The sequence below is a fragment of the Muntiacus reevesi genome, chromosome 1, assembly GCF_963930625.1.
Source record: "Muntiacus reevesi chromosome 1, mMunRee1.1, whole genome shotgun sequence".
Taxonomy (NCBI): domain Eukaryota; kingdom Metazoa; phylum Chordata; class Mammalia; order Artiodactyla; family Cervidae; genus Muntiacus; species Muntiacus reevesi.
In genome coordinates, this window is record NC_089249.1 from 207,369,951 (window position 1) to 207,514,129 (window position 144,179).

General features: G+C 41.5%; 1 protein-coding gene across 4 annotated transcripts; it reads left to right on the plus strand.

Annotated features, from left to right (window-relative positions):
• The first annotated feature begins 8,326 nt into the window (after window positions 1-8,326).
• ZNF608 (zinc finger protein 608) lies at window positions 8,327-113,422 on the plus strand. 4 transcript variants are annotated; one of them, XM_065918199.1, is made up of 10 exons: window positions 8,327-8,471; window positions 11,826-12,930; window positions 54,912-55,167; window positions 102,580-102,667; window positions 103,172-105,614; window positions 107,262-107,679; window positions 108,252-108,424; window positions 109,818-109,971; window positions 111,826-111,907; window positions 112,461-113,422. In XM_065918199.1, exons 2-10 carry the CDS (start codon window positions 12,010-12,012, stop codon window positions 112,465-112,467), a joined length of 4,542 nt encoding a protein of 1,513 aa, XP_065774271.1. In that variant the 5' UTR covers window positions 8,327-8,471; window positions 11,826-12,009; the 3' UTR covers window positions 112,468-113,422. The 4 variants fall into 4 exon arrangements, with proteins under 4 accessions (XP_065774271.1, XP_065774269.1, XP_065774272.1 ...); XM_065918197.1 differs by lacking the exon at window positions 8,327-8,471 and adding an exon at window positions 10,245-10,817; XM_065918200.1 differs by lacking the exons at window positions 8,327-8,471; window positions 112,461-113,422 and adding an exon at window positions 10,245-10,817 and having other exon boundaries at window positions 111,826-111,911.
• The last annotated feature ends 30,757 nt before the right edge of the window (window positions 113,423-144,179 follow it).

Sequence of the window (144,179 nt, forward strand, 5' to 3'; positions counted from 1 at the left end):
CCTACAACTCTGTTTCTTTGAATAAGACAGAAAACATGCACTGAAGAAATCTAAACACCAAATAATGTTTTTCATTCTCCCAGTGTATAGTATACCTATAATGAAGTATTGAATCTTCCTTTCTTAATTTCTATTGAGTATATTTCTATGTGGGATTGATTTTTTTTCCTTCTTGATTGAAATATAGTTTATACAGAAAGTCAGTAAGTATTCACATAGCACATGTTGAAAATATAAATAGAACATCACAGATTTTTAGTATATATAGCCCAGCACATGAGTTTGACCTAAAACAAACAAAAACTTGAGTAAACAAATGGTAGGAAGCAAGTATAATCTATTGCTGCTTGTTTGTATACACAGTGTTGTCATTTGAGATAATTTTACCCTATTTAGGTTAATGCCAAAAATGTTCCATAGCCAAGGAATAAATTGTGTTTCTGATAGCTCTTCCTTCTTGCAGATGTAGTAGCTTTTTTCTTTCACTTATTTGGAAATATAAAAATTTCCAAATATATATATGTGTATTACATTAAGAATAATATTATGATCCCAATGTTTACATCACCAGTCTCAAAAATGACCAGTCTTATGTCATTTTTAACCTCACTCTGCTACCCACTGTAATTTTTCTTTTTAATGTTTAGAACATTTCAGTTGTGTAATGAGAAGAAACTGATTTTCTTTTTTTAATCCTGAGTTTTAGGTGCCATGACTTCTGCTTGGCACAGTCTTGGAAAAATGACACAATGACTTTTCTTTGATACAAAAGCAGTTGAATCCATTATTCTTTCAGGAGGAGAAGTTGCCAGTCACCTGCTAATGTTTCTATATTCAACAAGATGGGTGGAACTGTTGTCTGGAACCATGTTTTGGTGACAGCCAAGTGCAGTGGTTAAGCACTCAGATCCAGGCTAGGCTTCCTACATTAAATCTTGTTTCCACCAAGATTTAGCTTCAGTATTTGAAAAAGTTCCTCATCTTTTCTTTGTCTCAGTTTCCTCATCTGATGATTATATCTCATGAGGCTGCTATGCAGATTAGATGAATCAATACATATGAAGATTTTAAGAAGAATTTCTGGAACATGGTAGGTCACATGTATATTTCCCATTATTATTATTATTCAGTATCATGAATTACAAACCTGTTTTAAATTTGAAAAAGTTGTGCATCCTTAAGACATTGTGGGTTTGGAGGGATAATGAGGCAAAATTTTAAACCATTAAAAAATTATAGATAAGATGCCTTAATTATGAAGAAAAATACATTGTCTTTTTGCTCCTAAAAATATTTTTTGAAATAATGTTTTATTTCTTTTATTTTATTTATTTATTTTTGTCTGTGCTGGGTCTTCGCTGCTGCTCAGGCTTTTCTCTAGTTGCAGTAAGCAAGGGCTACTCTTTAGCTGTGGCGCAGGCTTCTCATTGCAAGGACTCCAAGCTCATGGGCTTCAGTAGTTGCCACACATGGACTCAGTAGTCATGGAGCAGGGGCTTAGTTTTTCCACGGCATGTGAGATCTTCCCAGATCAGGGACTGAACCTGTGTCTCCTGCATTGGCAGGCAGATTCTCTACCAATGAGCCACCAGAGAAGCCCCCTAAAAATGGTTTGATATGATTACTTTTCAGTATTAATTTAAAAAGGTCTTAATTTTATGTTTTAAATTTTAAAAACTTTAGAGAAAAAAATTTTTAGTTGGGACAGATAATGTTTAAGGTAAAAAAATTAAGGCATACATTAGAATGATTTGTTCATTTAACTTGTGTGGGAATTCCTCTAAAATCCAAGGAAACACCATGAGAATCCAAGTAAACAGAAAACATTAAAGTATGGTTAGAAGAAATGTCCCTGGCCATTAAATTCTATTCTTAGCAGATCCCCAGTATGATCATTATGTTTTAGAAGTGTTTAAAAAAAAAAAAAAAAGTTTTTCCCTGGATAATTGTAAGAATCTTGAAAAAAGACAGAAGGAAAGAAAAGAAAGGCGATTAAAATATTTTTGGAAGAACAGGGTCCACAGAGCAGGCTGGCATGCAGTGCACATTGAGCTGAGGAAACCTTAACATACTGGTCCAGGAATCAGCCAATCAGGAGGCTGAGAACCATATTTCCATAATGATGATTGGCTGGTGGACTGGAGGCTCAGCTGAGCTGAGGATGGGACAGAAATGCTCTGCTGAGAAAATAGCAAAACAACTTTCTGGCTTTCTGTTGTTTATTGCATATTCTCCAAATGATTGTAGTGATTCATCCTTTAGGAAAGCTTGTTTTGAAAACAAAAGAGGCACAGTTGTTCACAACAAAAGTGATACTCAGCAGCCAAGGAGCTGAGTATAATCATACTCTTATTTTTCTTTAAAATAAACCCAAGGCTCCTGATTTTTTTCTAACCAAGTATTAAGACTTCCTAGATGATTCATATGGGTTCAACTTAAATTATAAATTAGACAGGGGCTATAATTTCTGATAGGCATCATCCTTGCTTTATTAATCTGTCAGCTTTGTGAAATATGCACAAATACAATGTAGTTTGTAAAGGGTGGAAAAATCCTTAAGTTCTAGCACCAAAAGGATACGAAACACTCTCACAATTAAGGGGATTCTGCTACTCATCAAAAAGAAGCTATATTAGGAAATCTTTTTCTTGTAGTCATGTATGTATCAAAGCAAGAGATATTATACCTTTATCAATGTATTTGGTATTACTCTCTCAAATGTTTATACACATGTAAAAATCCACTGTCATTAAATCATAAAGATTTTTGAAAACAACCAAAGCGGGGGTGGAGTGGGCGACAGAAAAAGGGAAGCTAGGAGGAAAGATGGAGTAGAACATGGCTGTATCCTGCTGCCTTTTGGCCTCCTCCTGCTTGGTGGGTTTGTATTTTGTTGTAGTTGTTTTAGATTCAAATAGAGCAGTGACATTTCACCTCCATGTTTTTAAACTTGATTTTACAATCATTTTTTCCACAAACCATCTTTCTGGAAATGAGAATAATTCTATAATGCAGATTAAGCAGAAGCATTTTTCAGTCTCTCCCAGTGACCATTCCTTGGCTAGCTAACAGACCAGCCATTCAGAAGCAATTTTCTTCAGGCTGAAATTATGTGCTGACCGGAGCAGATCACTTCCCATAATAACCCTTCCCCCACCCAACGCTAAATACAATCTGTCTCCTACTCACTGTAATAACGTGCAAATGACTGTAATTTTGCAGACAAGAAACAGCCCAAAGTGAAACGTGTCTAAACAGAGGTCGATTTGAAAAATCAGGGTTATTACCTAAATCTGTAAAATACATATTGTAATAAAACCAGCAACAGCAATCTCCAATAAGTAGTTTAAAAAATGTAGCTTGTGTTTTGATCTTCTTTATGCACCCAGTCTCCACTGGCATAAAAGAAAAATCCTTTTCCAGAAATGGTTTCATTACATGAGATGTAAATTGCCTTCCTTTGCTAACTGATCTGTAGACCTTACTTGGGCACCCGTTCAGATAATAGTAGCGCACACCACACCAGAAAGGCCAGCCAAACAGAGGTAAGATTTCAGATACTTAGCACTGACCTACATTGCAGTTCTCTGAATGTGAGCGGTATACAAATGTTTTCCTTTAGAAGAATGTGCCGCTTTGCAATATTTTGCTGGGTTCCCCAGGACTCTATGGCATTAAAGGGACAAGATTTGCTGCTTAATTCTTTTCAGGTTGAGGACTGGGAGAAGGAATGGGGAAATACCTACCCATATAGAGAGAAATTCCTCCTTTAACTTGACATTTCCTTACTGTTAAAATTCACTGTAGTTGTGAATCAGAGCACGGAAATTTTCCTTTATATCATTTCAGTTTGTTTAAACAGAACCATGTTATAAAGATTTTGGAAGGTAGACATTATTCTCCTTCCCTTGGATGTAGAGTCCCTTTGTTTTATTCTAAAGAGTTTAAATTGAAGGTGAGCTAACAGGACATAGAAATGATCTGAAAAGTTAACACAGCTGTGTCATACAGTGTGTGTGAATGTCTATATTCTCCAAATGCCTATCAGTACATCCACGAGTCTCTCATAAGGAGTCTCCCATGGCAGTGTGAACATCATCCATGTCTTTCTTCTTTTCATACTCCCACCCCCCATAGGGAAGGGTGGGAAATGCTTCTGTGCCAGACCCTTTCTCTCCACGAGACATTTGCTGCTTGGCACTTTCTCCTGGTCCTGTGGTGTTTCAGGATATTGCAAAAACATTAAATGTTTGATCAAGAACAGTGCTCATCTCTTCTGGGGGACAGTTGTCTAGAGCTGGTTATTGTTGAAAATACAGAAACTTGAATTAGATTCAGGAAGCATGTGTGAAAAGACAGAGTTTTCTCTAAAAGATCTTTCCTAGGTCCCTGATAACTCAGTTGGTAAAGAATCCACCTGCAATGCAGGGGACCCCAGTTCAATTCCTGGGTTGAGAAGATCCGCTGGAGAAGGGATAGGCTACCCACTCCAGTATTCTTGAGCTTCCTTTGTGGCTCAGCTGGTAAAGAATCCACATGCAATGCAGGACACCTGGGTTTGATCCCTGGGTTGGGAAGATCCCCTGGAGAAGGGAAAGGCTACCCACTCCAGTATTCTGGACTGGAGAATTCCATGGACTGGATAGGCCATGGGGTCGCAAAGAGTCAGACACGACTGAATGACTTTCACTTTCCCTTTCAGGTAGGAAATTAGGATGTCACCCGTAGGTATAGTGAAGAATGCCTAGTGTCTGTGTGGGTGTCTCAATGAATCACATACTCCCTAGAAACCAGGTCGCCTCCCCACAGCCTTGAGGCAGGTCTGTTCATATCTAAGCCCAGACAGATAAGACTCTATCCCCATAATCTTCCTGGGCAGCCGGAGAGTTTCTCATTATGTCTAAATTAAGTTTCTTTTCTCATAATACAAGTCCATTTCCAGGTAATGTTTTTTCTTTTTTCTTTTAAGTAGCTTTGCTTTCTATCTTCCCCGCTTGGTCTTGAGTCCCTTTGTAGTGTCAAGGTTCGCATAGATTGAGAAAAACTAGACTCATATTTAGATTCCCTTCTAAAGAAATAAAATCTAAGGAATTATTTCTGATCCTTAGCGATATAGCATCAATATGAGGAAACAGGCACCAAAGAAAGATCACTGTGTTCTCTTGTGTTCTTGCTTGAAGCCCCTGGCCTCCTCAGCATTGAACTCTCTGTTCTTAAAAAGGAGGAAAAGTCTCGTGCCAGGATCTTCTGATCACCTAGTAATGGAAGCAGTAGCTTTGCAGGGGCAGAGTTGGTGATGGTGATTGCTGGAGATGGGATAGTACTCTTTAACTGCTCCTTTTACTCCATCCTTCTGCTCTTCCCACGTTGTCATTTCTCCTGGACTCCTTTCCAGACAGCTCCTCCCCTCTACCAGGCAGGCACTAAAATGTAAAATTACAAAGTGTACATGTTATACAACAGTGTACTGGTATTATTCAGTGTGTGGCTATCAATATACAAACTAGTGTGTTCCCTGTTATCTTGATAAGAGCTGAAGATAAAATTTTCTTTTCCAAAATATGGTAGAACTTCCCAATTTGTGAGAGGAGTAGCTCTTATTTTCTAAGTGGTAGTTAATTATCTTAGTTTCATTCATCAATTAGCTGATAGCCCTCTGATGTCTCTTGATTGGCCCCTTTGTCAAACAAAACAAAACAAACACACACAAAGCCAGCAGAACCACTCTGGTTGATTCAAGCCTCTTGGCAGAACTTAGAGGGCAGGAGGTGGGGGTGGGGTGTGAATGGAGCGTGGAAATGTTGGAATGGAAGGAAAATGCTTGAGTTTATCAAAAATGGTTTGGGTTAAATATGTGATTGAATTTGGCATAAGCCTTTATCTTTAACCAAGTGGGATTTATTAGAGAGGATTTAAGAATTAGAGTTAGGTATTGTTTGAAGTTAGGGTTAGATCAGATCATTTGAGTATTAGGAAGCCTAAACTTTGGTTTTAGTTACACTAAATCTACACTGCAGACCCTATGATTTCCTTTTACCAACTGAGTGTGTTGGAGTTCTTCTACCCTTTTTGAACTTTATCAGGTCTTATTTCTGTGACTTTTTGAAACTTGTTGTTTTAAAAGTTAATTATTGATTTTTTCCAAGCTGATAAAATATACAGGGTAGCCATGGACTTTTAAAGGCTGAAATGTAGATGATCCTTCAGGGACACAGGAAGTGCCTGAGTGATCTGGTCCTTTGAGGAACCACTCTTCTAAAAGAAGAAAAGTTCAAAATCAGTATGTATGCTCTATTAGCAATGGGACACACACGAATTGTAAACCTGTCCATTCAAAAATATACAGCAAATATCAAAGTTAAAATAAGGGGTAAGTGGGTATCAGATTATCTCCTTTGCCTTATTTGTTAATGTATAGCTTTGCTTTGAAAGTAAATCTTTTTAGGCAGATCTAAGGACTCTTATAGATTCATTCCTCTGGTTTGTGTACCTCAGCAAGGGATGTAAACTGCTGTTTATTACTATTTGCAGCTTTGAATAAAGTTCATCTTGGGTAGTGAAACAACTAATTGGCATTTTAAAAAAATGAACTACAGATATTGAAAGTTCAAACACGAGTCATAGACATTACCTAAAACATGTGACATATTTTTATTGATCCGCAAGGTCATCACTGAATATTTACATCATAAGCAACCTTCTGCTAGCTCTAATATATGTCCAGTTGAACTCAGTTAAGACACATTCTTAAATTGTAACTGTCATGCAGAAATTACAAACCCAGTAGTGCTGGATCTTTAAAAACTTAGGATCCTGACGCTTTCAATTAAATTTGAAAAGTCACCCTTGACTTTAAAGTTTCCATATTACAGCTCCTAAAAGTGATAGAAAATAACAATGAAAAATTAAACCTAAAAGTGCTTTAAAAGCTTAATATATATAAATACATTCGCTTAAGTATATTCACTGTTACAGTACAATGCTGAACGTGTTATTTCATGTTAACCTCTTTTGTCCTGTGACCTCAGAGCTCCATTAACTTGGTTGTTGGCGTTTGTCCTACAATACACTCTAAAATATTTCCGAGTTCTCAGTGAATCGCGGGGTGTTGTCTTCTGAGAACTTTGACACCGGCTCTCCCCAAGAGGGGGTTAAATATTTGGAGTAAGGGGAACTCGGACAATCCCTCGGCTTAAAAATGGCACAGGGACTGTTTAAAGGGGTTAATCTTCCCAGTGTATTTATCTCCCACAAATCGATTTTTTTTTAAAAATGAGGCTGGCCCGAGGTGTTAATATGGTTGGCTGGGACCTTATTTATTTTTAATTTTTTTGGAGCTGCCTAGGACCAGGTGGGAAAGCTTTGTTACTAATTCCAGGGAAGAACCATTCACGCAGTGGTGGTTAAATGGTTGCTAGCGTTCACACTTCATTGCTTGTGGACCAGAAGCCTGGGAACAAAAGGGTTACTTGTTTCCCCACCACCGCCTTCACCCCCAGATCGATTTTTCTTATTTAATCAGCGAGTAAAATGAGAGACACAGGGAAAGGAAAAAAAAAAATTGGAAGAAGGGCAAAGTGGTGGGGGAGGGTTGAAAGCCAGAAGCTGCAATACAGAAAATCAGTCTTGGGAGTTCGCGCTGCCGAGTCCTCGCAACACGGAAGGGAAGCCAGCAAAACGCTCGCAGTCATTTCCACACAGCCAGCCTCCTTTTTCTCCTCGCTAGGCGCTGGTGGCTCATTTGGCTTCCCTGTGCCACCGAGCGATCACATACATTATTTCCCCCAAGATAACACAATCAAACTTGTATTTACCGACATCCTCTCCTCGCAGCCTGTTTGAGATTTGTTTTAATAAATAAGTGTTTTATGTGAATGATGTAGTAATTGAAACGGGCGCACCATTTTTTTTTTTTTTTTTTCAATCTTACGGCAGGAGGTTCCTCAACCCCAATCTGGTTGGAAAATAAAACGCTTTGTCTCCACAACCACCCCCCACCGCACCCCCACCCGTTCCCTGTGTGTGTTTTATACGTGTGTATATCTCAACCCCCTACAGTAGCCAAGAGAAAGCAGCTAACCAATGAGAGAGCCCAGTTTCATAAAAGCTGCTCTCTGATTGGCCCGATGAGAAAGGGCAATGGGAACAAAGAAAAGTCCCTTTCAGGTATAGAGGCTGCGAGCTCCTCTCGCTCCACTCCCCCTGTGTGTGTGTTGTGTTTCAGTCCTGATTTCAGTGTTGCAGAACAAGCTTGTGTGTGTGCACCAGGGGGATTTTTCTTTTCCTTTTTTTTTTCTTTTAATTTTTGCTTTTATATAAAAAAATACACAGGACAGTCTGTGACATTTGATGGTCCATCTTCTTTAATAATAAATTTGTTGAAGAGATTATAATTTCCAAAATAAAGCGGCTGCAACCAAACACATTCAATGCAGTTAGAAGGAAAAGGTCAACTCGATCCAATACAGACCGTAAGTACGGTTGCGTGGTGTGTCTCTCTATAGCACTTAGCGGGGACTTCATGCAGGGGAATGTGCGAGTTTTATGCATTGAAATGAGGAACTAGTTACAGGGTTTGGCTTTTGCATTGAGAACAACAACCCAAGAAGGGTGAATTTTTATTCAGTGGAGGGTGAAGCATTTGTAACTTCTTCACACAAATTAAGCTTGACTGGGCACTCGGGGTAACTTAAGAGTAAATTACCTTTGGGGCTCTCACCCAAGGAGAATAAAAGTGACACAGTTACCAATCCTGATCTGCAGTGTCCGTTCTCTAGCGCACCTCACCTCTCCCTCTCCTGTCCTAGCTGGGCAGGACCCCCTTCAAAACCGAGCCAGGAAAATGGGGGCAAGGGCAGAACAAGCCGATTTCTGTCTCTTGTCACATCCAGTGCCCAATAATTTAATATTAAACAAGGGAATAGTCACCCACTACATGTAATGGTTATAATTACCATTTTCCACCTCCTTAAAAAAGCAAGCTGCAAAAACACCATTAAGGGGGGAAAATGCCCCACCCAACCCAAACAAACCCACAAATAGTAACAATGGTGTGTTTATTACAGGACCTGGCTTGGAGCTAGTAAAATGTTTTTCTTTGTTTAAGACATGAGGGGGGGTTCCCTAAAATCCAAGTAGCGTGGAGGTGCCCTCCCCCCTCGACTAGTCTTCTCCATCCCTGGCCCCTTGGCAAAGCCGACAAATTGGAGATAAGTTGAGGAAAGGTTTATAAGGTGTTTCTTTAAAACATCTGCTTTGCTCTTGTGCTCATTACATTTCACTCCTTCCGAACTTCCGAGAGCCTAGATCTGCGAGAAATGTTTCACATTCATAACTTGTAGCTGCTCCCACTGCAAGGGCGGGGGTGGGAGGGAGGTGGCGGGGGGGTGGGTAGAGTGTGTGCAGGGGGAGGGGAGAGACCTTCAGGTTTTTTTTAAAGACCAGATCAGTATTTTCTTGATACGCTTGTCACCATTTTTGTTCTCACGACAACCAATTGAGCCCTTGATCCTCACGTGATGTGAAAGGCTTGCACTGTAACAAAATCGCTCCTTTTAGATGGTTGGTTGTTGCTAACTCGCCCATCCCCCTCTCCCAGCCCCGACATTTCCAGCAAAGCGACTCTCCACTTCCAATCCATCAACAATTCATTACTGCTTTTAGCTTCCAAACGCCAGCTAATTAAAAATACTAAGCCAAGCTCCGGGGCCATCTGACTAAACACAGGAGGTGGTGGGTGAGGGAGGAGGAGGAGAGAAAAATAAAAAGGAGACGCACCGTTTGCTGCGACTATAAATGGGAAAAACTGTCCTGAAAAAGGTCGCCTTTAAAAAAAATTTTTTTTTAAACTCTAATTATCGAATTACCACATGACTGATTGGCTTGAGCGACAGCGGATTTTTTCCCCCCCTCGGGGACTATACTAGGAACTCGGTTCCTTTTTCTTAAAACAACATAAAACAGGAAAACATCACATCCTTTCAGGTTTCGAAGACTGAACCAATTTTAAACGCCGTTATTTTCCCCACCCCGCCGCCCGCCGCCCCGAGCGAATGCTGTTCTAACTGGTTTATCAGCTCACTGAATCATCTGCTCCCCTCCCCCTCCACACCTTTCTTTTTCTCCTCTAGTTCAGCTTCTCATCCCACCCTTTCCTCCTCCTCTTCCTCCTTCCCCTCTGTCCCTCTCCCCCCCACCCCTTCTCCCCCCTCCTTTCCTCTTAAGTTAGTTCAAGAAATCAAATCTGTCAGGACGGGCGGAAAAATGCCACTTCCCGACTAACAGGCGGAATCCAGCCCAGATTTTCAGTCCTTTCTTCTTATTCTTTCTTCCCTTTCACTAATTTATCCCGATGTTAGCACATTCTGTCTTGTTACTAGCGGACGCCTGTAGGTTTGCTACATGGGATCATTACTTACTGATCACGGTGACTCTGAAGTCTGGAACTGAAGGCGGAATGAGAAGTTGGGAAAACTTTTTTCTCTAAGCGCTCTCTTTTTTAAAACTATTATTCTCGATGCTTGTTAAGAGGAAAAAAAACCCTTTGGTGCTTCTGTTGTGAATGTGAAACATTATCTTCCAGCTGTACAGTGACACATTTTTTTAAGGAGAAAAGGACTGATCCGTTTGCCAAAAGGGGGGGTGGGGAAGTGGAATAATGTTATCGAGTGATTATTCTGGCTGAGATGTGTTATTTGGTTCGTTCCTTCTTGATCATTTGGTGTTTAAGTAAAATGAGGCACAGGCTTGTTTGCCGAGTGGAGTGGGAAAGGCATTTTGATTTGCTGGCCTAATTAAAAAATGATAAAGGATTAAAGGTAAGCAATGTCTCTGTGTGTGTGTATGTATATTTATTTTTTTTCCTTGACAATCAACTGTTAAAAAGGGGCTGATCCCTTTAAAAACCGTTTTAACTGATCTTTGTCAAACACACACTCATTTGCGGTCATTGAGGCCACCTTGGCGCAGATCACTTAAAGTGTATGTCTTAATCAGTTTCCCGTACAGTCAGTAGCACCATATTTAACAGATTGAGCCAGTCTGTGACCTAGGAATATGGTAGAATTGTTTAGATGTAATTTTTTTTCCTCAAAAGGCAGATATTTAGCCTTTTATGTAGCACTGTCTTTTTTAAAATAGAGAAATGATCTTAAAGACGTGTGTGTATAAAATTGTATAAATTGTTGGGGAAGAGAGGATAGGAGATGGGGGCATGTGTATGGGGTGTGGGGGGGTATTGGTTGTTTTTTTCTGTTCCTTACTGGGAACAAAAAACAGATTGCCCAGACAATTTGTAAAAAGAAGTAATAAAATTAGAAATGAGGAAAATTTAGCAACATCATTCTGAAACTAGCCTCAGAGAACTTCCAGGGTCTGGTCTTTTAAATTGTGAGATCTAGGACATGTTTAAGGGTGTTTAAAACGTGTTCCTTCCTCTTGTCTGAGTGTTCAGCCTGTGTTTCTGGGATTGTTATCATGTGTATGTGCTAGGGGAAAAAAAAAAGCTAAACTCTTTTTTTTTTTCCTTCAACCTTTCTGGACTTCACTCAGATCCTTAAGATATTTTAATGCCTTTTAAAAGTGATTATCTTTGTGTTGTTGATAAAGGGCTTTTCTTTTTTAGCTACTGTAAGATGCTTACTGTCATGGGTATGTTTTTTGGGTTTGGTTATTTTTCTTTAAACCTGATATTGGACTGTGGAGACAATACATGAGCCACCTTCCTCACCATCCTTCCCTGTACCCCTTACTGACTCCCCAATATTAATCGTTTTTTATTCTGGTAACACCCAGACAAGAAATATTCGACTTTTCCCCCTTCACAGGAAAAGGTGGACCTGGACTGAAGGGTGTAAAATCCCTGGACCCATTCCTGGGGCAGGAAAAAGAAGAGGAAGATTAGAAGACTTTTTTTTTTTTTAAGAGAAAGCCCAGCGGAGCTAAACGAATGTCCCCTCATCTCCAAAGGAAAGTTCATCGGATTTTTATTCTAGAGATCTCATCTTCAGGATGTCAGTGAACATTTCTACGGCAGGAAAAGGTGTGGATCCAAATACAGTTGATACTTATGACAGTGGCGATGATTGGGAAATCGGGGTTGGAAATTTAATAATTGATTTGGACGCTGATTTGGAGAAGGACAGACAGAAATTTGAAATGAATAATTCCACCAACACTACTAGCAGCAGCAACTCTAAGGATTGTGGAGGTCTGGCCTCCAGTGGGGCCGGTGCTACCGCAGCCTTAGCTGATGGCCTAAAATTTGCTTCTGTTCAGCCCTCTGCTCCCCAGGGGAATTCACACAAAGAGACCAGCAAATCAAAAGTGAAAAGGAGTAAAACTTCTAAGGATGCTAATAAATCTCTGCCTTCTGCTGCCTTGTATGGGATTCCCGAGATCAGCGGCACTGGCAAGAGGCAGGAAGTCCAAGGGCGCCCTGGAGAGGCAACTGGCATGAATTCAGCGCTGGGTCAAAGTGTGAGCAGCGGCGGCAGCGGCGGCGGCGGCGGCGGCAACCCGACCAGCAATAGTACCAGCACCGGCACCTCCGCTGCTGCCGCGGGGGCGGCCTCCTGCGGGAAAAGCAAAGAGGAGAAGCCAGGTAAAAGCCAGAGCAACCGAGGCGCCAAGCGGGATAAGGATGCGGGGAAATCCAGGAAGGACAAGCACGATCTGCTTCAGGGCCACCAGAATGGCAGTGGCAGCCAGGCCCCTTCCGGGGGGCACCTCTATGGCTTTGGGGCCAAGAGCAATGGAGGTGGCGCGAGCCCCTTCCACTGCGGGGGCTCTGGGAGTGGCAGCGTCACGGCTGCCGGGGAAGTTAGCAAAAGTGCCCCGGATTCAGGGCTCATGGGAAACTCTGTGTTGGTAAAGAAGGAAGAGGAGGAGGAGGAGAGCCACAGGCGAATCAAGAAACTGAAAACTGAGAAGGTAGGATAAAGTCGCCTTCTTAGATCTCCTACTTTTCTCTTTGTGTGCATTTGTGTGGGAGTCGGGGGCGGGGGGGGGGGGGTGCCTCTATGTGCCTTGCACTTCTCCGTGCTTTCTGGTTCGTTGTGAGATTTCTCTTCTGTGCATCTTTTCTGTGAACGTTTGGTCTGGGGTAGCTTACTTGGGTGCAGTGTTTAGCTCTTGCTTCTGCTGCTACTGCTGCTTCTGGTGCTAGTGTTTGGGTCCTCAGGTGGGAGGGTCTTAGTGCTCTAAGTACCTTTTGCTTTACCCAAGGGCTGTTGGCCAGTCAGCCAGTTGCGATGTGCTTTTAATAGAAAACCTGCTCCTGGACCCATGTACCTCTTGTCCTGGTTTCTCCCCTGAGAACTGTCTTCTGTTTTAATGTGCACGTCCTAGTATTTTTGGTAATGTGTCCTTAGGTGCAGGGTTCACGTTCCCTCCCCTTCCTTAGAAGTATGTCTAGGATTCTAATTTACACTCCACCCTCCACACATTTATTTTCTCATGATGTTCTCCAGAATAATCCTGTTAAAGGATATCGTCCTGTTATTGTTCTTGACTGAAACCTTGGTATCCTAGGGTCACTGGTTTCATAACTGTGTAGCAAGAGTGGAATGGTTTTTTTGGTGGCTGCCAGGGCTCTTTCCTTGTTCCCTTGCCCAGTTCTTAGCTAGAGATTTGAAGAGTGTTATCGCTTGGATTTCTGGCTTGACCAGAGAGCTGGAAGGTTGGTAAGAAAAGTGAAATAGACTTGGTGGATTGGCGTGCCGAAATGTGAAAACAGAGCCAAAAGGTGCTCTAAATATGTGTTGCATCAGAGCAGTGGGGAGGGTTGCTTTAGGTAATTTGGACCCTTCTGCCCATCTTTTGTCATTGTCTGAAAGTCTGGTGAGACATCGCCTTTGCAAAATTGCCCCCAGTGTTGTGTGGCTTAGTGCTGGAGGCCTAGGACTTAAAGCTCTGGCAATGACTGTGCATTAAGTAATGTCCCAGAGCTGAAGGCGCTCAGTCCACTGAGCAGGCTGAGAGTGAGCTGGGGGAGAAGTGCTGACTCTATAAAGTTAACTGTTAATACTGTAGATTGGGCCTTGCGGAAGCAGAATGCATATCATGTGGTTTGTGGCATGATTGTTTGGATATATATGCTTATTCAATTATTTAATTTTTGCTATTTCTCACATTATCAGAATTGTGAAATGTTTTAGGGTGACAATTTCTGTGTCCAATTACTCACCGCTGTCTGTTTAAATCTTTTTGTTTTCCTCTGTTAAAGATTTAAATGTTAGTACAGGAATGAAGTTTTGGTTTTATAATTTTAGAAGTTGATGAAGGTACATTAAGGTGTAGATGATGCCAAAATCAAAAAAACCTTCTGCATGCCTGCTTCTGGTCAGACAGCATTTTGAACTGATGAACTTAAATACATTTTTTTAAAAATCCAGGTTTTGATTCTTATGCTGAAATGTAGGGTTTCACACAATTTCTGCTAAAGGGCGTTCTGAAGTCTTATTAGTACAGTAGTGCATTTACTTTTGTTGCCAATAGTCTTCAAATTGCAGTTCTAATCTGCTCTAACTATCTAGATGAATTGCCCTAATCCAGTGCTCACAATGGCTGTGGTTAGGAGTCAGAGCCATTTGATTGGATTCACTGCTGCCTGGAATGTGGGAGGTACTGCCCTTTTGCATTCCCCTTAGCCTTTTAATCTTCCAGCCAAATGTTCACATTCAACAATTTTGTTTAGCTGGCAATCGGGACATTTCAGTATCTCAAAGGCTGCTGTCATGGCAACTGAGATTAGAGCATGGTGTTGGTTCTCCAGTTTTTTTGTGTTCTTTTCACTTTCCAGACACAGAGGAAACTGGATGAAAAATGAAAGAATTAAATTATTCATATACATGCAACTCATCTTCAGTCAGAGCAGTGTAAATGTGATAATATGAATGACCTAAATGAAGAGCATGCAAGTCATGACAGGTCTGGGGTGGAGGAGGGGAGCAAGCATAGTGTATTTCGATTCGTACCACTGCCAACCATAGCTGCTGGTGTGGGCACAGCGACCCTTCAGGGATGGTGCCCAGGGCCTTAAATCCTGTAGTGTGGGCCCAGGATCTGGGAGCTTGCTCCTTCAGGCTTTCCTGTCCACCCCACCCCAGGAGGACTTTCTTAGGAATGTCTCCTCCTTGGCACATAGGAATAGCACTGCCTTGTACAGATGCCTCCCAGGGAAGTAACTCCAGTTACTAACTCTTACTAACTCTTGGTTGTGTAAAATTCGACTTCAATTTAGAAAATAATTTCTAATGATGGGAGGAGACCTCTTGAGGAGGGAAAGATTTAGTAGGACAAGCTTTACCTGACAAGATAATTCGGACACTGAGGCATCCTTTGAGGGAGGTTTTTTTGACGTTTTTGTACAATGTTTTAATTTCAAAGCCTTGTTTGATTTTCTGAGCTGTGAAGAGAAGTGTCTCAACAGTGAAGATGATTAATTTTCAGCAGTCGGATGTGGCTCATGAAGGGGCCAAATGTGAAAACCAGAGTGGGGGCGGGGGGGGGGGGTGTAATGTGGTGTATGTGCTTTTTTTTTCCCCTCCCTGGTTGGATGGTTCACAGGAGATTCATAAGACTTGCTGTCACCGGTTAATTTTCACAGCATGCTTAAATGTCTATTTTTGGTCTGTTTATTCTGTTTCTTCACTACAGAAAGTCATGTAAAACATGATAAATTGGACCTTATGAAACCTAATTAAATCAATGAGCGTTCTACTCCTTTATGTGGAAACCACAAGTATGTTGTAAAAGTCGCCACTCCCTTAATACGTGAACAAAATCAAAACATGCCATAATTCTAAGATGTTTGAGCTGTATTTCTATAGCCCATTTTGTGGTTAAGCCACCAGTGACGTGTCTGAATAAGTAGATTTGACAGGTTGGCTTTTGGTTGTTAAAACCTACTTCTCCACCTGCCCCCTCCTTTTCTTTTGAAGCATAATAGCCTGCATTGAGGCTCTTCTGCATGTGTTCTCCTTAACTGTCTTATAGTTTTGGCTTATCGGACACAGGCAATCAGCTGGGCTAAAGTTCAGTACGGTATATGGGTTTATTTGATCACTGAGAAATTAAAAAATACATAGATGAATTCTTAAAAAACAGCTGAGACTTCAGATACACATCAAAAGCACAGGGAATCTTATGTTTGGGTCTGGAGTTCTAACTACTCAGTGCACATTTAGCAAAGAGAATGATTTCAGTAATATTGTGCTGCTTTCATTAAACTGGTTCTTAATGGCCTACATGTGGTATCTACAAATGGACCTGTCTATACAGGATATTATTCATTTTATTCTCTTGTAGAAGGCTTTTTACACTTCACTAGGGAATTCTGGCATGTTGTCTAAGTGAGTGTGAGTAGTTGAAGAACATATTTTGATTAATGAGTTTTGTGAATGATAGGCTTCCCCCCAAATACAGTGCCCCCTACAAATTCTAGTTAGAGAGCACAGTTTATCTACTGTGAAATAAAAGGGCAGAAGGGTCACTTGCTATAATTAAAGAACAAAGTCCATTGTTGTTGGACAGCAAACTGTTTGGAAAGCTACATAAGGGACTTAGCTGTTAAAAAGGTTGGTAACTAAGGGCAGCCCCCAATCAGCATTGATTCAGCTCCTTTCTTTTCTGTTGGCTTCCTCATAGGGTGACAGGGCTTTTGAGATGGGCTGCCCTTTCCCCAAGGAAGTTTTCTGTGAGAACCCATGGAAGCTTGGCATATTTGCATGGCCAGGCACATCACTGGGTTCTGAGCATAGTATCTGAAATCTGCTGGGTTTGCTGGAGAGATGTAAAAAAAAGAAAACTCAACAACTGATTGCGCTAAAAGAGATAAATAATGTTTACCAACTTTTAATAACTTTGCAAATAGTCTGTAAAAAGAAGGGGAGGGTGGGCGAGAGGGATTGATTGTCAAAATGTCATGAGGTTAAGAATGCTCTTCAAGTAAAATTGCTTGGCTGCAAGATGGTTTTAATTAGAGTGTTATAAAGACTTATTTTTCCTAAGCAGCATTTTATAGTTAGTAAATGAAATGTATGCCGAAAGTGCTAAGCAGAAATCTCCCTAACCACAGAGGTGTTCAATAACCAGATTCAAACAACATGGAAAGAACCATCTGTTCTTCATTTTCAGCATGAAAAACATGGGTTGAATGGCTGAGATTTGCTCCAATTTTGACTGTGTCTGTATGTGCCTGTTTTATTTTTTTTTTTAATTTAAAAAAAGTTCACCTGGTACTTCATAGAAACTCAGAATTGCAGTAATATGAGCAACACTGTGAAAACACATGTTCCTACATTTATTTTAACCAGTTCCACTTTTATTTAAAAGATTTCCAGAAGCCCAACCATTGAACACTTTATAATGGTTATTCAGTTCCTGCAGGCAATCACAATGAGGGGTCAGTTCTTCAAAGATCTAACTATTTAGTCAGTATCTGAATTATTCTGTCAATTTTCCCCCTGGAGGCAAGAGGGACAAAGGCTCTCCGAGGCTAGCTCTGGTCAGCATTTATCGGTTAATCTAATTGTATGTGGTAGTGTCCTGAACTGGTATCTGCTCTCCATAGACCTTACTCTGGTTCAGAGCTATTAGTCTAGCATTGTTGATCATGAGGAAAATATTCTTTTAACGACGATAACTTTCGAGTCCTTGACTTTTAGACCGCCAAGCTTCTGGGTTCTGGTTTTAGTAAGAGCCCTGGGTAAAGCATTATCCGGCCTTTGTTTGAGGTCTTTTATAGAAGCTAATGACTGGGCTTGTGCCTCCCTGAGATAAATGACATTATCTCTGAGTGGGCTGACAGGAAACAGACAAGTTAATGGTGAAGCTGCAGGGAGGATGTGCCTGGGTTCTGACAAAAAAGTGGAGAAGGAACCCCTGGTTGTGGTCATTAACACATGCATTCCTGCTCTTCCTAAGAGGCTCTTGATAATTGGAAAGCTATTTGAGCCATGAACACTTAAATCATAAATCTACCACTCCTAGTTCCTTTGCATTCTTCAAAGTAGCAAAGTGATGTGTTTTTTGTTAACAAGTGTGTGATCTTGTTTTTAAGAATGGTGGCAGTTCTAGGTGGTGTGGTAATGACATTTGGGAGAGCTGTACATCCCATGCCTTTATCAGATGGGATCTCTGTTTGTCTTTCACCATGGCTCAGTCATCCCCCTACTTAAATGAAGGAAGAAGTGGGTCCAAAAACTAAAAAGAAATCATTTTTATTCTTGAAGAGGTCTTGTGGGAGAGGGATACAATCTAGTTTTTTCTAAGCTGGGAAGATTTTGCTCAATGATTTGAATGTGATGAAACCTGCCTTTTGAAGTGTATGTTTAAAAAGTCATGGCTATAATTGAGTTTCAGTGCAGTTTAAACTCTCTGCTTCTTGAACAGAGATAATTGCCATGTTGAACACACTCTAGACGTGCAGAAGAGGTGGAATGATCATGTTATTCTATTCTTTAATATTAAGCACTGGAAGTTTTTCATAGTAATTACTGTAGCACAACATAGTTTTGATTGCCAGCACTCTGAACTTGCCGGTGATCTGAACATCAAGGGTTTTGCTTGAATACTAAACAGTTGATTCCTTAAGTTCCTTGTATTGCATTCTTGTAGAACATAGAAACCAGAACTAAGGAAATACTGAGGGATCCTTAGCAACAGTAGAATAGAAATAACCCCTCTTCACTAGTACTATTGGCAATAAATAATAATACCCTCTTAATCTGTACATTTAAGGTTACAGGGAAAGAGAACAGGTGAAATCTCTATCTCAGGAATGACTTCAGTCATCATTACAGGCTCTTGGAGGGATCAGATTGGTACCCTGTGACTGGTATTTATTCATAGACATATGTATAGAAATGTTATAATTTCATACACAGCTGTTGGATTGGGAGTGGATTGGGAGTTTTTAGTTACTGTGGGCTTTATTCTTTTTAAAAAAAGTCACAGTTGATTTTTCTGTTCCATTCTGCTACAAAAGTAATTGGCCCCTCTATATCCACCTATGTCTCTCTTTCAGATGATGATTCTTTAGTGACTTCCTGCTCTCTGTTGCATTTTCTTTTTAATTCAACCTTAAAGGTTTTGCAGTGGGAACAAAGCCTTTGCTACTGAATGAAGGGTTGTTAAATAATTCATAGTAGATTAATCATCAGTTGGGCTGTTTGTAATGTTGTTTTGGGGTGGTATAAAGGATACTCAAGACAGGGAGATTGGCAGGCACCTTGTTCCAGAATTGAGTTCTGCATACCTGCTAAATTTTGGGTAGACATAACCTTTGAAAAGGTATTGAAATAGATTATGGCTTTTGCCTGAAGAACCGAAGAGATTACAAAGCAAATACTTCTTATATTTTGATAGGTTAGTAACCCCTAAACCATGTGGATCTCATCTGGTACTCAGAAAGACCTCCCCCCCCCCCCATTCCATCCTGTGAAGCTAAATGAAAATTTAATAATATATATTTTGGTTGTAATAGAGAACTCTAAGGGAAGGGTGCTCAAACAAATGGGTTGGAAGTGATAAATAGACACTGCTGTTGATTTTTCAAAGCTACTCTTTCTTCTTTCTCATCCCTACCTCCCAGCCCAGTTTTTTTTTATTATTCACTGTGACTGTTCTAGCTCACCCACTGGCTTTTTGCAACTCCCGGGAGTCCTTATTCTCACTAGCACCTTAAGAAAAAAGTGCCTATGGGGACATCTAGGCATATTTCAATAATGCCGTAAAAGGCAGCTTTTACAGTTTAAAAATATATTGATTATATTTTGTGTTGTACATAATGATTTTAGAAAGCAGATATTTAGGTCGTGGAATTGGCTTATTATGTTAACCAGAGAACAGATGGCATGGTGCCCCAGACGTATAATTTTACTTAAAGGGACTTTTAAGGTTTTGATGTGTTTTCTTTTCCTCTTATTTCCCTGATGGCTTCTTTTTATTGAAGGGTAACTTAAGGAGACCTGGTAGCAATTTTACTGCCTTCCCCTGACAGTTTGAAATAATAGCTTGGTCTTTGGTTGCACTGATCTTCTACCAGTCAACTTGATTCTGGTTTTTGTCATGTGGCAGTGAATTTTTTTTAAAAAGTGTGTTTTAAGAAATGGACTCTTTTATATGCTTCAATTAGCAACAGACGACCAAATTCCAATTGGTCACACTTTCAGGAACTCCTAGAAGTCACTGTGTGTCCTTTTGATTAAGGAAAACTCCTGGTTTGGTTTCTCAGGAACACACATGTGGTCCTCTGGCTGCTTTAGATCCACGCTTTTTGTCTTTTGCATTAGTCACTGCAGGTTCAACGGTCCTTAAGTCCTTCCCTGGTAGGTTACATGCTTTCCTCTTACTGAAAGGCTGTACTTTTTTGGTTGCTATACCTACCATGTGTTTGAATTCAGTTGGCATAAAAGTACTGTTTGTTTCCATGCCTGGATTTTATAGTTTTACCCATTCACTGAGAACATCACCAGGATGAATTGGAAATAATCTCTTATTGTTATTATTTTTAACAAAGTGTGCCTAGACAGACCAGATTACTTTTGGATTTCCTGTCACCTCCTCGGCTGATTTATGGATGGCTCACGTTAAAAGCAACAATAATGTTTGAATTGGAAGGGCTGAAGCCTCGGGTTTTCATTCTTCATGGAGAACTGTTTATTTGTGTGTGGTTCACCACAGTACATGGATAATGCTATCAAAGCTGTGCTTTATTATAAGCTTATGACTAGCACAGCCGCACTTCAGTTATGTGTTTCTTCATTTTCCTTCTTTGCAAATTCTTTTGTGATGGAAATGAAATTAGAACCAAATCTTTGCAGCCAAGGGGAAAATAAGGCACCACAAGTAGAAATTGTCTCTTGAGCCAGTTCAGAAGTAAGCAAGCAGCGGTGATTTAAGAAACATTTTTCTCAAAGTGGAATCCATAGGGGAGAAAGGACTCCGATTTAACTTTTCCATGAAGATCAGTAGAAGGTGAGCCGCCGCGCACTTGACAAATGGAGGCTGTTCCAACAACGAGGCTTTATGCCTTTATATTGTTTCACATCTGAAGTAACTGGTTGAAGAGCGGTTCACATTCCCAAACCTTTCAACTGCTTTGAAAGTGGAATGTGAGTCCAGTCATATTGTTGGCTTCTGCTCCCCGAAGGGAACAACAAGATTTGAAGACAGAGCAATTGAGCTTTTCCGCATCAAACTCCATTTGGCCAATTGTCTCCATTTACATTCCTTGCCCAAATCCTTCACCAGCCTTTCCCATGATGCCGCAGCAGATGCCAGACACTGAAGTAGAAAGCGAGCAGCTGTTTCCATTACTCCATGGCTGTATTATCCTCCACAATCTGCTTGCTTTTTCGCTCCCCTCCCCCACTGGTTAAAAAAAAAACCAAACCTTCTCTCCCTCTGACGTTTGCTCTTCTTTCCTGAGTTTATCAGCCTGCAGGTTTTCTTTCTTATCAGGACCACGGATTTCTCAGGAAGGCCTGGTTTATTGTTTCTCTGGGGGAGCAGATGGAGGTCCCAGGGCCCTTGGGGGCGTGTCCGGGCTGCGCGCTCCCGACGGTGGGAGTGGTGGGGGCCGTGTCGGGGGCGCGCCGCCGGGCCGCGCCCTCCTTCCCAGCGTGGACCCGTTTATAGCCCTGAGCGCTGTAAATCTGTCAGCTCTTCACGACGCCTTCACCTCTTTCTTCATTTGCTTCTAGTTTGACAACGTTCCCCTGAGGCGGAATTCTAATCTGCTTCCAATTAGTTGCAAAATGTGACTGAAATTTCCACATTATGACTGCTGTTTTACTTGCACGCACACATCTAGAAACAAATTAATGCTCTTGAATATTTATTTTTTGAGCCCTTGGATTTGCTTGAAGAGGCAGAGTTTCCAACTGTTGGGAATGACTTCCAGGATTTGCATTTTTTTCCCCTTGAAACCTTCTATACACAAGATTGGTTTTTTTTTTTTTTTTTAAAGAAGCAGCACAATAACCACGGTGGGGTCCCTCCACCATCTCTAATAAGCTTTTCCCACCTTTTTGAAGATTTTTCAAAATGTACTGTGTATGTTTAAGTTAACACAAATCAATTTTGCATTTCTAAAATATAACAGGGATGTTTGCCCAGGCTTTCATGAAGGGTACCTCCTGATGCAGCGTTTTAACAGAACACAAATACACACAAATTTGCTTCTAAGTATATCATCTCTATAATGTAATATGTGGTAAAAACAAAAGTTTTGTTACACACTTTAAAATTCTTAATTTGATACTCAAAAAATACATAAATTCGGCGATTAATTGGGCTTAACACATGCAAGGGCAGGGTTAAAGACATCACTATGGACACTAACATTTTCCCCCCAGTTTGAGCCCAGATCCTGAGCACACCTTCTGGAAGCTGTTGGACTGGTGGGCTGCGGTGGGCATGGTCGATGGCTTCTTGTGCCTGTAGTACCCCATATCCTACATAATCCACTGCAAGGAAGTGTTTCAAACTCTGGGTTTGGGGGTGGTTCTACTCCGAGGGAAGTCACTTACTCCAAACTCTTTCCTCCATTTTAGTGTTTTTTGTTTTTTTTTAAAACAAAGATACTGATCCATCCATTATATTACATATAATATGTAAATATTAGAATTGTTTACATCTTGGTTGCTGAGAAGTTCAAATTTAGCTTTATTACTTGCCTAAAAGACTACTTTCTCGTACTGTGAATTTTAGTAGCAAGGCAGTGGGATCTCAGGTTTAGTATTGCAGAAAGGTGGTAGTCTTAAAGAGTGTAAACAGCCACATTTACTGGTGTATTTTATAGTAGTGTTCAGTCTTCAGCATCTTGGCAGATTGATATCAGCAGTAATAATGGTTTTAAAGAGGTGTGAAGAATTTTATTGATGGTAAAGTGGTTATGTTGATCACATTACTCTATTAGTTTCTAAATAACACCTTCACATGTAAATAGATCAATTTTTTCCCACTACATTGTCACATGTAATTATAAAAGCCCTATATTGATTGATTTATAATGTCCTTTTTTAAAATGTATTATTTTCAATCTCTATAACCAGGAGGTAGAGCATTTATTTCACTGTTTAAAAGTAAACTTAAATTATTTGTTGTATCTAGAATATGAATTATTCAAGTTATTTTATTGAAAAACTTTGAGCTATGCTGGAATTCCACAAAAGAAGTAGGAACGCTCTTTGTTTTGCTTCCTTTCTTTTTACTCTAAGATTGGTAGTAGAAAAAAGAGCCAGATTAAATCCTTAAAAATTTAAAATGTGGTTCTTTCAGATTGTAGAGACCTCCTGGGTTTAAAAAAAAGAAAAAGAGAAAAGAGTGGCCCCATGGTGAAATGCTTACAATGGGCACAATTGTGCTAGCCCCTCAAGTCCCGGGGTTCACTAATTACCCTTTAATGAGGTTGGTCTGCCCCAGCCTTTTCCCTACCTTGGGAGGAAAAGCATACGAGACCATTGGAGTTCAAGTGGATCTTGCTGTATTTGCAACTTAGCATAACTGCTTTGAAGGCCCCCAGGGCGCTTAATTGGGGCTGGGCATTTTTGTTTTGGGGGAGACTACACACAGTTCCCCATTGTGTGTGTAGAAGCCACTGTGCGTCTTGGAAACATTACATGTTTTTGTTGACGGTGCATAGTTTTATAAACTCCAAATGAGCTTATTGCCTTTTAACCATTGGGATCACTAAATAATGGAAGAACCTAGAAGTCTCTGGGTTGGGTAGCAGCCAAGCAGTTTAAAAAAGAAAAAAAAAGAAAGAAAGAATGAATGGTTTAATTGTAGAGCAAACCATTTGTTTACAGATTAAGATTTATTCAGTCACCAAATCCTATGGACCAGGAGGTAAAAGAAGGAGGCTGTAAGATATAAGAATTGAGTGCCCAGTGTTCTGCTTTGTGATCATGCTTAGCTGTTTTTACCCTTGTTTTTCACAAAAGAATGAATCAGTGAATGGTGAGAACTGCTCAGCCAAGTGTACTTTTTAAGATATAAAGAGAGAGGGGAGGAAGGCCAAGGCAGGCTGTCACTTTTTTGCTGCCTGATCAGGAAACTAAAAGCTTAAAGTTCTTTCAACTGGGAGGGGTATACTGGCTGCTGCTGAATTTCCTGTTCAGATGAGGTGGACTGGTGATAGTGGTGGTAGAGGTAGGGAGTAAAAAGTGGCAAGAAGGTGGGTGGGGAAGGTGGTGGTTGGTGGAGAGCCTTTGTTAAAATGGCCATCAGCAATGCATTCTCTTGAATAATGGGGACTCTACAGAAATTTCCTACTATCTCATTAGTTAGTGACCTTGGTACTGAATGCTTCCCTGGTGGCTCAGACGGTAAAGAATCCGCCTGCAATGTGGGAGACCTGCTTTCCGCCTGCAATGCGGGAGACCTGCTTTCCGTCCCTGGGTTGGGAAGATCCCCTGGAAGAGGGCATGGCAACCCACTCCAGTATTCTTGCCTGGAAAATCCTCATGAACAGAGGAGCCTGGCGGCCTACAGTCCGTGGGGTCCCAAAGAGTCGGATATAACTGAGCGACTAGGCGCAGCACAGCACATGGTACTGAACAGAGAGAAACTTTCCAGCCAGGGCAGTGAAGTGGTATAGCAGAGGGGTTGCCTGGCAACCAGAATTGGAGGTTGTCGTGTCCGTTCTTTCTGTATTTTTAAATTTTTTTCAGGGCTAGATATTTTTGCCTGGGAAGTCCTATGGACTGAGGAGTCTGGCAGGCTACAGTCCTTGGGGTTGCAAAAACTTAGCACTGAACAGAACACCAACAACAGATTATATTGAACAGTAAAGACCAGAGATCATGGCATTTATCCCATTGTAGTTGTATTCCTTCGAATCCATTTGTGGACAATGGGCTTAAGGAAATCACTGGTAAAGTGCTCTTTTCTAGAAGTATCATTTTGAACACTCCCCAGTTCACTGTTTCTTATTTTAACATTAATCTTGGAAGTGAAACCCTTTATCTCAAAGTGTTCTTTTGTGTATAAACTGTCACCCTAATGATAACTCTGGTTACTTACAAGTATTGTTTCTACATATCTTTGTATGCTGTCTGGCCATGAAAAAGCTCATTCCTTATGTAACATTAAAATTACTTGTTATTTGATGCACATTTGATAAAGTCTCAAGTATGTTAAATTGGTTTACCATGATCTTGTTTTGTTTTTATCCTTTCTAAATTATAATATCTTTTTTTCGGTATGATCCTTTTGAAATGGCTTGATTTTTTAGTCTAAATCATAGCTGATAGCTTCATTTTACAAATTTTCTTTTGAGGGGGTTGGTGAGCAGCAGGAGGGTTATAGGAATGGGGAAGCAAGGAGGGTATAAAGATTGAGGTGTAAATATATTCATCCTTGTCAAGCTAGTGACTTTTAATATGCTGTTGTTCATTCCTGATGTTTTTCTATTAACATTTTCTATGTTAGTGAAGAAAGAGACTGAATTTTATTTCTCTGAGCATCCAACATAATTTTTAAAACTTTTAAAAAAATTTATTTTATTCAAATATAGTTTATTTATAGTGTTAATTTCTGCTGTATAGCCAAGTGGCTCAGTTATGCATACACACACACACACACACACACTTTTCCATAATCTTTTTCATTATGGTTTATCTTGGGATGTTGAATATAGTTCCCTGTGCTGTAAGACTTCAAATTTTTAAATCTTATAAAATTTAACACTGTCATAGTCATGAAGTAGACTAAGCTTGTGTAAATTTTTTAAAAAATCATGCCCCAGAAAGTCATGTTTTACTGAAGAGGTGGTAAATCCCTGCACATGCCCACCTAAATTTGATTTTTTTGGGTGTCATTTGATTGATACTTGTGCTCAGCCTAGGTTTATTTAGGAAAACAAAACAAAAGCGCAAAGATAAAAAAGCATAGCTCGTGTTAATATTTATCACCGCTTAGAGGCTTTGCAAGATTGAAATCTCTTTGCTGGTTTAATCCCCCCTGGAAGGAAAGCCTCCCCCACCCTTCCCCTACCCCGGATTGTTGGTGCCTCCACAATGTGAATGTTGCTGAGGATTTTAAAAAGCACTTAATCTGAACATACCATGTATTTTGATGAGTTTAGTTTGTGTTCACATGTACATACAGAACAGGGAAGTGGTGCTGAGCTTCCTGCCATATTAACAAGGGTTCCGCTTGTGTCTGGTTCCTTCTCTCTAACCTGTTCTGCATACTGTTTTAATTGGATGCTTTTTCTTGCCCATATAAAATGTGAAAGGAAACACGCTAACCTTTTTAAGATGCTCTGGAAATGATTTTTATAAACCTGCTTACTCAAAAGTCTAGTACTTTCTATTATAGCTCACATTAAAGGCTTAATGTTGCCTTTGAAAGGCTAGCATATGAATCCATAAGCCTCCTATAAATTCATGTACCTTATTTCCTTGTAAAACTCAGTGTTTTCTACTTACCTGGCCTCAGCACAGCTGTAGATATTCTTATTCAGCTTTAGGTGGATGGAGTTCTGTACCATCTACCCGTCCTTTACCCGTGACAGGCTGATGACATGAAAATCACTTGCCATTGTTGCATTTCAGCTGAAAACTTAAACACATTAAATTTTCCTTTCTGACACAGATAGTGAAATCTGAAGAGATTGTAGACTTTCATACTTGAAGAAATCTAGAAAATGTCCAGTGTTTTCAAATCACATTTTCACTGGTGTTCAACACATAGATACAGGTCTCCTCAAATCGCCTCTGAGTTTGGTGAAAAGCTTGTCAGCACACACTAGTAGTAGTAGGAAGTTAAATGGTGGAGTAAAAATACACCTATTTATCTTTTGTCTGTAAAATAAATTCTGCAGGATTTTTGAAGAATTTCATTTTGGCTTGTTTGTAAAACTCAGGAATCTGAAGAGTAATACTCACTGTACAAATATTCTGTGCAACAAACTCTAGTTGTCTCCGTGTTATCTGAGCCTGGATGTGCGTGCATAATTGGAGAGATTATTGGAGAGAGAGTGTTTTGCTGTGGTAGATGTGGTTTAAATCCTAGCACTGAGCATAGCATTTACTTTCTCAGCTTACCCACAAAATCTGTGACTAATTTAGTGGATGTGAAGATTTTAGTCCAGATGGTTAGGTTTAATTGTAAAAACTGGAAAGATTTCAAAGTACCCTTTGGGGGAGTGCGGGAAACAACAACTAAGCAACAAAAGAGAAGAAGTAAGTAAGCCACTAAATATAGCGTATTTGTATATTACACATTTATAAACACACACGCACGTACATACACATATATGTCTGTATATACAGTCAAGGGGAATTTTGAAGAAGTTATTATACCAGTCAGCAAGAACAGTTGGGATCAAGAAGAGAAGTAATTTTTAATGTTTAGTGATTTAGTATGTTATTTCTCAAGTGTTTCCTACTATGTGTGTGTTTGGCCTTTCCTGGGCTCAAAATAGGTTTCTTCTCAAGTGTGTTAAGAAGATACCACTTTCCTGTCATCCTCTGTTGGTTAAAGAGTGTTGCCAATGACCTCATCAAGCATTCGGGAAATAACAATCTGGCTCAGACCTTGGCGGGGGCTCCCTCACTTACTGTGGTGCTCTCTGAGGCCTGGGCCAGCCTGTTCTTCTATCCCTGAAGCTGTGAAGCTCAAAAGAGGGAGTAAGCTTGCAGAAACGGGTGGTTAGGTAATGATTAGTGCTATGGAAGGACCAGCCTCTTTTTCAACATCATTTATTCTAAGGAGCTCTTGCTCCGACACGAGTACAATCATCTAAGCAGATGCTTTCAGAGCTGCTCAGGATCATCTTCTGGCTGCTTCCTATACAGATCAGAGCTTAAAGGATAGAAGGATAGAGAGGTCCCCTTCTTTTGTTGTAGTTGGGACACCACTGAGCTAAAGTCTTGGTCCAGTAAATTAGCTTTGAAATTTGTAGGCTAGTAGGGCTTTAGAGTGGACTTGATCTGTATTACCCAGAATTGTAAGAAGAGATAGAGGGAAGAAGAGAAAAAAAGTACCATAGGGCAGGAGAAGGTTAGACCGTGGGGCTGTTGATAAGATCTGCTTGGTTCAAGTAGAATGGCTGGGGTTCTCGGAAAAGTGATCTACTAGGCAAGGAAGTGCAAACATGTCCAAATATACATGCATATGTGTGTGTGTGTGTGTGTGTGTGTGTGTGTGTATAAACAGATTGCATAATATTCAGAAAATGTGGAAAGATGAGTTAAATTTGTATGTGTCACATTTACCATGTGTCCGGTGCTTTAATATTTGATTATTGAGCCCTCAGCATTTAAAAATGGTACGAAGAACAAGCTTGAGCTTGTCTTTTATGGTCAGGAAGATAAGCAGACGACCAGCTGTGTGGGCTAGTGCTTTTCAGATCATGGAAAAACCTGTGTAATACAGGCCAAAAGAAGGCACTTCCTGAGGAGACTTAAGCGTAGATCTTTGAGACTACTATCAGTAGCATGGGAGAGCAAGATAAACAGAAGGCCAGCCACCCCAAAGCAGAGATGGTCTTTGCTTTGATTCCTTTGCCTATGTTCATTTTAAATATATCTTTCTTTTACCTTCTGATATCTCCCCATCTGCTTAGAGCCTCATTTTCCTCCATTTATCAAGAGCTTTGCCCTACAGCAACCTACTGAAAAAAGAGATTAAGGTGATTTTAAGATGGTCACCACTGTGAGTAGACTTTTAAAGGCGCAAAAATGGAGCTCAGGTGTGGGGACTTTCTGGTAAGAGGAGAGGCTGGGGGCTTTCAAAGCTGACTTTTTTGTGAGGTTGGTTTTGGAGGGAACCTCTTCTGTAGGTGTTTCTTAACATCTGGGGCTGACAACAAGGTGTGTAAGTGATGAGTTTGAAGTAGAATCGGACATGGCTTTTTTCCCCCCTTGTCTTGATTTCATAGTGGATTTTGTAAGGGACTTTTCTAACTAATGTAAGGAGTGAGCTTCCAGTTGGAACCTGATAAGGATTGACACTGCCATTGGGTTATGGGGTGAGTCAGACTTGATAGTAGTATAAATGTCACACTTTTCTATTTCTCATTTGTGTTAATATATTTTTATATATGTGTTCATTTATATAGGTTGTGTTTTCTTGGCACATTTCTACTCTACCTGATGAATTTGATTTGAAAAATAAAAATAATAGAAATAATCTGTGTTACTGAAAAAGATCAGTGAAGGCAGTTGCACAAGGTCAAGGCTACTAGTATTCTAAGGACACAGGTCAGAAAGATAATGGGTAATAAACTCACTAGTTGTACCTGTCAACTCACAACCAGCCAGAGTTCCCAGAGTTTCTGCAAGCAGTGTTTGTCGCTCAGTCATGTTCGACTCTTTGTGACCCCATGGACTGTAGCCCACCAGGCTCCTCTGTCCTTGGAATTCTCAGGCAAGAATACTGGAGTGAGTTGCCACTTCCTTCTCCAGGGAATCTTCTCTGGCCCAGGGATCAAACCTGGGTCTCCTGAATTGCAGGCAGATTCTTTGCCGTCTGGGCCACCAGAGAAGCCCTGTGCAAGCAGGTTCGTCTTTAATTTCCTCTGAAGACTTGACTTAGGAAAAGAAGATGGTTTTAGGACTGACAAAGATATATATTTTTTCTGTTGGAACCCTGGCATATCTTAGGACACAGTGGAGAAGAGATTCACTGAAAAAAAAAGTAGATTTGCCTACTTGTTGAAGGACCTCTCCTCTTGACATTTCTTTAAGACTTTGACACGAGGAACTGGGTGTAAGAGATGAATGTGAAGTGCAGTGTCTGATGTAGGTATGATTTTGAAGCCCAGTTACAGGGTAGGGAGCTGTGTCAAATATGAACCTGAGACGGGAGAGAGAGAATTGGACTAACTGGAGGGATATCAAAGCCTGTTTCCTGATTGATTGGATATTTGCACTTTTTTTTCCTGGATGTGTTTCCTAGTCTCTTGGTTGACTATATGTGCTGTTAAGTCCACCCAGATAGTACACATGAACTATATTCTGGGCAGACCGTGTCATATTGGGTTGGGAGTTTGGCACAGATCAGATCATGGAGGGCCTCGTAGGACGTTGTGAGAGGATGAGAATTAAGGGTAACAACTAGGATTTTGGGGTGGGTGCAGTCAGGATTTGGGACTTTTGATATACCCCATAGCTGCCAAGGGATGATACTCAAATTGGATGCCAAGTGGTAGAGGCCTTGATTGGAACCAGTGGAAGTACAGCTGGACTTTAGAGTCATTGGACTGGAATAGGTCACCTAGGAAATATAGTTGGAGAATATGGGGGCTCAATCCTGAGCCACGGAACATTGAAGGGAGCCAGCACTGCCGTCCATTGAGGAGGAAGACGACCAAGCCAGTCTCATGTTTCTGAAAAGCAAGTGCAGAAATTTTAGCAAGAAGAGTGTATAGTCGTGATGCAGCAAGATATGTTAAATGAGGCCAAGAAGTCAGGTTAAGATGAGACTCAGAATTGACTCCTGTCCCTGGAAGGATGGTGGCTATTGGTGATCAATCTTGAGACAAGTAGTCCTGGGTGAGGGATGGGAATGAGAAGAGTAACAGTCTGGAGTCCTTGGATTTCGTGAGAGAAAAACAGAAGCTGATGAGTTTAGCTTTTATATAAGGGGCATCTGAGATCAGGGAATGTGTGTCTGTCAGTTTTTGAAGTTGGACACCTGTTTGTATGCTGATGGGACTGATACAGGAGAGGGAGAAAAGCTGATCATTTCAGAGAGAGGGGTTAAGGTGTCTTAGAGTAGGCACGGGGTTGAGGTGGGGAAGATGTGTTGCATGGGTGCATCTGTGGGCCTCTGGAGTGGGACAAGTCCTCCATAGTAAAAGAAGGAAAGTCAGGTGCTGGAGGGAGGGTGGTTGGTATGTTTTGTGATGGAAAAATGAGAGCAAGTTTTCATTTTTTGTCATGTGCGCAGGATATTATTGCTCTGTCAAGGGATTCTTTTTGATACAGATGCTGTGGATAGCCATTCTCTGCCTCCTCCTACAGTTTAGAGAGCTTTGACTGTTTTGTGTTCTGACAGTAGAAATATTAGAAAGGGGAAGGTGTCCCCATAGGTCTCAGTTTATTCCTTCATTCATCCCTTTATTCATTCCTTCACGCAGCACATAGTTTCTGAACACAGATTACATGCCAGACACAGCCTGAGTCCTGGAGATACGATCGGCTGCAAAGTCTCTGCTCTCATGATGCTGGTATTCTAAGTTTCTTTAGGACAAATAAAGGTATTTTGCTTGGTGTTAAGTGCTGTAAGTGAAAATCAAGCAAGAGGTGGTAGGGGGATGTGGGGAAAGGAGAGTTAGTGTTTGTTTACATTTGAATAGGGACCTGCCAGCCAGTGAGGAGGAACCATCTGACTCCCTGGGGAGTCAGCAGGACAGCCGGTGTACAAGCCCTGGAGGAGAGGCTGGGTTTTGTGTGTTGTTGGAGCTGAGTGAGGGAAAGGGGAGAGGGCAAGGAGGTGACATTCAAGTGGAAGGGTCAGGCCAGGTTCCAGGGAGCCGTGAAGAATTCAAGTAAGATTCAGAGATGGGGAGGGGATTAGAAGTTTGAGCAGGGGCGGGCCAGGCTGTGACTTAGGCTACAGAAGGGTCTCCGTGTCTGGGACCTACCCTTAGCTTAACTTCCTTCTCTATTCCTCAAGTAGTTGTTTTTTCTTTTTCTTTTTTTTTAGTTCATTGTAGTTTCTGAGTGGTTAAGGGAGATGGAGGGGGTTAGCTTGTGTGATTTTTATCAATTGATTTCAGGTCCAAGATCATAAAAACTTTTTTGCCAGAGAGTGAACAAAATGGTACTTTCCTCAAACCATATTAAAAAGAGTAGATATTTAATGGATGTCTCTAGTTGTATGTGTACACACACACACACACACACACACACGCACGCACGCACGCACCCTATTGTATTAAGTAGTTTGTTCTTCAATCACCAAGTCATGTCCGACTCTCCTCCACCCCATGAACTGCAGCACTCCAGGTTTCCCTGTCCCTCACCATCTCCAAGAGTTTGCCTAAGCTCATGTCTACTGAATTGGTGATTAAGTAGTTTATCATTACTCAAATTACAACAGAAATTTTAAATGGTCATAGCATAAATAGAAATTCTGATTTTTTCCCCTTGCATCCCATTGGCCTTCTTGTATGCTACCTGGGTGCTTAACTGTCCTGCTACTCTGGAGACTGATCTAGGACCCTGACAAACTAGTTGAATTCATTAAAATACTTTTAAAATTTGACTTAAAATTTGAAAAGCAGTATATAAATTGTTAAGCTGTATGCAAATATTATATAATGGAAAGTAAGTTTTACTTCCCCCTTAGACCTACTCCCCAGAGTCAACTACTTGGAACAGTTTTGTATGTCTTTCTTGAAATAGTCTCCGTATGTTCAAGCATGTATATTTATATATCTCATCTCCTTATAAGATCAGAGCATAGTAAAGAAACAGATCTGTACCTTGCTCTTTTCACATTACTGTATGTGTTAGGTATCATATGTTCCCTTGCTCCTTTTGATTCCATAATTTATTTAACTGATCCTCTGCTAATAGCATTGGTGTTTTCTAATCTTTTTTCAGTTACAAAAGGCTCTTGTGAATCTTGCTTTGAATGTGTTTCAAAATTGTCCCCCAAATTGATTTCATCAGATACATTCCCACCACCATTGGAACATGAAATACATATATTTCTACAGTTTAATGCTTTGAATTTTAATTCTTTGGCTCTGATCTATGATAATCAGAGAGAAGGCCCTTTTAAAAATTTTCATGTTGTAAACATGAAAAGGGCAGATTGTATGTCCTACATGTTGGCAGTTTATAACCTCTGACTAACTTTCAAGTATTTCAGTGTTTATTAGTTAAGTACACTTTGAGTTTTACAAATATTTTTTCATGTGCTTATAATTTTTCCCTCATTTCTTCATTTGTCTTTTGATCCTGTTTATGCTTTTCTTTTTTTTGACTTCCTGTGTAAATGTCTTAAATTGTGTAGTTAGGTTTATATTTAAATTCATTTCCTTTTGTGGACTCTGGGTTTTGTACTGGTGTAGAAAAATATTTCTCCAAGATTATTAAAAATTTTTTTCTTGTACCATTTTGATGGTAGTTGGCAGTGTTTATAGTTTCCGACTCAAAGGTGAACATGATTTTCATTTTACTGGCTTTTGGGTTTACATTGGAATATAAATAGTATTTGATCCACTATGCAAAATTCCTAAATCCTGTAACCAAAAGCATTGTTTCTTAATCAGAGCTTTACATCTGGATCACCTGAAGAGTACTTAATTTTATTCCTTTCCCAGAATACCCTGTCCCAGATCCCCTACCCACAGAGGGAGACTGCTTGGTGTACATTTAGGAAAAGCTTCAGCTAGCTTATTTGAAAGTGTCTTTATCTCTCTCTTTCTCTCAAAGGCAGACATTAGGAATGGCTATTAAAATTTTCTGTTTAAAAAAAAATTTATGTTTTGCTTACTGTTTTGAGGTTTTTTTATAGAAAAATCACCACAATATTGCTTTAAATAAGGCTTCATGAAGTGTTTTACATTATAGGTGGTTAAATACTATACTTGGTCACGTGGCAGGTGGAACAGGAAGGACTCATGGTTTGCAGCTCTGGCCCTCGTAATATTTAGAGCCTGGTAAACACCCCTACTGTGTTTCTTAGAATCCTGGAGCAAAGGCATACCCGCACCTCCTCTGCCTAAGTAGTAAAGATGGCCACGGCTTTCCTTAGTTAACCATTTGGTTTAGCAACGTGTAGGAGGAGACTGCCTCATAGGTTTTGAGGAGTGTCTGAAGCGTGCAGTTTGAGCATTACTGCCATGGGACTGATCAGTGGAGGTCGTCTCTCCTGGTCAGCTGGTCTTCAGAAAATTGCCAATTTGCTATCGTGCCCTCTTCATCAGCAGAGCATGGCCATTGCATCCTGCTGATGTTGGCCCCCTGCCTTTAGGTAGACTGTTCCCTGTGGCAGGCCGTCGACCCTGATTCCTGCCTGGGTCGTGATCCAGGGGGGAAGCTTAGGAACGGGGATTGGGAAACTGGGTCCCACTCGATGCTTTGACACTAACTTCTTTTATGACCCTGGGCATAGTTTCTTCTGGGACCGCTGTGTCTTATTAATGGTTTCTTCTTGGACTGTGTTTTCTGAGTGTCCTTTTAGATTCAAAAGAGGTGTAGTTCCCTCCACTCTTAGCTGCTGCGCTGAGACATGTGTATTTGACTTGCACCTCTTCTGTTTCTCCTGCAGCATGAGACCTTGCAGAGCATGGATGCCACCCAGCCCCTGGCACTGTGCCTGATTCTAGGAAATGCTCAGTAACTACATGCTGAACTAGCATCTCTCTTAGTAGAGTTGCAGAGAAAGGAGGGCCTTGAGCCAGCTCCATGGAGAGTCCACATCTTCTGTCTTTCTTTCATGCAGAGATCACAGGCAAAAGTGTTGCTGGGAATTATCTGAATTTTGATGTATCTTGTATTTATGCAGCATTTTTAATTTTCTAAAGCACCATCATCTGTATGTAATCGGCTCTATTGCACCTGCTTGCCTGGGTCTGCTAGAGCGTGTCTGTTGAATTTTAAAGAACAAAGATAAAGATGCTTTACCCAGAAGAGTTATGCTGTGTCAGAATAACAGATTGCAATGGCATCCTGTTTGCTGGCAGATTTTTGTCTGATGATTTCTTTGTCACCCACAAAACCCTCAGGGCTAAAATAGAAGACTACTCCTAAAAAAAAAAGTCATTATTCAAGTGAGAGAGTGTCTATTATAACTTAGAGCTTAGGTGTGACCTTGGGAAAATTATTTAAACCAAGTTAATCTAATTTTTGGGGGAAAAAAGCCAGTTCAGGAGTTTGAAGTGTAGTAAGATCTTAGAATTTCAGGGCTAAATTTGACCCCTTTATCTTTGATGAAGTTTGTCTAAGAACTTGGAGCACAGCCCATTCTGACAGCTTTGGTGGATAATCATTGACTGTAATCATATGTCATTCATAGTCATAGCTTGTTAAATAGAACAGTGGTTTGGTTTTTTACCTTGAAGTTGCCCATTAAACTCAACGTGTTATTAAAATGTGTTTTTCAAAAAAAAAAAAAGACACTTGCAAATATCCATTTAATAGATTGAAACTCTCTTGTGTTTCTTGTGAAAGACCTTTTCTTCTCTTCTTGCTGTGTTGAGTGGCCAGGGCACAGTTGTGGTTCTTTTCTGCTAAGTTACTACTAATTCTAGTTTCTGATGAGAGCTTTGACTGGAAAAGTGGTAGAGAAAAGAAATCTCATAATTACATGTTAAAGGAAAGATGATGATGATGATGCCCATAACTGAAACTGAAACATCTTTTATAGTAAGTTTCTAATATAGCATCAGCAAAGCCAGGGAACAGTTGTGTGTTGTTGTTTTTTTTTTTTCCTTCTGAGGTCCCCTACCTGCCCCCCACCCTTCCCAGGCCCCAGTAAGTTTCCTAGGTACACTGTTTACTCAGAAGGCTATTTCCTTTCTAATATCAAAAATGCAATCAATAATTATTAGTTTTTGTACGGTGCCTAGCAACCGGCTGCCCAAGGAATGTTTCATTCATTAACACTTTCAGTTGTGTTTAAGTACTTCTGAAGTACTGTAGGTTTTTGTGATAGCCTTCAAAGGTCATCAGAGAACATGTTGCTGCTACTGTTTTGGTTTTATAGGTGAAGACACCAAGGTTTAGAACTCATGCCATGCCTTTACTTGCACAAACGTGTATTGAGGATGCGTTGTAATGAAAAAGAAGCATGGCTCTTGCCTCGGACTTTACCACTTGGTTCTTGCTTCTTAAGTCTATTCTGGGTCATGATTTTATTGAACATCTATGGACTCTCTCCCCAGGAAAAAGAGAAGAAGGAGAAAGTGCACCTATGTGCTAACATGAACCTTTGCTTCTGTAATTACAGGGTTTCCCAGACTCCATCAAGTCTTTGAACCCAAGGTAGAGAATCTTTGATGTAACAATTGCTTGTCAGCAAGCCTTTGAGTTCAGTAACTTACTTGGGGGCCAGACAGCTTGACTGCTGACAAGTGATAGGAACCCCATGCTGCTTTTTTCTCCCTTGATGATTTTTCCTACCACCCTATGCTGAGTTTGAAATGATGAGCAGCAAAAGAAATATTAGGAACACTCTCTGTAAATATAGAGTGTTTTATAAATAAAAATGCAAACAGATCGCTCAGTCGCAGGGGAAACCCAGGCCATGTATTCTGTAGTGTGACTTGTGTTGCAAAACCCCACTAAACCCTTAGTTGCCAGCTGTTTGGTTTAACCTGATCATTTGCAAGAAAATAGCAGTCCTCACTGGTGCGTATGTTAACAACAATATAAGTGAAAAATATGCTGTGCCTGTGGCATATATTTTGGCAAATGCTTTCTATGTGTGGGTTGTGAGAGCTGGCTTAATTCTAACTGTGGAAATATCAGTGGGTTTTGTATCTGTCTTCCTGAGATAGTTGGAAAGAAGGAATTTAAGTACGTAAGAGACCACACATTTTTAAATTTTTGTCCTACTTTGGAAAGAACCATGTTGATTTGAAGAAACTCATTAATGTGCAGAATACTTACTAGTTGTTACTCAATTCAATTCTGTTGACTGGTGGAAGTCAAAGAATGATGTGAGGTTTTAGAAAATTTCTGATAGTTTGGGTAGAGTCAAAGTCAATGGCTACTTCTCCATGCATATTAATTTAAAAGTAATTCACTAATTCCATAATGACCCTGTTTGTTTTATACCAGTATTTAAAAAAGGAACATGAAGTCTTGCCTGTCTTTCTTCACCAAATAGCAGTTTTGCAGACCCTTACAAGTTCCCATATGTTAGTGAAAAACATTTCCCAAGAAATTGGCAGCATTGCACCTTGTAGCTGATGCCAGCTACTTCCTTGGGCCAATTCAACAGAGAGGAGAAGGGGAAAAAAATGCCTTGTTTTAGTGGCTGAATTACTCTGACAAGCTTTCACATTGCCCCTCCTCTTATTAATATTCTTTTTGATGTGAGCTTGTAAAACAGAGGATTGGCTGTTAATCTCCAAGATCTCAAGGGCTTTTGGCCGTGGCCCATAATTGATGTGTTCACATGGCTGTTGTCTGACTACTAATGATTAGACAGCAGTGTTATCTACCAGCTACATCAGTGTTGCTTATAAATCACACTTGATAAACTGCAGTTTCATTTCTTCAAAGAGTCCCAACGTGTCTCCATACTTTGATAGAACTGCCAGAGGCATCTCACAATTCTATGACAGCTTAGATTAGGTTTATTTTTCATTTCTGTTTGACAAAATATTAGACTTCCTAATGCACTTGAAAGAGCACGTGTTTGTTCCTCTAACCAGGCACTTGGAGAACGACAGGCAGAGAAGGCTTACCTGCTCTCGGCGGGAAGAGGTACAGGTTGGGGGTCCCAGGTTGTGTTTTTGCCTTGGATACTCACGCTTAGGTGCATGGATTGGGGCCACGCCACTCGGAGCGCTCTGAAAGAAGGGAAGGGGTGCTGGGGAGGAAGTCTTCAGCATGTGGGCCTATCTCAAACTGTGACATGGCTGGGGTCGGCTCTCTAGAACTACGAGGCTTCACTGTCACTCTGTGTGTTAACCCCACGCCTTGCAGCGTGACTCCGCTCTGCACAAGGGCACAAGAAAGCAAGAAGGTTTACGAGAGGAAGAGGCAACAGCCACAGGAGTCCCATCTGCTGTCCTTCACTGCCTGTATGGAGACATTCACTGGCCACACACACTCCCAACGCCCCCTTTCAGCCCAGAACCCTGGGCTCTGCAGAGATGAAACCGGGTTGCACGTTGCACACACACGGTACTTAGGTTGGGAACTTCTGCTGAGACTTGGACCCTTATTTCGCTATAAACGCCTATGTCCTTGAGCTAACTTTGCTCATCTGTGAAACTAAAAAAAAAAAGAGAGAGAAAGACTAATTTCTACCGTTGTTTTGCATATCCTTGGGGGGCTGAGTTATTCCAGAGCCCCTTAAAGTCTTTTTGCTAAAACATTAGTTAATTAATCTTCACTTAAGTTTTGAGAGCAATTATTAGATTTCAAAGGAGTATTTATAATTGTGATTTTAAGAACTGGATTTTTAAAAACTGGTTTTAAAAACCACACTGCTTTTGAGAGACATTTATATCGGTTATGGTGTGTCAGGAGGTTAGATATTTTTTCAAATTATACCATTTGTATTCAGAATAAAATTATGTGGCAAAAACTGGGAGTGGAGGTTTTGTTAATAAATTGTTAAAGTTTAAAGAGTTACCAGGATTCTAGCACATAAGAAGGCTGAAGAACACATAGTACCAGGCCTACCCAAAACAGATCCCCCCAACGCCATCCCATTAGAACAAAACAGAACAGAAGTCACATAAGATATCAGAGTGCTTCAGAGTTATTATTCAAAAGATACTTAAAGTTGTTGGTTAAAGCAACTGCTTGATAGATGTGCTTTTTTACATACTATTTGATATTTTATATACATAAAACTTTTTCCCTAGTTTCTCACTCGAGTCCTCACTTTTGTCAGCATTCAAGAATCTGCCTTCCTCACAGGAGACTCGGGTTCAATCCCTGGGTCGGGAAGATCCCCTGGAGAAGGGCATGGCAACCCACTCCAGTATTCTTGCCTGGAGAAGCCCCATGGACAGCGGAGCCTGGCGGGCTACAGTCCATGGGGTCGCAAAGAGTCAGACAGGACTGAAGTGACTTAGCACATTGGCTGGCACGACATTGAGGAACAAAGCTACTTAAAAAGAGCCGAGGCTGCTTATCTTAAAATGATTTGTGGTTGAAGGAAATACCCTTTTTCTTTTTTAAATTTTGTATTGAAGTATAGTTGATTTACTGTGTTGTGTTTCAGGTATACAGCAAAGTGATTCTGTGATACATTTATCTATTCTTTTTCAGATTCTTTTCGTGTATAGGTTATTACAGAGCATTGAATAGAATTTCCTGTGCCTTACAGCAGGTTCTTGTTGACTGTTTTACGGAAAATGCCCTTTTAAAAAAGTTAAACAAAGCAATTTAAGTTGTTTTAGTTATGATTAATAGATTCTCTAATTCTTTTTTTGGGGGGGAGGGAGTGCATTCTGCGTGGCATACAGGATCTCAGTTCCCTGATCAGGGAGCGAACCTGTGCTCCCTGCAGTGGAAGTGGAGAGTCCTAACCACTGGGCTGCTAGAGAATTCCCTGTGATGATTAGATTTTAATGCACTGTGGGAAAAAATTCATGATTCACTTAGAAAAGATAGTCGTTCAGTGATGTAAACAGATGCTTCCATTTAGTCTTGATGTGTAAAGGAAAAGTATTAGAGTTTCTAATGTAGCTGTAAAATGTGAAAAAATCTATTAAGAGGTACTGAGTCTGTCTTTGAGCATATAAAATATGTATGCATATGTAAGAGCTGGATGGTAATATTAAAAATTAAGATAATTAGAATATTTTAAAAGTTTTTTTAATATCATATTTAAATAACTTTTTAAAAAGTAGCATATGTATGTTATCTGTGAGTTTTATGATGCTTGTTGCTTACCATTATGGCAAAAATAAGTATGCATTTTTTAATTTAAAAAAGATACCAGTTCTTCTTGACTGATGATTTAAATCATAATTCAAATCAACTGGATTTAAATTTAGCTTAGTCTGATGCTAACTCTCTTTGCAGGTGTTTAGCAACTGGCTGAAATTTACTGTACTATGAAGGGATAGCATACTAGAAATATACATTTTAATATAAATATGGAAAGCTCCATCATCCACAGAGTGCTTTATGTTCTCCATCATTTGTTTGGGGATACATCATACAAGAATTTCTTGTTCACTGGCTTCATATCCACTAAAAATGTGCCTTTTTTTTTTTTTTTTAACTGATTCCTTACAGTTCTATGTGAACAAGATTTAAAGCAGGTATTATCTGACAGGTATGAGATTGAGTGAATTGCCTCTGGAAATCAGTCCTAGTAGCTTCTTGTAGTCATCTGAAATCTGTCCTGAAGGAAAACACGTGTGCCCAGTGGCTTCAGTCCTGTGCGACCCTTTGTGACCCATGGACTGTAGCCCGCCAGGCCCCTCTGTCCATGGGATTCTCCAGGCAAGAAGACTGGAGTGGGGCGCCGTGCCCTCCTCCAGGGGATCTTCCCAACCCAGGGATAGAACCCATATCTCTGAGGTCTCCTGCATTGTAGGCTACTGCTTTACCCACTGAGCCGCCTGGGAAGCCCATTAGCACAAGGCCCCCTAAACCTTATTCTCATTAGCTCATGGTGTCAGAATGCGGAAAAGCAAACCTACAGATCTGTCTCCCGACTACCTTCATGAGGCGTGTAACTGGTCTCTTACCGACTGCACGCAGGCCTCCTGAACGCGTGGTTTCTCCAGTCCCGCAGAGCCCCTTAAACTGCTGCTGTGGGTGACATGTGCACTAAGCAAGGGCACCGTTATAAAGACAGATGCTGATTGAAAGGTGTCGGAGCAGCATTTCACACACTCTCATCAAGCGCGGGATATGCAGTAAGTGAAGAACAGAACCAGGAGAAATCGTGTCCTAGAGCAGGGCTGGCGGCTCCTGCAAGTGGGCTCTGTGCCAGTGTCCTGAGCACTCGCAGGAGGCGAAGAGATGCACTACGTACCGTGTTTCTCCAAGAAATGGGAAGAACAGGGTCTGACAGGAAAAAACAAAACACAGAGTAAAATTAAATATTCTGAAAATGCGGATGTTGGATGCTAAGATAATGTGACCCTCTCTCTCATGACCCACTAGCCTTCATTCCCTTTTCGACTCTAGAGAGTAACTAAACTGGATTAGTGAGTATACATAGATGACCATACTTATTTATATGTGTGCTTTCTTTTGAGATCATTTTCAGTTTATTTTGATTCTTGAAGTCCCTCTGTGAAATAGCATTCTTAATGCCATTTTGTGAATACTGATCCTGATTTCATTATTAGACTTAAGATTCCTTCTAGGACACCAGTTTCTGGAAGAGGAAAAATCTTTGTTCCTCCCCAGTAAAATCAAGTCATATACCTGATTCTAAGTAACAGTAAATGTTCAACTATAGATATATCTCCAGATGTTTTGAAGTTTTTCATTTTATTTGAAAAACCATCCTTTGGTTTCCAGAAACCATAGGAGCGGGTTTTTAATGTGTTGGTTGAGGCATGTGACACATTGAACAAGTCCTGAAAACATTGCTTTTGAGGTTTAGATGGAAACTGTGTGTGAGGATGACAGGGAATACTCACTCTGTGTATGGGCTTACTACAAGATGGGGATGATAAGGGCTTGATTTGAGTGACCTCATTTCATGTGTCCATTATATTAAATGCAAGTTGATAACATTATATACTATGACTCCTACTTTATAGGTAAGGAAACTGATGCTTAGCAGAGTTCAGTGAAATTGTAAGACTATGCTACTAGTTTGTAAATGATCTGAGAGTTAAATACAGAGACTTGTCTAATATGCAAGCTCTTACCGACTTCAGAAGTGTTAGTGGGATGCTTGGCATGAGATGTTGACCTGTCTGTTGTGATACTCTGTGAGAAGTAGCTTCTGGAACCGACAGTCTTAGTTGAACCATTCATTACTAGGCTTCTGCATAGAGAACTCAGATTTCTGGGATTGCTTGATTCATTTCTAGCTCCCAGCCAAATGTATTTGATAATGATAATTTCATCTTATTCATTCATTTAAGAGGAAGTTAAGCTAAAATATCCTAGCTTTAAGATTAAAAATGTGACCAAAAACATGTTACAGTTATGTGGGATTTTTAACATTCCTCCATTCTTGTAGGAATAGAGAGGTATAATTTATCAACAATGTTGTTATTTCAAAAAAACTTGACTTGTGTGTAAGCTCTGTCTAGGTAGGAATCTTAGCTGTCTTGGTTATCCTTATATTAGTGCCAAGCTGTCATAATAGAGAGATACTCGATAAATATTTATTGAGTTTTTAAAGTCATGACTGCTTAAGTTAGAATTGAAGTATACCTCCTGTCTCTTTTGTGGGCTGGGATTCCTGATTTTTGGTGGGAGAGATAAGTATAGTAGTGCATTAAATTTTTTTTTTCCTTTTTGCCTCATTCATAAATGAATCTGTGTGCTTACTTCATTGTATTCGTATACTTTTCCCAGCTTCTTTTTTTCTCTTCCTTCCTGCTCTTTTTCAACACCCCCCACCCCCCATCCCATCCTCTCTTCCTCTCCCTGGTAACATTTATTAGAGTCTACTGGTGAACCTAAATGAACTACTTAAAGGATTAACACTTCCCATTAAACTAGAGCAGGGACCAGCAAACTTTTTCTGTAGAGAGTCCATAGTACATATTTTAACTTTGTGGAACCAGATGCAGTATCATGGGTAGTATCTAGGTCCTGATATGACCAGGGAGAGTAAACAGTCTCTACGGACTTTTTTTCAGTTGATAAAAATTAAAATCTAATGATAGTAATTGAGTGCACTTTGTAATACAGGTCTACTAATTAGAAGAATGGAATTCTCTTTTTATGGGGGGTGGTGATAATATTTCACTTACTGTGGGTTCAGAGTTAGTGGGTGCTATCATTAAACTGATTGTAAAACATCATTTGTAAAAAACATGCTTAGCTTGTGGGGGTGTACAAGATAGTGGCAGTTGGGCCAGATTTGGCCCTCTGGTCTTTGTTTGCTGACCCTTGAACTAGACTGGACCAAAGCCATCCCAAGCAGGGTAAACTGCTGATATTCTTCCCTTTGTAGAGGCTAATTCCCTGGAGACTGGAAAGGCAAGGCATTCACATGGGAGGAAAGGGGAGTGGGGGGGAATTGGGATTGCGGGCAGGGAACAGGAACGTAGAGAATGAGGGGGACATGATTTTAGGGTACTAGTGTAGGAAGATAGAAAGGAATATGAGTGAGTTTATCTCTATTTAGGGTCCAGCACTGATTCTCAAGGGAATGAGCCTTGGACCGTGTAGGACACCACTCTGGGTAGGGTAGCATCCGGTGGAGGCAGTCTGAAAAAGCATATTCAAGATGACTACTGGTTTTGTGATCATCTCTTGAAGTGCAGGCCTCTTTACCTTGGCTGCTGGTGACACAGAAGGGCTGCAGGAACTGGCATTTGGAGGGGGAAGTCTGGGTTCTCACGGATCAAGTCATCTGATGGAGGAAAAGTGGCTGCAGCCATGGTGTCGAGTCATTATTTCTTCACTTGGATTGAAACAGAAGGTTCCGGAGGGTGTAGGGGCCACTCTCTGGGGCTGCCAGTAGCTGTCAGAGTGAAACTCAGGGCTTGCCTTTAAAAAGCTAGCAGTCTTGCTCCTCCAGTGGGTAGAGGGAAGGGAGGGACCCTCAACCAGCTCCCCAGAGATCCGCAGTCCATCTTCCCTTGACTGCCCTGTGGTGTCAGCCACCAGACCTCCCAGACCACGGTGACCTTGGGGCCTCTCTTCGTTTGGTTGTGGTCACTCAGCTCTCTCCTGGTTTGCTGCAACCTCAACAGCCACGCCTCCTCCTCTCTTACTCCACATTGATGTCAGGGAGAAATGTTGTTGCCCCTTCTCTTTGCACTTTTCACAGGCTCCCTGAGTCGTCTTGTCCCCTCTGCTGGCTTCATCGCTTTCTCTCTGCCAGTGACCCCTCTGTAGTCTAGATAATTCTCTTGAGCTCTACACCATTCTGTCCCTCCACATGATCAACATCACCCCACCACCCTCCACCCATCCTCCCCATCCCAGAGAACGATGCCCTTGCCCGCTCACACAGAAACCTGGGGCTGGCATTTGAGTTTCCTCTCTTCCCCCACCCCCAGCACATCTGCCGCCTCTTCCGTGAAGGACTCCAGTGGCTTCAGCTGCCCTCCTTCCTTCCTCCAGTTTCAACCCGCTCACATCTGTTCTCCCACAGCTTCGGTTTTGCCAGAGAAACTATCCATCCTCCCATGCCCCGGCTTTAATATCCTCAGCACGCTCTTCTACCTTTGCAGTCATCCCCCAACGTTCTTAGTCTGCCCTGCGCTCTTCATGAGCCCTCTGTTTCTCCAGGCTTGATGTTCTGTCTTCCTCCTGACCCACCCCCTAAGCTCCTAAACTCACGGTGCTGTCCAGCGTGGCTCATCTCTGTCCATGCCTCCCACCCTTGCCCAACCTTATGCCTGAAGTTCCTTTAGATCCACCTTGCACCCTCCCTACCGCAGCCCTTGGTGGCTCCCACGATGTTCTGAGCCTGGCTGACCCCAGGCTACTCTGTGGCCACTGCTGGTCTGCCCCGCAGCCTCAAGGGCCCTCCAGGCTCATGCAAATAGTAGCACCTAGCAAAAACTTTTTAGATGAGGAAACAACTTCCCCAATGGTGAGGGGGCTTCAGTCAGCAGCCCTTGTAAAGCGGAGGACACAGGGTCAATACACCGCCTCCCTGCACACGCAGTTGGTCCCAGCGCCACCTTGGCTTATTAATTTCAGTACCTTTACACAAGGAGTTGAAATCGTAGTCTCAATCCTGGGCCCTCTACCTCCTGCATTAGCATTTGTTTCCTTCCATTCTGAATGAAATGGCTTAGCATCTTTTTATTAAAATTTTTTTAAAAAATTGTGAAAGTAGTACATGTTCATACTAAAATTCATGCAAACACAGAGGCTATAAAATGAAAACCGATTCTTCCCCATCGCCCTGCATTTTTTTATATGGATTAAATTTCTAGAAGAATGCCTACGTAGGAAACTGTTAGAAGAGAGGCTCTCCTTGGAGAATGACCTGTTGGGCTTTTAAAGTCTGCTCTGTTCTCAGGAGGGAAAACAGAACTCTGGGCCTGTGGGAAACTCTTTTGTGGGGGTGGGGAAGGTTGTGTGAGAAGAGAACTTTGAAAGTCTGAGTTACGGTACAGAGCTTGGTGGAGGGCACAGCAGCCCTCACTGGGACAGCCTGTGGCCTCTTTGGCTCCTGACCTTGCTGTGTGCTATTGTGTTCCGTTGGGTCTGAATCTTTGTGGCCCCATGGACTGTGGCCCGCCAGACTTCTCTGCCCATGGAATTTTCCTGTCAAGAATACTGGAGCATGTTGCCATTTCCTCCTTCTGGGCATCTTCCCGACCCAGGGATCGAACCCATATCTCCTGCACTGATGGACAAATTCTTTACCACTGAGCCACTTACCTCTTAAGAATTTAGTTTCTTTTGTCTACAGAATCAGATGAGAAAGGCCACTCTTGCCTTTCCATAGAGCCAAAATAAGAATGGATGTTAAAAAAAAAATGCCTGCAGGGTGTCCTTAAAGATGGGTATGAAGATGGCTGGGGAGCGGCATGATTTCTTTCTGTCTGTAACTGTCCATCTCTGTGATGAGCTATGGAGAGCTTTACTGAGTTTGATCTGATACGAAATTAAAATTTTAAAGCTTGTGTTAAGAGAGTGATGGCTCCTTTGAGTCAGTGTTTGAGAGTTATGAAAGGAAGGATGAGAGATAAGAGGTTGATGTTGAGTGTCCTAGACCTGAATTTATGTGAGTAGTCTTTAGTTTTTTCAGGGAGGGAGGGAATGGTACCAAAATAGTATGTAGGGCAAGAAGTGACAACTGGCCCACCCTGCTGTGGAAAGGGGGTTTGACTCTTTCCATGAAGCATCTTAGTTCTCATAAGGTTTGACTCTTTGCCATTGAACTTGTTATGACCAGCATGTATTGTGTTTATAGTTTAAATGTCCAAAATATTCCTTGAAAAGACTATGTTTCGGTGGTTGCAGGTGAGATTTTCTACTATAAAGAAGTGCTGTTGGTTAGAGGATTAGGAATAAGGTGATTATCACCCCTCCCCCCACTCCCAACAGGCTTTTCTTTCTTTCATTTCCCCTCCTTTCTCCCTTCATTGAATCATGTGTGTGTCCTGAGATAGTTGAGGATTAGAGACTTTGAACCTTTTATTAATTTCAAGGAGAAATTGGGGTCATGTGAAGACAGGCAATGCTTTAATGGCCAGTTATCTGCGGAGATACTCAATAATCAGGGGTTTTGAAGTTGATTTGCTCACTGATGCAGGTGCACCCACGTGAAGCAAAATCCAGAGTTTCACCTCTGGGCTTCTTTTTTAAAAATTCCACTCTTCAGGACCAAGGGCCTGCAATTAGATCTAATTGCAAGAAATGGAATTGATGTGGAACTTTACAGGGGTTTCAGTTCAGTTCAGTTGCTGAGTCATGTCCGACTCTTTGTGACTCCATGGACTGCAGCATGCCAGGCTTCCTTGTCCATCACCAACCCCCGAAGCTTACACAAACTTGTGTCCATTGAGTTGGCGATGCCATCCAACCATCTCATCCTCTGTCGTCCCCTTCTCCTGCCTTCAGTCTTTCCCAGCATCAGGGTCTTTTCAAATGAGTCAGTTCTTCGCATCAGGTGGCCAGAGTGTTGGAGTTTCAGCTTCAGCATCAGTCCTTCCAATGAATATTCAGGACCGATTTACTTTAGGATTGAATGGTTGGGTCTCCTTGCAGTGCAAGTGCAAGTGGAGAAGAGTCTTCTCCAACACCACAGTTCAAAAGCATGAATTCTTTGGCGCTCAGCTTTCTTTATAGTCCAGTACTCACATCCATACATGACTACTGGAAAAACCATACCTTTGACTAGATGGACCTTTGTTGGTAGAGTAATGTCTCTGCTTTTTAATATGCTGTCTAGGTTGCTCATAACTTTTCTTCCAAGGAGCAAGCATCTTTTAATTTCATGGCTGCAGTCACCATCTGCAGTGATTTCTGGAGCCCCCCAAAAATAAAGTCAGCCATTATTTCCACTGCTTCCCCATCTATTTGCCATGAAGTGATGGGACCGTATGCCATGATCTTCGGTTTCTGAATGTTGAGTTTTAAGCCAACTTTTTCACTCTCCTCTTTCACTTTCATCAAGAGGCTCTTTAGTTCTTCACTTTCTGCCATAAGGGTGGTGTCATCTGCATATCTGAGGTATACACAGGGGTTTAGTTTTGTACAAAATAAAGGGAAAAGGATTAATCCAAGAAGACTTTTTTTTTTAAAGTACTTTTACCACTACCTCCTTTCTTTGTGGCTTAATTTTGTTTTTTAAGGTGCCTTTGGAAGTAGGCAGGATGAGAGGAAATCAGAGAAGCCTTATGCACAAGATAGAAAAACACTGGTCATTTACTGCTATTTAAAACGTGCTTAGGTTGCTGAGTAGTGTCACCGACACTTTTAAAACAGATGAAGAATCTGTGGCTCAGGAATAAGACAGGATTGGTTCCCTTCCCTCCCCCGACAACACAGATGAGGCTGAGTGTGTAACAGCTGCTGTGGTTGGTGAAAAGTACCCAAGGCTGAGTCCCTATGTCCCCTTTACCTCCACCGACTTCATTTTCCCAGGGAACCTAGGACAGCTTGGGGGAGGGCCTTGTAGGGGAGATTTTGATTTGGCTTCAAACAACCAAAAGCTTAAGACACCAGGTCCAGGGTAGTTTAATTCTATGCTGTCTTTCCATACTCAGTACCTTGTCTTTTGCTTTGAAAAATTGTCACGGCTAGAGCATGAAGTTAAAAGTCGTCACTGTTGTTTAAAATATCGTTTACACCTGTGGCTGGCCTGTCTGTGCCCCTGCTTTGTGACCTGCACATGGAGTTGCTCCTTGAATAATACACTTAACAGTCAGCGACCTTCCCTTGACCACCATCCCCACGCAGCGTCACAGAGACCCTGGGCTGGCATTCTGTGACTTCAGCAGGGCTGGAGTCCTGGGTGGAGACGGAAGCATCCATCTTGACCCCACTGGCCTTGGAACTGGAGCCCTGGTCCATCCTGAGGCTGAGCCCTACCTACCTGTTCAGCGGCTAAGCCTTTAAAAGCATGCGGTCAGCTAGAACTTTGACTTTTGATTTGGTCTCTGGTCTTTATACCTAGGAATGAGAAAGTGAAAATAATAGGGTGATTCCCAGTCATTGTACATAGCTCTTGCTTTTGAAGTCGGATGATTTAAAACAATAGCAACAGCAAAACAAAACCTGAGCTATGGTCTCTGCAAGGTCTTGTGGTTGAGGTTTCTGAAGGAATTGCGGTATTTGCTCGGGCACACCAAGATGCACCATCCTGAACTAGGAGTTGAGGAAATAATCAGATGCATGGCTTCTAGCATGCAGAAAAGGGTCAGAAATTACCCGGGGAGGTAGGTCTCTTTCTACCTTTTGCTCTCTTTTACGTTGACAAGAGTTTCTTTTGCTGTTTGATCACTGTGAGTTCAAATTCTGGCTCAGCCACTGACCCTAAGTGACCTTTTCAGTTTAAGTTCCTTATTCCTCATCTGTTAAGCACTCTCAGTCACAACCTTGTGAAGACTGAATGAGGGAATACACAGTATCAGCCCTCCTGTGTAATAAGTGTTAAATAGGAGTGACTGATACTGTTCCTAGTTTTACAAGAAAGCCCACAGACTTTGAAGTCAGAGAGGTTTGGCTTTGAATTTCAGCTCTCTGGGTAAGTAGCTCATTCGCTGAGATTTTCAGTTTCTGTTTCTATAAAATGGGGATGTTATGAGTGTCAGAGGAGATAGAAAACATCTGGGGCCTGGTGTACAGTAGGCCTTTAGAAGGAGTTTGCCCCTGTTGTTTGGCAGCAAACTGTAGAGCGTGCTTTGCCCTGATCATGGTTTCTAGAAGGAAAAGCCTACACTACATGTAGGAAAGACAGAATTAGGAATACTGAAATGCAGTTGTTCCAATTTTGTCCTACAAGGATGAAAATTCACCCTTGACGAATCGTTTTGGGGAAAAGATTGGTGCTTAAGGAAACCATTTTTTAAGCTTCCCTTGCTTTACTAATGAAGCAACGATGGCTGGCAGAAAGGGTAGTTAAAATGCAAAGTGATGGACTGCGCCAGTGGTCACCTTTAAAGAGCTGTGATTTCCCTTACATGGAGTGCCGTCTCTGTCTAATGCTTTTTAAATTAAAGAGGTGACTGTGGGCAATCTCATAAAACAGCCAAATACCAGGATATGGAGAAAACGTGAGCATTAAGTAAGTGTGCCCCGGTGTGCTCACAGAATGTAAAAATATTGACTCTGAACAAAATAAAACACCATTCCCGCTCTGGTTGTTGGCGACCCGAGAATCCCAGGATTGAGGGGTTTAAGAGCAAGATGAGCATGGAGATTTGTGGCAACAGATGGAAGAAACCCAGGCAAGTTCCCCAGTGAAGGTTCAGACCTGCCCCGGGGTGAGGGAAGGAACCTTTCCTTGAGGCTTGCCCGTTTCCTGCTGGTGAACTTCCCGTCTGCCTGGGAGCCCTTGCCATCCCCGCAGTAGAGCCAACCGGCCCGTCCCTTTGTCGGCTCAGCGCTGCCCAGGCGCCTCTGCTCACCTGTCAGTTTCCAGCTGCTGGAAGCCGTCACCAGCGGCCACAGTCCGTGCCCGAGTGGTGCAGAGCCGCTGCCCGCCACGCTCCAGCATGGAGCCTTCCTTGCTCGTCAGCACTCAGGAAGCTCTTAAAATAAGGTGAACAGAGAAAATATTGCCAGGATCTCTCTGCAGACTATTCCCCCCCCCCGCCCCCCTGCCCCGTCCTCTGATTACTCACCCTAAGTGCCGCTATCTGTGTAAATAACCTTTTCTTCCCCGCCTCTCTCTCCCCTCTCTGCTCCCCCACTCCCATGCGCTGAGGCTCTCTCGAGTAATAAATAGCCAGGCTACTGCTCAATGTGCACCAACACCTGGGAATAATCATGCAAAAATAACAGTGAGAGACTGCCGCGCGTCTGTTCTTGACATTAACTTTCCTCAGTTTGACAGGCTGCCACCACCAGCTGTTAGACTTATGGGTCTTTTTTTTTTCTTCCAGTGGAGATGACTGCTTTCCTCTTTCAGGCTCTAGTAGATTACATCAGTGTCCCGTCAGTGTTCCATCAGGATAACAGAAAAGAGCTTTGACAAACGAACCATCGCTAAAACCAACCAGTTCTCCCTCCTCCTCTTTTATTCCATTGGTATCATTTGACTAATAATTCCCTATCAATTTTTAAATGGAAGATGGTAGGAATACTCTTTTAGGGTATGTCCCTCCTGAAAGGTATATATAACTGCTACTCTGAGTAGCAAATCCTAGCATTTGACTTTTAAAGGTCTGAACCACCTAGCATTTTCTTTTCAGTTCAGGTCTCAGGTATGTTTGTGATAATAATAATCATATTGATGATGGCAGTAGCATTTATTTATTGAGGGCTATTCCGTACCGCATGCCCTGGGCTAACGTTGTTTTGTGTGATCTTGCGTGCTAGTCACCTTAGTAGTCAGGTGTTGTTTCCATTTTACAGATGAAACTACTGAGTCCCAGAAAGATCAGGCTACTTGCCCGGGGATCGGTTGCTAAAGGTTGACATGGACTCCGGCTACAGAGGCTGATCTCTGCCCCGCACTGTCTTCTACATGCTGGTTTTCACACTCAGGTCACCCTGGATAACCCCTTATGTGAAGTGCTGCAGCGACACTTGCAATTTTGCTGGATTTGTATGACTGTTTGATTATTGCTGCAGTCTTGCCCACTCTTGTTGTGGCACCTGGCACATAGCAGGTGTGTTAGTGATTATTTATTGGGTGGACATGTGATCAATTTGAGGTAAATAAAAGGAAACTTTGAGGGGAGCATAGCACAAAAAAAAAAAAAGAGGTCCAGCAAGAGATGAGTGGAAGGAGATTCTGCAGAAGTGGAGGACTCATCAGGGCCTGCTGTAAAACGGGGCTGGATTAAGCCGGTGGACGACTGCCAGGTGCCAGTGTATGAAAAGAGCAGTATTTCCTCAGGCTGAGCTTCTCAGGGTTAAGCCCTTTTTCTTCTACTTTTAACACACTTTAACCGCACTTAACCATGCATTTGGAGAGGATTATAGATTTATGTTAAACATAGTAGGATATAAAAAGGAGCTTTGTAAGAGTGCATGCAGGGTTAGAGAACTGTAATATCAGACCAGGGACTTTTTTTTTCTTTTCCTAAGCCATTGTTTACTGAACTAAGTGCCATGCCAAGCTTTGACTGGGCATGAGTTATCTCATTGAGTCTTCACTGTGACCCTATGTGGATAATCATTATTCGTACTCCCATTTCTTAGATCCGGACACTGAACCCTAGAATAGCAAGGTCATTTGCTCAGAATCCCACACAAGCAAGTACCTCCAGGGTCAGAATTTGAACCCAGAACAGCCTGAGGTTTGTCATTACCCAAGTCCAAGTGTACATTGCCTCCTTTCCAGACACTCGTAGGAACTGTTGCTGCTCTTAAAGAGCCTCACTGGGTGAAGAAATTGTGTTTCAGTGTAGGAGTGAATGAATGACCTGAGAAATCAGGGGACAGTGAGAGTTGACCTTTTGTATAAGGCAAAAACAACTTTCAAAACCCTGCCTGTGTGTAGCCTCTCATGGCTGTGTATTAGACACCATGAAATAACACAAGAACCAATTCGTTTTTTGGGAGAACACGTCCCGCTGGGGGTGTTCACTAGTGCAAAGAGATGACCATACTCTAAATTATTTCCCCCATGCCTCTTTCACCTCCCAGTGTATGTTGAACCTCCTTTATAAAGGTCCTTCTTAGAGAATGCTGCTCTCCTATGTTCACCTGGGCTGCCACTAGAGATAAATTATTGCCCTTGCACAGATACGGGCCCCGGTTTTCTCTAGAGTGAGTATGCTGGCTTAGATGACCTCCTAGCTAGAACATTCTGTGGTTGTCTCAAAAAGCTGGAAATGCAAACTCAGCGGCTTATGCCTGGGCAGGTCACTGCAGGCTGAGGGAAGCTCAGCCTTGTCAGTTGATGCCATGAGCAGTGTGGGCCCAGCATAGCGCATGATCCAATTATTACGTACGAGAGAGTGGAAATTCAGACTTCTCCTTAATTTTTTGTGTTGGCAAAAAGAAAATGTTTTTAAAACTGGCATACCTGCCAGCTAAAACTCCTCTGAGAGTGGCTGTAATTCCCCACCCCCTTTCAGTTGGTAAGCTCTGGGAGAGCAGGGCCCTTGGTATACCTCATGGATGGTCTTAGGTTTCCACTCCAAATCCTGAAATCTCAAGGGAGAAAAGTTTGCTTTTCTACTCTCATAATGATAATCGAGACCTAAGGGAATGGGGGTTTTGAGCTGCATTGAGGAAGCGAGTTCAGTGGAAAAACCTAGAGAAATTTACTTGTGTAAGTCAAAGAGCTTAACCTATAAAACAATATAACCTGTTGAGTTTTCCTGTCAAGTTTAAGAGTTTTAGACTGTTATTACATTGGGGGACTTTTATGATTATGTTCATATTTATAGTCAAACTTCTTTGAATCTTAGTTTTCTCATTTTAAAACAAGTGTGCACAGGGCTCCAAGGTCCCTTCTATATGTATCATCAGCTGAACTCTTTTCATTGCTTTTGAATTGTGTTAATGGAAATAAACACAGTTAACTTGCCAGTAGGCCTAGGATACCGTAGCCTCTCCCGTCAAGCCATCTAGATTCTTTAGAAGCTTCATCTTTGGAATTACATAAATATCCTAAAGAGTATGTGAGTATGTATGTATCTCCATGCAAATATATTCATAAGCAGAGTTATACAGAAATAGAGATTTAATCTAGAAATTGTGTTGTGATAGGATTCATCATCACTATTAGAAGGCAAGAAAATACATTTTCCAGTTGAAGAACATGGGCCTCAGTGAGGTTAAATGGCTCTCACAAGTCACAGGCTTACTTAGCGTGGGAGTGGGGCCAAAGTCTTGTTGTCCACTCACCCAATCCCAACAACTTCTTTTGTACATGTTTTTCCACGCATCCTAAGCTTCAAAATTAGAGAGTTGGTACTCTCCGAGACACCGCACCTCTTTTATTTTATTCAACCTTGTTTATTTAACTGAAGCTGTATTTGTTCTTTTAGAATTAATGTATGCTGTCGATCAAGGATAGGAAGACTATTTTGAGAATGTTGTTCCATTTTGTTTTTTCAGTTTTTTATATGTGTCGCACCAAATTACAGTCAATTTACAACTAACTATACAAATTAAGAGTTTGTTGGGAATCACACAAAAAAATGTGCAGTAACTGGTTTATAATTTTCTTTGGTTTTTTTTTTCTTCTTTAAATTCTAGAAAGTGACTTCAGTCTCATGCAGTCCTTTAGTTGTAATAAAGACTACAGGGTTGCACTGGCTTCCCCCACCCCCCTTAAATTTTCTTCCTCTGAACCCTTTTCTTCATTTGTCAGCTCAGTTTTAAAATAGAAACTATCAGTGCGAACTTTGATCCACATTAAGCTGCATTTACACGAAAGCATAAATCACCAGATCTGGGGCTTGGGGCTGTTAAATGCTTTCCTTTCTCGGGCTCTGTGATCAAGAATGAAGAACAATAAAAAGCATGGAGCAAAAGGAGTTTTATGGCAGCTTGGAGAGCAGGAAATTAACTTTCTTTAGTGTGCAGTTGGATGAAGGGCTGTTCTGTTGCATCTTGGATCACTCAGGCAAGTGAACGTCGCTGTATCATTTTAGTGAAATGCAAACTGTAGAAATAGTTCCTCCAGTCATATGAACAAGAAGCCCACACAGATGACTGCTTCAGCTGTTGAAGGAGGAGCACACTTCCTCATATGACTTCTCTTGAAAAACACTCTGTGTATGTGTTTTTTTTTTAAAAAGAACAAAGACTATGCACTATTATGTCTGTATAAAATGTTGATTTCTTACAAGTGTTAACTGAGAATATATGAACAGACTAAGATGGGATTTTACCAGAAGAGCTTTCTCTGTATCCTTTTTACACATCTCCCATGTCAATCCAACTGATAAGACATATCAAGTATCATCTCTTGTATGTCAGTGGCATCTCTATGCAGCCTGAGGACACAGGTGATCTGGAATCCTATGCAGAGATGTTGTGCGTTTGGCTCTTTACATGTGACAACCTGTCAGCAGGGACAGAGCTTTTCTGTAGCAGTCACAACAGTTGTTACAATGGGTGGAAGGAATGGATGAGTCTGTTGGAGACCTACCTACTTAGTACGTATGTAGCTTTTGGCTTCATTAGTGGCCTGACTCCTACATTTTTTATGGTGAAGAACATCTTTGCTGTTGTCCTCAGGACTGGGGTGCAAGGGAGCAGTTGCACCACAGGATCTTGTTTTGGCTGACATTTCTCTTTCCTGAACATGGAGTTGCTAAGTCCTGATCAGAATCATCAGGGATCTTTACAGGCTGAAGCACTAAAGGACTTGTGCATGGAGGAGCTCAGATTCTGTTGAGCACATGCATTTCTGGGTATTTCTCCATTTCTATGAATGCTGTCAAACTTTGCAGTAGAACAGTTAGTTAAAAGTTGATGCCTAATATATGCTAATAATATCCAGTTTCTGTGTTTCTGTGTGTGTAATCAAGTTTATGATTTTATATGTTTGGCAGAGTAAGTTAATCTATTTTAGTAGTGATTGAATTCATTATGGTTTATAAAGTACTTTGAAAACAATTTTAATCCATCTCTTATGCTTAAATGTCCAGTGATGCCTATATGGATATTTATTGGAGTTTCACTTTTGGAAAATATTGTTATGTTGAAAATACAGTTTCATGACAAGTGGGAAATAGTCTTCATTTTGCAAAGCATATTTCCTTCACGTCTCTTGAGGCTAAAGATTGTCAATTGGTGAATTTATAAGGACCCCAAAGGCCTGTCTGTAACCCAAGAAGCTAGAACTCCAGTGTTTACTGTGTATGTCGTGAAAAATGAAAATGCTTATTTCTCTTCTACTTTGTATTTTGGCACCATTAAAAGCACACTCAAAGCATATTATAATTGCAAATAGAATTTGGAATGGTGATGTATTCTGGAAGTGATGTAAACAGATTGCATTGAAAAGAGCCGCAAGCACGTAGCGCCGCTGCAGTAAGCCTGTCTGTCTTTCAGGTTGACCCCCTGTTTACAGTGCCAGCACCTCCGCCGCCGATTGCCAGCAGTCTCACGCCTCAGCTTCTGCCCTCCTACTTTCCCCCATCTTCATCCAATATTGCAGCACCGGTTGAACAGCTCTTGGTTCGGACTCGTTCCGTGGGTGTCAATACGTGTGAAGTTGGCGTAGTGACAGAGCCAGAGTGTCTTGGGCCCTGTGAACCCGGAACCAGTGTGAATTTGGAAGGGATCGTGTGGCATGAAACGGAAGAAGGTAAATACAATTTATTTTTATCTATCTCCTCATGTCCTCTTCCCGGTGATGTCTCTGTGTCTACCTGTAATGGGGATTTGCTTTGTGGTATTCAGAGAGGAAAGAAAAGTGGTTTCGATGCGCTCTTGATTTTTGTTGAAACAAGAGCTGTGTTTCTGTCTTGTTCATGACTGCTTTTACATTCATTCAGGAGCAGTCTGGTGTCTGTCTAAGTGGTTTTCCACTTTAAGTGCTTTAACTTGGAAGGACTCTGAGAAGCAGAGTGAAGGTTACCCTTTCTCCTAGGAGGTATCATGAAAATTAGAACGGGCAACAGATCTCCAGTTCATTTTGTTCTTGGTTTGCCAACTGATCTGTCTTGAGGTGATTGTTTTTGTGTTGTTGAGGCTTATAGTTACCTTCTGAATCGAGCCAGTGTTCCTACATTTAGCAAGGGCCATTGCTGTGAATTGATGGTGGCCAGTTGTTGCTCACAGTTAATGAAGCCAAGGTCCAAGGTGTGAGCTGCAGTTGAGTCAGTCATTTCTTTTCTGTGGCTGGAGACATAGCACCTTCCTGGTCCACCAGTTCAGCAGCAGGCACTCTGGCAAGTGCTGTCCATTAGTCATGAGACCCAAGGTGCAAGAGAAATAGATTGGGTGAATCTCTCATTCCTGCTGGAAGTACACATCAGATATGTGTCATACTGACAGTGGATCCACACATGGTTGGCCACATCTCATAGTACATGATCATCAAGTACAGCATGTTTCATATGGCCAGTGTCCTTGACAGAGGCCAGTAGATAATTAATACAAACTAAATATGAAGGAGAGAGCTCCACTGCTCCATTGCGGAGTGCTTCTTGCCGTGGGGAAGAAGGGGAGGAAGCATGCCCCAGGGTACACCAGGGGACCAAAGGAAAGTAAAAAACATAGGGGAACATTTTCCCTCTGAGCTAGATTGGTCAAGAGTGAGGAGATGACCCTTATCAGTATCACTGTCTTTTAGGAGAGGAGTTCAGAGCAAGGATAAAGGTAGCAAGAAGGACCTGAGATGCAAAATCAATAGATTCCTCTGTGTCAAGAGGGAGAACTGGGGGCTGAAACTCAAAGGAGAAGAAATTAAATACATGCCGAAGAGGTTGAGTGGATGGGAAAGGACGATATATTGGGGGTAATTGTTGGGAAAGAAATGCTTGGGAGAAAATAGTTAAGAATGGTGACCAACTAGGGAATGAGAGTAAAAATGACTGAAAACAAGCATAACTGTGAGAAGGCAAAAAAAATAGCTCAGGCTGTTTCAAGACGGCAAAACAAAGCTTCTAAGGAAAATCTTTGGATTCTACATATTACATTGAATTTACTCTTCTTGTAGGATGGATTTCCTCATTAGACAGAAAATTTGGTAGATAGCATCAGTAAGGAAAAATCAAGGTTGGATTCTATAGGAAGCAGCCATGAGAGGGCATGAAAGCAGCAGATCCGGAGAGCTCACTTATTTGCTCAAACAGAACTGACAGTTAAAATTTACTCTTGGTTTTAGAAACATGGGAGGTTTTGTGTCTTCTCCCTCTTTGTACCTTAAACTGGAAAGCCACTTAAATCAGTACTACCACAACCACATTGTGAGGAATCGGTGTCAGAGGAGCTGGAATTAAACCTGTCACTTGCTTGTCTGTTCAGACCCCGCCCAGTGCAGGGGGTCCACGTGGGGAGCTGGCTTCTCCTTCCTTGCCTCTGGGTTGTGCATAGTTGATCTTCCCTTAGATTTTTTTTTTTTCCTAGAGCAGAAGTGATGGATAAGGGCTGCAGACTGGCATCTCCATGAGAAAATGTAGAAAAGACTTCAATACGTTATTAAGATTAATTAGTGGAGGTGCTGATTTTCAGGTATAAAACAGATTTGAAAAGAGTAAGGATTAATTTACATCAAGTTGAAAGTCAGATTGTCTTGTACTTGGATAACTGACTCCTTAGGATGAAGCACTGTCTTCCACTTTCCTAGCTGTGACTTGGCGCCTGTCAGTTTATGGTGCATCATGATTTTATTTATTTCAGTGTGGGGTAGGACAGGTTCCTGCAGTGTGACCTTCCTGCATGGTAGATGCTGTAAAATTAAATTAAAAATCCAGAAGGTTTTTGTGGTTCTGAAACAGCTCTAAGTTTAGGTGGTTTGTTTGTTTTTTTCACTTTGTTTAGGAGTCTGCTGATTTTTTACCTTTAACCTTGGCCTTTAGTAAAAGATGGGCTTCCCTGGTGGTTCAGCGGGTAAAGCGTTTGCCTGCAATGCGGGAGACCTGGGTTTGATCCCTGAGTCAGGAAGATCCCCTGGAGAAGGAAACGGGAACCCAGTTCGGTGCCTCTGGTTCTCTTGCCTGGAAAATTCCATCGTCCATGGGGTCGCAAAAAGTCGGACACGACTGAGTGACTTCACTTTCACTTTAGTAAAAGATGGGATTATTTAGAAAAAAAAGAAAATCTGTGTTTGAAAACAATAGTATATATGTTGATTAGAAATTCTGATGCTCTGGGCTTTTATCATCATTAGTATTTAGAACTGATATGCATAAAGCCTCCCCAGTTCCTTGCCATTCTCTGAAAATCCGTCTCCTGAGTCCACTGTGCCTTCTCTGATGCTCTGTGATCCCTGAATCCCTGTGGGTGACTTCCTTCAGATGGCTGGTAGACAGTTTTAGAAGCTTCTCAGGCAAAGTAGTGGAGTCTTCCACAGCTCCAGCCTCCTCTGAATTGCCTCACATCCTCCAGGATTTGGAATGTGTGGATGTTTACTGTGGTGACAAGGAGAAGGAGCTGTTAATAGAGTTATTCTTGCTGAATAAACTAAACTTCTGACCTCCATAGAACTTAAGAACTTGCCTTAGTAGAGACCTGGGTCATAAGATGTGTGTTTAATGTGTAACCATTTTCAAGAGCATTCCATTTGCACTTTTTTTTTTTTTTGGTACAGTGTGTTTAAAACTCTTGTACCAATTTAAAAATTAAACCCACTTGACCATTAATTTTTCCCTTTTGGGAAAAACAAAGAGAGAAGCGGAACAAACACATTTGGAGCCAGTTATTTGACAGAGCTAAAAGAGATGGATTTGGGGAGAAGGGAGGGGAAAGTGAGCCTCTTTTTTTCTAGTACTAGGTTTCACTAACAAAGAGTTTCAGATTAAGCACTTGTAAAACTGTCAGTTGCCTTTGACTAATGTTATAGATTGAGTTGAATAAAATCTCTTCCTTGGTATTTTCAATTTGAAGATATTGTATCTCTGGTAGTGTTTTTCACAAACCCAATTTATGTGCATTCACCCATGTGCGAAGTTTGTATGTGCTTGTTCCAAGATCCTAGAAATTTTAAAAGGCCCCATTTGCAGTCTTTGGGGGAATATCGAGTGTTCTTGTGTTTCATTGGAAGATGGTAGGAGCAGCATAACTGAAATATGACATCCCCACTAGGTACGTTATGGTTTCTTATGCTTGGAATTCTTCATTTGAGGAGGGTTCTTTTAATCATAGACTTTCCTGCTTGTGTTACTGCCAGAAACTGCACTCAGGAATAAAGTGTTAGGAGAGAAGTTCCCTCTGGAAATAATTAGTGGGTTTCAGATCATGCTTAATAGGAGAGAAAAGTTATTACTGCATTTGGATGTATAGTTACTCCACTCTGATCTTTCTTCTTTAAGGTGAATGCATAGGAGCAATGACGTATTGTACAAAATCACTCGCAGATGTTAGAAAGAATTTCCTTAGCATTTCATTCCTGACATTTGGGACACACATGCCAATGTATAGTTATTTGTTTGAAAATTTGCTCTTTTGGGGGGGAAAACAAAGAAAACATGGTGTGTACAGCATTTTGTATAAATACATGTGTGTTGAGCTTGGTTTTTTTTTTTTTTTGGATTTCGAGCCTGTATTTTCCTTTTGATTCTTATTGAATCCTGTTTCCTCTTGTTTTTTTTTTTTCCCCTCCCTGAGAACATACTTTTCAGCTGGGTCCACTGTTCATTGTTATGACTGTCGTTTACCATGGCTCTGCCATTCTGTCCTGAAGAAAAGGAAGTGAGAGAAAGCAAACTGGTTATTTGTCAGTGAAGGCCTTTTAAACATCTGTAGGTTATATATCAATGGTTCTCAACTTTGTGCCTGTGAATCACCTGGAGAGCTTTTAAACCTCACTGATACCCAGGCATCCCCTTAGTCTGGGCTGGCAATTTGGTGACCTGCCACTGGTATTTTTTTCCAATTCTCCCCAGGGGTTTCTAATGTATAAACAATTATGAGAACCATTGTCTCAAGGGAAAGAGGGGATGTCCTGGCCCTTTGCACACTGCTTGACTTTTTCCCTTTAAGGAAGTCACATGTATCATTGCCTCATTTTCTCAGGTATGAAATGGACAGAAACACCTGCCCTGTGTACCTCACAGGGTGGATAATGTCTATCAAGATGCTGTAGTGTGACCGGTGAGCATAGCTGTTTAATGACTGTGCTAATGAGAAAGAGGGCCCAGCTTTGATCCTGAACATGAACCCCACAGAGGTTTTGAGGGGCTTAATGAACAATTAGTTGGTGTATCACTCATCCTAAGTTATTAATACAGTGAGGCAGACCTTAGTTTCTTTCTCCAGTAAGCCAGATACTGTGACTTCATTTCTGTGTGGCCTGCTGAGTTATTTTTTAAATAGTTCAGAAACCCAAGTATTAAGGAAAGTTGATAAAAGTAGCAAATGAAAGATTGTACTCAGAAGACATTGGGAGTTTTCAGAGGGGATAACAGGAATAAAAATTATGACTTATGAGAAAAGAGACTTCCCTGGTAGCTCAGATGGTAAAGTGTCTGCGGGAGACCCGGGTTCAACCCCTGGGTCGGGAAGATCTCCTGGGGAAGGAAATGGCAGTCCACTCCAGTACTTTTGCCTGGAAAATTCCATGGACAGAGGAGTCTAGTAGGCTACAGTCCAGGGGGTCGCAAAGAGTCTGACACAACTGAGCGACTTCACTTTCTTTTCTTCTATGAGAAAACACCTAGTGTAAGAGGAAGAATGCTTGTTTATATCAGGTCCTTCACCTGATATTCGGTGTGTTTTCTGAAGAAAGAAAAGCGATCTTGGGAATTATGTTTTAATTAGAGAAGTTAATGATTCTCTTTTAAACCAATAGAGATGTTCTTAAATTCTTCTGCTTTTTCTGCATCTCCAAAGTCACAGAAAGATAGTGTTTTTATGTGCAGGGGAGGGGGCCTCAAGCTAATTTATTAAAAAGCAGATGATCTCACACAATTGACGATGGAGCTAATGTTTGGTATTGCTATTTGTATTCTGCAGTGTTTACTTACCAACCTTTTTGAAAAGAGAACATTTCTTTTTAAATTTTGACTCATGAGATTAAGTATTAATCCAAGTTTACTTTGTATTTTTAGTAATTGAACACAGAGTTGGTCTAGTACTTTAATGATTGAAACATTACTATTTCTTGAAATAGTTACCAGTGATTTTATAAATTCAGCTTTGACTCACAAGCGGAGTAAGATGCCCACTTTCACTTCTGCATTTCATTACCTGCCATATCAGTTGATGATTAAGGCTGTGCAGTGAGGGGGATCTTTAAGATGGCTGATGGCCATGCTCCCTGCTTGGACCGTACTCAGTGGAGATACTTAGCCCCCAGGGTATGAGTTTGGTAGGTGAGCATAGTTGTTTAATCGCTAAATGAGAAAAAGGGTCCAAATGTGATCCTCGCATAAACTTCTCAGAGGGCTTGCGGGGCTGAAACGCCTACAAGTTACTTCCGCTCACACCCTCACCTTCCCGGGCCATCTCACTGTGGGGGTTGCCAATGAAAGTGTGGATTGTTTCTTAAGATACATCACCATTGGTGGTAGAGCAGCTCAAAGGATGCACTTTCCAAAATGTACAAGTGCTGCTCATTTTCACATGCAAAAGGCAACCCAAATAGAAAATCATGTCCATATATTTGCTTTATCATGATGGTGGTGGTTTAGTTGCTAAGTCATGTTCGACTCTTTGCTATGCCATGGACTGTATCCTGCCGGGTTATGACCATGGCGTTTCCCAGGTAAGAATACTGGAGTGGGTTGCCATTTTCTTCTCCAGGGGATTTTCCCAACATGCAGACTCTGTCACTGAGCCACCTGGGGAAACCCTTGCTGAGCCATACGCCATCTTTATTTTCTCTGATTATTCTGTTTACAGTGGCGAAAAAATTTTTAATAAAATGAAATTGTTCGATGGGGTATATTATAAACAACTACAAAGCTCATATCACTTTTTTTTTTAAAGGTTACTAAAACTAATATTTTCAGAAAAATACAGAAGGTAAAGATGGAGATGAGGTCTTCACATAGTAGGTGCTCAGTAAAGACATGTTGACAGAAGGAGGAGTAAGGATAGGAGCAGGGAAGCCTTGTCTGAGCCATTTTCCTGGTTTTTTTGCTTTATGCTTTTTTGGATCTGTTTTATGCTTTCCTGATGACATAATGAGAAAATTTGGATATGATGAGTGATTGTGTGTTGCTGGAAAGCCGTAACACGGTCAGTTCATCTCTTGTCAATGTGAAAAATAAGCGGCTATTAGGTAAGATTTAGCATAATGTCTTTAGACCAAACATTTGTTCTTTTGTGTTATTTTAATAGGTATTTTGGTGGTGACATTAGGTGTTAAGTAATGAAGTGGTTAAGTTTCAAACTCACTGTTCTGAAGGCATTTTGTTTCCCCTTTGATTGGTTGACATTGTATCTAAATTTAGTCTTGTATGTGAATACAGAGTGCAAAATATTTTAAACTGAACTTTTCTTAGGACTGAGATATATACAGTAAAAGATTTAAGAAGTTGTCTTTCAAGAGCTTTGTGTGTGGTATTATCCAGTATGCTTGTGTATCTTTTCCCTGTGAAGGAGTTCATAAGAAAACGTGAGTCTTAACATTATAGTGACTTGGAACTAAAGATATTATCTTCTAATTACAAAATTCACTCAGTCTCATGGGTTGCAAAGAATAGCTGTTGGCCCATCTGGGCATATGTATTAAAAGGTTCCATTGAGTTTTAAAGAATACATTTAAAAAAGCAGTTTCATTGAGATATAAGTCACGTAATGTACAATCCCTCCATTTAGAGTGTACAAGTTAGTGGGTTTTTCAGTGTATGCAGCGTTGTGCAGCTATCATCACAGTTAATTCTAGAATGTTATCATTACTCTCCAGGAAACCCCATGCCCATTAGCAGTCACTCCCACTTACCCCAGTCCCTCATTTCACTGACTTTTACTTCTTTGTCCTAACCTGGTTTTTTGTTTTCTTTAATGTGTAAATATGTGTGTTTCATAAAGAAGAGGGAGGCTTTTTTGTTGAGCACTTTTTCTGTGCCAGATATCATCCTGGGCATGCTTTCCCAGTGATTTCCAGTGCTTACGACAAAATCCAAAGTGACCTCACTCATTATATTTTAAAAGAGGAGACCTAGAAAGGGATTCACCTGGCGAGGGAATTTGAACCCACAGCGGTTGGACTTTGAGCCCTTGCCTCTTCAAACCTCCTCCTAGGTGTTCTGGATTTCTGTCACTGCCCAAAAGTTCCAGTGTATCTTACAAAGTGCTCTCTGGAGAGAAGGATTAAATTTGATAATAATAGCTGGAGTTTTATTTTTAAGCATGGAGTGATAGGAGATTCTCTGTAGGTCTAGCAGCTCATTTTGGCAGAAGTCATTGAATCAGCCTTAGCTGGTTTGCTGTACAAACCATGCCTTTCAGCCCCACTATGCCATAAGCTTCCTTCGTGCACAAACCCCATCTGTTTTCTTCACTGTTGGATCCCCAGCGCCTGGCACGGAGTGATACACCATACATATTTGTTGAATGTTGAATAAATTCACAGAACAAAGTGATCTGGTCTTGATACCTGTTTAAGTTTGAATAGTGTCGCTTTCTACTCAGGAATATGTTACTTTTAAATTAAGTTTGGCCTACACAATCTGGAAAATAAGGTTCTAGAAATCTACTTTATTACTGACTTTTTTAAGCTGTTATAAAATCTGACAATATTTTATTATATTTCAGCTTCCAGCTTTGCTATTATTAGATTAATCTCCACAAAAAAGGAGAAACAAACTATTTGGCGTGCTTCTTCCCTTTAGTAATTTATATCTTCAATATTGTTCTGATTTTTTAAATTATTTTAAAAGAAATACATTTTAAGATATTTGGGGGAGAAAAAATACATACGAAAAAGTTATCTATGATCTCATGATCTCGCTGTTCAGACAAGACTTCAGTTTGTTGATTTCTTTCTTAGCTTTTTTTAATAAACATTTTTATTTAATGTTAAAATGTTAAATGCCAAAATGGAGGTCATTTGGTAGCAGACTCTTGAATAGTCCTTTCTCTTCTTTTAATCTTAACAAGATAAGCATTTCTGATGTTATTAAAATACTTTCTAAAATGGATTTTTCACTGCTATAAAATTATGTGGAATGGACACGAAATATCTAAATTTCTCTCATGGTAACTATTTACACTGCCTTCAACTCCTTAGATAACTGTCATCTTTGTGCATGAAGTTTTTGTATTGTTTTATGGATGTGCAGTTATTAGGCTAGCAGCAATTTTCAAGGAGAACTGCTGAGTCAAAGCATGCAGGCATTTTTAATACACTAGCAGATAGTAACTGCTTAACCACTTTCCCAACAGGTGGACTGGTTCCCAGCCCAGTGGAGCCCCTCCTTCGTTACCTGTCCCAACTTTGGGCTCAGTGACATTTTGATGACAAAAGGCATGAGATTTTAAGTAAAATGTGTAGCTTGCAGTGTCAATATCCAGGGTCCTGTCCTAGACAGAAAAGGGAATGGGACCTTCCTCATGTAGTAAATATCGAAATGGTCCAGCCTGAGAAGGCAGGTGTGCAAGTGAAGTGGTTTTCCCAAGAGAGCTTGTGGCGGAGGCCCTGCCTGATGGCGAGTTTGCTTAGGAGGTAGCGAGCTTTAGATTTCACTCCTGCTTATGTCTAGCATGACATTTCACAACCTTTTTTTCCCCCAGTGAAAGAAGTTAAAGAGACTTTTAGATCTGAGGAATTCAAACACCCAGGGGAGAAAATTAGTCTGTCAAGCATCCATTCTGAACTGGAAGGAATTGAAATCACTCGTGTTTCTGTCTCTGCAAACATCTTTCTTTTGGGTTCTGCTCCTTCAGAATAAAGATCGACAAAGGATAGGGTCTTTATAGAGAAAGCTTTGCACTGCATGGTTTGTTGGTAACATATCATTAGTCATACGCTGTATCCCAGCAGTTTGTGGATTTCTCTGTGGCACACCCCGACTCTGCCCTGCCCTCTGTCTCCAGGCATCTATTTCCTCCCATGGCCTCTTCCCTTGGCCACTTCTGTGTATAGAGGCTGCAGAAGGAAGAACTATTGAGGTAGTTTTTAAAAGTAGTATCTACCAAAGTATTCCCATATGTACCCAGGCCCTCTGTTCTCAAATAAGTTTGGTTAATATTTCCCAGGCGAAAGCAAAAGAAGCTGTGGGGAGAAGGAATAGCGTAGGTTGCAAAAAAGAAGCCTTTCTCAGCAGAGTTGGGGGGAAATTAAGCTCATGGGCACAATTGCAGAGTATCCAGCGAAGTCTGATATAACAGTGGGGAGACCCAGGGCAAGGGTGGATAAAAAGTGACGCGAGGTAGGCAAGACCCTTATTGCTCATTTGATAATTGCTTATAACTGGGTTGTAAATCGAGCAATTACATACTCACCACACCATACATATGGTGTGAATATATATATATATATATTTGGTGTGTATATATATATGGTGTGACTATATATGGTGTGAATATATATATTCATTTCCTAATGATGCCTTCTGACTCAAATATATTTTTGAGACACTTTTGTAGTATTTTAGTCCTCAGGTGTAAGAAGTATCGCTGTTTCCTCTACATGACACATGACATGTTTGGCAAACCTGAACAATTAAACATTTTTGCCCAGGGAACTTTACAGTGCTCTGCCAACATGTAATTAGCATCTCATTTATGTGGAAAACTCCTATAATTAGTCCTATTATACTTCTAGAGAACCTGGGGTCCAGTCTAAATAAAGTAACTCTAGGTTCTTTCTGGATCTCCAGAGAGTCTTACCTAAAATGATCAGCCTTGCCTAGTTTTATGTCTGTGTTTGTTGATGTGTGTCTGTATGAATATAACCAATTATTTTAAAAATATGCTAGAAGGAAAATAAACATTTGCTTGTCAGTTTGAGGTTTTGACTGAAATGTGGGAACTCAGTTCGGCTTATAGCGGGAAATGTTTTTAAAGAATTTAATATTCACCAAATATTTTTACAAAAATACCCCCAAATGTCATTTTCAACTCCATATTTCTTAACAAGAAGGGAAAAAAAAAAAGTCCCAGCACTTGCGGTGCGTCAGAGGCGGTACCACATGTTCTTCTGGCTCAGTGGGCAGCCTATTCCTGCCAGCCCTTCAGGGGCTCCCTTGTACATCTGCACCGTTTGTATGTTGTCATGTCGAAGTCTTCTTGATATCCACGTTGACAGGCAACTTTTGAAGGAAGTCACAGGCCGACAGCGAAGAACACTGAATGTGTCTTCTTTCTCCTGAGTAGCAGCAGAGACCGACTTGTTTGAACAGAGCCAAGGAAGACGGCTTCCCACCACTTTCTGCAGCTTCAGGAGAAGCCCCAGGAGTTCTTTAGAATATGAAAAGCTTTCTAGTTAAGACAAACCTGTACAGGGTGGATCCTGGAAGAGCAGATGAACCAGCATTGAGATCATTGGCATCGACTGGACTCTCTCTGAATCTGGACCTGGGGTGCCTGCGATAAACAAGCACGCAGAAGGTGCTTTGAGTTCAAGAAGTCTTCGAATACTCAAGGGCAGACAGGTTGGGAGGCCATAAGCCAGAGCGGTGACAGTCTTCTTTGCAAAAGCACAAGCACCATGTTCTCATTTCTTCGCTGAGACTTCTGGTTGGTAGGGTGACTAAAAGGCATCATACCTTCAGTTAGAGTTCTAAAAAATGTTTAGTTTTGAGTTGGTAGTGGAACAAATGACCCAGTTAGGGGATTAGAGGAACAGAGTTGGCTGCGGGGAGTGGGGGGGGGGGGTTAGTTTTCAAGGAAGCAAAATGCAGTGAGCCAGTTAAAATTATATTGACTGCACATTTATCTTCAGTGATTCAGAAGGAGACTGTTAACCTCAGACCCTCAGCCAGTTACTGGAGAATCTCTGAAGTGTATACCCTTTAGGACATCTTACTTTATATATCAGTCAGTTCAGTCATTCAGTCATGTTTGACTCTGTGACCCCATGGACTGCAGCATGCCAGGCTTCCCTGTCCATCACCAACTCCTGGAGCCTGTTCAAACTCATGTCCATCAAATCAGTGATGCCATCCAACCATCTTATCCTCTGTCGTTCCCTTTTCCTCCTGCCTTCAGTCTTTCCCAGCATCAGGGTCTTTTCCAAGGAGTTAGTTCTTTGCATCAGGTGGCCAAAGTATTGGAGTTTCATTTTCAGCATCAGTCCTTTCAATGAATATTAAGGACTGATTTCCTTTAGGATTGACTGATTTGATCTCCTTGCAGTCCAAGGGACTCCTAAGAGTCTTCTTCAACTTTATATATGGCTTTTGAATTAAGTACTTTCTTAACTATCATGCAGCCTGCCTTGCATTTTTCTTGTAGTAGCACATTTCCAAGGATGGAATTTCAACAAAGCATGACATATAGTGAATATGACCATTACATAGCGTCATTATCCTCATATTCTCAAAGTGAGGAAAATGGAGTCTGCGAAGTTACGACTGTGGTGGAATTCAAGGCAGGGTCAAAAGGAGAATAAAGGGCCAAAGTTCCAGTAGTTTCAGTGATGGCGTGGAAGGAATGTAAGGTTTCAGAAGGATGTGGACTGGACCATATGGGTTCCTCCTCTGAGGAGTCAGTTAGCTTACCCTAAATCTTGGGGTCTGGGTTCTGGCTCATTGATAAGCCCTTCTTTCTTCACATTTGACTCCCACCCTGACCACTTGTGATCAGACTTTTTCACCCAAGCAGTAGCCAGCTTCATCTTGGGCATATTTACTCAGTGTAAACCTTTGTGTATTTGGAAAGAAGAACAAGAAGTCTGGTGTTTAAAAAGGAATATTAGGGAGCTGAATTTTTGTGTTGTTCATTCCCTCCGCAAATTATGGTGGCTTTAACTTGTTATGGTTCCGTGTTTGATGTCATTGCCCTGTTTATTTCATTCTGATTATGAATGAAAAGTGACAAGGAATAGCAGAAGTGCCAGGCCTATTGGTAAGCACAATATGATTAGTTAGAATCCAAAAGAGGGTCAGTTTTCAAAGAAGGCAGCCAAAGCCTTTCTTCTGTTGCACATGAACTTCTTTTTGTGTTTTGGTTACTTGAATAGTGAAAAGTATTTTGAGTGACAGTACCTGACTGAAAAAATGCATGTTGAGATGCTGTGTGCCTTTTTAATCTCCCAAGATAACTAAACAGAAGGAATATTTTATACTTCAGACAAAATACTGTGCTTATTAAGATTTTCTGGAAGGGCTCAGTTGCCTAAATCAGGAAACATTTGTAATATTTTTATTAAAAATTCTCCTTTATTTTCTTAGCTGCAATGGTTCTAATACCTGTTTAGCAGAGTCTTAAAAATGTATTGATGCAGAGCACTCAAGAGTTTTTGGAGTTGCCCTCCACAGTAATTTTGGGTTAGGTCAGTAGTCAGGGTTAATGTTATCATGGCTATGTATATGTTAATCAGAACACAGCCATGTACTATGATTCTGTCTCTTTCCTTACCCAGTTTTCTCCCTGGGGTAATAATTATCTTATTTTTTTGTTTGCTTAATGTTCTATGTGCCCTTTACTAATTCATCACAAACTATCATACCAGGATTATAAACTGCTTCTCAGTTTGTTGACTACAGCAAGCGTTTCTAGACGTTTTATCTTTTGGAGTAGTCTCTCTATAGAGTCTTCTGCTGTGCTCCAGCCTGGATTGATAACTCACACCTTATGCAGAGGTATGACAGTCAGAGCTTTCTCTTGTACATCCTGCAGATTCATTCCATTTACTGGGTCTTTGTACTCTTTTCTCTTTTTCTCCCTTCATTTTGGAGAAGCACATCTCCCAATAGCTTCCTAAGAGAGGGTTCATGGGCAGTAAAGTTTTTGCAATCTTGATGTTTGAGCATGTTTTCCTTTTCCCTCACCTGATTGATATAGTGGTTCAATGAAGAATTGATTAAAATAATTTTCTCTCAAGACTGTTAAGATGTGGTTCCATCACTTTGAGTGTTGTCTTTGACATGTTCCATGCCATCCTTATTTGAGACCTTCTGCGTGACACCTGTTTGTTCTCCCATATTCCAAGCCTTCATCTCTTTGTCCCCAGCATTCCGACATTTCTCGGTGACACCTTCTTTAATGTGTTGTGCTGGACTTGATCCTGTCATTGGAAACTCAGGCCCTGTAGGGTTGAAAGTTTTGTAGATATATTTCTTGGGAGAGGATGTAAAATCTGTTTCTATGCTATTTCTGGAGCTCCTTGTATTTAAAGTTTGAGCCTCCTATGTCAATCTTCTACTTTTCTGATCTTTTTCTGTCCTTTTTCAGATCTCTGGCTTATTAGGTTTTTATATGTTTCCTGATTTGGGGAGATTTTATCAACTTTATCTTTCAGTTTTTTCATTGAAGAAGAAATCCATTCTCATATAATTTTCATTTCTAAAAGCTCTTTTTGTTACTGGAATTGTTTATTTAAAAGCCTCTTATTCTAGTTTCATGAATGCAGTGTCTGCTCATTTTCCTTAAAGATAGTAATTACCCTTTCCCTCTCTTTTTTTTTCTCTTAGCGTTGTTTCTAATTTAATTTCCATTTTTTGTTTGTGTTTGTTTTGGCCTCTTTCTTTGGTGTTGGAGATTTTTCCGGGTGCCTGATGTTCCTTGGCTGACAGCGTCTGAATGATACTCTGAGAAGCTGGTTTGAAGTTTCACGTGCTCAGGGGTACCTTTTTGATGGTGTAGGGAGACCTGGGTGTATTGTTTCTCTAGGGGACTGCCCAGTTGCCTTTTCTCTTGATTTGATCAGTTTCCCCCCAAAAGTCTTATCTGATTTTTTGTCTACCAGCTTTTGGGGTGCCCAGTTCAGGGGAAAATGGGTGACGGTTTCACTCTTCATTGTATAAAAAAAAAATCTCATCTTCCTGTTTTTTTTTTTGTTTTTTTTTAGTAACTCAATATTAGCTCCATTATACAGATGAGAAAACTCTTAAACAGCCTTAAGTTCCTTTATTGAGTTTCTTGGCAGCTACCATTTATTTTGTGGTCTGAAACTGAGATAATTTCAGTTGATTTATATTGTGCCATCATAATGATCACTTCTATAGATAGATCACGTCATTTAATTTGTTATTGTCATAGTTTACTTGGCCTATTTCCCCCCCACTCCCAAACTGGACTTTAATTATGCTTGGTTTTCAGATAGATTTGAAGTTTGGAGGCCTAAAACAGTGGCATATAAATGGAACAACAAACCGTCTTTTTTGTTTTGCTGTTTGTTATCTAAATAAAAGAAATTCAGTAACTTTTGGGTTGGACAGATTCTCCCCTAACCCCAGCTCTTTCCATCTCCCTATGGGTCCTGGCTGGTTCATTATTTTGGGCTTGAACTCTGTTCTTTTTATCTATATTGAGCAACAGGGATTGTTCACCAAGCTGGTTTTTCAGAAATTCCTCTCATGTGTTTGTAGCAAAACTCTTATCCCCCTGGTTTTGACTAACCCTTTAACATCTGCACCTCTAAGACTCTGAAGTTGAGACAGGCCTCGTAAGCATGTCCTTCTACAAAGAACAGCTGTGTTGAAGACACCCATGAAAACCAAGGTCCCGTGGCCATGTCCTGTGGTAGAACCAGGCCCCAAGGGTCTCTGGAAGCACTCTGCTCACTTGACTCACCACATGTAATTACTTGGATTTTCAAGTTTCTCTTCTTAGCCTAGAAAGGAGCTTTCCCCTTTAGTCCACCTACTTTTGTATAATGCAGGATACTTATCTTCCTTACCAAGTACAAAGACTGTAAAAGTTGATTGTAGATATTACATCAGTGTTTCATTGTGAGGAGGTTTTCGGTCTGTCTGGTTTGTGCATGTGTCCCTAGTTCCCAGCACATGGGCAAGCAAACAGTAGAAAAGTGTTATCTGAATGAATGCACGGTGAAAAGAAAGGAGGCCAAGTCAGTCTATGACTTTATTTTTATTTTTTAAAGTGTATTTATAATTTTTATTAGAGTATAGTCGATGTATGACAGTGTGTTAGTTTCAAGTGTACACAAAGTGTCTAAGTTATACATGTCTATATATCGACTCTTTTTTAGATCCTTTTCCTATATAGGCCATTACCGAGTATTGAGTACTTTAAAACCACCGCTTGTCCCCCGTCCCCTTCTCCCTGTGGGTCAAGCCCATGTTGAGTCTCAGAGAAATCTTGTATGGGTTTTTGCACAGCTCTGCTGGTCTAGTCAATAAGGTGACAGGAGGTAAGCTGCAGGACACATTTTTATATCCTTAAAAGTGTTATCTTCGAGGGGCATAGTTTGTAGTACCGGAGTGAAAAGAAGCCTCCTTTCAGAGGGTCAGCTTGATGTAGACAAAGCTGCGGATTTGTTTTCAGCTTCAAGATTTAGTGCCTTGGCCTCCATGGCAGTAGCTCACTGTGGAATTGTTTTCCTGCTCCTTCATCTAAGTCTCCTGCTCGGCCATAGGAAAGGCTGGATGTTTGCAGAGCTGGCAGCACCAGATTCTTCTTTTGCAGACAGTCATGGAGATTTGTTGCCTGGGACTTTTCTGAGTTAATGGTGTGCTCTTGGGAAAACACACCAATCCGTTTTCATATCTGAGGGCGACCACAGACCCTCCCGTGGGAAGGCCAGCTGGCGTCTGGTCACTTACCTGCTGGGAAGGCAACCATCAGAGCGAAAGTTGTTGCCCGCTCTCCTGGGTAGAGCTGTCGTCAGCCCTGCCCGAGGTAGACAGCGTCCCAGAGCACCCACATCCGGCAACCACCGTGCAACGTCAGCAAACGGAGTCAGATTCAAACTTGACCAGGTTGCACCCTGGTTTTGTCCCCCAGTTGGAAATATGAGCATGAGAACTGACATGACAGCCCATTGTGGTAGGGGTGGCACTTGCAAGATGTCCTTCCTGGCCCCTGGTTAAGCCTTCAGCCTCTTTAGGCTTTTACAGGAACACACCACTGGTACTTCGCAGGAGACCGTAGAAAAAGAAACTCCAGTGGGTGGTTATGTTTGTACACTCTTGGTCAGAACTTTCGTTATTATGTGGATTTCTGTAGTTAATTTGATTAATTTTAGTCTTTCACAGTTCGCTGAGATTTTGTCCCAAAGTGGAGGCATTCGGGTACTGAGAGTTGACGTTTTTAACATTTCCTGGTAACACTGGGATCAACATTCTAGGAATTGCTTCATTGCCAGCTTTCCTTTTTTGGCAATGGAAAATGCGTGAATAATGCCTTCTTTGAAGCTCAGAGGCACACAATGAGCTAAGAACTCTCTAATTGAACTTTACAAGCTGAGGGGGCCGCGTTGGACTTATGGGCTGCATTTGAACAAACTTCTAGTCACCATAATTTAGTAAGGGTTAGCTGCCAAAAGCCATGTGGGGCTTTATTTGATCCATTTATGAATTAAGAGGCTGCAGTAAATTAATTACCCTATATTGGGGCTAATAAAATCTGCAGGATGAGATGGCCTTTGGGTTCTTGTGTGGAGGAGAATCAGGACAGAGCTGCTTCCTGGTGTGGGCGCCTTGTCTGGCCCCAAGCCTTCCACGATGCTGGGGAGGGATGGTGTTCATACTCCGTGTCCAGTGAAGAGGCATTGGAGCCGGTTTTGGCTCTGGGACTGCGGGAAGGCTGTGCTTTATTGATCATAATAAGCTGTTCTGTCTTATTAAACTTGCATCATGGAGTCTGGTTTTTAGGAGCCCTATTGAGAATTAGTTGCAGAAGAAGCGATTTGCTTGTATTTTCCGACAGTTAACAGGCCAAGCAGATGGGCGAGCAGACCTGAAATAGTAGGGTTGGCTGCCTGCCATCAGCCTGTGAATTTTGATTTGCATGGATATGTAATAGTTTGATTTTTCCCTTTTTTGGAAGTTCTTGCCTCTGAGCCTCAGGGAAATTAATCCTTGGTTTCCTGTTGAAGGCCCCCTTGATAGCATTTGTGGCCGAGGTGGACCACACAGCCTCTGTGCCAGGTTGGGGTAGATCAGGACACCGGCCCTGTGTTGTCAGCGGGGACCAGCCCCGGGGTCCCACAGCTTTTCAGGGAAAACTGCTTCCACTCACTGTTTGCCTTGGGTTTTCAGGTGTTTTCCTTTTCTTCAGGCTATGTTCATCAACACATTGAATAACTCAAGAAAGGATATTAAACTTAATGCTTCCAATAAGGCGTGTATACACAAATGTGAAATAAGCCAGAGCTGCGTTTGGGCAAAGATGATCTGAGTCCTTGCTCAGTCAGTTTTAAAAACTTGTTTTGTTAAATATATAGGAAATACTGTTTTAAATATGTATGTAAGGTATAAAGAACAGCGTGAAAGCATATGTCCTGCCACTGAGATGAAGACATAGAACACAGTTTTGTTGTTAAGTCCCTGAGACGTGTCTGACTCTTTGCAACCCCATGGACTGCAGTACACCAGCCTTCCCTGTCCTTCAGTATCTCCCAGAATTTGCTCGAGCTCCTGTCCATTGAGTCAGTGATGCCATCCAGCCATGTCCTTCTCTGTCGCTCCCTTCCCCTTCTGCCCTCAGTCTTTCCCAGCATGAGGGTCTCATGATTTTTGGAAACCGCTGGTGGCCCTCCTTTTGTCCCACTCAGCTGCTGCTTCTCTCTACAAAACCACTTTTCTGAATATTTTGTTTTTTATGCCTACATCTTCCCTTCATCCCTCTGAATTTCTAGCTAATACATTGTTCTTCATGTTTTTGAACTTCATATAAGGGGGCTCATGTACAGTATATTTTTTCAGCTTACTGTTTTCATTCAACGTTAAGATACAATTCATTTTCACTGCTGTATCAGGTTTGAATATACCATTATTATTTATCCATTCTTGTGCCCATGGACTCTTGGATTGTGGCCCGTTCTTTGCTATTGCAAATGTTCTCCATGTGAACATTCTTGTACATGTCTCCTACTATCTTAAGCCAATTTTAAAACAAACCAATCTACTTTATACACTATGCTTTTTTTTTTAAGATTTGTTTTGCTAAGAGGGTATGCCACAAAATATTCCAGGTATTATAGACTATAAAATGACCATTTATTACACACTTCAAAGAAAGACCTGTATTTACACAACAGTATGAAAGAACAGTAGCTTTATTTCTATGCTCTTAAAAGTGGTCCAGATAAAAGTCCTTGTTGCTACAAAAGGCCTTTCATTAATGTTTGTTAAAACTGCAGCTTGAAGAGTCAAATGGAATTTTAAGATCAGAAAGACAAATGTTAAGAAAACCAGCAAGAAATACCTGCTTCCTTTATGGGCACTATCTTCACCTCCCTTTCCTGGATTCATGGGGCATTTATTGTTACACTTGCCACTAGGTGTTCTGGTTATGAGTCTCTAGTGACCTCTCTAAAGGCCTCTGATGGCATCTCTTCAACTTCGCATAAAATTGAGAACATACTAGGTCCTCTGTAAATATGCACCACTCTTCAAGTATGTATTCCCAGAGATGCTGTGTTGAATAGAAAGAGCTCCGGGTGTCTTCTGCAGCCTCATCTTGCTGCCCACGGGCCTTGCTTCCCTTTGCTCTCTGCCCAGAGCTTTTCTTTCCCTGGTCTTATGCATGGCCAGCTCTCAATGCCCTTCTGGTTTTGGCTCAGATTTCACTTCCCTAGAATAACATTCCTTGACTCCCATCCCTAAACTTAACTTCTCTGCTGTCACTTCTTAAACCCTTGTACCACATTATTTCTTCGGGGACTTCGTACCTAAAGTTGTAGCTGCTTGTTTGGTTATTCTGCGTTTTGTCCCACTTGGTATGTGGACGGAGTCTGTCTTGCCCACTGCTGTATTCCAAGCACCCAGCACTGCCCAGCACACGTAAGGGGCATCATATTGGGTTGGGTACATGAATTTTCCTTAAATAACAGGTCGACTAAAGATATTTGTGAGTAAAGCATGGCTATAGTCTCATGTAGTATATTCTAGTCGAGATAAGAGACTTCTAATCAAGTCAGCAAGCTCGTTAGGACTTATTTTTCTCATCTATAAAATGGGGTTATAGATGTAGCAAGTATAAAAACATTAATAGATATAAAATTGCTTTTTTAAAAATGGAAAAGATGTGTTATTATTGAATGTATTGCTGACATTATATAAACTGCCACAGTCACATTCTCCCTTAAGGTTGTTGAAGGGAACTTCAACTGGGAATGGTTTTTAGAGTTTTCCTGTAGAAAAACACTCTTTAAAGACAAAAGGACCAGTCGAATTGAAAGGCGCCATAAGACTTGTTTATCTCAAACGCATAACTCCAAATCAGCCTTAGTAATTCTCATCAAGAGTCTACCTTGCTTTTAAATGGTATGGGCACCTAGCTGACATGACCTGACACTTCCAAAAAACATTTTTATTTCCCTCTTCCAACAGTTTTATATATTCAGAGTTTTAGAAATGCTACCCTTACTGATAGTTCATAATATTCTCTTGTTTGTTCATTTAGTATATTATTTATCTGACCAGCTGAGTTGTGTTCTCCTTCAAAAGAGAGACTGTTTTCTTTGGAATTTGTTGTTCTCTTGGACAAATATAGTCATGTGCTTGGCAGAGAAAAGGTGTTTGGATACAAACTTTTATTAAGCTATTTAAATTTTTTTTTATTAACTTTAGAATCTACTAGACCCATTTTTCTCAGCCTAGACTGCACATTAAAATCATCTTAGGAATTTTGGGAAAATGCCATGGCTCACGTCTCCTGTCCAGAGATTCTGACTCGGTTGGTTTAAGATGGAGTCTAGGCGTTGTTCTTTTTGTTAATTTGTAGCTTTCCACAGGTTTTTCTGATCAGTGCTGGCTGCTGAGAGGCAGTAATCTAGAATAGATTACTAGTTCACAGAAATGGCTGTCCACTGTAGCCACCTGGGGAAATTCGAACATGCTTGTGCTTGAAGCCCACTCCCAGAGGTTCTTATTTAAATTGGGGTAGGCTTTTGGGGTGGTGGTTTAAAAGACCACTCAGGTGGTTCTAATGTGCAGCATTTTGGAACCTTCAGCACTGAACTGTGGGCTGCTCAAACACAGCACGGGACCCAGAACGATCTATGCAACCTTGCCTGATAATAAGATGTACCTGGATTGCATAAGAAAATGCAGACCCCCTCCACCCAGACTCTCCAGAGGAATGGTTGGGAACCCCAAGCTCCCCAGATGGTGTTATGATCAGGCAGGTTTGGGAAACATGGCCTATTACCATATTATAGTTCTGAGTAGATTTGCTTATAATCGATTTGCTTTGCCTCTCAAATAAAACCTGCTTTGTAGGCACTCACTATCTTATGAAGAATGAAAGCAAAGTTTGTAAGATTTAGGAAAATGTATATAAGCAGGAAAAAGTGTCAATTTTGTAAGTTAATTGAACAGTTGGTCTCCTTTTTTAGTTAAATAACCAGAAACTAGATGCTGCATAAGTCTGAAATAAAAAACCTATTCAGAGATGAATGTTTGTTCATAGGAATATGGCAGATTCTTAAGTGTTGATTATAATGAGTAGGGATGTCATGGATAAATAAAGCCAAGGAAAAAATCTGGTTGTGGGTGATGACCTTCTCCTCCCCCCTCTTCTCTGCCCTGCCCCACCCTATCTTTTAAAGTTTGGTGCTGTTGTCTGGTTTGTATTTTGTCCATTTCACTTATATGATTTGGTCTTTTGGAGATAAGGCCTTTCCTGGTGGCTCAGACTGTAAAGAATCCACCTGCCATTCAGGAGACCTGGGTGCAATCCCTGGGTTGGGAAGATCCCCTGGGGGAGGGCATGACGACCCACTCCAGTATTGGTGCTTGGAGAATCCCATGGACAGACGAGCCTGGCGGGCTACAGTCCATGGAGTCGCAAAGAGTCAGACACGACTGAGTGACTGAACACAAATATACTATTATATTAAAAACAAACAAATAAACAAGCAAAGATGAAAAGCCAAGAATCTTCAGTAGAATAACCCCAAAATCTGTTACCTGCCTAGCATTGTGTGAACCACTGGAAATGAAAAGAAGATCTCTTGTGGTTGGAGGATAAATATGAATGTTTTGCAATGTCTGAATAATGTGCAGCCTGTTTTATCTACCAACTGGTTAATCAACTGCACGATAATTAAGAGATGTATACAATACATCATACTGCCTGGTGTTTCTAGTCATTTGTAAGAGATTTGCAATCATTTGTAGAAAAAGATGTCCCTCCCTGTGTAAATTAAGAGACAGAATTTGATAATGACAAGTATTCTCAACTTTGTGCAGAATCCATTTGAAAGATGCACAGGTGGGCTCACTCACATTGATGGTGGGGCGTGAGATGACGTGTAGATACAGATACTACAGTTAGTTCCCCTTTGTTGGATATTGGGGCTCCAGAAATTTATTAGCTGCTTATGCCTAGCCTCTCTTGTTAAAATTTTTTCTGCCGTTTTAGAAGCCTGTCCATTGTACTTCCCCTTCCTTTTTTTTCTTCTTAAAGTCACCTTAATTTAGTAGGACTTTACTGCTGTCACCATGTACTGAGTACGAGCTATGATAAATGAGCTGGGTTCTCGCTTTTTTCTGATGAAAGAACTTCTAGGAGATATATTTAGTTTTGGGGGGGTTCCTCTGAACAATGTTAAGATCTGAAATTTTTTGCCATTTAGTGTTCAAGATGCTAACATCAAAAGGCTGTTCCTTCAAAGAACTTCATGTTGCTATTTAAATGGTAATTACTTTTCTTCTGGTTTAGCTCTGGGCTTGATAAATTCAACAGACTTGGTATTTTTATTTTATATTGTTGGTACAGAGAGATGTTTGAATCAAAAACATTAAATTCTGATTAGGAAGACGACTGAACACCTTGATTAAAGATCTGCTCCAGTGTTAGCTTAGGAAAAATCTTAAACTATGTTCCAATGAAAATAAGTGAATGATCCTTTTGCTTTTCGTGGTTACTTATTTTGTATGCATTTTTCCTTTTGTACTGAAAACAGTTTTCCCATTTTACAAGTCATTCTAGCCTACTGATGTTACTGAGGGCATAGTTTGATTTATTCCTTTAAGATTGAATGTTTTCATATAAGGAAGGATACCAGAATCGTGTTTGGTTTTTTTTTTGTTTGTTTCATTAATTAATTAGGCTGCACTGGGTCTTAGTTGCAGCCTGCAAGATCTTTAGTTTTGGCACGTGAACTCTTAGTTGTGGCACGTGGAATCTGGTTCTCTGACCAAGGATTGAACCCTGGGTCCCCTGAATTAGGATTGTGGAATCTTAGTCACTGGTCTACCAGGGAAGTCCTTAGAATTGTGTTTTTTAAAAAGTGCTAGTCCTGGAACGCAGATGAACTGAATCACGATGTTTCGGGGTCAGAGCACAGTATGGTTATTACAAAAACTTTCCCCCCGTAGTTCTAATAGGAACAACTGATACAAGCCAATCAAGTTTATCTAACAAGGTGCTAATTATTTTATTTTTTTTTTTACAAGGTGCTAATTATTAATATTGTATGTTGTGTTTCTCTAGAGTATTTAGGGAAAGGTATTTTCCTGTTTTTTAAAATAATTTTCCTGGGTAATTTCTAGAATCATTATTGGATCCTTTCTTTCTCTGTAGAATTGAGCATTCAGGAGCTCCGTTATCTTTTTTGTGTGCTCCATGATAAAGAAGCCCAACGTGTCTGTTGCTTAATCACAAAAATAAAACCCAATTTCTGTGTTCTTCTGAAATACTTTTGGTGAAGGGCAAAGAGGCAAATTTGACTCTTGAGGTACCATGTGAGTTGAGGCATTTAGAAGAGAAGGTTGGGAATTGGATCCATTGTACTAACTATAGGCTAAAGTCATTCTCAGAAACTTAATGTGGAATGGGATTTGTTTCCGTGGTTTCAAATGACCTTTGATTATGGCAAGTTGTTTGAAAACCCCAGGTGGTCAGGTGAGTCTTGGCGCATCACCAGTTCTAAGAATTGAGTGGGAGACATACAGGCAGAAAAAAGACTTTTTTGGGTTTCTCACTATGTTGTGTGTCTCCATTTCCTGACTATTTAGTTAGAGCTTCCTTTGAATATTTTATTATCTCCTTGGTTTATAATCAGGACCACCCACCTGATTTTAGCCTGCTGACTTTTTTCCCCTGCCTTTTTATTCCCTCCAGCTCACAATGCATGTGTATTCATGTTTTTGCTTTCCATTCACGGAGATCTCCAGCTGGGAAAATATAGTGTGTACAATACTCTCTGCCTTCAACTGACATTGCTCATAAATTGCAACAGAAACACTGCTATCAGCAGCTTAATAGCAGGTAGAATACAGCTCTACATATCAAGTCTCAGCAGGATACAGAAACTATGGTTACCAAATTTCCAAAGAAGAGGAGGGGGGAGAAAGTTTTCTGAGAATAACTGAAACAACATTGAAAATTGATTCACTGAAAGCAGCCTTTTGAAAAGGACTTATAAGGGTTGCCTCAGTGGTTGCTCCGCTGTCACTTTTTGCTGAATTGTTATTTTTGAAGACCTCACAAGAGGTTTTTGTGGTGGAGCAGTATAGAAAGGCAAGCTTGTTTGCTTCTTTTCTCTTTTTTCATACCCCCCCCACCGCCTTTTTTCCTTTCTTTTCTACTCTATTCTCTTTTCTTTCCTCCCTCCCTCCCTCTCTCTCATCCTTTTCAAAGAAAAGGGCTTTGATATATTTAATGAAAAGGGTACTACTTAACTCTAATTCTGAGGTTGGGTTGAGTAGGTGGGAGTTAGAAACTGCAGTCAGCCAAACCTACCTCAGGTAAGCCTATATATCTCTGGGTTCGATCCCTGGGTTGGGAAGATCCCCTAGAGAAGGGAATGGCTACCCACTTCAGTATTCTTACCTGGAGAATCCCATGGACGGAGGTTACTGGCAGGCTACAATCCATGGGATTGCAAAGAGTCAGACACGACTGAGTGACTAACACTGTATCTCTGGCAGAAGCATCCTGCCTATAACAGTGCTATCGGCATTGCCTCTAAACTGCACTTTATTTTTGATCTGCACAGTACCTGACCACTTATTTGACCTCTGATTAAAGAGCATACAACATGTAGCATTAGCATATTATGATGCTAATATTTGAGGCTAGGATGTGAAAATGGATACCCTTAATTATAGATTGTTTTTATGAAGAAAAGAAAAAAAAAAAGCTGCTCCACTGTGAGAATTTCCAGTACTTTTAACACATCGTTTTATCTTAATAAGTGAGCTTATATTAATATTTTGAAAAGCCCCAAATTCCCCTCAGTGAAGAAAAGATTGCTGGGCTCCATCATCCTTTGTGAGTAGCCATAGCAGAATTCTGCCTCTTGCCAGAAGAGATTAGTGTGGATGGTGAAATAATTCTTGCTTTAAACCGAGTTAAGCTGTTGTATTAATACTCCTGTCAAAGGGCTCAGGCAGATAAAAAGTTCTCAGCCTCATTCCAAGCTCCTTGGTGAGTTTTCCCAAAGGAATAACATAATACCTCCTACCTCAGAATGTCAGAAAGTAATTAATCAAAATCATTATGCCCCATTTCTTTCCTAGTAAAACTCAACATGGTTTATGTATATCTTTTTTTTTTGTTTGATGAACATTTTTCTTTAAAGTCTGTTAGCCTAGTTTCTCTGGTAAGAATCGCCTCACATGCTTAGAGCATGAGTAGTGGTAAGAATCAGTATTTTTAATAAGCACTCAAGGGGATTTGTATTATCCTTGGAGTCTAGGGGAAAAAAAATAGAATGTGATTAGCCTGGGTTTGAAACCCATATCTATCATCTTGGTGTGTGTGTGAAGAGATTGACTGATTTCTCTGTAGTCCAATCAGAAACCTGCCCTATATTTCCTCCAAAGTTGGAACCTTGATTCCTTTTTTTTAAAAAAACAAACAAACAACAAAACCTGAAGTGTAGTTGATTTACAATATTACATTAGTTTCAGGTATACAGCATAGTGATCCAGTGTTTTTATAGATTATACTCCATTAAAAGTTATTACGGAAAGATAATGGCTATAATTCCCCGTGTTATACAACATATCTTTGTTGCCTATGTATTTTATATGTAGTAGTTGGTGTCTCTTAATCCCATACCCTGACTTTACCCCCCCTCCTCTTTGGTAACCACTAGTTTTCATGAGTCTGTTTCTGTTTTGCATATATAATATACTTATTTAAGTGATATCATACAATAATTTGTCTGCCTGATTTCACTAAGCATAACATTCTTTAGGTCCATCCGCGTTGCTGCAGATGGCAGAATTTTGTTCCTTTTTATGGCTGACTGATCAGGGGCGCTTGAGTTGCCTCTTGGCTATTGTGAATGGTGCTACTCTGTGGAGTTTACTGTAGCTAACACCCTATTTGGTTTAGGTATCGTGTGTTGCCCGCCCATTCTTGCTAGACGTCTTGGCCACAGACCATCTCCACAGGCCAGGAAGGTGTTATGACTGATTGCCAGCCATCCTGAGAACACCTCCGTCTCTAAAGCAAAGACAGCAAATGCTTGGGATGCAGCCCCAGGCTTTCAGCCTTCATTGGCTACTTTTGAACCCTGTGATAAAATAAAGCAAGTAGAACAAAAGGTTCTTAGTACAAGTTTAGATAAACTCTACTTTGCAGTGTTATTTTTGACATCATTCACTCAGCAGGTAGCACAGCAGGTAGCACGTGTGCATGTTTGTTTAGGCTTCATTAAATGAGAAGGGGAGTCTCTTGTTCCCGAAAGACTTTGGTTATTGCTCATGCTCCTGGTTTTTCTTTGCCCAAACTTCAGAGTCCTTTTCTTGATCGTCCCACTCCTCCAAATTAATTTCTAATCTCTTGGCTGAGTGTTAGTCCCACTGGAGCAAAATCCTGCGGTGGCTCTTGGCTGGTGGTTAGACCACTCAGCTGTGTGATGGGCCCTGAAGGGACCCTTTGCTCCCTGCAGAAGCGCCGAGAGCCTGGTGACGGGCATCCTGTCGCTGCTCACCTTGAGTGCTTGTGTGTGGATGCAGAGGATTACTGGAAGGGAAAGATGTTGGAGACTCAGTTACGGTTTTGGCTCTGTTCCCCTTTGTCCCGGAAGCTGGGACCAGACATGTCATGTCCCTGGAGTCTCAGTTTCCTTCTCCATACAGAGAGCAAGTTTGGGATAAGTGACCTTCAAGATTCTTCTGTGCTTGAAAATTGCATGGCTTTTTGATTTGCTTTTGTTATGAGAATTCAGGATATGATATCACGAAACTTATTGTATAAAATAAATAAGTGAAGTGACAGTATCAGTTGCGCAGTCATTCCAACCCTTTGCAACTCTATGAACTATAGCCCACCAGGCTCCTCTGTCCATGGGATTCTCCAGGCAAGAATACTGGAGTGGGTTACCATTCCCTTCTTCAGGGGACCTTCCCAACCCAGGTATGGAACCTGGGTCTCCTGCAGTGCAGGCAGATTCTTCACCATTTGAGCCAGCAGGGAAGCCCAGAAGAAACTAGAGCAAAAGGTAAAGCCCTTGACTCGAGGGTCGGTGTTCATCCTCTGCCCCAGTGTATATGGGGACATTGGGTCATTGTCACAAACTGAGCCAGACCCCCTGGGTTCCAATTCTCAGTTCCACAGCCTACTGCCTGTGTGACCTTGGGCAGTAACTCACTGCCTGCTTTATGCCCCCGTCTGTCCTTTGTCAAGTGGAGATGAATATACGGTGCCTCTCCTCCTTGTGCCCTCCCCCCCAACATATTGTGTTTTACAGGAGGATTAAATGACTAAGGATCCATAAGACAGTTTCTTTTTTTATTGTAGTATAATTGCTTTACAATGTTGTGTTACTTTCTGCTCTATAACACATTGAATCAGCTGTAGATGTATATATACTGGCCCTCCCTCTTGAACCCCCCTCCCCGATTCCTCCCCTCTAGGTTATCACAGAGCGCTGAGCTGAGCTCCCTCTGCTACAGAGCGGCTTCCCGCTAGCTATCTGTTTAACGTGTTGTAGTGTATATATGTCCGTGCCACCCTTTCCATTTGTCTACCCCGCCTCCCCCTGTGTCCCCAAGTCCATTCTCTGCCTCTGCACCTCTATTTCTGCCCTGCAAATAGATTCATCTGTACCATTTTTCTAGATTGCATATATATGCGTCAATATACTGTATGCATTTCCTTTTGACTTACTTCACTCTGTATGGCAGACTCTGGGTCCACCTGTATCTCTACAAATGACTCAGTCTTGTTCCTTTTTGTGGCTGAGTACTGTTCCATTGTATATGTACACCACATCTTCTTTATCCGCTCATCTGTTGATTGATGTAGGTGGTTTCCGTGTCCTGGCTATTATAGATGGTGCTGCAGTGAACATTGGGGTACATGTGTCTTTATGAATTATGATTTTCTCAAGAGCATATGCCCACTAGTGGGATTGCTGAGTCCTACAGTTCTGTAAGACACTTTGAATATATATTCGTCACAAAATGCACTTGCAGAATGTACAGGCAAACAAAAGTACAGTCCCGAGCGTTGTAATATTTGTTGTAGGCAAAGACAGTAGTGTTCTTCATTAGCCTGCCAGCGCATTCTCTAAAATGTGGGGTTCTACCGAGAAGATAGGAAGACCCTCATTCCTATGGGTTCTCTTACAGTTACTAAGAGCAGTGTTAATGTTATCAAGTGTCCTTTCTGACACTTATGTCAGGCTAGCAGGTGTCTTGACAGCAAGACCTTCCAGCATGCTTGGGTGACCATGAGCAGAGAGGGATGCCGTGGTCAGGGAATGCATGCTCTTGGGATCTGCCGTGAATGAGCACTCGTTCCCGGGAGGCCACTTTGAGTGCTTGTCAGACAGCTTTCCTGTGGGTCGTGTGCAGTGTAACCTACAGGAAGAGGTGTAGAACCGGTGTCACTGGGAACAGTGCTTCATGGGTACATGTTTATTGCCCGCTTTCCAGCCCCCAAACTCAACGTCAGTAAATTTCTTTTTTTAGTTTCTGAGGGGATTGTGAGTGGACCTTAAGTAAGAATGATCTTGAAGGATTGATTATAAATAACATGCATTCTCAGTTGAACTGCTGATTCATATTAAAGTAAATAAAAGTTTACGTGTCTATCGTCCTGTCTCCTCAAGACCCTCTCTGCATCTGCCTTGACCACATTTACTCATGTGTTGATTACTGGCATTTGTATTATTGCTGTTGTGTCCATTTTTTAGAACAACAGTTTTTATAGTTTGTTTTGGTTGTTCTGCTTTGTAGAATATTTGCCTGCATACCATGATTTACATATACTTACAAGATTTCTATTAAAAATATGCCTTCACATACAATCAGGCTACTTTAATTAACTAATTAACTAGAATTCAGCATTAAACGCCACAATCTGATAAGGCCATTAAAACACACAGAGCAAACCCAGTTTATATGTTGATCATTTGAGTTGTAGAGACTAGTCAAAGTGAGTTACCAGTCTTCTGGGGTGGAGGGAACTGCCTTTACTATATTGTGAAGAATATGGAATAGGTTGGTATCCATCTGCCTTGTAAAAACCAGGCGCATCTCCCAAACTGCCTAAAGACGTAACATTTTAAAAGAAACTATTTATGTTATTAGGGGAACAGGGATATGTTCACTGGGAAAGAAAACCATCATTCTGTGTTTCAGTTGGCACCAGGCAGGTCCCTATTAGAAGTCATAGGCTCCTTGTTGAGGACAAATGATGCTTGTACCACTTCCAGTAACGCTAACCAAGGGGCAGGTGATGTCATCTGTGCCAACAAGGATCACACCTGGAAAAACATCACTCAAAACATTACCTGAGTCTTCCACTGGTTATAATCATGAATGTGTGACCCTGGATTTGCATTGCTGAGCAGTAAGTTAAATAATTGTATATTTCCTTGAAATCAGTTTCTAGTGATCACACATGCAGATTGAAAACCACAGCCTTAAGATTTACATTCAGCAAATAAAATTTATGTTCCCTGAAAGGCAAAGAAGGCTGTCATTTCATGCTTCCTAAGCTTCATTGTCTGTTTCCCTTTGGTACACACAAGCCGCCTAGCACGCACCAACGTGCGTCCCATTATAGAGACAGAGCTTTCTGCTCTGTCAACTTTGTTTTATAAAAGCTCTGTTTTCTTTATTACTTTATCTGTTACATCTGTAAAATTTATTTAAGCAATGACAAATCTCTCTTTGGGGCCCAGAGTCTGGGAGAAGAACCAGTGGCAGGCTACTGGGAGGAGATTTGCTGGATCTGACTGTTCATTAAATTGAAGAAGTGAGGGGAGAGGTTAGCAGATCTGGATCTGCCAGGACTGGGCAGGTTATGGTCCGTGTTGAGAGTGTCTGCATCATGTGAGCAACAAATGTACCTCATCAATTGCTTTTGTAATAGTTCATTAGAAGTGAATGACTTTTGAAATCACAGAGGAAAGTTCCTGGTTTAACTTAAAAGAATACTTAGTTCACAAATTTTTCTAATAAAAAATAGATAAATAAAGCCAAATTGTTTACATCTATATTATCATCAAGTTACTTTTAAAATGGAAAGAATCAACTGAGATGGGCTCCCTTAATTAGTAATTATCAGAATCAGGTGATGAATACTCAGTTTCATGGGTTTTCATTTTTATATTTTGATTTGTGTATATAGTTATAATGTAGTGGTTGCTTTATGCTTTTTTCATATTTTTTTTGTTGAAGTGTAGTTGACTTACAATGTTGTGTTAATTTCTGCTGTACAACAAAATGATTCAGTTATACGTATATTATATATGTATATACATACATTCTTTTTCATATTCTTTTCTGTTATGGTCTATCATAGTATATTGAATATAGTTCCCCGCACTATATAGTATGACCTTGTGGTTTATCCATTCCATATATAACAGCCTATATCTGCTAATCTCAACCTCCCACTCATCCTTCCCCTAACCCCCTCCCCTTGGACAACTTTTAATCTGTTCTTTATATACATGATTCTGTTTCTGTTTCATAGATAGGTTTATTTGTGTCATATTTTAGATTCCACATGTAAGTAATATCATATGGTATCTGTCTTTCTGACTTCGCTTAGTACAATAATCTCTAGTTGCATCCATGTTGCTATAGATGGCACCATTTCATTCTTTTTAATGGCTGAGTAGTCATCCATTGTGTATTTGTACCACATCTTCTTTATCTGTTCATCTGTCAGTGGACATTAAGATCATTATCATGTCTTGGCTATTTTGAATAATGCTGCTATGAATATAGGGCTTGCATATATCTTTTTAAATTAGAGTTTTGTCCAGATACATGCCTAGGAGTGGAATTGCTGGATCATTTGGCAAGTGTACTTTAGTTTTTTAGAGAACTTCCATAGTGGCTGCACAAACTTACATTCCCACCTACAGTGTAGGAGGGTTCTTCTGTGCTTTTATTCATTTTGTTGTTTCACTTGCCTTAAAACAAAAACTCACTTAATTGTCCCTATTCTTTGCCAGACTCACTTAATTGAGTGCCTATTCTTTGCCAGGCACTTTGAAAGAGCTCGTGCTTGGCCTTTCGGAAAGGTTGGCAGGTAAAAATCAGGCATCTGAAATGTGACAGTAAGTTCTGTGATAGAAGTATCCTCAGATGCAGTCAGGCAGCCTCAGGGCTTCCTTGAGTTGAGGCACCTGAACTTGAACTCGGAAGATTAAGGCAAGTCCAGGTTCCCTAGGCAAAAGATAGGAACAAAGCATGAAGTGACCTATTATTGTGTGCCAGGGACGTTTAAATGCACTCTGGTGTGTGAGGCAGGGGGGAGGTAAGTGGTGAGTGGGGCGGGGTGGGGGCGGTAACCAAGGCCTGCCTGGACTGTGGTATGGATGAAAGGGAGGGAATGGAGTCAGAGATTGGTTAGGAGTCAAAGTAGGCGTGACTTGATGACTGATGAGATATGAGTGCTTAAGTAGACTAGATGTCTGGAGGTGTGAATTGCGATTCCTTTTAAACATGTCTAAAATCCTAAGAACTGAGAAGTGTAGTCTATAGTGAGTTCTAGAATCATCCCTTGGTTTTATACTGCTGCTGCTAAGTCGTTTCAGTCGTGTCCGACTCTGTGCGACCCCATAGACGGCAGCCCACCAGGCTCCCCCATCCTTGGGATTTTCCAGGCAAGAACACTGGGTTGCCATTTCTTTCTCCAATGCATGAAAAAAGTGAAAGTGAAATCGCTCAGTCGTGTCTGACTCTTAGCGACCCCATGGACTGCAGCCTACCAGGCTTCTCCGTCCATGGGATTTTCCAGGCAAGAGTACTGGAGTGGGTTGCCATATGGATAGATAATACCATCTAAGCGGTTAAACATAGGTTGAATATAGAAGCGTTTCCAGATTCGGTGCTTTTCCCAGACCAGTGTTTTCTCTGACAAGGTGCTTTATAAGAGAGATGAGTAATTTAACAAACTAAGCATTTAAGCATTGGTGTGCTGATAAATCGGACTTCCCTATAGCTCAGGTGGTAAAGAATCTGGCTGCAATTCTGGAGACCCGGGTTCTATACCTGGGTCGGAAAGATCCCCTAGAGAAGGAAATGACAACCCAGTGTTCTTGCCTGGAGTCGGACCCGACTGAGTGACAAACAGCGGGAGGTGCTGATAAATAGTTAACGACTGGGGTGGGAGTTGGGGGCTGGGGGGAAGAGAACACCCCTGTGTATTCTTTGCTATTTTCCGTGGTATATATTCTCACCATGGTCACTTTCAAGCTTCCAAGACTGGCGTCTCCTGTGGAGCTGGGAAAAGCTGCATGCGCTGGCCTGCAAGCCCGCTCCTGATCATCACTTACATGTGACCTTGTGGATTCTCATCCATGCGTGCGTAGTTCCTTCATGAAATTGTGTTCTTCATAAACTTATGTTTGTTTAAACTTAAACAATGCATTTAGAAGCATGGTATCAAAAGTCAGCCTGCCTGTCTTCACATCTCTGACTGGGGGCAAGTCAGTCAGTTAAACTTTCTTATTAATTTGTTCATCAGTAAAATACTGATAATAAAAGAACCTGGCATGTAGACGCTGAGAAAAAAAAAGAGATAATCTATGTAAAAAACATTTCTTCTTGTGACCTACACGTAATAAAGCACTCAATCAATGTTCTTATATTTATGCTCTCTCTTTACCCCCTGGGGACAGTAACACAAATGTTAACTGCCTGTTGTGTAAAATAATGCTGCTTTTAATAGTTTTGGATTGCCATCTTTGCAGCTTTAGAGGAGACCCCAAATGCAACTATCCCAAGATTCAGTGAACAAATCTCGAATTCATCTTAGTGATCAATTTGGCCCCTTTGCGGCTTTAATATTATTGACTCTAAGACAGAGTATGTTTTTATATATAGCAGCTACTTGAATATTTAGTTGATTTCTCTCAATCTTTTATTTCTGGGCATTGAGACATAGAAAGACCTTTTATAGAAGAACAGGGTACACATGCAGTTTTGTCTTGAGTACATTGCAAAATAAAATGTTTGGCCCTGGTACCCCCTGATACCTTCGAGTATCATTTGATACTTGAATTCTTTGACCATGCATTCTTGGTTGAATTAGAAAATCTCTTTTTCTTTAATATTAAACTTGAATTGAATGGCATCAGAAAATGTAATCCGCAGCACCAAGAAACTTTGTTCTCTTAACTAGCACCCCTTGGGAAACCTTATCAAATCTAGTATTACATTCACATACCTTGGAGTTAGTACACTATCAAACACACAATGAAAAATGGCTTTCTGTTCACTCATTTGGAAAAACACTCAGTAATTTCTGTTACTAATTCATACACTGGGATATATAAAATAAAGTAGCATAATGGGTCTCGTGGCTAAATGTTGTTGGACTTCATGACCCCAAACCTCTAAATGAAAAGCTTAGTGAAACACTAAGCCGTTGGGATTTTCTGCCCTTTTTTTTTCTGTATCCAAGAAGGTTGATTTCTGCAGTGTCAGCATGTAATTTTCTCCCTGGCACCAGTCAGACTCGGGCTGTTGGTCAACAGTTCAGCGGGTCTGGGGGCACTTGGCCGTGTGACTAGCCTGGTCTGGGCACCCACTGCCCTTGAGGGCCAGTCCTGGGTACCCTGGTGCTTACCTTTTACCAGGCCCCTCTTCTCTGGGAGGCCTATTTTGATCTGCCTGATTTTTCTTTCAGAGAAAACTGAGAAAGCCTTTGGACCAGTAATTCTGCAACTGCTTTAGAGTGCAACATTCCTCAAACAGAACCTGAGTGGAATTCTGTACCTTCACCCTCATCCAGTCAGTTGCTAACTGCTAACAAATCTAACTTCCCTTTTTAGCTGGAAAAGATCTTTATTTTAAGCAAAGGACATCAGGAGGAAATAATATGTTTCCACCTCATTTCTCCATCAAGCATTTTCCTGCCCTGTGTACTAATCCCCACAGATACTTGCTGTGAAAGAAAAAGAAGAAAAAAAAATAACGTTCCATATGCCAACTCCCAAGTGTTAGCATTGTCCCACCAAACATTCTATGTTTGCATCAGTTATTAGAGATTCAGGATATGAGGTGGGTACAAGTCAGATTTTGGTGGAGAGACACAGAGAGAGTGTGTTTTCACTCAGAAGAATTACAAGGAAACCTGGAAAGATGTTGAAATGTTGAGTCAGGTCTTCTTTCCATGGAAGGAGGTGTATGAAACACACCCTGATGATGAACAGCAATTAGCAGTGCATTACTTTCTGGAAAAGACTGCAAACTGGCTGCCCTGCAGGTCAGAGTCAATAAAGACGGAGTTACTAACAATAGCCTTTCTCTCTTGCTGAAGCCTTGGACTTAACCCTAACTTCATCAGACCGGAGAAGAGGAGAATAATGCGAACAATGGGAGTCTTGGAGGTTGACTTGGGCTTAATGCTCGGAGGCCGTAAAGGCTGTCAGAGCGTTTGATGGATTGGCTCTCACGCCTTAGTCCCCAGTGCAAAGCAGGAACGTTCCTGCCTCTTCTGAGAGGCTTGATGTGCCACCTGGGGTCAGAACTTATCAGCCTGCGGGGCTAATGTTTCAGATGAGGCCAAAGTGCAGTCAATAATTTATACGGAAATTTGTGCTCAGAGTCACAAGGAAAGCACGTTTTGACACAAATTCTTACTGGTTCTAAAAAGAAGTCCAGGTCAGCGTCAGGTCTCCCTGCTGACATCACTGCTTGTGTATGAATAATACTTAATGGTAAACTTAACCAAAGAAGAGAATTCAGATCTTCATGGGATATTTCTTTAGTGTTTATCATGTGAGGCTAAATTTCAGAATCTATAGGTGAACTGGGGAAGGAAACACTGGCAATTTGGAATTTATTAAAAAGCAAAAGAAAACCACCTCTAGGATACAGTCATAGGACTTTGGAAGCCAGCACAGTGTCCATAGGAGTGTTGGTTTAGAGACTGTGAAGCTGAGGTCTGTGGTACCAACTGCATGGAGAGAAAACGTTAGGGAGTATCAGGGCTGGAAGGGATACAGGAATTAGGTTACAGTTAGATGCCTTGAATCTTTCATCAGGTTTGCAGAAGATATGTCACCCAAAGTTAGCTGAGATGGCTGCGTGTGACTATGCATGAGTGTGCGTATAGAGCATCTGCCTCCACATAAACACATGTATTTATACACACGGTACATAGACGCATACAGCCAAGCAGTGACACCAGCGAGGCTGGTCAATCAATAACCAGCTAAGTTTTGTTCTGCTCCAGCAAAACGATGACTCGCCCCAGTAAGTGCTAACAAAGGCGCTTTTCCCGGCTCAGCTCTCAGAGAGCACTATTAGTCACGCTTCATTAGGCTTGTTTACAGAAAGGAGCTGGTCTCTAAGCACGTTATTGAAATACTTGTAACTCTGTGGGGCTGTTTTCTTCCCTGAGAGATAAGAACTTTGGAATGTGGGGTGGGGGAGGGTGGGAAGACAGCCTCTGACCTTTATCATGAAAACTGGTCTTTTCAGCTGGGGTCGGAAAGATGAGTTTGCATTTAACCTCTCTCTGCATCCCCAAGAGCCTTGCTGCTGGGCCTGGTTTCTGTTGTCAGGTGGTGGGGACCTTGGATTTTTAGTTTTGATAATTTAGACAGATGTCAGGGGTTCGGTTCACTGTTCTTGAAAACTTGATGTGAGATTTCCTTACCCCCAGTCCAGAGATGAGGCGTCAGTGATTTAGATTGCATTTCGTAGTGGCATTATTGCTGGGTGGTGAAATGAGGAAATGTTCACTTTAAATAATGGATATGGTTGGAATGATGACTTTTGATTGGTTGAAATTGGTGGTAGGTCTAGAAATAATATAACTTAAAAAAAATGTGTGGTTGATTTACAATGGTGTGTTAATTTCTGCTACACAGCGAAGTGATTGGTTTACGTATATATAATTCTTTTTTTTTTAAATATTCTTTTTCATTATGATTTATCATAGGATATTGTGCCATACAGTAGGACCTTGTTGTGGATCAAAAAATAATACAAGTCTTTAATATTGGAATTTGCACCCCTAAGATTCTAAGAGACAGATACAGCCCATGTACAGTAAGCGTGGTCACTAGGAATACAGGATAATCAGTGCAGGTGCCCCTGTCTGACAGTGCTTTCTCTGGAAGAGACTCAGGAGGCCTTGCTTGACGCTGGCTGTATTTCTGGGAAGGAGATTCTTAGTATGTTCACATCTCCCTCCACCTGGATTACGGGAGAGTCCAGAGGCGAGGAAGCCAGAGTTCATTTGCCGATGATGTTTTGTGTCAGTGCGCATGTTAATTGCTTTCCATAAATTACATGTTCTTTGATACTCATGTTATTCCCTACTCTGTGGATGGGGAAATGGAGGCCCTGAGAGTGGTAGATCAAGATGAAGCAGCTTTGAGCCTGGTGAATCTGTCTCCAGAGCCATCTCTTCAGAAGTTCAGGCTATTCTATTCTATCCTTAGTGACCCTTATCCTTTCTTTTTCCCTTGTCCCGTCCTTGCAGTAAAACTGATTGCATTCTGAGCTTGATTAGACTTTATTCCTTCAGTTTCTTTCTTTCTTCTTTTTTTTTTTTTTTAATTACATTCTGAACCGGAGCCATAATTATGTGGCTTTACTTAGCAGAGGGTGTGGATCACCTCCAACGCTGCCTGCTGGGCATGGCCACGTCCAGGTGAGAACAGGGAGGGTCACTCACTGGTGACGGAATCCTCACTTCCTCACTCACCCATTGCCTTTGATTGTGAGGGTGTGGATTTTGCCTTCTCTGACGTCTGCATTCCTTGTTTCCTTTTTATTTGTGCAAAGATGGTGAATTTTAGGTAATACACAAAATACCCCCCTTGTGTGCCATACACATTAATCAGAGCCTTCCTCTTTGCTTACACGCACAGAGCCTACCCGTTTACACATACACACACACACAGACACACACACACACAGCCTTCCTGTTTATTACACACACACACAGTTGAGAGAGGCAGTTCCCTGTTTTTCAGCTGCTGTTGTAAATTGCTATTTTAAATTTCAGCAAGTGGAATAATAGCAGAGTGATCACTTCCAGTAAATGCTGTTGGCCTTTGTAAAGAATGGCTTGTTCAGAGGTTTTATGATTTACGGGGACACAGCTGGTGGCCAGCAGAGCTGTAGGAATGTATGCTCTCCTGGGCCCAGTAGAGCTGCAGATGAAAAGGGCCCAGAGCTGGCACAAAAGCAAATAAGCGCTCTGGCTTTAAATAAAGCATCATAATTTATATGAAGCCTGGCTCTTCAGTCCCAGGGAGATGCATGCATCGGTAGCAGCTTTTTGATGTGAGTGTAATTGTCGATTGGTTCCCACCGTCTCCTTGTATCTCAACGACTGGGGGTGGATGGTAAGAAAGTATTTTAAAACGCAGTCCCCAAATCTGCAGTTGTGTTACACAGATTCTGCCAAGCAATCCACTAGCATTTAAATCTGCTCATCACCCACCGAGATTGATCTGCAAGAGGTTTGGGAGGTAGACAGATGATGAAAGGTTTGGGAGAACTGATGCCTCCGTGACCCTTTCCTGAGCCAGCCTACCCCCTTCGCCAAATATGTCAGGGTTTTCAGTCTTAGATTTTATTTCCTTTGCATCTTTCTGTCTCATTCATCTCAATGATTACTTTGCCTCCCCTCTTGCTCCTTCTTCTCCTGCTCCTGCCTCAGGAGATCTTTGAATAAGAGACAGACCGCAGTCTGCATCAGGAGCCAGGGGACAGGGCTGGTGTCTGTTGAATTCCTGGCTGCTTGCACCTTTCTTCCTCTTTAGCCCCAGAGACCCCTCTTTTAGGGGCAGTGGTGTTGAGGGGAATGTTCTGCCTTCAGGGTAGTCTGTCTTTGGTCTGGTTTTGCTGGTCTATTTCCCTGCTTTTCAAGTTGCAGAAACAGCGTTGTGGAGATTCTGGCTGTAGAAGTTGTTAGCTGAAAAGATCCTGTAATTAATATTAAGTACAGGAAACTGGGCCTGATGATTTGAAAGGCCTGCATTCTTTCAGTTGCTTATCTTCAGTGGCCTGAGAGGCTGCAAGTGGGAGTGTGTAAGGGCTATTTCCTTCTCCTCCTGGGGGGAAACTGGCCCTGTGCTGTCTGCCCAGGCCCCCCCCTGCACAGCTGTCTCCGAAAATAACCCTCTTAAAGGAACCATGTGTTAAGAGGTAATAAAATAACAACCATATCCTTATCATGGCTCATTGTAGGCCTCCTTCAGTAAATACTTATCACATACCTTCCTCAAACTTTGAAATGCTTTTATTTAAACGAAGAAAATAAATTATTTCCCAACGAGCTAATAATTGAGGCTTGTGAGACTGGATTGGGGGAGGGGAGGCTATTCTGTTACTGTTGGCATTGAACCCTCCTCTTCCAGGGAGAAAGAGAGGGAGGAGGGAGGCCTGGGGAGAGATGAGACATCATTCTCCTATTCTAATGAGGGAAATTGTGCCTCGGAAAAGGAGAGGGTGCGAGAAACCTGCTGGCACTTGAAGTCATTCATTTAAACCAATGCCTGCCTGCAGAGGAGGAGGAGAAGTTCAAGTTAAGAACTTTACCCCAGAAACTCAGAGTGGTGCTATTGCTTGCCTCCATGTTATCAAGCCTCAAGGGGTACCTTACTGAAACATTCCATCAAAGACAAGAAATGAAATCTGTTTGTACGAATGTGTACATGTGTGTGTATGTGTGTACATATACTCCGCACATGTACCTGTTCAGTTAATGCATTTAAACTGCTCTAAATGTCTGTCTCAGAGACTGGTTTTTCTGTTCCGTCTCTTCTTTCTCCCTTCTGCCTCTCCCCCTCCTTCATCTTTTATCTTTTTACCTGTTGTGTTTTGACTGAGCCTTAATGGATCACAGTCTGAAAAGCATCTTCTTGGGACATGAAGGGTGGTTTTTGATGCAGCCTACCTAAGTGTTTGTGACTTGCTGCCCTTGTTGAAGCAACCTAAGGGGTCTGTCCTCTCCCCACCCCCACAATACCAACGGTGTCATCACAACCTGTCCTGCTGTCTGTCCCCAAGCTGGGACTTTGCACAGAAACTCATAGAGAAACTGCCTAAGGAGCACAGGCTACATGTTGTGGTGTTAATGGCTTCTGTATTTGATCTAAGTGTGTGTGTGTGTGTGTGTGTACATATTTAACACTAGCCTCAAGCCATCAAGCACAATGTTGCTTTAGGATGTGTGTCTGCCTAACTTAAAAGCAATTCTTTTTGTAGTTGTTACTGATCATATTTAAAGTGACACCTATAAACTATGAAGCTTGATAAAACATAAGCACTAATTATTAAAAGAAGCAAAGCACCTCTTGAGTAAATATTATTTGAGCTCCAGTGATCTACTGATCTCGAGTGTTTTGATTTTTTTTTTTTTATTATTACATTTTGGGCTCTCAAAATTTTCATGAGTGCAGAAACTTGCGTAATTCTCGGTAGTGAAAATATCGTCATCATCCGTAGGCAGTGCAAGCTTCCATGCAAATATGTGGGGTGGTATTTCTGTGTTCCCCAGGGGTGCCTCACAAAAGCCTTATTCCTGCTCCCTCTTTGTACCCACAAGACTTATTCACAGGCCATTGTGTTTTCTAGAAGTAGAGAAGGATAATGTTTCTAGGCAAGCGAGAAAAGAAAAGCGGTGAGAGCTTCTTTGCGCTGACCAGTCAACTGGATATCGACCACCTGTCTTCACGGGAAAGAAATAGATGGCAGTGAATAAGCGAGAGTCTAGTTTTCCAAGAAGCTCAATGATTTTCCCAAATCAATACAGCTCATCAGGCCTCAGAACAAAGGCTGCAGGGGAGGCGACAGTGATGGAAGTGGCTCTGTGTTCTTTTGTGTATTAAACCATAAGACCCATGGGGAAACAAGGTTTCTTTAGCCAGTGTTTTTGGTTTTTTTTCCCTTCTTTTTAGAGCTTATTCTATGTATTTTGGGTGGTGGAGGGGGAACCCTTTCAGGTGTTTTTTTTTTTTTTTTTTAAGATTTCCGTAGATTGTATCCTGATGATCAAATGGACTTTTTAAAGAGAGAAGCTAGTCAAGCAAGAAAGATACCGTCTTTTAAAATGTAGATTAGAAGCAGCATTTTGCAATTGCTTCTTGGTATCAGTTTAGCATATTTATTTGGATTAAGGCCTTAGATTTTTTTCTTGTTATTTATGGACGGGCTTTAGATGAACCAAAAAGAACTGTCTCGGTGTTCAGATTAACCTGTGACAAATAAAGAATCCTAAGTCTCCTCCCGTAAATGAACCTTGTTCCTGATGTCCTGAAAATAACACCAAACCCTGCTAGGAATGCTGAACTGTCACCAGAGAGGTTATAATTAACATAGATAGAGCGGTGCCAACATTTTCCAGTCGTGTACAGAGAGCAACCATCCAAACCAGCAGTTTTTAGCCCTTCAGCCCTTTAATCTTTAAGCTCACTGTGCTTTCATAAAGCTGGACGTTAACCCCAGGGTGGTGTATCTCTGGGGTTTATGACGGGGGTGTCGCACGCTAGGGTATAAAGGGCTTCATCACACTTCCACTTGTTAGTGCTGCCCCATCTCCCAACTCCATTGCCTCCACTATTTGTTCAGATAAAGCCCAGTGTTCAGGGTGACTAATTGCAGCACTGTGTTCCAGATGGTTTGATTACAGGATGTGGTTAAAGTGACTCTTCAAACATTCAGCCCAGCAGTAGAGCTCTTTAAAAAAAAAAAAAAAAAGATTGAATTTTCTGGCCACGTGACACCTACTTTCCTGGTCCTGATGCTCTGTATATCCTTAGCAGAGGTAATAGGAAAACCTCCCTCTGCTCTTTCTCAGGTGCCTCATTGGCAATCCAATTGTGAATTTAAAATCCCCCACTAAAGTCTGCTTTCCTGTGTAGCTCAGTTGGTAGAGCATCTGCCTGCAATGCGGGAGACCTGGGTTCAATTCCAGGGGTCGGGAAGTTCCCCTGGAGAAGGAAATGGCAACCCACTCCAGTATTCTCGCCTGGAGAATCCCATGGACAGAGGAGCCTGGCGGGCTACAGTTGATGGGATCACAAGAGTCGGACATGACTTAGTGCTCTCTTTCTTTCTTTCCAAGAATGATAAATTCCACCTTGACCTTTGAAGAAGACCTATCTATAAGACTGGAAACTCTGAAGCCGGAAAAATGAACAAGTGTACTAGACAAGACTTGGCTTTTTAAATAGTACCAGTGTTGGACCCAACAAAACCAGCACAACAAAATACGAGAGGGAGGGGATTCAGTACAGAAGAGAGGTGATAAATGTTACCTTGTATAGGAGTCACATTGTCTTAAAAGAGTAATGTGATATCCTGAATATATGAACTTTATCCTGTACTTAGGAAACAGCAGATTGTGACATTTTGATTGTTACTCATGTTTTCTCCTGGGGGAGAAATATATATATATATATATATGTATGTATGTATATATATATGTATATATACACGCATACACACACACATACATTCACGCACAGAAGCAAAGAAATGTATAAACTTAAAAAGATGGTGCCATGGGTTCCATGTTGGTGTTATTGCAGTGACGTTCCTGTTTTCTGCACAAGTGCACACTCTGGTCGTCCAGATGAGGCAGTCTGAATAAGAGGGCCAAGAAACGATGTCAGAGACCAAATTTGGCATTTGCACTGCTTGGCAAAGACTTCTGTCCCAGGGATGAGGCACTTTAAAGACTCTTCGAGAGTCTTTAAATTGTAATATAAACAGAGTTTGGCTGATCCACTGGGAAATCAGGCATTTGCCAAGTTCTTGAGGAAGCATCTTCACAAATACCAGAAACAGTAATTCATAAACCACATTTATAACATCTTCAGAGCAAAATCTCTCCATAGAGAATTCGCATCATCTTTAAGCTAGTGGGAGACGATACTTATTGAAAAAGTGTGGGAATCGTGAAAAGAAGACACGAGGTAGCATTCAGATCTAGATTTTCTTCAGTCATCACCTGGTAGTCTCTGGGGGTTGAATGCACTCCCTCCGCGGGCTGGGCACTGCTCCTGTTTTCAAGGAATGGAGTCTGGTTGGAAGAGACAGGCCTCTTGTGTATATGAGTGGAGTAAGTTGTTAAAGGGACCATGTAGTTCAAGTTAAAACAGCCTCAGCAGTATTCAAACAGTAAGAGTTTACTTGGCGCTCATCTAGTGTGGACTGAATTCAGTGTTCCTATAGGACAGGGGTTCTCCTTGTCGTAAGTTCCTAGCTAAAGGAGACCCTCCCATCCTCTCGTGACCTTCAGAGTCACCGTGGTCTCTGTCCCAGCCAGCCAGGAAGGTGAAGAAATCAGAGGAATGTGCGTGGGAGATTCTTCTGGGCTAATCCTGGCAGTGGCGCCTGTCAGTTCACTTGCCTTTTATAGAACTGAGGGACAGGGCCCTATCTAACCCATAGGGAGGCTGAAAAAGCTGCTGGAGGTGGACACAGGGGGCAACCATGGATTCTGGGGGACATCCACTGGGGAAAGCATTTGGATGGAATGTAGTGGGGACCCAGGAGGAAGTGGCCATTTTTGAATGGTGTACAAGGTCTTTGTGTCTGGAGAGAATTCATGGAAGAGCGAACGTTAGAATTGGTCTCTCTGTGTTAAATCACTGCAGTAGTGTCTGAGTCTCTGCGACCCTGTGAACTGTAGCCAGGCTCGTCTGTCCATGGGATTCACCTGGAGTGGATTGCCATGCCCTCCTCCAGGGGATCTTCCCAATGTAAGGATCTAACCTGTGTCTCTTATGCCTCTTGCATTGGCAGGTGGGTTCTTTACCACTAGCCCTACCTGGGAAGCCCAGTCTCTGGTTCTAATTTATTAGAAGCCTTAACTTGCCTTGAGAATTTGGATGAGTCCATCATTAAAGTCCCCCCCACCCCCACCCCAGGGCAGTTAAAAATGTGGTATCAAGAATGATTGAAGAAACTCACTTATGCTGGAGGGGAAAAAAGAGGACAACCCGAGGGGAAGGGAGTGTTGACGTGGTCATTTTCCTTGCGTGGGTGAAAGGCTGTCAAGGGGACTGTCTGTAGGGTATCAGAAGGCACAGCCAGGACCTAGGTGTTCAAAGACAGATTTTAGTTCAGAACTAGGAGCATCTTTCTAACAAGATGACTAAAAAATAATGGGACCGCCCTGGATACCAGTGCGAGCTTCTCCAGGCCCTATCCCCTGCCCCTTGAGAGTTGAAGCACGAGGGAAAGGGGACACACAGATATGAGGGCCTTGTGCCACCCATTGGCCTTTCACCCTTCAGTACCTTGTGACCTATAGCTTTCTACTCTTACTATCAACTTCGCTTTCCATATCACTAGTCAGATTCCCAAAGCAAGTCCTTGTTTAGTTATCCTCTGCTTCAGTTACCTAGAGCTGTCAGATGAGGCCACGGTTAGGATTACTGGTCTAGGAGCCTAGTTGCCTAAGACTTCCCTCTGAACAGAAACTTCAGGCAGAGCAGTTACTGTGAAAGTCTCGTGCTGGGTCTAGTTGAATAAGATGGGGTAAGAGACCTACTTTCTAGTATGGGTAATATGCTAACTATACTTCCACTTCTGGACTAGCAGGTATGCTTATGTGCTGTTTGCAGACTTTTAAAAGTATAAAGTGTGGATGGAGTTACAGGCAACCTATGGCTGATTCCATAGCCCTAAATAGATTCCTAGTGTTGTATATACCCTGTAGATGTACAATAAATGCTTAATGGGCCTGACCATCTCTCTGGGATCACTTAACTGCTAAGTATTGACAAGAGATAATAGAATGCCGTGAATGTGGAATCCTTAGAGGATCTCAGGGCTCTTTTGGCTTGTAGAGGTAGGGAAGGGGCTCATGTTATAGAACGCAGATCACCTTCTTATTAAAGTGTCTTGTAGTGGTAATGCTTTGTGGGGGCGGCAGCTCTGATTGTGCATTAGGATCTAAGACATACCCTTAATACAAGGAAGAAAACTCTATGTGGGAAGCTCACCCAAACCACCCATTGCTCTTTTCAGCTTTGTTTTTACTTCATTGGTAGTAATCTTAAGATATTTTTCAAATATAAAGTATTACAGGGCAGGCATTATTAGCATTTTGAGAAAAACCATGCCTAGTCTGTGGGTGGGAAAAATGAAAGTAAAAGTGTTAGCTTGCTCAGTTGTGTCCAACTCTTTGGGACCCCATGGACTGTAGCCCACCAGATTCCTCTATCTATGGGATTCTCCAGGCAAGAATACTGGAGTTGTAGCCATTCCCTTCTCCAGGGGAATCATCCCAACCCAGGGATTGAACCCAGGTCTCCTGCATTGTAGGCAGATTGTTTACATCTGAGCCACCAGGGAAGCCCTATGTGGGTAGGAAGAGAAGATGATAAATCTGGTGGGATACGTGAGAAGATAAAGATGAAAAGGACTTGTACAGTGTCCCCAGCACCTGACAAATTAGCAAGCTGTTTGAAAGAATAAATGTGCAGTAAAATTAACTCTTTTGGAATAAATGTACCTTTATTTTTAGTTTATGTGAGAAAAATAACCATGCCCAGATTTATAAAATTTGAACTTTTAAAGGACTCATTTTCACAAAAGTATAGTCTGTTTTGTATCACCACGGGTTAGAAAGTGTTCAAGATGTCCTGACTTCGAAGAGATAAGTCCTTTATATGTTTTTTTAGAGCTCAACACTACCTTTGTACTTGGCCCCTCACAATAGGATGTTGTCTGAACATAGACTTCCTGACAAACAGTACGCTTTGTAGTTTATATGAGAAGCGTTCCTTAAGCCTTCATTCCCATACAGAGCAGATTGGGCTGCATAAACATGTGCATACTTGTATTCCGCACGTGAATTCTAGGCTGACATAAATATTCCATGACATTGTGAAGTGGATTGTGCATATAACGGAAAAATAGACCAAACACATGTATTTCATTAGAGAAACTATTCAGATCTTCCCGGAATTAGAGCATTTATTTTGAGCATCTTTTAAAATATGGAGGGATTCTAGGAAAATTAGCCTAACTTATTGAGGCCCTTTTAGGTGGAAAATGGACGTTTTAAAAAAGAATTTTATTCCCACCAAGTGCTAATAATGGTGATTGTTACTTGTACGTAGACGTGTGGTGTCTAGAAATAGTGTCAGGTGATGGGAACGGTTTTGCAGTGTGGAAGTTGTTTCGCCTGTGATAGCTTCACCCGATAACCCCACACACTCAGTGATTAACTGCTGCATATTGGGGTCCCGTCCTTCTCTCCGGCTCCCACGTTTCCCTTTGTCCTGTTCCTGTTCCATGACCAGGAATCCGATGCTGTGGGTGGTGTGCAGGCTGGTGTGCTTCATGGAGCAATTCTGCGTGGGTCGTGGTGGGAAACAGCACGGCCACGTGGACAGTAGCCTTTCATCACACGGACCAGCCCGCATTAATTTACGGAGCTCGGCAGCCCTCCGTCCCCAAGAGAACCCCGGCTTGGGGAGCGTGCCCCCGCCTTGCGGACGGTCCTCCGCTGCGGCAGCCGGGGCGCCTCCTCTTCCCCCGGCGCTACTCCTGTATCCCCAGCCTTTGCTCCGGGCGGCCGCCCTCGGCTCAGCCAATGAGACGCTGGCGTTCCCCGCAGGCGCCGGCCAATCCACGGCCAGCGTTTGCTGGAAACGCGAAACCCTTGGGGGAAAAGCAATAACAAAAGCCTTTCACTGCAGACAAATGTTAAGTGTCTGTGCAGACTTTTCCTGTTTTTAATTTTATTACTGTAAGAAAGGAGGGTTTGTTGTTTCTTTCATGTTTCCTTTCAAGCAATTTTAATTATACATTTGTGTTACATCAGGGACTGAGGAACGCAGTGATTCAACCTATTGCATCTAAAGCTAAAATGCAGTAACCTTCTGGCAATACAGATATATTCCTGCACTGTAAATATAGCTGACATGCTAAAGAATTTTAAGCAGCTGCAAAGGTCTCTGACACCGCACACAGTGCCCCAGAGAGCAGATGATGAGAAAACCAGCTCCGTCTTCCCCTTCGCCTTGTCTCCACCCCTCCCTTTTCCTGAAGGGTTGTGCTCATAAAGAATCCTTTCCTCCAATTGTTCTGTCTTGTGCACATTTTTACCAAATGCCTAATTACCGTTGACTCTCATCTCAATAAGCATTTTTATACTCAGTGACTTGAGTGGTTTTTTTTTTCCTGTGAAGGAATTAGAATGGAATCAACTATGATTTGAGGAAATGCTTTACTTTCCTTCATGTAACTCCCCCTCCCACCTCCACCACCATTGATATAGTGAGTAAATTCAGCTGTCACGGGACCATATGGGAAATAATTTCTAAATCCCTTTTTGGGACTTTTGAAAGAAATCCTTTCTTCCCCACTACTTGAGTCCCAACTATCCAAATATTTTACCTGCTATTAAAGACATGCCCAAGGAAATGAGTCTTACCTTGTGAGGTGTCCCTTACCACAAAGGAGTTCAATACAAGTTCTCTGCAGAATTCAAATGGCAGTGAGCAAGTGTGTAAACCAGCTAGAAATAGACTTTGAATATTGTCCCTTGGTGTTTCCAAGGAAAAAGGGAGATTGGTGGTTTATAGAAACTAAGACGCACTTACTGTATTTCTTTACCCAAATAGTTTATATATGTCTCAAAAGCAAAATCTACCTCCTTTTAATGTGTGCTTTTAAAGAAATGAGTTGTTTTTTTTTTTTAAGGCACTTGTCCTCTGGAGAAATAAAGAGGATGTCATATTTCGTTTCCCTATGACATTTGGTATACTAAGTGCACTTAAGTTTAGTAATTCACAGATGCAGTGCTAAATTAAATTGTCTGTCTGCAAAGCAGTTGGGAACAGCAGAATGGCTTGCAGGAAACAAGTGTGTTGGTTTTGAGGGTTGTGTTTTTTTTTTTTTCCTTATCCTCTGTGGCAAATGCTTACTAAAGTTGATTCTAAAGATAACCCCAAGAGCAAACCTATTGTGTACATATATTTTCCTCAGAGGGCTATTTTAGGAGTTCTTAATATGAAACAAGACCAAACAGTGAAATAGATACCATACTAAGGCTAATTCTTGTCTCAGAAAGCCAGAGAGGAGAGGATTAGGAAAAAGAAATCATAGCTGATTGTCTCCTATCTGAACTCCAAGCTCCCTCTTTCCCTGCCTCTAAGACCTCTTTTTGTGCACGCACATCATTTTTTCCCCTAAATAAAAATTGCCATTATTTTATATTGTTGAATTGGAAACAAAACCGATTCCTTTCAGCCACTTTCTGTTTTAAGCACTGGTAACTGGCACTTAGTTTTTGTTGGCTGCTTGCCAAACGAAAGCAATTATGTGTAATAATAGAAAAATTAAGAGGTGAGTGTTGCTGTTTTCCAGTAGGACATGGCAAAAACCATTTCCTTCTGTCAGCAGTATCTTGATTACCCTCTCACACACAGCCTAACCCTTTTGTACCACACAAGTATGCTCATGAACACACACACACACACACACACACACACGACTTCCTGTGGGTTTTTGCTTGAGGTCACTGAAACCAGAAAGAGGAAGCATGCAAACCACAGCTTTTGAAAGCAAATGAGAATAGAGCTTTGCTGGTAAAAAGCACAGTAATAATAAATGAACTGGAAATAGGGTAATTTGTGCTAACCTTGGTCCTTCTTCACTCCCCACTCCTGCAGGTGTCCTAGTAGTCAATGTCACGTGGAGGAACAAGACTTACGTTGGGACCTTATTGGACTGCACCAAACACGACTGGGCCCCTCCCAGGTAGGCACGGGGCCTTTGATTTCAGCCTCTGTCCTTCTCTCCTCCTTCCTCTTTTTCCCCTCTCCTTCTTTTTGCAAGGAAACTGCAGAGAGATGAATAATACTTGAAAGTCAGTTTGTAATTGAAGCCAAGCAAAAGAGCCATGAGCAATTCAGGACTGAACACAATAAAATGCAGATGCCACATTGCTTGTTTTTAGGGTGATCGCTACTTCCTGCCCCTGCTCTATCTCCTTTGTTTTCTTTTTGTCCACACGGGAATTGGAACTGCATTGGAAACTTAGCTACCTGAGCTGGTTTTCTGGGGAAGAACATAAGCCATGGGTAGCCTGATCTGTCATAGGTATTGAAACTGTCGGTGGAAGAGTTGGGTGTCTTTTCCTCACCCGGGCCCCGCCCTCAAGCTGCTGGGGTGTTGACTGCTCTTTACTGCATTGCATGCCTTGTGATTTCACCTGGCTCCTTTGGAAATGCTCGTTTTGACGGCTGTTACTTGCTTCCCTAGGTTCTGCGAGTCACCAACCAGCGACCTGGAGATGAGAGGGGGCCGCGGCCGAGGGAAAAGAGCGAGGTCTACCGCAGCTGCCCCGGGCTCGGAGGCCAGCTTCGCAGAGTCCAGAGGACTACAGAACAAGAACAGAGGGGGGGCCAATGGGAAGGGGAGGCGGGGCAGCCTCAACGCCAGCGGGCGGAGGACACCCCCGAACTGTGCTGCTGAGGACATCAAAGCCAGCCCCTCCTCCACCAACAAAAGAAAAAACAAGCCTCCAATGGAGCTGGACCTGAACTCCAGCTCTGAGGACAGTAAGCCCGGGAAGCGTGTCCGCACGAATTCCAGAAGCACTCCCACCACCCCTCAAGGGAAACCAGAGACGACTTTTTTGGACCAGGGCTGTTCTTCTCCCGTGTTGATTGATTGTCCCCACCCAAACTGCAACAAAAAGTACAAGCACATCAACGGCCTCAGGTACCACCAGGCTCATGCCCACTTAGACCCAGAGAACAAGCTGGAGTTCGAACCAGACAGTGAGGACAAGATCTCAGACTGCGAGGAGGCCTTGAGCAACGTGGCGCTGGAATGCAGCGAGCCAAGCACAAGTGTATCAGCTTACGAGCAGGTGAAGGCGCCAGTGTCTCCTGGCTCGGGGAACCCCCCCGGCACCCCCAGGGGAAAGAGAGAGCTCCTGAGCAACGGCCCCGGCTCTGTTCTTGGATCGAAGGCTGGGAAGAATTCTGGCAAAAAGAAGGGTCTTAACCATGACCTCAGCAATCTCCCAGTCATCTCCAACATGACAGCCACCTTAGACAGCTGCTCAGCCGTGGACGGCAGTTTGACTGTGGAAATGCCGAAACTGGAAGCAGAAGGATTAATTGACAAGAAAACTTTGGGAGAGAAAGAGAAGGGCAAAAAAGCCAACAACTGCAAAATGGACAAAAACCTCTCTAAACTTAAAACTGCCCGGCCCATTGCCCCTGCCCCGGCTCCGACACCCCCGCAGCTCATCGCTATTCCCACTGCAGCCTTTCCAAGCACCACCACGGGGACCATACCCGGACTGACCACCGTTGTTCAGGCCACACCAAAGAGTCCTCCGTTAAAACCCATTCAGCCAAAGCCCACAATCATGGGGGAGCCCATCACCGTGAACCCAGCCCTCGTGTCGCTCAAGGACAAAAAGAAAAAGGAGAAGCGGAAGCTGAAGGACAAAGAAGGGAAAGACACGGGGAGCCCGAAAATGGATGCAAAGCTGGGCAAGCTAGAGGATGCCAAGGTCACTGGGAAAGATTTATCCGGACATTTTTTAAAGGACCACCTCAGCAAGAATGAAGGGCTGGCAAATGGACTATCCGAGTCTCAAGAGAGTCGGATGGCTAGTATCAAAGCCGAGGCTGATAAGGTTTACACTTTTACAGACAACGCCCCCAGCCCTTCCATCGGGAGTGCCTCAAGGATGGAGTGCAGCGCTTTGGTGAACGGACAGGCGCCCATGGCCCCGCTGCACGTGCTGACCCAGAATGGAGCTGAGAGTTCCGCGGCCAAGACAAGCAGCCCCGCCTACTCGGACATCTCCGATGCTGCTGATGACGGTGGTTCTGACAGCAGGTCAGAGGGCGTGAGGTCGAAGACCAGTTCCCCATCAGATATACTCTCTAGTAAGGACGGCGCTGTGAAAGGGCATTCTTCAACGGCAGCACAATCATCTCAAATGAAAGAGTCCCACTCTCCCTATTACCACGGCTACGATCCGTATTATTCTCCCAGTTACATGCACCCTGGGCAAGTGGGCGCCCCTGTAGCTGGGAACGGCGGGAGCACACAGGGCATGAAGATCAAGAAGGAGTCCGAGGAAGAGGCGGACAAGAAAGACAAGGCAGAGCAGCTCGAGGCTAAGAAAGTGGACCATAGCCCTGCATCCTTACAGCCTCAGCACCAGTCGGTAATCACCCAGAGACACCCGGCCCTGGCTCAGTCACTGTATTACGGCCAGTATGCCTACGGGCTCTACATGGACCAGAAGTCTCTGATGGCCACCAGCCCTGCCTATAGACAGCAGTATGAGAAGTACTATGAGGACCAGAGGCTGGCAGAGCAGAAAATGGCCCAAACTGGGAGAGGAGACTGTGACAGGAAAAACGAGCTCCCTTTGAAAGAGCTGGGCAAGGAGGACAGTAAACAGAAAAACATGCCATCGGCCACAGTCTCCAAAGCTCCCTCTACCCCGGAGCCTAACAAAAACCATTCTAAACTAGGGCCGTCAGTGCCTAATAAAACTGAGGAGACAGGTAAATCGCAGCTTCTCTCCAATCACCAGCAGCAGCTTCAGGCCGACAGCTTCAAAGCTAAGCAGATGGAAAACCACCAGCTTATTAAGGAGGCTGTAGAAATGAAATCTGTCATGGACTCTATGAAGCAGACAGGTGTAGACCCAACCTCGAGATTTAAACAAGTAAGATTGGGGAGCGTGGCCCCCACAGGGAGAGTGCAGCCTGCGACTTGTACATGGCTGGTCTCGATCTGGTTAGAGTTCTTCTTCACAGGAAATCAACCAAGGGTTCCTCAGGCTGGATTTCTCTTCTCTTGAAAAGTGTTTGAAGTGATTCTGTCAGGATTTCTTGTGTACCTCTGAAATGTACATTGCTCACTATTTCCTTGTCATGTTGTGTAGTAAAAAGAATCTTGGCCGTGTGCTTTGCAGATTCATGTTCCCTGCCACTGACCGCCTCTGATGAACTCCCTTACTGTCTTACTGAGTCCAGAGTGAGGGAATTCTACCCTGTGGTGACTGAGGTCCCTTCTAACTCTTAAGATTCTGAGTCTGAGAACTCAAATAATTTGTTATTTTACATTTCCAAATTTATTTTGGCATCTTCTGGGAATGTTAAAACACAGGGTCCTTAAATTCACATTTCCTACTTATCTTTTTAATGAAACTTGGAGTGTCTTGAGCTGTCTGGACTTCTGTTTTATGCTCTATATTAAGGGCCTCAAAACAGGGCTCAGTGCCTCTTGCTTGTGAGGAGAGTGAGGAGACGGGGGGGATGGGCCTCAGGCAGTCATCCCAGAGCCCCGCGGTCGGCCGGCCTGAGGTTAAATGTGCCGACACCTGAAAATCGGTCACCGTGAAACCACACGTGCTAGCATTTTCTGTCACAATTCAGACATCCTGACTCAACTGTAGTCCCAGAAGTATTCATTCTGGTATTTCCCAGTACCCCAGACCTCACTTAGAGGCAGCATATAGAGGTCCCCGGTGAATCAGAGCAACAGAATCCTTTCTTCATGCTTATTTCTGTCTCAAAGTTGGCCCTTAACCCTAAGCACCCAGTGGGTTTGTAGCATGAATGGGATGGGTTACAGGGGAGCCACAGAGACCATTTTAAAGACCCTCAGTTTCTCCACTTCTGGAGTCGAATCAGGCCGTGACATCACAGGGCTGCATTAGAACTGTACAATTTGGGGGAGGGGGGCATGTTTCCTGGTAGTAAAGCCATGAGGTGTGGTGTTAATTTTTAATTTTGTTTTGATTAATGAAACGATCTGGCGTATAGTCAGCCTTGGCTGCAGTAGATGAAGAAAGTGTATTAGGAAACCAAGAGTTTTCCCCTCTAAATGATGTTAATTGATATAATTACTTAAACTATATTACAACTTAAACAGTAGGTAAAACTTATTATTATCAGCTTGAGTTTTTTATATTCTTTTTACCTATGTAAGATAGTAAGGGAAAAATGAGAGTTAGACTGAGTATGTCTGAGGGTGTCATTTAATGTTAAGAATTGACATTAACACCCCAGCTCTGAATTCCAGCCAAGCCAAGTTTTGAAGCCCAACTCCACAAACTGGGCAGCAGTGTGATCCTGATACTGCTTGAGTTTTAAGAGCTTTGCTTTTGTCTTCTGTAAAAGAGATTATTAATCATGCCAGCCTTAGACATCATTCCTTCGTAAGAGGAGGCAGTAAAGCTCACAGTGTAAGCATATAAATAAATGTTACCTCAGTATTAGAGGTAATAGTAATAGTGCTGTCATGGTGATGGATGAGTTTTTCTTGAAAATGTTAATTTAATTTTAATAAGTCTTTTTTCCAAAACCAGGATCCAGATACAAGGACATGGCATCATTATGTTTACCAACCCAAGTACCTGGATCCACAAAAGTCAGAAGAACTTGATAGAGAAAAGAAATTAAAAGAGGATAGTCCCAGAAAAACCCCCAACAAAGAGAGTGGTGTGCCCAGCCTTCCTGTATCGTTAACAAGCATCAAAGAGGAGCCCAAAGAGGTCAAACGTCCTGATTCTCAGTCCTTGGATGAGGGCAAACTGAAAAATGATGACCGGAAGACTCCCGTGAACTGGAAGGACTCTCGGGGAACCAGAGTGGCTGTCTCCTCGCCCATGAGTCAGCATCAGTCCTACATACAGTACTTGCATGCCTATCCTTACCCGCAGATGTATGACCCCAGCCACCCTGCATACCGGGCTGTTTCTCCCGTCCTAATGCACAGTTACCCTGGTACGTGTCATGGGATCTCACTGTATTGGAGGGAAGAGGCTATGTTCAAGTACTAGCTGTTTTAAAATTCTGGATAAATTAGAGGCTTCAAGAGTGACAATGTTTGGCTTGTTCTTAATGCTATTTAAAGATGTCCCTAAGCTAAAATGGAATCAATGGAAGATTTATTTTTTTTAGATGAAATGTCAAACTAGCTGTAGTTTCCATAGGATCTGATGGTCTGCTGTAGCTATGAGACTGACAGATACTTTATTGCCTAGGAATATATTCTGCACACTTAACTGTCATGATCATTACAGTTACTGTTCTTTTGACTTAATTGACGTAAACAGATGAAATGGCTGTAAGCTCGTTCTTTTTTAGAATCTCTGATCATCAGGATGGGTTAACAGGGAGAAGAGAATCGGAGAACCTCGATACAGTTTAAAGATGATATAGCCCATTCTTAATGGAATATTCCCTATTTTAAGATCTCCGACTCTTATCCCAAATTCATATAATCCAAATGGTTTGTTGTTTCTGTTTAAAGATGTCGTTCGTAACTTGATGTGGCATTTGTTGTGTGTCTGCAGGGGCCTATCTCTCTCCAGGATTTCATTATCCTGTTTATGGGAAGATGTCAGGGAGAGAAGAGGCAGAGAAAGTCAATACCAGCCCTAGCATCAACACGAAAACAGCCACTGAATCGAAAGCACTGGATTTGCTCCAGCAGCATGCCAACCAATACCGCAGCAAGTCCCCTGCTGTAAGCTTCCTTTTGTTGTCACTTAAAAGCACTATGTTTTAGGGGGAAGAGGGGACAAGCTAGAGAACAGTCTTGAAATATAAATGGCTTTGGAACCCAGCTGTGATTTAAGAATGCTGTTTTGTTTTGTTTTGTTTTTCTAATAAGGAAAGAATGGCATGTTTAAAATAAGATGCTTTCACACACGAGGGGAAAAAACGTTAAAGCATGTATGGTAGTAGCAGCCTCTTCTGTTGGAAAATCTGTTACCTTGCTTACCCCGGAGTATGCTAGTTAAGCCAGACATTTAAATTCATAGGAACCAACCTTCGGTGCAAAATACTTCTGATGCACTCGTGTGCTGCTGAGTCACTTGGCTAAAGAGTGGTGACTGCATCCATTCTGCTTCAACATTGACTCCTCCACACATCCCTGTAATTCTGCTGAAGTGATTCAGACATATATCTTTGTGAAAGATGGCTCTGCTTCCCCACCCCTTGCAAGGAAAGTCCCAGAGACTATTGGGAAGGGAGAAAATACAAAGGATGTGGTAGTTCTGGTCTAGAAAAAAGAAGGTTGGAAAAATTAAACATAGGCTTTGTGATGTGTGTCTTAAACATAGGCTTTGTGATGTGTATCTGAGTGTGTCTACGTGAAACCCTAAAGAAGCTTAAAAAAAAAAGTGATTTATGCATCTTTAACTGTGAGCCCTCCTTCTAGTATAAAGGTTTTTTTCAAGAAGTAAGAAAAAGAGCTTTAGTGAAAGGCCGATTAAGCTCAGATGGGTAAAAAATGTCTCAGAAACACAGGATCCTCAATCAAATTATGATTTTAGAGGACTGGAGCTTCTCTGAGTGTTCAAAGATGGAAAGATTTTGGAATTCTTCCAGAAGCACAGGGCAACGATTTCATGTGCTTGATATTGATGTAATATATAATATTAGGATATGTATTCTCAATGGAGCCCAATATAAAGATAGGTTTCAAATTGTGAGATATATTCTTCTCACAAAATGTAGTTTAAATAGACGAGTCATCAGAAAACTTGACCTTAAAGAAGTCTCTGCAACACCTTCTCTTTAATCCCTATGTGAAACTTGTTTTTAGGAAGAAATTGGGTCAATTCTAAACCTGCAATTATGAATGGGAATAGAGAGGTCCTCTTATTTCAGTCATTTGAGGAAAACATTGATATTGCTGTGGTGCAGAGCAGGACTGTAGTGTTGGCTTAATTCCAATTGAAATGCCTGTCTTTTGAAATGATTTACCATTAATAAAGAATTTCTAAGAGTCTGTGTATTTACTTTTTTAATATTAGCGGTACCCACTGCTGAAGGGACCAAGGAGGTTTACTACACCCCTCCAAATTGTTGCTCAAAGGATTAAGCGGGGGACTCTGTCTTTTCTTTTGCAGCCTGTGGAAAAGGCCTCAGCTGAGCGGGAGCGGGAAGCCGAGCGGGAGAGGGACCGCCATTCCCCCTTTGGCCAGCGGCACCTGCATACTCACCACCACACCCACGTGGGCATGGGGTACCCACTCATCCCTGGGCAGTATGACCCTTTCCAAGGTCAGCAGATCCATTCTCCTTGTGTCTTTGTTCATCCTGCTTTGAAAAACGTTGCCAAAACTGTTTCTTGTTTCTTGTCTTCAAATGAAAAGTTTGAGCTTCTAGTTAATTAGCTCCGGGGTGGGATTTTAACACTTCTTTGCTGGTATATCCTTGGGACCCAGGTAAGGCTATTCCCACATCTCTGTGTTCTAATGAGACGTGAAGTGGCTACCACTTAATAATTGTCGCTTATTGATGTTACTGGTCGTGGCCAGTGTCTGGGGCACTGAATATAACAATCAGAGGGTCAGATGGCTGCTTCAGGAAAACTGTGGAAGACAGGGAGGGATGGTGGGAGGCTTTGGTGAAATGACTTTCCTTGATCTCTTCAGGCCTCCAAGTTGCTCCTTTACCCGAGGAAGTAATGGGAGTCATGTGGTCAGGGTCAACACTTTTTATAACCTAATCCTGAGACTCTTCCAGCCCTTTGCTACTGAAACTTGCAGTAAAGAGGAGAAACATTTTTAAAAGCCACAGCACTGACACGGGGAGCCACGAACAGTTTGTGGTGTTTAGTAGATTGTTTGTCCTAGCTTTGTCAGCTCATGGCCTGGGCAGGGGGGGGGCAATATCTTTACCAGTAGAGCACTTGCTAGGACCTTGCTGTCCTAGCTTTGACTGCAGTAACAAAATACCATAGTCTTTATGGCTTTAAACAACAGAAATATATTTCCTCATAGTTCTGGAGGCTGATAGTCTGATACCAGGGTGCCAGCATGGTTGATTTCTGGTGAGAGAGCTCTCCTCTTGGCTTGTAGATGGTCACCATCTTGCTTATGTGTTCCTGTGACTTCTTGGGGGACCAGGAGGTGGGGGGAAGAGAGTTACTATCTCTTCTTAAGGGACACTAATCCTACAAGGTCAGGGCCATACCCCTAGGACCTCATTTAACCTTAATTACCCCGTATAGGTCCAAATACAGTCTCTTTGGGGGTTAAGGCTTCCACGTAGGAATTTTGGAAGGACACAATTCAATCTGTGTCCTTCCAAAGGACAAGTATCTGCTTGCGAGGTTCCTTCTTACTCTGCTGTCTGAATACGAGCTAGTACATTTGAAGGTATTTCCAAAAGTAGAAGTGCCGTCCAGGTGTGAAAGGGTCATTTTAATTAATTAATTCCATGTTACTTGGTGTCAAACAGTGGTGTTAAAGAAACCATAGAGAACAGAAGGAGTCATTTCCCCAGGGTTGACTTTTATTTCCTCTACCTTTTTTCCATGATTGTTTTCTATAGAATTTAAGAGGATTTCCTGTTAGGCAACTTCATGCCTTTTGGATCTATTATATTCTCTTACTGCTCCCCTGCTCTTGTAGGGTGAAAGTTAAGACTGTTTCTAAGTTCAATTCAGTGATTCCATGTACCTTATGGGATGCATTGTGTTCAGTCACTGGGGAAAACGTTAAAGTGATAAAAGTTATTATGAAAGTATTGTATTCTAAGCAAATAGCGTGTCGCTCCTATAATTCACTGTGACTTTGGATTCCTGTTGTTACCTGGTACCTATTATTTCTCCTGGGCTTCCTATTCAGGAATGCGTGCAAACCATTTAACACCATGCAGAGCCAGAGAGATGGAATGCTATATTCTCTTTGAATAGCTATTAAGAAAACCACAGAGTATTCAATGAAGAGATGGATTCCGGTTAGACGGAGCAGTTTGTAGTCTGTCCTTGCTACATGAAACATTTCATGTGTGTGTGTGTTTACGAAGGCCAGATTGCTACTCACTGGTCTGCAGCCTTTCACCATTGGACCTGCATCTACTCTTAACCTTTCTGAAAGTTACAGAAACCCTGCATTTTTCCCCCATTAGGCTTGACCTCTGCTGCCCTCGTTGCCTCTCAGCAGGTGGCTGCACAGGCATCTGCATCAGGAATGTTTCCTGCACAAAGAAGGTAAATAGCGTCATGTTTTGAATCAGTTTTCTAGATAGAGAGTTCGTAATGGGTGGGAGGAAACAAGTGTAGGCTTTTTAGACCAAAGACTTAGCTCCTAAGGGTTTGATGTTGTTGTAGTGTTTTCAGATGCAGCTTCTGTACTGTGAACCTCATTTTTATAGCTGTAATGTACATTAGTAATTAACTGATCTGTTTGTTAAACAGTTGAAACTTCCTTAAGTTGTCTTCAATGCTTTGTTAAAACAATTCACTATAGCTCCCTTTGTTTTATTTTGTTTATAAATGAAGTTGCAAGTGAAGGAATTTACTCTTATAGTGCGAAAGCAATGTTTGTTCTTTGATATTTTCAGTTACTGCTCAAGTTGTTTTAAAAAGGAAAATAATTTATTTTTCATGTTGTCTATCATTACCCTTGTGTTCGTTCACTTTCTCTGGGACTGAATTCCTTGAATTGAACAGAATTAAAATAAGTCTGTTGGTCTTACAGTTTTCTTATTTTCAGTGTCAAATGTGGATGGAACATTTGCTAAGGTTTTCTTTTCTTTTGCAGAGAATAACAAGATTGGAAATGTACGTTGTCATGTGACTGGATCACATGGGGAAGCGCTTTATACAGACATCAGTTCCATGGTGTTAATTTGAAATGCCTTAATGGCAGGCAAAAACCAGTCATTTCATTTTTGTAAATTACAGATTTTATCACAGAGTAACAAATGTTGCTGTAATTAAACTTCTGTTTTATATATATATACGTATACATATATGTATATATACATATATATATATATATATTCTTTACTTTTTGTATCAGTAACCAGGCTCGCACACACAGGGTCTGCTGCCAAGTCGCAAACCACTCAGTAAAGGAGATAAAAAATGTATTTGTCAAGTTGGAAAGTGTTAGCCTCAGAAGGCTGCTTACTTTCTTTTTTCTTTTTTTTTGCTTTTCAAAATTGTAAATAAATAATGTTATGTATCAGTGTGCCTGAACCTTGCATATCCTTCATATACTTCCCATAAACCCCTCAGAAAGGCTAACTGTGATGATGACACTTTGGTACAATTTAGATGTCTATATGGTGGCTCCTGTTAAGACGCATCAGTGTAAAATGTTCCTGTAGTCACTGTTTGTACTTGTGTATTGTGGAAAAAATACTTTTGGAAGGCATGGGGTTGCCAGTACCACAAAAACTGTGTTGTATATAATGTAAAGATTAAAGTGGGGAAATAATGAGCATCTGTGAATAATGAGGTGTCATTTTTGATAATCTTGAATGGCAAGTAACCCAATAGCCTGCATACCAGAGACATCTGTGATTGTTCTATTACTTGAATAGTCCTGCAGTTTTGTTTTTTTTTTTTAATGTTTACAATTATCCAGTTTTAGAAGAGACTTTAACGCCATTGCCTGGTTACTTGTTTATGCTGTAATCTAGTTTATTTTATGTAAAATGTATATTGAATGCTTTCCTTTTTTATACCTGCCTTAAATAATTTGGCAATCAGAATTAAAAAGGTTTTTTTTTTATATATATAACGGCTTCTTGTCTGTCTCGTATTATTTCTAGCTGACTGATAATAATTCTTATTTTCAAAAAACAGTTCCTTAATATCTATGAAGGTCCAGTGTGTTAAGATATAGTACAGAGATATTAACTTTTCTTACATGATACCCAAGTTTAACAACCAAATAGTGGATTTAATTCAGTGAATATATGTATCTTTATTGGGTATTTACTCTAAACATGAAATGCAGCATCACTACAAATTTCAGGTTTCTGTGGTATGGAATGATAATTCCAAAGATGTTAGTCTTGTGGACATGTGGACAGTAGGTAAAATGTATGAAAAGTTAGTCAGCTAGCCATTTGATTGACTTGTCATTAAATTGTTTTACTGGCATGCATTATGCTGAATATACAGAATTAACTGCCTCCTCACTTTTTTCTTTTCTTTGCTTCCCTCCTTCCCTTTCTGTCTCCCTTATTCTCAGCAAATACTGTCTGAGCACCTACCTTATCCCAGGCACTGTACAAGTGCTGGGTTACAGCCATGAACAAAGCAGACAAAAATTCCTGTTTGCATTTTCTAGTAGGTCTGGTAAGCATAATAAAGTATGTAAGTAATATGCAGAGTGTGTGAGATGGTTGATAAATACCCTGGAGAAAAACAAAGTCTGGGAGTGGGCATGAGGGATTTGTGGGTGTTTACAAATAGAGTGAATGGGAAAATCTCTCTCAAGGAGATGAGGAAGCAGCCATGTGCATCTCCGGGGGAAAGCGCTTCAGTGAGATGCAAAAGCGAAGCCAAAGTCCTAAAAGTGGGGATGTGCATCGTGTGTTTGGACTGGTTGATGCTTCATCCCAGCTGTAAGTTCTAATGCTTTTATTGTAATTGCTAATGTTGGTTCTATCCCTTGGTTTCCTAAGCTGACAGATTTTGTCTTGGTATATTTCCGTTAGTTCTACCGAGGGGCCTTTGCTTCACAAATGAATAGATATTTGCAATCAAAAATACTTGCTCTATTTTTGGAAGTCACCTGAAAACGGCTTTTGTTATGAATATCATCCAAAATTTTTTGTGGTGTTTATTCCTATGCTTCAGAGGATTCCACCTATTTTTCCTCATTCTTTAAAATTATCAAAGTTTTTCAGTTCTTAGACCACATCTTGAAGTATCCTTGACGATCTAATGTGATTTGTCTTATTCCGGTTAAACGATGATGTTTTCTCTGTTCAGAATATCATCTGAAGTGTGACTTTTGGTTGCTTACATGTTGCCTCAGTTCTCGAACTGACTGAACAATTCAGTGTTGGCACAGAACCAAAACTAAGGGCAGCTTGCACTTCGCCAGCTGCATGATGATGTTCCTGGTGGTGGTGGCTGGGGAATTCTGTGGATTCCTGGTGATTTTCCTGCCTTTAGTAATAATAAAAATCATATGGAAGCTCATCTCACCTGAGCTGTAGAGGAGTAGATATATGTTTATTACATATAGACTTTTAATTATACTTCTAGTTAGGTGCCTAAATAGATAGGATATAAACATGGACATCAGACCATGCTTAACTCTTCTACTGCAATAAACAAGAGTGCTGAGGAGTCTTGATAAATACAAAGAGGTATATGACCAAAGGCACTTTGTACCTTGAATAGACTCTCCCCGCAGGCTCTTACTGGAACATTATTCATGACTGGTTTCCATGAATCACTGAATGAAGTTTTGTTTCTTCCCCTGACTGTTACAGTGTTGTCCCTGCTGATGACAACATGAATCGCCAAAGGCCAGAGCTTGTTTATATTATGTGTACCATGTCTTTGGCTGAGTACATAGTCAGTACTGAATGGTAAATTAAAGATTCCCAAAAGACAAGCCTACTTGGCTCTATTATATTACTATGATGAATCTGCCATTAATACTCTTCTAATTGTTTTACTTTTATAGACATAAAATCATTCCCCTTAGTGACTAATAATAGGGTTTATTGATTTTACTAAACATTATTCATTCCAGGCCTGCTCATATCAACTTGTCCTGAACATATGCAAAAAGCCTGCAGTGCTAACACAGTGCAAATTAACTTCATGGAGAAATGAGACTGAAGAGTTGTTTACAGCTGTGGTTCCAGCGAATACAGAATATTAAAAACAAGGTAATAGGCTCTGTATAGAACCATTTGTTCCTAGATTAGGATCTCAGATGGCTTTTTCATGGAAACTGGCCATTGATGTTCAGCCCAGGTCATTAGCACTTACTGAGTAAAAAGGCTGGCCTTATGTATTCACCCTGACTGTGACCCTGATTTAGTGTGGTTTCAGCCCAAGGGTCTGAGAGTAACCAGAATGAATAGCTCTGATTGATATAGGATAAAACAGCAGTTTAAATGATAATTACTGGTCATTTCATTCCCTCCCTGACTCTGAAACAGACAAGACAGGCAAAGCCATTTATTACTGTTTTTGTCACTAACCACAGTCATCCATTCCCTGCTTCCTGCAGAAGCTTGAGTCATAAATGTTGTTTGCTTTTCAGTTAACTTTAGGAGAGAAAACAGAGTGAAACCCACTATTAGCAGTGCCTCCGTCATAGTTTCTTTTTTATTTTCCTTAACGGAATCACTCTCTAAAGCAGGGGTTCCCAGCCTTGGCACTGTGGGCATTTTGGAGAGTTAGGGGACATGTTCTTCGTTAGGGGCTGAGGGTAGGGGCTGAGCTGCGTACATTGTAGGGTGTTGAGCTAGGCTCTACCCACCCGAAGCCAGTAGCAACTTCTAACCACCCGACCCCAGGCTGTGAGCCAGCTGGTCATGTGCAATTCAGATCTCCTGCCCACCCCCCCTCCCACAGATACACAACTGTGCTTTCTTGTTTTTTGTTTCTTTAGAAGATATAAAAGCCAGCTGTGATGCCTGGTAATTTCATGAAAGTGTAGTGGGGGTGCTCATTTGACCAACATGGGCCCAATCTTCTAAAAACAGAGTTGGATGACCTAGATTTTAACCTAATAATTAGTAGCTTTTATAGATTAAAAATGAATTCAATCTAAAACCCATGTCTGAGGGCTGAATTTGACTCACAGCACCTCACATTGGAAAATGCACTTTATGTATGTTGTTAAAAATCCTCACACTAGCTCTCTAAAATGCATATTATTTTTCCCTGGAGTGAAGACATTCCAGTTAGAAAACCTGGAGAAAGGAGTCATTCTTATGTGGTTGCTGGACTTGAACTCAGATTTCCTTCCCACAAGGAGTGTCATTTGATTCATGTACAGAAATAAACTTAGGGAGCTTTCCAGATGCACTGTGCATTTCGGTGAAGATTTTTTTTTTTAACTTAGACATTTGAAAATAAAATGAAGGGAAACATGACAGACCTGGAAATTAAGAGGAAATAAAGCTCTCCAGGGCCATCATGAACACAAGACACAGACGCCCACGAATGTGGTCCAGTTCACAGTCCAAGTTCATGGTCAGGTGTATGGTGACCTGACCCACCTGTGGTCGTTCTCATGGAACAATGAATAGCTGGTGCACGTGGGGCCAGACTCCTTACCTGGGTCCATAGCAGAAATGACTAATCATTCCAACTCCCCAGCTTCACATGGGTGAGATCCCACCAAGTTCTTAGGCCAGCTCTCCAGGCAGCTGCTAAAAATGGATCAAAATAAAGTAAGTTTGGCATCCTTCTGAGAAACTGACATCTTGAGTGATGGAATCATGACCTTGTATCTTTCAAGGGTGTCAGAAACCCCTCATTTTCAAGCCAGGAGACTTCACATGGAACTGTGCTTCCCATTATTAGAAAATTTAGAAGTTATTTTATTTACCTTCAGTGTTTTAAAGCAACCATTATTCCTTTAGTCAGAAAAGTTGAGAAAACAGAATCATCATTTATTGACTCATCTTCCTTTTGATTTATGGAGGGTTTGTGTGTGTGTGTGTGTGTTTTGTTAAATTTTGTGTCATCACAACTTTGCTTCCTCTCCTGCCTCCCCCTTTTAAGGATCCCTGATTAAATTGGGTCCACCCAGATAATCCAAGATAATCTCCTCATTTCAAGGTCAGTGGATTAGCAACCTTAATTCCATTTGCAGTCTTAGTTTTCCCTTTGCCATGCAACTCAACATAGTCACAGGTTCTAAGGATTAGGAAGGAAGTGGACTTCTCTGGGAGGTCATTGTTCTCCCTGCCATCCACCCAACACAATTTCCTTTACGCCTGGGTAGAAATCGTAACACAGAGAATAATAGCAGCTAACATTTATGTAGGATTTAGTATGCGTTAGACACTGTTCCTAAACACATCACATAAACAATTCACTTAACGCTCATGACAGCCAATTACTATCCCCATTTAGAGTTGAGGAAACTTAGGCACAGACATGAAATTTGTGATAGAAGTCACTGTGTAAGTGATGGTCTGACTTTGTGACCACTATGTTATGCTGCTTCAGAAAAGGATCCTAAAGTCCCTAGGTAATTAACAAAAGCTGTGAAAAGTCGCTCAGTCGTGTCCGAGTCTTTCAACCCCATGGACTATTCAGTCTGTGGAATTCTCCAGGCCAGAATTCTGGAGTGGGTAGCCTTTCCCTTCTACAGGGGATTTTCCCAACCCAGGGGTTGAACCCAGGTCTCCCACATTGCAGGAAGATTCTTTACTATCCGAGAAAAGAAGCCCAAGAATACTGGAATGGGTAGCCTATCCCTTCTCCAGAGGACCTTTCTGACCCAGGAATTGAACTGGGGTCTCCTGCATTACAGGTGGATTCTCTACCAACTGAGCTATCAGGGAAGCCTTTAACAAAAGCTAGCCTATGTATTTCTTTCAGAAGGGCCAGAGAGAAGCATAGCCTTTGTCTCTAGTTTGCTATGAGACAAATGCCTGTGGAGTCTTCTGGAGCCGGGGAGGCGACCCAGACCCAGATCCTGGAAGCCTGGAGGGTGCTCAGCACACAGATGACAGAAGTTGTCAAAAATCTTACCTTTTTTCTGGCTGTCATGATGGCCCTTGCCACCTTGAATCGTTTACCACCTACATCTGATAACTAGAAGCTCAGAATGAAAGAGTTGGACTTGGCGGGAATGGGTGCTTGGCTGACTGGTTGCCGGGCAAAGTGGATGATTTTGTGATTCTCGAAGAGACCATCATAGAGTCTCACAAAGGATCTCCAACTCAGACCTTTAATCAGCTCCAAAAGATGTGCTTACTGTCCCAGAGGGCTTCTGAAAAGATTAGAAAAGGAAGACCTTAAAACCACAATTTTAAACTCACTTCCCATAACCAGATCCTTTTCTAGTATATTTTATTAGGGAGTGGGGATATGTGAAACATATTTACATTTGCAGAATGTAAACATTTAACTATAATTTCTGTAATCCTTTATTGGAATTAATTTATTTTAATGTTGTAGAAGCCTTAAAAAAAATTGCTTAGAATTTTTCTGCAGCAGGCCTTTGTTCCAAATGGTATGTGCTGGGGGTTGGTCATGCTGTTTGATTCGAAAATTCTTTCTAATAAGGGTAGCAGGGGTCAGGGACCCAAGGGCACCCTGAGCACCATGCAGTCAGTGAAGGGCTACAGGGTGGAAACAGAAGGTGGTCCCATCTCCCCATCACTCTCCAGAGAAGGTAGTCCAGCCACCCACCCCCTGCTTCTAGATCAGATCTCAAATTTTGCAGGATCTATTTTAGACTGGTTATTAGCTAGTGGAAGAGGGGTACAGTCCCTAGCCTAGCAGGGGTGACCTCTTCGCACAGTCATGGAGAGGAGGGCATCTCTAGCAGGATGGTTGTGAACTGGGATATTTTCAACTTCGTGTGATAGAAACCAAGGCTCAGACTGCCTTTAAGCCATGAGGAAAAGTGTTTTTTTCCATAACATGAAGCGGAGAGTGGGGTGAGCTCCAAGCAGAGCCCTCCATACTGCTGGTTCTGCTGCTCTGCACCACTCTGCTTTGTCCTATTTTGTCCCTCCTCTGATGGCCATGAGAGTTCGCCGAGCCCCATCCGGAGGCATCAATGTCCAGGGGACAGGACTGAGTCTGTCTCTCTCTTAGGAGGGAAGAAACCTTTCTTGGATGCCTCTGACAGACATCCCCCCATGGCTCCTTGGCCAGAACTGGGTCACATCTCCTAAATCATCAGGGACAAGAAGATGAGATTGTCAAGACCTTCTGAGGCTAAGAAGGGTGAGAATGGGCCCTGGGATCATGCATGGGCATGGTGGCCTGGCATGGTTTAGAACCGGAGTTCCGTGAGGGGAAAGAAGGAGGAGGTAAATGTGTTGTCTGAGAATGAATGTTTCCTGAGGCCCCGTGGCACTTGATACATTCTCCTGGCATCCTCTCTGGCTCTTCCAAGGTGTAGGTCTGCATACAGGGTGGGTGTGGGTGGGCAGGATGAGGCAGGTGGCTGCACTTGAGCAGAACTCAGAGGCACCCTTGGGAGTAACTGAGTCTCCCCTAAAGAGTCTGGTGGGTGGACAGAATTGAGGAACTCGGGTTATGAGCTGCATTAAACATCCCAAACAAGAAAAAGGACTTAGAAACCTGCCAAGTAGGGCTCTACTGGTGGCAAAAATAGGTGCCTATCTTCACTGCCACCCCTAACACACACACACACACACACACCCCCCCCGGAGTTATGTTGTCCTTTTTCCCTGCACAAACACACACCCCGGAGTTATGTTGTCCTTTTTCCCTGCACACACACACACACACACACACACACACACACACCGGAGTTATGTTGTCCTTTTTCCCTGCCCAAGTTCCTTGGAATTTATAGCTTGTAAGGACTGAGAGGGACCCAGCTTGTCCCCAGGCAAGCTGACTGCACTCCAGAGAGAAATGAGGAGCTCAGGACCGTTCTTACTGGAACAGCGATGCAGTGGCGGTGGGGAGAGAGATGGTAAGGGGACTGGCGGGTTAGGAAGGGCAGGCCTCAGGCGCTGGTGTTCCAAGGGAAAGCTCATTAGCCCCCAGACACAGGGTGACTCTTACCCTTCCAAGAGAAAGGAAGGTTCTTTGAGAAAGAGAAATCAGGCCGAAGCTTGGAGTCTTTGACTTAGGGTTACTGGAGAATTTAGGTTGAGAAGGAGCCTTGTCTGCTTCTGAAGAGAGTCCTGTGCTTGCTGGAAGGGCAGGCGTAGGTGGTAACTCCTAGGTGGTCCAGTGGTCCTAGGTGGTCCGGTACTGCACGAGGCGTGATCCTCTTTGCCCCCGCCCACCTCTCCTCGCAGAGAATAGAAGGCTTGGTGAGGAAGAAGACAATGGAATGGCCCCAGTGTTCTGACCCGCCACCAACCCTCCCTGGGCTCCAGTGTGCACGAGCTAACCTGCTTCCCCTTGGAGGATGGACACCCTGACTTGATGGGGGGTGGGCTAGTGCTGCACTTGCAGATCTAGTGACGAACTTCCTTCCAGAGAAGGAATTTTGAAAGTGGGTGAAGAAGATAGAAGGCAGAATTCATTTGGGAAACATCTTCTGAGCTCCTCCTAAGGGCCCGGTGTTTCCCAGGCAGTTGAAAGCTCAGACACCGGCTCACAGCCCTTCAACAGCTTGGCACGGCCCTTCTATGCATCAGCCAGGAGTCTACAGGGCTGGGCAGAGAGGGGCCCATGGACCTTTGGCCAACTGCGAAGATCTGGTGCACAGATGAGCGTTTGCTTTGGAGACTCTGTGACCAAAGCTCGTAAACCTTCCAGTGTGTTGTGCTCAGCCTCAGACGTCCCCAGGTACCTGTGTGTCTGCCTTCCACCCCCAAGCCCCCACTGTACCGTCGGTGATGAGATACAGGGACAAACAATAAAGGAAGGCAGCAGTTGGGGGATCAGACTGTCCCCTGGTCCGTGCTGCCCCCAGGCTGGGGCTGAAGCAGGATGAGAGTCCCAGCCAGGAGCTCCAGGAGGCCCTCTGACCACACAGCCAGATGTGCCCAGAGGTGGGGCGTTGGGGCGACTCATTTCTGCCCCTCGCCTGGAGTCTTGGTTGTCCGGTCATTGAGCGGCGGGGTCAGAGGCAGAAAGTGTGCTGCAGCGCAGGAGAGCCCCGCTACCTATAATGGTTACTATCTCAAGGGGCCTCACGCTCTGGCAGAGCAACTTCTAAAATCCCCGTGTGATGGTCTCGGGGCCCAGCAGTGTTCCTGTGGCTGACTGTGGCCGGTGAGGCAGGCTCAAGTCATGCAGGCGACCAAGCAGCGTCCCCAGGGTCAGCTGGAGGGACTTCCCCCTCGTTGTCTAGTGATGGAAGCCGATGAACTTGGGCTGAATATAAATGCGATGTTCTCCCAGAAGGCCACATATCTCTGTCCCACTCCTTATGAGGGCTCCTAGGGCCTGAGGCTCCCTCCATTCTTGCCAGGCTCACCTGTGTACCCCTGCCTGCTAATGCCACCTTGCCTTAGTGGAGGATTTGTAAGCTGCAAGTAGAACAAACCTGTTAAGCTAACTTAAGCAAAATAGGCAAATGTAATGTAGGGCAGAGAGGTCTTATGGGAGGAAGGGTGGAAGGTACATACAAGTGTCATGGGGGCTGGCGCTGGGGCGTGGGCCATCTTCAGGCACCTGGGCAACTTCTGCCTTTCTCTCCCCTCCCCACTGTCCCTTCCCCTCCCCACACCCCACCCACCCCTTTCCTCCTGGTGTCTCTGTGTCTCATCACGACTCCCGCTCTGCTCTTTTTCCCTCTGTCTCATTCTTTCTCCTGCTGCCCACTGGCTGTCTGCGATGCTCCAAACACATGGCTTGCCTTGCTGGCAGTCCTGTCTGGCATCTCTGTTCTAAGTCCAGGTTCCCAGGAGAGAGGATCAATGTGGCCCGACTGGGGTAGGGTCAGGAAGGTACTGCAGTTAGGATAACTTGCCCTGCTAATGGGACGGGAATGGGAACAGATGGCTAAGCTGGCTCCTAGGTCTGGCTTCTCTGGGCCAGCCCTACACCTGTGCCATCTTCGCCCTGTGGCCAAGGAACATTTGTGGCCAAGAACCATTCAAACCAGCTTAGTTGCAAAGAGGGTTTATTGAAAGCTGACAACTCTCATAATGCCCATGGATAGGAAGGGAATTGGCAGGTCATAGTGATGATGTCTAGAAAACCCCTAGATCTCTCTCCAGTGTCACATAATCTCTTCCCCTGGCTTCTCTGGGCACAGTTGTCCTGTTCTCCTTCCTCTGTTGACAGACTGACTGTTTGCACCTCCTTGCGGCTTCCCTGCTCCTGTTGCTGAATGTGACTTGTGACTGGTGGGGACCTCAGTGGCCCACTTTTCACCATCATTTAATGAATTCAGCCTTTCAGTTCCCACTCCAGATTCCTATGCCAGGTGCAATGGATTTCTGTTCCTTTCACAGCCTAATGTGGCTGGCCAGACTTGGGAGAGGGAGGGCAGAGTCATACTGAACCCAGGACTGTCCTTCCCATGGATAAAGCACATTCTCAAGGAAGGAGATGAGGTGATGGCATCTCTATCCTGACATGACATCCACTCACCCATGTGCCTCTTTCAGCCTGAAAACTGTTCTGGATGCTGGAGATAGAACAGTAGGAAAAAAAAGAGTAAATCCTGCCCTCGTGAAGTTTACATTCTAGTGGGAGGACACGACCATGTGCAAATACACAAATGAATATATCCCACATGTTGGATGCTAGTTAATGATAAATAGGGCAAGGAGAACAGGGAGTACCTAGGAAGAAGAAGATATTTGTAATTTTGTGTAATAAATAAAACAGACGTTTTTGTTTTTGCCTGGGTTCCTGGCACAGAGCTCCTAAATCCCTTGGAATTAATTTCCTGTGCTAGGAAGGTGTTTTGTTATTCATAAAGAGCCCATTTTGACTACACCTGAATTTACATTAATGAAGTGACTCTTGGCAGGCCCTGAGTTAGCTTTGGCCTTGGGGCTGGTCAGCAGAGGACCCAACTGTGCGGTTAGAGGGTTGGAACCTTTAGAGGGAAGGACCAGAGATTGCGTTCAATCACAATGGTCAATGATTTGATAGGACTTGGTAAGTCACGAAAATGTAATAAACTTAGGGCTTCCCAGGTGGCTCAGGCAGTAAAGAATATGCCTGCAATGCAGGAGACTTGGGTTCAGTCTCTGGGTTGGGAAGATCCCCTGGAGGAGGGCATGGCAACCCACTCCAGTATTCTTGCCTGGAGAATCCCATGAACAGAGAAGCTTGGTGGGCTACAGTCCATGGGGTCACAAAGAGTCGGACACAACTGAGTGACTAATACTTTCATGTAATAAATAGAAACTCTTCAGCACAGGGTCCAGGGAGCTCCCTGGTTGGTTAACACATCTCCGTCCGAGGAGGTGGCGTGCCTGGAGAAAGATGGGAGCTCTGGACCATCTGTTGTCCCCCATATCTTCTTCTGTGCATCTCTCCCATTTGACTGTTCCTTCCATCCTTTATGATAAAACTGTAATCATAAGTATAATGCTTTCCCAAGTTCTGTGAGTCATTCCAGCAAATCACTGAACCTGCTTGTTGGGGAAAAATTTCATGGGAACTCTCAAATTCATAGTTGACTGGGCAGAAATGCAGGTAGCTTAGGGACCCCGTATATAGCTGGCATCTGATGGGGGGCAGTTTTGTGGGACTGAAGACTTAACCTGTTGTGTTTGCCCTAACTCCAGGTGGTGTCAAAATCAAATTGTAGGACCCAGTTGGTGTTGGTGAATTGTTGCCAGAAAATGATGTGATTTTATATAGGAGTCTCAGGGAAGAGACACATAAAGGAAATGAGGGACCTAGTCTTGTTGTCGGTTGAATAGTGTTCCAGGCAGTGGGAAGAGCACATGCAATGGTCCTGGGGTCTGAATGTGCTTGGGGTATTTAAGGGAAAGGAAGGGGAACAGTGGGGCTAGTGCTCAAATGAGGAGCACAGTGGTCAGCCACACTGTATGGATGCAGCTTTGCAATGGTAGCCCCCTAGTACATAGGCAGGCAAGCGATCCCCTAGCTTTCTATTGAAAGCTAACAGATTTAAGATGCACAAATCACAGAGTTTATGGGAGCAATTTAAACCAAAGCATATAGTAAGTAGAAGAAAATGGAGTGGGTGGATACCCAGGCTGGGGTACAGGCAGAGGAAGGGCCACATCTCCTGAATCCCAAGTTGCACAATGTTCCTTGGTCCTGTTTCTGTACGACATCCATCTCCCCCACTGTGCTGTTATGAGGACCACAGGTGAGGGTGAGGAAGAGGATGCCTGGAGCTGGCACAGCTTGCTCTGTTGGAGATCCTGGCTGAGATCCGTAGCGTTAGCCTGAGGAGCACTCAGGGGCTTTATCTGCATGTCGAGGACAGACGGCAGGCAGGGCTTCGCACAGGCATCACCAACCAGTGGCTAAAGTCGGACCTCACAGATACTGAGTGCTTTATGTCCTCATGTGTATTTAGGATACCATGAATATTCCTGTGCCTTAGGTATATTTAGTATGTCATGAATCTTTATTATTTACTTGGTTCTTACATTCCTTTCTATCTAGGTTCACACATATATGCTCCACTTGCTACATCTAACATATCTCCCAGGTATGTTAGATAATAATTTAATTATCTATGCTTAACACTCCTAATGATTTGCATCCACCTCATTTGTTTTCTTGTCTTCTACCGCAGAACTGAATATTCTCAATAAGGTAAATGCTCATCCCATTAAGTCCAAGAAGTGGCTGTGTGTGTGTTTGGATGGGGAGGAGGTTTACTGTAACAGTCTTATAAGCTATTGTAGGCACTTGGTTTTTACTCTGGACTAGGAGGAGCTGGCTGTTTACATGTGCTTACAGCTTCATCATATGCATGGAAGATTTTAAGAAAGGAAGGAGATAGGAAATATTATAGAAGCAGGGGCCATCAGATTCTTTGTATATGTGTATAGTATGAAAATGCCGAGAACGGGGTTATTGGGTGAGGTGGATCATAGATATTAATTTCACTTGTTCGTCTACCAGCTATTTCCATCTCGTCCTGGTGACAAGGGGGACAAGAACATGCAGGGTGAGACAGCCACCCCGGGAAGTGCTGGGCACAGAACAGACGAGAATCCTCTTAGAGAACAGATACAGTCAAGCTCCAGTTGGTGGTTGAATGGGAAAAGTTTGCAAGGTAGGAGATAAAGTAGTACCTTTAGGATTGTTTAGAGGCATTGCTGCTTTTGACTCATCATTCAATCTTTGCCATAAGCTTGACTTAACTCCCAAAGATGTCCTAGTTAATCATTCTTCATGTATTTCCTTCTGCCTGTTTGAATGAATTTTGAGTGAGATGATGTAATGCACTTTAATTGCATCACTTCTGTGATCTGGATTAGAGCTGGTGCAGTATACTCGTATACTTACCACTTGGATGAAAATACTGCAGTGTTTCTTAGTAAAGCAAATAGAGTACAGCAGTTTCAACTGGTATATAACCTTAAAATGGCAATTTTAGCTCTGCTGAAAAAGTCATTTAAAAATGTTTTTGTGGAGTTTTATGTAAGGAATCTCTTGCTGAAAAGAATTTGGAGGTTATTTCTTTCTCATGTTTCTGTAATACAGAATGTACAATTGGATGTTGTTTATTTGTAAACTGCAGTTTCTTAAAGAAACATATTATAAAACATGAAATTAGTATACTATTAATATTTTTTAAAGTAAGATTAATACATGAAAACATACAAGTAATTTCATCTTTATTTGTAGTCAGATATTGTTTGACCAGCAAATGTTGTATGTTACTGCCTTAAATATACCTCAAAATAACAGGTTGGCGGTATGGAAAAATAGCCAGAAATCCAATAAAGCTTTTTATAGCAAAATAAATTCCGGAAGGATCAAACACTTAGTGAAAGCATCATGGTACTAAAAGAAAACATGGATAATTTATTTATATTTTTGGAGTGGGAGTGATGCTTCTGTATATAACATCAAATTCAAAAGCCATAAAGGGAAAGATTGATAATTTGGTTACATTTGGTTACATTAAAATTTTTAAGTTCCATTTGGGGAATAACATCATAAATAAAGTCAAATAACAAAAAAGAGACTGGGGAAATATTTGCAATATATACCTCAGGAAAAGGGCCAATTTTTTATGGTCCTATAGCACTTGTCTTGATTTAATTTAATTTTTTAATTCAGTTTTTATTTTATATTGGAATATAGTTGGTTTACAGTATTATGTTAGTCTCAGGTATGCAGCAAAGTGATTCAGTTGCATATCTATATATATCCATTCTTTTCAGATTCTTCCCCATATTACAGAATATTGAGTTCCCTGTACTATATAGTAAGTCCTTTTTGATTATCTGTTTTATATATAAGAGGGCCAATTTTTTTACTCAGTGTATTTTTGAAAGCATTCAGCTGACAACCCCATAGAAAAGATGGACAAAAGATATAGGCAACCAGTTGACAGAAAAGGAACAAAATGACTAAGAAATATTGAAAGATGGTCATATAGCACATTACAGGGACGACCGATTATTTTTTACACTTAATACAGCAAAGGTTAAATGTTGGTGAGTGTGTGGGTCAGAGTTCCTTCACTGGTAGTGAGAAATATCTGGGGCCAGTTTGGCACTGTTTGTCAAAATTGAAAATGCACATAATAACTTCCTTTGGGGGAATTTAGTCTATAGCCATCCTCACTCGGTTGCACAAAGACACTGTATGAATGTGTTCACTGTATCGTTCTAAACAACCGAGAACTATTTAAACATCCATCACTGTGGTCTAGTAATGGTAGAACCACAACATGGTAGCTTGAAAAGAATGCGGTCTGTATGTATCCACATGCTGTGATGGCCACAGCATGTTGTTAAATTAATTTGCTGGACGTTATATATAGAACTGTAGGAGTACAAGCTCTTTCGTAAATAAGCGAGTAGATGTTTCTATACATGTGTGTTGTGTATTTGTGCGTATGCATGTGTGCATATTTGTACAGTGTATTTGTATTTGGATAGAACATCTGGAAAGCAGGGCTCTCACATTGTTAACAGTGGTCATTTGTGATGAACGGGAAGTGGGGAGAAGTGGCCTAGAGGAGGAAGGGACTGTATTTTTAATTAATATAATTGTCAATCATGACTTTTTTAAAGTGATGGACATGAATCACTTTAAAAATAGCTCTCATTTCTCTCACCAAGAATTTGTGGCATGGTATCTGTCTGTTTCTACTTCTCTTACCTTTGCTTCACTATCTCTACTCATCTCTAGTTAACTTAATATATAGAACATTAAGGGAGAATGTTTATTAGCTAGTTATAGAATATTTACAGTGATGTTAACTGCTTTCAAATTTTTTATATGACGTTTGTCCTATTTGTGTCTACTATTTTATTTTAGCATAACATCATGTGCATCTACTTAGATATTTAATGAGAAAAATGCTCAAATGGAGTAGGAGACAAATGTCTTTATTAATGATAGACCAAGTACCCTGCCATGGTGCTTCATATTTCTGAGTTAAAAATAGAATGTATCAATTGTGATAGAAAGCTCTTTCAGTAGAGGTTTTATCTCATTTTTTCAATCATAGTTTCATCATTTTAGGAAACTCAGTTGTGATGGGCACGTGGGAGTAAGCAATGGGCTCTCATCTGCATTATGGCTGCCATTGGGGAAAAGTAGCTCAGAACCCTCAGAGACAGAGGATGTACAGTGACTTACATATTTAGCAAGAAATGAGTTTAATGAGAAGTTAAGTTTAGTGAATGCCCAGAGTAATAGAAAGTTGTTTTTTTTTTTCCTGCTTAGCATCTAGGGACAGGCAGTAACTGATAGATCCAGAAACTACAAGCAGATTTAGAATAGTTCTTTTTTTTTAAAATTATATTCCATAAGCAGTTTCCTTTTATTTATTTTTGGCTGTGTGCTGGCTTTCCCTAGTTTTGGCAAGCTGGGGCTACTCTTCCTTGCAATGGGCAGGCTTCTCATTGTGGTGGCTTCTCTTGTTGCGGAAAACAGGTTCTAGGGTGCATGGGCTTCAGTAGTCATGGCACACGGGCTTCAGAGTTGCAGTTTGTGGACTCGAGAGCCTGGGCTTAGCTGCTCTGCAGCGTGTGGAATATTTCCAGACCAGGGATCGAACCCGTGTCCCCTGCATCAGCAGGTAGATTCTTATCCATTATCCGTTGTACTAGCAGGAAAGTCCTGGAATAGCTCTTAGAGTAAACAATCTTGTCATAGTTCCATCGCATATACTAGTACATATTTCTATCTCAGTAGAGATAAACTTGCATTTTTAAAATTTTGCATTTGCTTGGAAAATCTTTTTTTTTCTTTGCTCAAAGTGTCTTTTTTTTTTCTTCCTCTAACGTGAAGTTAACTAATTTTTTAAACTGTGAGAATTATTTTAGTTTATTCAAATTCACATTTCTGAGGTGAACTTTATGAATTATTTTGTTTTGAGCGGTCTCTTTAATGTTTAGACAACTTCTCTCTCTAATCATAATCATGAAAAAGTTGCCTGATTATGTGTAATGTTTCCTCCTTAGTAGTCACATATAGTCCTACATGATAAAAGAAGATGAAAGAACATTTTTATTTTTGGCAGTCCATGTCTTCATGCTGAGTCCTTAAATTAGACTCCCTACACAGCCTTAGCTTGGAACACTCATTTTCTTGTGCCAAATTAAGAAGGGCTGCCGTCACTCTTGTGGCCACTGTGTGCGTCATCTGACTGAAAGCTTGGTCCTTGACAATCTATCATCTGGACAAAATAGTCATTTGGCACAGTTTGGATTTTCAGAGTTTATCCACAACAAAGATAACGAATAGCTGCATAAGGGGAATTCTGCACAAACAGAATTGCTTGGAAAGAAAAAAACAACATCAGACTTGGAAGGGAAAAGAAAGCCTTAAATGGTACTTATCTATGAAATGCATCTACTTCTGGAAGTGCCGGTTAACCTCAGAAAGATGTTCTCATTTGCATGCTATCAGCTAAGCTCTAGGTGTGCATGAACCCTCCTGAAGTATTCACAGGCAACATTTTGCTTAACATGATCACGTTAGACCTTTTTCTGAAGGAAAAGACCTTTAGTTTTAATTAAATCCCAAAGATATAAGTGTGTGTGTGTGTGTGTGTGTGTGTGTCTCCGACTACCCCCTGGACTGTAGCCCACCAGGCCATAGTGATTGGTTCAGGAGTGAGCAGGTGACTCAACAATGGGTCAGTGAAATTTAGGTCTGAGAATATGCCGGAAATATTGGGTAAGAAGCCCTTTCTTTTCGGTAGTTGCTGAATAGATAGAATATAAATCTGAGTCTGATGGGGTCTTCCATGTGATGAGAGCTCTCCTGGAAGTGCAGTTACCAGGAAATAAAGTTGAGCCTTGAGATGGTAAACAGTCAGGATACCTTTTTGAGCTCCTGAATCTGGCAGCATCTAAAGCAGCCTTCTGTACGTCTTCATTTATCTGAAACAATAAACACCCCTCCCCCACTCTTTGTTTGTTTCCATAAATCTGTTTAAGTCGGGATCTTGTCACCTGGGTGACAGAGTCCTGGCGGACATCTCTGCTTTATGGATATATATGGCTTTTGAGTATGTGTGGGAATGGACTTTGTACAATTTTGTGTGCACGCGTGTGTGTTTGCTCAGTCGTGTCCAACTCTTTTCGACCCCCATGGACTGTAGCCCACCAGGCTCCTCTGTCCCTGGGATTTCCAAGGCGAGAATTCTGGAGTAGGTTGCCATTTCTTCCTCCAGGGGATCTTCCTGACCGAATCTCCTGCATTGGCAGGCAGATTCTTTACTACTGAGCTGCCTGGGAAGCCCACAATTTGGCATGTATAGCAATAAACAGTGTTATTTAAGAAGTGGAAGGGACTGTTTTGCATGTTTAAGTCTGGGTGACATAAAATATTTTTAAGGGCTAAAAAATATTTTCTTTTCTAACAGGTATTATAGTTTCTACTTTGTTATTGGCCTACCAAGTTTTGCTCTGGAAAAAAAAGAAGGAAAAAATTGCCTTCCTGCCCAAAATGACTCTCATGTGCATTGAGTTTTTTTCTGATATTTGCACAGGGCATTAAAGATGCCCTTTTGGTACCCTGGGACCTGAAGAGGAGAGTAGAAGAAACAAGATAACCTGGGGGGCACCCAGCTGTGGCTTGGATTTTTCTTATTTCTTCCATTTGGCAATGAGTAAGAAAAAGTGCTGGTTCTTTTTAACTTAGTGAAGTGAGGAGAGAGAACAAAGAGGCAATTTGAAAAATCTGCTCATAGTTTGAACAAAGTGGGTTCTCTTATCTAAGGTTCAGACACAACAAAGGTTAAAAAAATTCTTTCATATGCTCAAGTACTTTTTCAGGGTTTGAAAAAATCAATACCGTATTCACATTAATGTTTGCTTGTATAAAATATTGACTGTAGAGCCTTGCCTTTTAGCCCTTATGTAAGAATGCCCATCTTTACCATCAGAGGGGTTCTAATTGTTTTCCCTCCCCTCTCACGGAAAGAGAAAGGAGAGGACAGCTAAAAGCAGAACTATATAGTTATTTTATAACTGGCACTAACAAATTTCGCCAATTACAGAGTCCATTCTGTAAGCAATGAATGTGAGGCTCCCAATTAATCTAGTGCACCTCCAGGCAAGGTCTAAATCAGCTGGATACAGCGAAAGCAATTTGCACACAGCTAAAAGCAAATTGGAAAATAAGTGTTCCACGCTGCTGCCTATCTTTCCAAGCCAAAGACACAATCAGTATTCTGGCAGCAGCCCTCTGTCATGTTATTTGCAGCTATCAATTTTAATTATAACCATTATTGATTAGTTAGGAAAGTGAATAATCTGAAGCTCAAATAAATGACTCTGTTGCTCATGGTCTCCTCCCTGCCCCTCACGAGGAGGTGCTGTGCTGAGTCCTCCCTAAAGATCCCACCTGGATGTCTGGTTAGTTCCCTCGTTATTTCTCTCTCTGCTCCCCACCACGCGTACAGCCTGAGTTTTGCAATTTGGCTTAAAGACTGCTCTGACCTGAAATAATGCTAGGTCAGCATCTTATTTCTAATCAGAGAATTTAGAGACAATTACAGAAAAGATAGCTCAGTATTGAAGATTTCGAATTCATTAAACTATTTTTTTGTTCAGTTGGGTGAAGAAGTGAGAAAAGAAATTCCATAAGAAGGAAAATAGAACCACAAGAAAGAAAAATGATCATTGTATTGTTAGACTGAGCAAATAAGACAGTATGGTTTAGTGGGGGGACAAAAAGTGGAATTTGGGATTTAAAGGACATGAAAGAAGCTTTCTTTTAAGATTATCACCACACCTGTTAACTTTGTGATCTTGTGAAAATCAAGTAGCATCTCAAAGCCATTGTCTCCTAATCTGTAAGATAGGGATGAGAATGGCACAGTGAGAATACTACCTTCTTAATTAGGTAGTTTAATTTTTCAGGTGGGAAGGGTTAGGAATGGGGCAGCAACTCAGTGATTCAGTCTTTCTGGAAAGTTCTTCAAGATAGTTATAAATGTTATGTTGAGCTCGCCCCTGCAAGTTCTGTCATATTTGTTGAATTAACCAGGTTCTTCTCTACTCAGTTTTTTCCTGTCAGATTCTACTTGAAGGAAACCCCAGAGAGGTGAGCAGATACAGAGATGATAGATATGAACATTAACTAAATTTCATATCTCAGTTTACGAAGTAGGTGCATGCTGGTAAATTTGGCTATAAAGTGAATCCTGCAAAGCAAATTCCATTTCTCTATTGATGTCTGTTATAAAATCAAATGTATGTCCATGGAAAAGAATTTCCCAAGATACTAAGTCAAAAAATATCACAGGACAGCAGTAGTTACTTTGAAGCATGTTCAGAATTTTGAAGTGTTTGGCATGATTTTCCCAACTCTGGGATTCGTCTGGAACCTATCTTTGCAGAAAAGGTTGGTTAATAACTGAAAGAAATGAACAGCTTTAGGAACTAAGCTCCCCTCCTCCCCTGGTCTAGATGTTTATATAGTCCATGGACCCGGCTTATAATAATATGTGTTGCTAATAGGTGGTGTAATTTAGCATGCAAAGCAGTACACTTCCTTAACTTTTGGAGGAGGTAATGACAGGTCAAAAGTTTTATCACTTTCTTAATCTAAAAACTCAGCATATTGAGCTTATTTATAAAAGGCTAGATAGACCAATGTGCTACACAGAGGTGGTCCAGTCTGAATGCCACAACCACAGTCTGAGGCGCTGATGGCCTGTGAGGTTCCAGAGTAGGACGTGATCCAAGAACTAAAGGAAAGGCAGGGCCTTGTTATTCTTAGCAGTTCCTGCAGAGGAGCCATTAAAACCTCACATAACTCATCATTAGCCTCTTTTTGCAGGAAGACTCATACAATTAGAGAAGCATGCTTGTGGGACTCAAACCTCATGGGGAAAAATAGACAAATAGTTTCATGAAGTTAAGTTGTTTTTTTTTTTCTGTAGATTTCTTATAAATAGTTCCAAATTATGTAGGAATAAACATCTACTTTAATTTTTCTCTTACTCTAAGGAAAGAGTAACAGTCAGCCTACTTAGTTTGCTCTGAATCAGAGAATATAATTTTTAAAAAATATATGATCATATAATTGCTAGCAAGCCTATCACCATATTTCATGGGAATCTATTTTACTTTCATAAACATTTAAACACCAGAGTAAAAAAAGATCTTCAGTGGTGACATGAATAGGAATTCTAACTATTGTAGAGTTAATGTTTTTTTAAGGATCCTATTTGAATATGTAAGATTAATCCTATTGGTCATATTTTAGAGTATCAAATTCTTAAAAAAAAAAAACATTGTATTTTTGCTTTTAAATCTGCTTTAACATATATTATAAAACAAACAGTACTATATTTCAATATTTGTTATTTAAAATGCTTTAAGAATTTATGACATTTTAATCAGTTGAAATTCCTTCTATGAATAGAATGGGCATAAAGATTTCCTTATTTGATAAAAGATTGTTTACTAAGGGGTAGAATGTCCTTGTGTTATGTAGCTCATGACTTTCACTACCGAAAGTGAATGACTTGGTGGAATCAATCAAGAAGTGTCGATTTTTGACTCAGAGTATGAGATAGGCAGGACTACTATGTAGCTCAATCAGTAAAGAATCTGCCTGCAATGGAGGACACCCAGGTTCGATCCCCGGGTCGGGAAGATTCCCCTGGAGAAGGCAATGGCAACCCACTCCAGTATTCTTGCTTGGAGAATCCCATGGACAGAGGAGCCTGGCAGGCTACAGTCCGTGGGTTCACAAGCATCAGACATGACTTAGCGACTAAACCACCACCACCACCATGAGATAGACTGTAGGCATAGTAGAAGGAACATGAGATTTGCTATCAGAAACACTCTGGTTAGACCCTGAATCTGTTGCATTTGATTTTATGTCCCTGGGCAAGTTATTTAACCTCAATGAGTATTAATTCTCCCAAATATAAGGTGGGGATAACAAAAAATGAGTGTTTATTAAAGAGAATTACACAAGATGATGAATTGCAAAGTGCCTAATAGTTACCCACTAATCATTATTTTTCTTTCCCATTCCCTTTCTTATCCCAAAATAACATCAAGAGGTATGTGATGTAGCCAAGATTCCTCAGCTGCTAAATGAAATATATTTACAAACTTTCTGACTTCTCTGTACTCACAATCCTTCAAAAAATAAATTTAAAAATTGAGCTGGAATAATTTCATTATTTAAAAAATGGAAATCTTTGTTGAAGGAGAGTATCTAATCAAACACCCTTGAAATTCTAAGCTTCAGACAACATACTTTCAGCAGTGTTTTATAGACTCACAGAATCCTGATATTAGAAGGGTTTTTAAAGCCTCATCTGGTCTGATTGTCCACCTAGTATTCTAATCCCCTTTATCTTATGACTTGATTCTGTCTGAACTTACACAGAGAACAGAATGCTAGCAGGGATCGGGGGTAGGGTGTTACCAGATTGGAGTTTCATCTGTGGAGGACCATGGTGGGTTACAACCCAGGTGACCTTAAGTATGTTTCTTCTGAATGGGCCTGAGCTACAAGTTTTTGGGGGGTCCCTTGGTAAGTTAAGGAAGCTTTCCCCCACTTGTCCCATGTAGTTATTATCCTATGCCTGCTCCAGGAGACCAGGCTGGCGACCCAGGCTCCTCCATCTAGAGATGCTTCTTCCCAGGCCTGCACTTCTCACTGGCCTATCTAAGTCTAGACCGTTTGCCTTTCTGTCCTTCATTGTTCTAGACAGGCACACAGATTTGATACAATCCATTTATAAAGTGTTAGTGGTTATCTCCTCTCAGGATTATTTTCAACCTAAAGGTGGCTTGTAAAACTGCAATGACCCTGTCAGCAGAATGAAACGGGAGGATCTGGGCCTTGAGCAACCACATGGTGGATGTATCATGGGACAGCGAGGCATTGGTAGGCCCCCCTTCGAATCATAAAAGGCATTTACCTGCCATCTGTAAGATTATTGTGGACAAGTGTTCATGTTCAACAGAAATGGAGAAAGTCTCTCCACTCATATGATTACTCAATGCAGTTGAAATGCTTTGACCTAAGATTGAAATAACCCAGTAAAGACCGATTCCTATCAAGTTAAATTCTAAATGCCTCAGCTCTTCAAGGTTTCTAGAAAGAAAAAGCTAGTCTAACTGCTTCATGTTTCAATCTGGCACCTTTTTAAGAGGCTGTGAACAGGTAGGGAAGGCCTGCAGGGGAACCCCTCTGACGGGGGGGGCTGGGAATTGTCATTCCTGTCATCACAAGGCTTTGCTTTTGAGAAGCAAATTCTCAAATCATGTGATGGGGCGTCAGTTAGAAATACCAACCATCACTATAGAAAATCTGCGTGCTGAAGGATTCAGGCTGGTGCTGTGATCATTTTAGAGGGAAGAACTGTTTAGAAAAGTGGATTCCAAAAAAGACTATGCCCTACCTATGCCAAGACCCTGACAGGGGCCTTGAGGCTGTCTGTTGTACCCAGTCGTGACTTGAGAGCATGAAGAGAAACTCAGATTGTTAATTCAGTCTTTTCTTAGTTCTGTCAGATTGTCTGTGGACTTCCCAGGTGGTGCTAAGGGGTTTGGAACCCCACTTCCAGTGCAGGAGAATTAAGAGATAGGGGCTTGATCCCTGGGTCTGAAAGATTGCTTGGAGAAGGGAATGGCAACCCACTCCAGTATTCTTGCCTGGAGAACCCCCTGGACAGAGGAGCCTGGCGGGCTGACTGAAGTGACTTAGCATAGCACAGCATGATTGTCTGTGTGATGTTTCTCCAGGTTGAAAAAAAATTAGCCAAAAATGTTTTGTAGTATCAATTTCTTTCCGTGGTGAGTCCTCATTTTCATTTCTCATTTTCCTCCTCTCTTCACCCTCTCTCTTTCCTCACTGAAGAAAAAAGTTCATTTTCCTTTTTGCCAAATTTGCCCTTTATTGCTCTCTTGCTCTTCTCTCTCCTGCCTCCTTGGGGACCTTCCCCTCAGGTTTATATTGCCAGTTTTATTGTCTTTTTCCCATAAACACCATAAGCTAAAAAAAACCTCCACCACTCAACCATCTTATGCCCTGAGACATAATACTTCTCCCTCCTCTTCTGTTCAGACTTCTTGGGCTTTCTACTGCCCTTGCCCTTTCTTCTTCACCAGATACACAGTCCTTCACATTTTGAAACCTGGTGTAGAAATCCCAGTTGCAGCCCTCACCTTTCCCCTGAGAGTGTTTCCTTGAGCGGAGCCTGGTGATTGACAGGTTAAATGGCATTTCTCTGAAGCATCTGTCCTTGACAGTCTCCTATGTCCCCAGCTTTCTCCTCCCTTGAAGTCTAAGACCTGTCACCTTACAATTCTTATCCTTGTTCTTTGAATTCCTCTATCTCCTGTGTGGCTTTTCTTCTCCTTTTGCCTGAAAACTTAGATTTACTCCCTGTTCAGGTCACTCTTCTGTCTTTCAGGTTCATTCCATCCTCAGGACTTTAACTGCTACTGTCTACATTACCACTTCCAAACCTGTACTTTTATTAATGACTCCTCGCCTGTATTTCTACCTTCTAATGACCTCCACATAAGGATCTGGATGTCTTTGTCTGTCCTAACTTTAAGAAATCAGAAACCTAAATCCCTTTCCTCCGACTACACCAGCTTCTTTTTCAGACTCCCCTGTGTCTTTTTCAAGAGCTCCCTAACCACCCACACTGAAACTTTGGAGTCCTGTAAACTGCTTCTAAGTGTTTAGGAATTTGTTGCTTCCACTCTGCAGTTTCTCTTCTATACACCTCTCACTTTTGCCATCACTGTAGTTCAGATTCTGATTCCTTTGTGTTTTTACTAAAATAGCTTCCTGAATCATGTCTCTGCTTCGTGGTTCTCTCCTCCAGAGCACTTTATATACTATAGAGCATGCATGCTAAGTCACTTCAGTCGTGTCTGACTCTTTGTGACCCCACGGACTGTAGCCCTCCAGGCTCCTCTGTCCATGGAATTTTCCAGGCAAGAATATTGGAGGAGGTTGCCATGGGATCTTCCCAGACCAGGGATCAAACCCAGTCTCTTTTGTTTCTTGCTTTGGCAGGCAGTTCTTTACTGCTAGTGCTACCTGGGAAGCCTGGAAAGTTCATATATTGCAATAGAAATCTATATAATATCATATTGAATATATTTCTCTGTATACTACAGTAGAGAGTCTCCTATTCAGAATCATCAGGGGTTGGTATCTTGTGGGTTAATTTAAAAAAAAGTCAAAACAGGGAATCGTGAGTGGTGATGGACACATACCATAAACATTTTCTGCTAACTTATAGCATATAACTCCTGTGCATTACTCTAACACTTTCTGAACCAGTGTTCCTGTCCCTCATAATCTTTTTGCATGAGCATCTCAGTTTCATGGTTTCTTTGGTTTTGGTTTTTTTTGAAGTGGAAAAAGAACATAAAGAAATTTTTGAAGAAATCTGAAAACAAAATCCTCCTAAATTATTATGTTATCCCACAGTCATTTACAGGTTTTTCATCTATACCTAATTTGATGACATAAAAAAAAACAAAAAACTCTGAGAAAGTACAGATCTCTTTGGGCACTTTTATCAGTGTATTTTAAATAGTAAATAAATGACATGATCATCATAACAAAGGCAATTTGTGTCCACTGGTTGACGACCAAATGCTCTTGATAACTATACAACTGATTGGAGCAGAAGTGCTCAGATATTTTGTCTAGAGAAGAGCCTATTAGTGATGAACTGTGTTGGCCATCTGTGCAGTGTCAAGAATCAGGGCTGGGAAAGGTCAACTAGTCTGGGAATTTGGCTGTTTAGGGATCATGGCAACCCACTCCAGTATTCTTGCCTGGGAGATCCCATGGATGGAGGAGACTGGTGGGCTTATAGTCCATAGGATCATAAAGAGTGACTAACACTACACACACTAACAGAACATCTACTGTATCGTCAGATTACCTGGAGTGAGATATCTTTGTCCTGAAATCCTAAAGAATACCACTAACAATCTGTAAAGCTACCTGACTTCATGAGAACCTTCCTTTGAGGTGGGGAGAAGTCTTATTGGAATAATACCCTATCACACTATGAATAACTTCTGCCATTGACAGAGATGGCTACAAGTCTGCCAACCAACTAAGGGTTTTTTAAAGTTTTTTTATGAAGAGACTTTAAAAAACTTCACACGTGCAACAATAACCTCCCCCCCCCAAAAAAAAATCAAAATGAAGGCTTTTATACACATCTGATTTTAATATGGAATTTCTATAGCAACACATTACTCATTTTTAATGTTCAGTAACTTAGAGGTCTATTTGCCCTTATAACAATTGAATAATGTTCAGATCTGGATTATAGGAGCCTCGTTTATTTATAAAATATCAAGTTATTGAGCCTTTCCATCTACCATGAGCTAATGCCTACCCTGGGAATTGATGTCATATTCCCTAACTGGAATCCCTTCTGGAGAGCAAAATAATTTATGAGAAAAAAAAATCATAAAAGAAATCGAGTGTTCTAATCCATGGATTAAAGTATAATTTAGAAAACTCTTTCTGATTTAGAGTTCATCTGTGAAACAGTATGACTTGAGTCTCACCCATCGTGAATACTGACACTGCCAAAAGCCAGGATCACTTCCCTTGAACATTTAAAAATGTATCCATAAGCCCCAAAGCCAACCAAACACCATCTTGAGATTCCTGAAGAAGTGCTCCCCTTCCCCAATCAAGCCACCGGTTTCCAGAGCTTTACTGACTAGTAGATAATGTGAGGTTCAGACCTCATTTACATGCAGAGTGGACCCTATGAATTCTTGTAGGGCCCTCAGCCTAAGCCCCGAAAAGCCAGCTTGGCCCTTTCCCTTGGACCTCTGTCACTGTGCCGTCACTGGAACTTCGGAAACATTTGACAAAGCAGCCTTGAACTCGGGTGCACGGATGACTTGTTTTTCCTAAAGGGAAGAAGTCCGGCATTCCTCTGCAAGCAGAGGAAGTTGACATGGTCTCATTCATGGGCCTTTCTCCTGTTTGTGTCGGGGAATCCGCCTCTGCAGAAAAGCAAGCCTTTCTTTTGGCCACGCACGGTTGTCTGCTTAATTTTCTTCATTCTTAACCTTTCCATTCTCCTTGGAACAGAGTGTGAAATACTGCCAAGATTCCGCATTCTTCCTGTATATCTTCCTCACAATAGACAGGAGGAACAGGGTTAAAGATGTTTGTACATCCCCAGAATAACTCTAGCACCCAGGGCCAGATCAGAACAGCCACCCACCAATGGGAATAGGTTCCGCGTAAAAATAGGTGCAGAGAAAAATGTTCGTTTCTGTGTTACAACATACATGGTAGCAAACTAGTTAAATGTCTAATTTAAATTAATGATAAAAAGATCTTGTAAATAATGAAAGTCCCCAAAAGCAAAACTTTTATTTAACAGTACTAATTGCCTTTGAGTCAGCCTTTCCCTTTAAAACTGTTTTAATCCAAGCAGCCCCTTAATTATTGAATAATATTTAAATCTTTGTGAATTAAGAATTTAATTTGTCTCATTTTATATGGTGGTGCTCTGTTTTCTTTTTTGTTTTATGTTTTTTTGTTCTTTCAGTTGCTGTATATTTTGTAGAATTATGAATAATTCTGTAAATAAGATTATTCTGAGACATGTAGAGATAAAACATTGACTATGTGTAGCCACCAACTAAATACACATTTTATGATGCCACACAAGATGTTTAAGCAGGTCTTTATCATGGTCTCAGTTGTGGTTAGAAAACATTTTGTTTTTGCTGATTTGCTTAAGAGGAGAATGAAATAGCTCTATTTCTAAATGTATGGTGCTAAATCCAGGGGTATTCTGTTATTAAACTTCCTAGTTCTCATTCCCCAGGGAGGAAAGAAGAAGGAAACTATACACTGTACAAGCATTTGAGAACAGAATGCAGAGGGCGTTGTTTGACGATCTGTATATTAGAACTACAGCTCCGTGGAATGTCACACACAACCTCTTTCTTCCCTTTCCTGCTCTTCTTCTTGCTCTATCATGCAGGAACCCAGGAGGACAAAATCCTTGTGAAACTCATTCTTCCCCCATGCTATGCGGCTTTGGCAGCCTCCCGGGAATATGCACAGCACTCTGAGCCCCGCTGGGCTCTGTCAGGAAAGAAGCTATTTAGGGCCACTGGCTACTTGTTTAATATCTGATCTTAAAGGCACTGCTAGCTTTCTCCCATGGCTCTGTTTTTAACCTTTTTCCCCTCTTTACTCTTTGTTAATTGAGTAACATAACAGTGCCTTGAAAGACAAAATAGAGGGGGAAAAAACATCTTTCATGAAATTATCTCAACGCAAACTGGTATCCTAGCTTTTTAAAATCTATTGTCATCCAATCTCTTTTATGATTTTTTTTTTAACATAGTTGGTAATCATGATGTATATGTTGGGTCTAATTGTTTTACACTTAGCACAGAAACTTTGTTGGAGTTGGATGTTCCTACAGTCTTCATCATTATCATGTAAAGATTCCTCCTATTTTTTAAAAAACTTGTTTCTGTTTGTTTTCTTTCATCTATGTGTATAACACTATAATAATCCTATCAATTCATAACACTTTCTGTTTATTTTTTAAATGTCCTTAGACTAGAAACTCAGCGTGAGTGTACTGGGGTCAATGGATATGAATTCTATAGCTCTTGATACACACGCCAAATTGATCTCCAAAGGACCTGTGCCAGTTTATTTTTATTTGTTTTTATTTTCTATTGAAGTATAGTTGATTTACAATGTTGTTAAGTTCTGATGTATAGCAGAGTGACTCATTTATATGGTTATGTACATTCTCTTTCACAGTCCTTTCCATTACGGTTTATCACAGGACTTTGAATACTTCCCTACTCTATACAGGAAGACCTTGTTGTTTGTTTTTACATGTGTAATAATTTGCATCTACTAACCCCAAGTTCCCAGTCCATCCCTCCCCCAGGCTGTGACAATTGATACTACAGGAATTATGGATGAAAATTTCAGTTTTTAGTGCAGTCTACCTCACATTCTTTATGTCTGCTCTATGCTGTAGCCTCAGGGAAAAAACAAACAAATAGGCCTAGTTGGTTCTGTGCTCTGTGAAGAAAAAATATTGGTTGCAGGAATCAGCTTGTAGTGATTATTAGGAGAGAAAATTGACATCTTTCACTGATAAGGCAAATTGGAGACCATATTAAGCATTGATGTTATACTATTTAAATTCTCAGTCTTTATTGTCTTTCTATTGTTTATTCCCATTTTCTAAGTATGTGCTATTTTATTCATAAAGATATTTTGATAAAGTCATATTTTTATAGAAAAGGTATTGAAGTGTGGAAGCATGTGTCAGACTCCGACTTGGCTGATTATATTATTTCCTGATCAAAACCTCTCTAGACTTTATTACTTACAAAATAAATTCTAAATTCTTTATCATGACATTTCAAGGCCTTCATTCCCTGGCCCCAAACTTTCTCCCATCCTTATCTTTTATTACAAGTTCTCTACATGCCAGTCAGTGATACTGACTTGATCCCCAAATATTCTTCACTGTCCTTGCTGACACTGTCCAGCTCCCTCCTCCCCACCCCCTGCTTCATCACCCCACTGAAACTCTACTGGGATTTCAAGATGTTTAGAGTCAAACCCTCCTATAATCTTCCCTGATTCCTGGGCAGACTTCTCCTCCCAAATGCTTGAAATTTCTTCCAACTCTGGATCACAGTCAAACTTCTGCTGTTGTTGCTTTTCAAAATTTATTTCAGTCCAGGGTTTACTTTACCTATTGAGCTATATTTTTGGAGTTTCCCATCGCCTTTATTGAGGTATAATTGAAACATTAAAATTATATACATTTAAGGTATACAACATGATGATTTGATAGTCATACACATGGTGAAATGATTACCATGTTGAAACTAATTCACACATCCATCACCTCATATAGTTACCTGGATTGTGGTAAAAATTTTACTCCTTACTTTTTTTTTTAAATTTATTGGGGTATAGTTGATTCACGATACTACGTTAGTTTCAGGTGTATAGCAAAGTGACTCAGTTATACATATACCCACTCTTTTCTAGATGCTTTTCTCATATAGGCCATTAGACAGTATTGAGTGGAATATTTCTTACTCTTAAAGCATTTATCATATTGTCTGTCATAGTGTTTGTGAACTTGTCAAATCCCATTCATCTATAATATTTTTGAGAGAGGAAACTTTGTGTTCATTTGTGAACTATTCATAATAATATATAGCAAAGTGTCTTTATACAGTAGGCATCTAGTATCCCATGGAGTATTAATAAATATTTGTTTAATGGAAGTATTACATTTAGCTCAAGAGATTCTCTTTAGTGTTACCCAGTATTCAGTAGGAACCGTCAGAATGCGGATATAAGTCTCAAGAGGTACTGATGCTCTTACAGATAACTGATGTGAATCATTCTGACCCTCAAGTGTTATGAGATCCATAAGTTCCCCTAAATCATCAAAAATAAAATTATGCTGTTTGACCTTTTCTGGTTGAAAAGGGAATATAACCTTTTATATATTATATAACCAAAATAGAAAATATTTGTATTTTATGTATTATATAAACATTTTAATATATATTTTTATATATTATATATATTATATCACCAATATATATTCAGGTTACTTTAATTAGGGTATTTATTGTAAGGATTCATAAGGAAATAAAGAATGATTAGAAATAATCTCACTTACCACACAGTCAGGATCCTAGAGAACAAGTATTTTCAACTCTGTGGCTTAGTTTCCTTGTCCCTTCAACAAAGCCCTTGTTGCTCCCACCCGACTCCTGAATTTGTCCACTGAGGTCAATTAATGATCAGTCAACTTGTGCTGCTCTTTGCTGCTCCTGCTGTCATTAAGAATGACTTGGTCACATTGGTGGTATAGTAGCGAGCATAGATACCTTCCGAGAATGACTGTCATTCTAGTGGAAGATTTGATTGATCAGCTAATCCCAGCCTACTGGGGCTCTCCAACCTTCTGTGGATTGGACTATAGCCTCAAGGAGGCGACCACATGCCAGAGCCCACACACTGGCATCCTACCTGTGTCCAGGGAATGTGACTCAGCCAGCTGTGTTGGGATGACTGTGACAACTGTATAAATTCTGACTCCTTTTTCCGTAACAAATTATACATGTGATTTACAGAGCATTCTCTCTCTTAAATGGGTTTAGTATTTCAATGTTACATTATTTTCTCATTTTGTAAAGTTGATAATCCATATGTTACATGTCAACTCTACTTGCTTGAATTTTATGTCAGGACATTTTCTAATTATGATAGGTGTTAGTGGATGTTTTACTTATTCGTTGCTGACTTTATGAAGCATTTACCATTGCAAATATATCTCATCTTCACAAGTGCCCTGTGAGTAAGCTCTTTTTATCCTCATTTCACAGATGAAGAAACTAAGGCTCAGAAAGGTGTATGAACGTCTAAAGTCACGATTTGAGTTGTTGAACCAGGATGTGAACCCAAATCAGTCTGATCTCAAAACTTTTACGTGCATCATGATCAAGCATGGACAATGCAGAGTTTGGATTATTTAACCATCATTTTTCTCTTCAAAAAAAAAGTAAAAGACATGTTTGGATTTTATGTAAGTTTTAACTTCTTCACATTTCAGAGAGCGTTTGGATCTTTTGCAAGTGTAATCAAGAGTAGTGAGGCTGAAGAAGCACAAACTGAACTTCAGCATTGCCAATATTCCTGCTCATTCCACCGTGAACGTTTCTCCCCCTACCCTTCCATGTCTATTCTCAAATATTAGGAAATGACCCAGAACACCTCATCAATGAAAAAGAATGTGCACCGTGCTGTGACAGAACTTTACACTAAAGGGCTTTCAGGAGGGAGTTAACTGAGTGGTGAAGCAACCTTGCTCCTGTTTAAATAGCTTTCCAAGCACAGCTCGCTGCTCAAGCATTGCTGCTGCTTTCATAAACAGTACAAAACAATTGAAGCAAGCAACTTAAATTTGCTAAACCTAAATCATTTTGCAGGAGGAAAAAAAACCAGGACCTATTTTTTTTCATCTTTCGTTAGAAGCTGAACCGGGCTCCCCATTGCATTTCTCATTCAATGATAATTTAAAACTGACTCCAGTTTCTCCTATAATGCTGTATTCCTTTTATCTGGAATTCCAGGTTCCTCTCTCCTGTTTCCTGGGATTTGCAAAACAGCAAAATCAGCCAGTTTACATTTAAGATGTTTTGATTCTTTTCTCAGACTCTTGCCAGTG

What these genes read in the sequence shown, in the direction of transcription:
- ZNF608 (XM_065918199.1), top strand. Translation starts at nt 12,010, where the DNA reads ATGTCAGTGAACATTTCTACGGCAGGAAAAGGTGTGGATCCAAATACA. An exon ending in ACCGCAGCAAGTCCCCTGCT is followed by an intron (nt 108,425 to 109,817) that starts GTAAGCTTCCTT and finishes TTTCTTTTGCAG; the next exon opens with CCTGTGGAAAAGGCCTCAGC. An exon ending in GCAGTATGACCCTTTCCAAG is followed by an intron (nt 109,972 to 111,825) that starts GTCAGCAGATCC and finishes TTCCCCCATTAG; the next exon opens with GCTTGACCTCTGCTGCCCTC.